The sequence below is a fragment of the Dermacentor andersoni genome, chromosome 1 (genome assembly GCF_023375885.2).
Source record: "Dermacentor andersoni chromosome 1, qqDerAnde1_hic_scaffold, whole genome shotgun sequence".
NCBI lineage: Eukaryota > Metazoa > Arthropoda > Arachnida > Ixodida > Ixodidae > Dermacentor > Dermacentor andersoni.
This window is the reverse complement of record NC_092814.1, coordinates 200,415,982-200,523,264: the sequence shown is the minus strand read 5'-3', so window position 1 is coordinate 200,523,264 and position 107,283 is coordinate 200,415,982. Positions and strand designations below refer to the sequence as shown.

The 107,283-nt window shown below is 47.8% G+C and overlaps 1 protein-coding gene, 1 long non-coding RNA gene, 1 other non-coding gene and 1 pseudogene across 5 annotated transcripts; 2 read left to right on the top strand and 2 right to left on the bottom strand.

Annotated features, from left to right (window-relative positions):
* The first annotated feature begins 20,814 nt into the window (after nucleotides 1-20,814).
* On the top strand, nucleotides 20,815-21,733 carry LOC129380766 (uncharacterized). The gene is made up of 3 exons (XR_008608938.2): nucleotides 20,815-20,901; nucleotides 20,985-21,052; nucleotides 21,193-21,733. It is a non-coding gene; the product is annotated as an uncharacterized lncRNA (long non-coding RNA).
* Nucleotides 21,734-27,173: 5,440 nt separating this feature from the next.
* Nucleotides 27,174-87,443, bottom strand: Rassf (Ras association family member). Of its 3 annotated transcripts, XM_055062960.2 has the most exons (12): nucleotides 87,225-87,304; nucleotides 87,099-87,124; nucleotides 86,328-86,422; nucleotides 85,143-85,285; nucleotides 84,260-84,335; nucleotides 82,946-82,960; nucleotides 82,704-82,862; nucleotides 79,475-79,855; nucleotides 64,482-64,635; nucleotides 50,741-50,862; nucleotides 41,410-41,507; nucleotides 27,174-28,881 (listed from the first exon to the last, which is right to left on the bottom strand). In XM_055062960.2, exons 3-12 carry the CDS (start codon nucleotides 86,403-86,405, stop codon nucleotides 28,806-28,808), a joined length of 1,302 nt encoding a protein of 433 aa, XP_054918935.1. In that variant the 5' UTR covers nucleotides 86,406-86,422; nucleotides 87,099-87,124; nucleotides 87,225-87,304; the 3' UTR covers nucleotides 27,174-28,805. The 3 variants fall into 3 exon arrangements, with proteins under 3 accessions (XP_054918935.1, XP_054918934.1, XP_050050759.1); XM_055062959.2 differs by having other exon boundaries at nucleotides 87,099-87,443; XM_050194802.3 differs by lacking the exon at nucleotides 82,946-82,960 and having other exon boundaries at nucleotides 87,099-87,301.
* Nucleotides 65,150-78,755, top strand: LOC140215470 (tigger transposable element-derived protein 4-like; annotated as a pseudogene).
* A 342-nt stretch (nucleotides 87,444-87,785) lies between the features above and the next one.
* Nucleotides 87,786-87,858, bottom strand: TRNAK-CUU (transfer RNA lysine (anticodon CUU)). Its single transcript has one exon. It is a non-coding gene; the product is annotated as a tRNA-Lys (tRNA).
* Between the last annotated feature and the right edge of the window lie 19,425 nt (nucleotides 87,859-107,283).

Here is a 107,283-nt window from a genome sequence, read left to right as displayed (position 1 = left end):
CGCATTCATCTCACCTGTAGGCACTTTTCGCCCTCTCGCACTCAGCTTCGGGCTGAAGAACGCGCCGTTTAGCTTCTCTAAGTTAATGGATATTATCCTAAAAGACTTGCAGGAGTTCGCCTTGCCCTATCTTGATGATGTAGCAATTTTTTCGGACAGCTGGGAACAACACGTATCGCACCTCAAACAGGTGTTCTCACGGTTGAGGGAAGCCGGCTTAACGATGAAAGCGGAAAAGTGTAGGTTTGGTTGTTCACAGGTTACTTATCTGGGCCATGTTGTCGGCCAAGGCATGAGACGGCCGGCCGAGCTGAAAATAGCTACGATTGGAGAATTTTCTCAGCCGCGCACGAAAACAGACCTTCGTTCATTTTTGGGACTTGTGGGGTACTATCAACGGTACATTCCGAATTACTCGCAAATGGCAAGTCCATTAACGGACGCCCTCCGAAAGGGAGCACCGAGTAGCGTACACTGGGATAAGGACAAAGAGAACGCTTTCCAAAGTTTGAAAACGCTATTGGTTTCTCGTCCTGTGCTTCGCGCGCTAGACTACACAAAGGAATTCATAGTTCAATGCGACGCAAGCGACAGAGGTATGGGCGTGGTACTTAGTCAGGTCGGCGAGGATAACGAGGAGCATCCTATTCTCTATGCCAGCCGTAAACTAAATGTAAGAGAGGAAACCTACAGCGCTTCAGAGAAGGAATGCGCTTGTTTAGCTTGGGCCGCCCAGAAGTTGTGTTACTTGTACGGAGCGAAGTTCATCTTCGAGACCGACCACTGTCCTCTGACGTGGCTCAATCAAATGTCACACAAAAATGGCCGCTTGCTCCGATGGAGCCTCACTCTCCAAGAGTACAACTTCTCCGTTAGATATAAGAAGGAAAAGTTGCATAGCAATGCGGATGGATTGAGCAGGCTAATTTGAATTCTGCGTTTGAGGGTCCCGCCTAAATTTTAGGGTTACCAGTGTTAATTTTGTTAAGCCAAGAAGATCCCCTCTCATTTAGCAGGATTCCCTCCATGATTGCTGAATTTGTCAGCACGAAATTGCTTCAGAAATTGGCATAGCGAAATGGAGAATTGTTTTTTGTTTCTGCACTTATGTTTTTTTTTTTTTGAAGCCTAGCGGGTCTAAAGTGAGAGCCAAGGTACGTCATCTCGGCGCAGAGCCGTGTTGTGGGGTTCATTTTGCAGTTGCCTGTCCTTGTTGGATGTTTTGGGGCGGTGACATCAATACACAAGTGGTCGCTGCGAGCCAAGGCATCAATCACCCCCTGGCCACCAGCCGTTCTCTTCCTGCTCAGCGGTTGTCAGCGCTGTTGCCAGCGGTTGTCAGCGGTTGTCAGCGGTTGCTCAGCGGTTGTCAGCCGGGCCATGGAGGCGCTGTTAAGAACGGCCAGCTGCAGTGCAAGTTTTGCCAACCAGTTGCGACTGTGGAAGCAACATCTCGGTAGCATCGCCGCCAAGCTCTAGCCACGGCGTGGCGAAGTCGACTTTGTGCCGATATCAATACGCGCAACCTCCACTCTCCGTCGGTTCAGCTAGGAGCCGTTGTGACGGAATGAGTTCGGTGGGCCAACTATTGTTACCAAACTCCCCAACGCGGACCTGATCTGCTACGGGTGCGCGAGTTGCCGCGGGAACGCCGTTTTGCGCTCCTTCCCACACCCCGACCAAGACGCAAGACAATGCGCTACCCGGAACAGCTCCGAGTTCTATGAAATTCGTGTGGTGTCGGTTTCGGACCGTAAACACGTGTGTGTGTGCATGTGTGTGTGTAAACTGTCCTGCGGAGAGGCGGATAGTTTGCGATGACTAAACGAACGTTCGCATCACCTTGTATCGCGGGAGGACAGAGTGTTTAAAAACTGCTGTTGTGCGGATGCTTGACACATTTCTCTTAAGCAGTCATGTTGGACTGAGACTCTCTCTCAAGCAGTCATGTTAGACTGATGTACTTTCTCAAACAGTCATGTTAGACTGATATAATTACTGTAAATTAACCCATATTCCTCGTTCTCGATGAGAAGCAGTGCTTCCCTTCATCAACGTCCTCAGCGTGAATACGTTGGACGACGGCATGGGCCAGCTACCTTCGAATTCATGCCGGACTCCAATCTTGACAACGGATCACGAGCGATGGGATTGAGCCCCCAATCCTGACAGGGGTAACATATGGCACCCAGGCGGACTTCCGAGACCCGGAGGTAGAGGCGAGCGCGCGGCTGAGATGCATGGGGTGCTGACAGTAAGGGAGTTGTACGGATTTATCCGTACACGGTCGGCGGTGCGTGCAGTGGCGTAGTCGGTGGTCGCACGAGTGCAAAGGATTTGGAGCAGGGCTCCGTTAGTGGTTGTGCGGAGGTCAAGCCCTCCTCCCGGTCTGTAGACGATCTTGAAGCCCTCCGCTGGGAGGCGAGGTAGGGGAGCGTGACGACGGAGAGTGGTAGTGCAGGCATACTTGGATGGTGTCGAGGCAGGCGGTGGCGAGACGATGGGCTGGTCGGCCGCGGCTGCACGGTGTGCTTTCACGGCACGGACCCAGCGTGAGTCAGCTTCATCTCGGCAGGGCTGATGGAGGTGTCTGCGACTTGATATTCCATGTCGGCGTGTGAGCTGTATCGACGTAGGCGGCGAAATCGGGCGGCGTCGACAGCAGGCGTTGCGCGGAACGCAGCTCCCGCGTAGGCAGAGTCCGCTTCAAAAAGGCGGTCGGTGGGAAACGGCGAGAAGGCCGCTTCCCATGTAATTTATCCGGGCACCTACAAGCGAGACTGCAAGTTCTGCCCGTCGGACACCCCCAACACCTTGCGCCATATGGTGCTGGGGTGTAGGAATAATTGAGAAGTACCACCGCCATCATCACCACCAGGCGATAACATGCAGAAAGAAGCGGATTCAGAGGAAGAATTGGAAGACCAGTGGAAGGCTCTGCTGGTGACGCAAGACCCTGACAACCAGCTACGGTTGGTTAACAGGGCTCGGGCGGCGGCAGCGAGCCATGGCTACCTGGACTGAGGAGGCCACCTGGACTGAGGTGGCCACTGTTAAGAATGGCGAGCTGCAAGAAAAAATTGCCACCCAATTACGACTGGGGGACAAGGCGCGCATCCCCCACTCTCCGTCGCTGCAGCTAGACTGCGCTCGAAGAAGCGGGCTTTGTGCTGAAAATCACCTCCATCCACGAGCCCCATCTCCGTTGTGACGAAACGGGTTCGACGGACGAACTATTGTGCCCGAGGTCCCCAGCGCGAACCTGATTTTGCTACGCATGAGCAAGCCGCGGCGGGACAACGAGCTACCCAGAATGTCTCCGAGCTTCCCGGAACGACTCCCCTCTGTCGTCGGCTCCAGTCCTTCGCACCTGTGTGTTTGCGTGTGTGTGGGCGTAAACGATACTGCGGAACGACTCCCCTCTGTCGTCGGCTCCAGTCCTTCGCACCTGTGTGTTTGCGTGTGTGTGTGCGTCACCTTGTCGCGGGAGGCGGCTAGTTTTGCGATGACGAAACGAACATTCGCTGCCTTGTATCGCCGAAGGACCGAGCGTTTAAAAACGGCTGTTGGGCGCACACACTTCTCTCGTGCAGTCAGGTTGGACTGACACACTTCTCTCGTGCAGTCAGGTTGGACTGACACACTTTCTCTTGAGCAGTCATGTTGGACTGACACTCTTTTTCTTAAGCAGTCATGTTAGACTGATTTAATTTCTGTAAATAAACCCATTTTCCTCGTTCTCGATGAGAAGCAGTTCTTCCCTTCATCAACGTCCTCAGCGTGTTTAAGTTGGACGACGGCATGGGCCAGCTACCTTCGAATTCATGCCGGACTCCAATCTTGGCAACGGATCTCGAGCGATGGGATTGAGCCCCCAATCCTGACACCACCCACCTTTGGGCTCAAGAAGCCTGGTCTAACAATAAAGTTTATTTCTCTTTCTCTCTCGGGCATGCGGCTAAGCTTTTCAGCAGTCGGTGTTTCGGAATTCGTGACCAAGCACATCGCGCACGCAATCCTCGGACCCGCGGCTAGGCACTTCGCGCATGGGAGTCTCCGACTCGGCGATCAAGCACATCACGCGCGGACATTTCGGACCCTCGCCTAAGCATTTTGTGCATCGGCGCCTACCATTGCGCGACTAAGCACATCGAGCGTCGACTCCTCGAGCCCGCAGATGGGCATTTCGCGCGTCGGCACCTCGGACTGCGCGAATAAGCGCGTCGAGTGTCGACTCCTCGAGCCCGCGGCTAGGCATTGCGCGCGTCGGCACCTCGGACTGCGCGAACAAGCGCATGGAGTGTCGACTCCTCGAGCCCTCAGCTAGGAATTTCGCGCGTCGGCACCTCGAGCCCGCGTCTAGCCATTTCGCGCGTCGGCACCTCGGACTGCTCGAATAAGTGCATCGAGTGTCGACTCCTCGAACTCTCGGCTAGGAATTTCGCGCGTCGGCACCTCGAGCCCGCGTTTAGGGATTTCGCGCGTCGGTACCTCCGACTGCGCAAAAAAGTGCATCGAGCGTACTCCTCGAGCCCGCGTCGGCACCTCGGAATGCGCAAATAAGCGCATCGAGTGTCGACTCCTCGAGCCCTCGGCTAGGAATTTCGCGCGTCGGCACCTTCGACTGCGCGACTGAGCACATCGAGCATCGGCTCCTCGAGCCCGCAGCTAAGAATTTTGCGTGTCAGTACCTCGGATTGCGCGAATAGGCGCGTCGAGTGTCGACTCCTCGAGCCCGCGGCTATAGGCATTTCGCGCGTCGGCACCTCGGACTGCGCAAATAAACGTATCGAGCGTAGACTCCTCGAGCCCGGGTCGGCACCCCGAACTGCGCAAATAAGCGGATCGAGTGTCGAGACCTCGAGCCCTCGGCTAAGAATACCGCGTCGGCACCTCCAGCCCGCGTCTAGGCATTTCGCGCGTCGGCACCTCGGACTGCGCGACTAAGCACATAGAGCGTCGACTACTCGAACCCTCGGCTAGGAATTTCGCGCGTCGGCACCTCGAGCCCGTAGCTAAGAATTTCGCGTGTCGGCCCCTTGGACTACGCGAATAAGCGCGTCGAGTGTCGACTCCTCGAGCCCGCGGCTAGGCATATCGCGCGTCGGCACCTCGAGCCCGCGTCTAGGCGTTTCGCGCGTCGCACCTCGGACTGCGCGAATAAGCGCATCGAGTGTCGACTCCTCGAGCCCGCGTCTAGGCATCTCGCGCGTCGCACCTCGGACTGCGCGAATAAGCGCATCTAGTGTCGACTCCTCGAGCCCGTGGCTAGGTATTTCGCGCGTCGGCACCTCGAGCCCGCGTCTAGGCATTTCGCGCGTCGGCACCTCGAGCCCGCGTCTAGGCGTTTCGCGCGTCGCACCTCGGACTGCGCGAATAAGCGCATCGAGTGTCGACTCCTCGAGCCCGCGTCTAGGCATCTCGCGCGTCGCACCTCGGACTGCGCGAATAAGCGCATCGAGGATCGACTCCTCGAGCCCGCGTCTAGGCATTTCGCGCGTCGCACCTCGGACTGCGCGAATAAGCGCTTCGAGTGTCGACTCCTCGAGCCCGCGTCTAGGCATTTCGCGCATCGCACCTCGGACTGCGCGAATAAGCGCATAGAGTGTCGACTCCTCGAACCCTCGGCTAGGAATTTGGCGCGTCGGCATCTCGGACTGCGCGAATAAGCGCATCGAGTGCCTACTCCTCGAACCCTCGGCTAGGAATTTCGCGCGTCGGTACCTCCGACTGCGCAAATAAGTACATCGAGCGTAGACTCCTCGAGCCCGCGTCGGCACCTCGGACTGGGCAAATAAGCGCATCTAGTGTCGACTCCTCGAGCCCTCGGCTAGGAATTTCGCGCGTCGGCATCTCGAGCCCGCGTTTAGGCATTTCGCGCGTCGGTACCTCCGACTGCGCAAATAAGTGCATCGAGCGTAGACTTCTCGAGCCCGCGTCGGCACGTCGGACTGGGCAAATAAACGCATCGAGTGTCGACTCCTCGAGCCCTCGGCTAGGAATCTCGCGCGTCGGTTCCTCGAGCCCGCGTTTAGGCATTTCGCGCGTCGGTACCTCCGACTGCGCAAATAAGTGCATCGAGCGTAGACTCCTCGAGCCCGCGTCGGCACCTCGGACTGGGCAAATAAACGCATCGAGTGTCGACTCCTCGAGCCCTCGGCTAGGAATCTCGCGCGTCGGTTCCTCGAGCCCGCATTTAGGCATTTCGCGCGTCGGTACCTCCGACTCCGCAAATAAGTGCATCGAGCGTAGACTTCTCAAGCCCGCGTCGGCACCTCGGACTGGGCAAATAAGCGCATCGAGTGTCGACTCCTCGAGCCCTCGGCTAGGAATCTCGCGTGTCGGCACCTCGAGCCCGCGTTTAGCCATTTCGCGCGTCGGTACCTCCGACTGCGCAAATAAGTGCATCGAGCATAGACTTCTCGAGCCCGCGTCGGCACGTCGGACTGGGCAAATAAACGCATCGAGTGTCGACTCCTCGAGCCCTCGGCTAGGAATCTCGCGTGTCGGCACCTCGAGCCCGCGTTTAGCCATTTCGCGCGTCGGTACCTCCGACTGCGCAAATAAGTGCATCGAGCGTAGACTTCTCGAGCCCGCGTCGGCACCTCGGACTGGGCAAATAAGCGCATCGAGTGTCGACTCCTCGAGCCCTCGGCTAGGAATCTCGCGCGTCGGCACCTCGAGCCCGCGTTTAGGCATTTCGCGTGTCGGTACCTCCGACTGCGCAAATAAGTGCATCGAGTGTCGACTCCTCGAGCCCGCGGCTAGGCATTTCGCGCGTCGGCACCTCGAGCCCGCGTCTAGGCATTTCGCGCGTCGCACCTCGGACTGCGCGAATAAGCGCATTGAGTGTCGATTCCTCGAGCCCGCGTCTAGGCATTTCGCGCATCGCACCTCGGACTGCGCGAATAAGCGCATAGAGTGTCGACTCCTCGAACCCTCGGCTAGGAATTTCGCGCGTCGGCATCTCGGACTGCGCGAATAAGCGCATCTAGTGTCGACTCCTCGAGCCCTCGGCTAGGAATTTCGCGTGTCGGCACCTCGAGCCCGCGTTTAGGCATTTCGCGCGTCGGTACCTCCGACTGCGCAAATAAGTGCATCGAGCGTAGACTTCTCGAGCCCGCGTCGGCACCTCGGACTGGGCAAATAAACGCATCGAGTGTCGACTCCTCGAGCCCTCGGCTAGGAATCTCGCGCGTCGGTACCTCCGACTGCGCAAATAAGTGCATCGAGCGTAGACTTCTCGAGCCCGCGTCGGCACCTCGGACTGGGCAAATCAGCGCATCGAGTGTCGACTCCTCGAGCCCTCGCCTAGGAATCTCGCGTGTCGGCACCTCGAGCCCGCGTTTAGCCATTTCGCGCGTCGGTACCTCCGACTGCGCAAATAAGTGCATCGAGCGTAGACTTCTCGAGCCCGCGTCGGCACCTCGGACTGGGCAAATAAGCGCATCGAGTGTCGACTCCTCGAGCCCTCGGCTAGGAATCTCGCGTGTCGGCACCTCGAGCCCGCGTTTAGCCATTTCGCGCGTCGGTACCTCCGACTGCGCAAATAAGTGCATCGAGCGTAGACTTCTCGAGCCCGCGTCGGCACCTCGGACTGGGCAAATAAGCGCATCGAGTGTCGACTCCTCGAGCCCTCGGCTAGGAATCTCGCGTGTCGGCACCTCGAGCCCGCGTTTAGCCATTTCGCGCGTCGGTACCTCCGACTGCGCAAATAAGTGCATCGAGCGTAGACTTCTCGAGCCCGCGTCGGCACGTCGGACTGGGCAAATAAACGCATCGAGTGTCGACTCCTCTAGCCCTTGGCTAGGAATCTCGTGTGTCGGCACCTCGAGCCCGCGTTTAGCCATTTCGCGCGTCGGTACCTCCGACTGCGCAAATAAGTGCATCGAGCGTAGACTTCTCGAGCCCGCGTCGGCACCTCGGACTGGGCAAATAAGCGCATCGAGTGTCGACTCCTCGAGCCCTCGGCTAGGAATCTCGCGCGTCGGCACCTCGAGCCCGCGTTTAGGCATTTCGCGTGTCGGTACCTCCGATTGCGCAAATAAGTGCATCGAGCGTAGACTTCTCGAGCCCGCGTCGGCACCTCGGACTGGGCAAATAAGCGCATCGAGTGTCGACTCCTCGAGCCCTCGGCTAGGAATCTCGCGCGTCGGCACCTCGAGCCCGCGTTTAGGCATTTCGCGCGTCGGTACCTCCGACTGCGCAAATAAGTGCATCGAGTGTCGAGTCCTTGTATCTGCAGCTAGGGATTTCGCGCGTCGGCGCCTCGGATTCGCAACCAAGCATATTGCGCGTTCGTTCTATTATCATATTGTCACAATAGCTCGTAACACTATCATACCACCCCTTCATTAAAGAGAACTTCATTGTGAGCTCTGTTTACTAGGCCCCTTGGGCTGGCACAGACACCTGGCTGGAGAAGTGATCGAGGCGTCATACAAAAGTACAATTCTGGAAAACACCAAGCAGCTCCATATCTATCACTGGCTCTCTGATCCCTTAAGTTCCACAGCCATTGTCAAGTGAAGATCACTTGGAAGGCTGCTGTTACGTTTCGCCTACAACGCGCGGTATAGCCGGCGCGGATGCAACGGACGCCGGAGCTTCGTTCAAAGCGGCGGACATTTTGGCCCGTTCGGAGCTCCCGCAGTCTCCCCGCCAAGCGCGTCCTGGCGTGTTTCAGTGCCACGTGTCTTCGTGTGTGCGTGTGTGTGTGTGTGCCCACGCTTGTCAAAGCGCGGCAGCCGGGGAGAGGAGCTCCCCAAGTGTGAAGCGAGGAGGTCTGACAGGCGCCAGCTTGGCGATGCGTCACTACACTCGTCTCAACGTGTCTCTCAGTCTGTCCGTACCCGCCGTCACGTGGTCTCGTCACGAGGCCTTCCTTCTTGCCCTCAACTGCGAAAGTATAAGAGCAGCTGCCCCCGGACGCCAAGAGAGAGGCTCCGATTTCTTCTGTTGAGTAACGTGCACTCCCGTCTCTCCACTTCGGTCGACCTGACCGGCCGCTCTTTTGCGATGTTAGAATAAACAAGTTGTTCTGTTACCAGTCGACTCATGCTTTGCCAGGACCTTCGGATGCTTCCAGTTGTGCCCCAGGCCAACGCTACCCTTGGGGCTTGCGACACAGATTCTAACAGCTGGTTGCCAGCGGTGAGATCGCGACAACGGAGGCCAGCAGCGAAGATATGCGGTTGACTGTATGCTGAGCAGCACAACGACCATCCGGGAGCAGTGCAACGAGCCCTGTGTGATGACTGGTTGCCTGCAGCGGAACGACTGCGCTGAATTCTTGGCTGCGAGGTTTGGTGAGTGCGGGACTTTCTTCTGAGTTTTGCCAGGCTTTTGTTAGTGTCAGAAACAGAGCTGGTAATTGTGGTTGTCGTTGCTGCCGGGTTAGTTTGCGGCAAGACAATAGTAGGCAGTAGAGAAAGCAGCGTTCAGAGCAGCCATGGATTTGAAGTCGTTGCGCAAACCGAAATTGCTGGAGCTTGCAAGAGAGTTGGGTCTGGATGTCTCAGACAAACTCAGAAAACCAGAACTGCTGAGGGCTATTCTTGAGTTAGAAGCTGAGGATGACGAGCTGTCGGAATGCCTTGAGACCATTGAGGAGAGGGAGACGGCAAAAAGACAGGAGCGCGAACTTAAAGAGCGAAAAGAGAAACAGGAGCGCGAACGAAAAGAGCAGAAAGAAAAAGAAGAGCGCGAACACGCTTTGGAAATGAAGCGTCTCGAGGTAGAGATGGAACGCGCTCGTAATGGAAGTCAGGCACACGGTGCAGGAGAACGAGTATTGTTCAAAATGACTGACCTGATGCGGCCGTTTAAGCTTGGAGAGGACATTGGTTTGTTCCTGGTTAACTTTGAGCGAACGTGCGAGAAGCAGGGGTTCTCTCGGGAAACGTGGCCACAGCGCTTGCTCACTTTGTTACCCGGCGAGGCGGCCGACGTAGTCGCTCGCTTGAAGAGAGAGGAGGCAGAGGATTTCGACAAAGTGAAATCGAGTCTGCTAAAAAAGTACAGGCTGTCAGCGGAGGCGTTCCGTCGGAAGTTTCGGGAAAATGAGAAAGGCAAAAGTGAGTCATATACAGAGTTTGCCTACAGGCTTATGTCAAACATGCAGGAGTGGCTCAAAGAAGAGAAAGCGTTTGGTGACCACGAGAAAGTTCTGCAGTGTTTCGGGCTGGAACAGTTTTATAGTCGGTTACCTGAGAACGTGCGGTACTGGGTCTTGGATAGGCCAGACGTTAGTACGGTGGCTAGAGCCGCTGAGCTAGCCGAAGAGTTTGTGACGCGTCGGGCTCGTGGAGCTAAGGACGGTCAAAAGGGTGAATTTGGCTCCAAGTTTGAGAGGCCGAAGTTCACGCCCATGAGAGAAAAGGGGGACAGACGTAGTGCGGATGCGAGTGAAAGCAGTCCGACCGAACGTAAGGAGGCGGCGGCAGCCGAAGCCGAACGCAGAAAGCGGTTCGAGACGAGGCAAGTGCGCGTTTGTTATACGTGCCAGAAGCCGGGTCACTTTTCGGCGCAGTGTCCAGAAACAAAAACAAAAGTCGTGTTTTTGTCATTATGCAGCACTGACGAGAACATGAAGCTTCTCGAGCCTTACATGCGAGACCTCCTCGTGAACGGGAAAGAGTGCCGAGTGCTTCGCGATTCCGCAGCTACGATGGATGTAGTTCACCCCTCTTACGTAGAACCCGATATGTTCACGGGCGAGTGCGCATGGATCAAGCAAGCAGTGGAAGCTCGTAGCGTGTGTCTGCCCGTAGCAAAAGTGCTTATTGAAGGACCTTTCGGAGCACTTGAGACGGAGGCCGCAGTGTCATCTATGCTGCCCCCCCAGTACCCGTATCTATTTTCGAACAGGTCCGATCACCTCCTGCGCGAGAAGGGGCTTTTGTTTGGTGAGGCTAGCGTTCAGGCCTTAACCAGATCAAATGTTCGGGAGCTCGCTGCAAAGGCGGTAGTTGCGGGGCCGACGTTGTCGAACGATGAGAAAGGGTCAGAGGCGCAGCAAGCTGATATTCAGAGCACGCCCGAACTGAATAAAATTGAGCCTGTAGCGTTAAAGGCACCAGATACTGGAGAGGAAATGCCCGACACGGGAAAGTTAGAAGAGCTATCTGCAGATTTGCTCATCGCGCCTACGTCAGATGGACTTAATAGTTTGCTAAAAGTCAGCCGGTCGGCTTTGATAGCCGAGCAAAAGAAGGATGGCAGCCTAGAAAACATACGCTGCATTGTCAAGGAAGGTGTCGCCAAGAAAAATGCTCGCTTTGTGGAAAGAGGTGGGGTCCTGTACCGAAAGTATCTAGACCGCAGAGGAGTGGAGTTCGATCAGCTGATCGTGCCTCAGTGCTACCGTCAGGATCTGTTGCGCTTGTCGCATGGGGGTTCGTGGTCCGGACACCTAGGAGTTAAGAAAACTAAGGACCGTCTCTTGCAAGAGTACTATTGGCCAGGGTGTTTTCGGGACGCAGACCACTTTGTGAAGACATGCGACACCTGTCAGCGGGTGGGCAAACCAGGGGACAAATCGAGGGCGCCGTTGAAGTTGGTACCTATCATTACGGAGCCTTTTAGACGGCTCGTTATTGATACAGTGGGACCACTGCCGGTAACAGCCACGGGGTACAGACACATTTTGACTGTGATCTGCGCAGCGACAAAGTTCCCTGAAGCAGTGCCGCTTAAGGAACTCAGCTCAGTTGAGATAGTCAATGCACTACTGTCCATATTTGCGCGAGTTGGTTTTCCTGCGGAAATCCAGTCAGATCAGGGCACAGTGTTTACGAGCGCTTTGACGACAGCCTTTCTCGAAAGGTGTGGGGTAAAGCTGTTAGACAGCTCAGTGTACCACCCACAGTCGAATTCCGTTGAGAAGCTCCACTCCGTCATGAAGCGCGTGTTGAGAGCATTGTGGTTTGCACAACAAACTGACTGGGAGCTGTGTCTGCCTGGGGTGATGTTTGCATTGAGGACCGCGCCGCATGCGGCTACGGGGTTTTCGCCAGCTGAGCTAGTGTACGGTCGCTCGCTGCGTTCTCCGCTTCGCATGCTTCGAGACGGATCACTGCCCTCTCCAATGGCTGCAGACCATCTCTTCCACAAATGGCCGCCTCCTGCGCTGGAGCCTCGCTTTGCAACAATATTCCTTTGAGGTGCGTTACAAAAAGGGGAGTCTCAACGGTAACGCCGATGGCTTAAGTCGAAGCCCCTAACGTGGGAATCAGCCTCAAAATTGTTTGTTACTGATGTTTTTCTTCCTGAGGCAGGATTTTTAACCTATTGCTTTTGTGTAGTGTTTCAAAGTAATGATGTGCTTTCTAGTGCAATTTTCCGATTTGTGGACGCGTTCTGAGTGCTGCTAAACTACTGTAAGGAACTAGGCAGTAGTATAAAAGGGGAAAGAGCCTGGCAGGGCTTAGTGAGGGTTGTGCCGTGCTTGCTGACTGAGCGGTTGACTTTCGGCGTAGTTCTAACGCTTGCCGGGAACGAGAACAAAAATGTCAACTCTCCCGAAGTCACTTTGCAGTGTCCTGTGTGAACCTGAACGAGAGAACGAGGCCTTCTCTGTGCGCTGCGCTCAAGAATCGCCGAAGGACGACCCACTTCGGTTATGAGCATCATCAAGCGACATCCCTCCGGACAGCGGATGCAGTCCCCTGACCATCGGGATCTCCTTCCCCCGGCGGGGCGGTCTGTTACGTTTCGCCTACAAGGCGCGGTATAGCCGGCGCGGATGCAACGGACGCCGGAGCTTCGTTCAAAGCGGCGGACATTTTGGCCCGTTCGGAGCTCCCGCAGTCTCCCCGCCAAGCGCGTCCAGGCGTGTTTCAGTGCCACGTGTCTTCGTGTGTGCGTGTGTGTGTGTGTGCCCACGCTTGTCAAAGCGCGGCAGCCGGGGAGAGGAGCTCCCCAAGTGTGAAGCGAGGAGGTCTGACAGGCGCCAGCTTGGCGATGCGTCACTACACTCGTCTCAACGTGTCTCTCAGTCTGTCCGTACCCGCCGTCACGTGGTCTCGTCACGAGGCCTTCCTTCTTGCCCTCAACTGCGAAAGTATAAGAGCAGCTGCCCCCGGACGCCAAGAGAGAGGCTCCGATTTCTTCTGTTGAGTAACGTGCACTCCTGTCTCTCCACTTCGGTCGACCTGACCGGCCGCTCTTTTGCGATGTTAGAATAAACAAGTTGTTCTGTTACCAGTCGACTCATGCTTTGCCAGGACCTTCGGATGCTTCCAGTTGTGCCCCAGGCCGCCAGGCCAACGCTACCCTTGGGGCTTGCGACACAGATTCTAACACTGCTGACACTCAGAGCCTTCATTCAGTAACATGGTGAATTCTACCAAAAGAAAAAAAAAGGCCTCACTGAGTGTACTGGGGACTGCTATCAATCAGGCAGCCTGCAGGTACAACACTGGAACTATATTCATGCCCACACAGAGTTCTGCACCTCACTTGGTTTGAAACCCAGGCACCATGCTCTTTGTAGAGCAGCAGCAAATGCCTTCAAAAAAATTGGGGAGGGGGAAAAAGGCACACCAGACCAGAGGCCACATGTACAAGAAGCCATAAATCACAAAACACCCCAAAGACTAGAAATTTGGTGCCTTTTAGAGAACTTAAGAGAAGGTGAAGCTGAGAGCCGTTTTCTCAAAACTGTTTTGTTTCCTTTCTGCTTAGTTTCTGGATGTGTTTTCTTTGTTGCCGTTTAACATATTTTGACTCAGTATATTTTGTCATGTTCCTTTGGCTACAGGGCAGGTCGTGACATTCTCGCTTTCTTATCTTGATCCTTTGCAAGTTGACGATATGGCTATTCGTCTACCCTGAAAGTGTGCTTGATGCGAAGGTAACATAAACAATGACACTCCAAAAAAATTGTGTTGCGAAAAATAAAGCAAGAATGTCACGACCTTCAGCACGCATTTAGCTATGCAGTCAATGCTTAACAAGCCTGCTATCACGTTTTTTAAGTTCCCCAAGCTCTCCAGAAAGTTCAAGGGAGAAAAATTCTGCTCAATAAAATTCAATAAAATGTTCTGAAGATATCGCTCTGAAACTTTTATGGAAGCATCAGAGAGACATTCTGAACATTTGTGCCAATTTTCATAAATATCCATGAATAAATAAGGAAGTTGCTTTTCAAAGCCACGTCTCCCCTTAAAGGGACACTAAAGAAAAATACCAAGTCGACGTGGACTGTTTAAATACCATTCCAGAAACTTCGCAACGCTTGTTTCGTGCCAAGAAAAGACTAAACTTACGAGAAAATTGTATCTGAAGGGTCCGAATCATAGAGTTTCTAAATAAATACCCTAGAGGGAAATGTGGCGCTAGTGTGTCTACGGGGCATAGAGTTTCTAAATAAACCCTAGAGGGAAATGTGGCGCTAGTGTCTACGGGGGTTCTCATGAGCGTTGCCTCAACCTACATGGGAATGATGGGAAGTACAGGCTTCGGATTGACTTCGATCTTTAGACTAGTGGCGTTCGCTTCTGGCGCAGTAAACAAAGCTATACTCAAATATTATCTCGTGAAATCTAATTCTATTTCTGCAGTATGTTATGTAATGTACAACACGCTACATAAACTTTGTATGACTTTGAGATGGAAGCACGGTTCACTATGGTTTGTCACCAGGACACACCAGGGTATGCATACTTGTGCGATTCTGTTCTCAATCTAACGCCAAAGAATAATTATTTATTCATTTTTGCAACAGCAAAACAACCGTGCATGTACTTATATAAAAATACTCATCAAGTATTTCTAGAGATAAAAATGTTGTATTTTGACAAAGCGTTGCGCCCTTGAGCGGAATGCTACAAGTGTCGTCTGCTACGACGCCTGCTCGCTGCAAACGCGAGACTTTTCTCGCAGACGACAGGCACTTGCGAACTCTCTCGCTCTTTCGAAAGGTTGCGTCGGCTGTCACGATTGCTGAACGTCTTCAAGTACTTTTAAGCACATCTGCTGCAGTGCTAGCTAGGACGCTAGTGGCCTCCTACGAGTATGCTTCATCATATTTTATATTGGCGTACCGCTTCCGAAGCGTTACAGCGTGGCTTTGCGGGTACCCATTGTGCGACACTAGACTACAGCTAGGAAGCAGCTCTTTCCTACCACAAGTAAGTTTGTGTTCTCAAAGTCCTAAAACACGCATTTCAATGAGCACATAAACGAGCACATAATGAAGCCCTCAATAAAATTTGATTGTCAAGCCACTAGAAGTACAACTGTATATATCTTGTATCAGTAGCGCCTTCTTTGTCCTATTCTGAAGTTTCATAAAGCACGTAACGCTACAGTGCCAACCTAACGCATTTAACAAACCAAGGTCCAAACGCTCAAAACATGTTCTTTCAACGTTTACGATGCCGCCGCTTTCTCGTCACGGCTTCGACGCCACACCGCGACACAAGCATCGTCCCAGTCGCTGGCCCAGCGCGTTATCACCACTCCGAGCAACATAACAAAGGCAGAGAGCTTTGCGTTGCACTGTCCCACTGCAGGTTATAGTAATTGCGCTTAGAGCGAAACCAAAACTGTCAAAAAAATTCTTGTAGACTAATTCGCCAGTCAATAGAATGCCAATCCGAAGCCTGTACTTCCCATCACTCCCATGATGGTTGAACGATCGCAGCGCCAGATTTGCCTCTAGGTATACTAATAGGAAACTCTATGCTACGGGGGTTCTCCTGAGCGTTGCATGGGAAGTACAGGCTTCGGATTGACTTCGATCTTTAGACTAGCGGCGTTTGCTTGCGGCGCAGTAAACGAAGCTATACTCAAATATTATCGCGTAATACCTTATTTTATTTCTGCTGTGTCTCATATAATGCACAACACGTTACATAAACTTTGCATGACTGAGATTGAAGCACGGTTTCCTATGGTTTACACCAGGACACATCAGGGTATGCATTCTTGTGCAATTATGTTCCCGATTTAACGCCAGAGAATAATTATTTATTTATTTTTACAATAGCAATAACAACCGTACATGTACTTATATAAAAATACTCATCAAGTACTTATGGAAACAAAAATTTTGTATTGTGAGAAAGTGTAGCGCCCTTGAGAGGAATGCTGCAAGTGTCGTCTGCTACGACGCCTGCTCACTGCAAACGCGAGACTTTTCTCGCAGACGACAGGCACTTGCGAACTCTCTCGCTCTTTCGCAAGGCTGCGTCGGCTGCCACGATTGATGAACGTCTTCAAGTACTTTTAAGCACATCTGCCGGATTTCTAGCAGGGATGCTTGAGTACGCTTCATTTTATTTTATGTTGACGTACCGCTTCCGAAACGTTACGGCGTAGCTTTGCACTTACCCATTTTGCGACACTAGACTACAGCCAAGAAGCAGCAACCTTTCCTACCACAAGTAAGTTTGTGTTCTGAAAGTTCTAAAACACGCATTTCAATGAGCACATAAATGAGCAATGCGTAATGAATCCCTCAATAAAATTTCATTGTCAAGCCACTAGAAGTGCAACTGTCTATGTCCTGTATCAGTAGTGCCTTCTTTTCCTATTCTCAAGTTTCATAAACCACGTAACGCTACAGCGCCAACCAACACACTTAACAAACCAAGGTCCAGACGGTGAAAACATGTTCCTTCAACGTTTACGATGCCGTCGCTTTCTGGTCAGGGCTTCGACACCAGACCGCGACACAAACATCGTCCGAGCCGCTGGCCCAGCGCGCTATCACCACTTCGAGCAACAGAACAAAGGCGGAGAGCTTTGCGTTGCACTGTCCCACTGCAGATTATAGCAATTGCGCTTGGAGCGAAGCCAAAACTACCAAAAAATACTTGTAGACTAGTTTGCCAGTGAACAGAATTCCAATCCGTAGCCTGTACTTTCCATCATTCCCATAATGGTTGAACGATCGCAGCGCCAGATTTCCCTCTAGTTATGCTAATATGAAACTCAATGGTCCGAACACGGCCCCCTCGATCACGCGCGCACGGCGGGGCTTGCTCCGGCCGTCCCATTCAGCGCGCACCCCATTGGAGAGGTGTAATCGGAGAAGTTTCCTCGCGCGCCGCGGAGCGGCGCTGTTCTCCCACCCCTGCCTAAAGCCCCTCAATTTTTCAAAAGTAGCGCCATTCTTAGATCTTTCCGCCACCCCGCTCACCCTGGCGCGTCCTCACGGAGGAAGGAAACTAACCTACCCCCTCCGCGCGCTAGGAGAAAAGTGTGGCGGAAATGACGTAGTAGGTTCTCATTTTTTTGCTGCTTTTTTATTTTTTTTGTTGTATGGCCACGCCTTTTGGGCCACAATGGCGGCGTTGTTATGGTTTTGAGCGCTCACACGTGTTGCTCTGGTAGGTTTCGGGCCGTGGCAAAGACGCTGAGTGGGCGGGTTTGCGTTAGTCACCGTGTCTTGTTGCGCTGTGTTACCTGCACCGTGCTCTGCCAGATGTTGCGCGAGCGCGCGACACCACGCGCAGCGCGGCGTGGTTTCGCGAAAGATGTAAATAAGAGAGGAGGGTGGCCCAAAAGGCGGAGCATCGCCATGAGCAACGCCAAATTCCGGCTTCACTTTTGCTTCACAAAGAGTGACGTCAGGGCCTCTCCTTATAGCGTCCTCGATCACCCGCACCGGTGCGCACCGGGGCGCCTTGGTGCGCACTTTCATCCTCGATCAACTGCACCGGTGCGCACTGACCATCCTCGATCACCGGAAGCGCACCCTGTTGGAGCGGTTTTCCGTTGCCCCGTCTCGCACCGAGAAAATCGGCGGTGCGCCGGAGTGCAATCCCAGCAAGCACTGCGGGACGCGCGACGTGCGCGCGTACTGCCGACTGCAGAACCGCGGACGCTCTGGCCCGATAGCTGCAGTACGTTGCAACGGAGTTGACGGAGTTAGCTAGTGGATTTGTCGGCAATGAAAAAGGAAGCGCTGCTAGTTGCCGCAATCGATGAGCATTCTTCAAGTTCGTCTGACAGCGAAGACGACATGCTGCTCGACCTCGTCCAAAAACAGTGTGGTGAAGAGCGGCCAAAAGTGGACAGGTTCATTGAATGGGTCGTCAGGTTTAATTATAAAATCCATTGGTGTTTGCTTGCAACTAGGTATGTCGGAGCACGCAGTTTGACAAGGTTCGAGCGCTTGCCGCAGATGCTCAGCATCTGCAAACAATAAAATATGCGCGCGCGGGTGTTCGCGCACGTTTTGCGCGCCAGGGGCAAAGTAGCGCTGCATGCAAGCACCCTGCACAGGGTGCAGTTTTGTCCTCGATGTTGACCCTCCGCAGTGCGGCACCACGGCGGGGCAAAGCGCACCATTCTGGTTTCGGGGCAACCCCGGGGCAAGGTGATCGAGGACGCTATTAGTTTCCTTCCTCCGTGCGCGTCCTCCTCCACGCTTCCTGTCGCCCCAGCCTCCTCCGCTCCCCCATAGGCCAATCTGTGTCACGTGGAAGCAGGTGCCGCGCTTTTGTATATTTTTTCTTTCCAGCGCGGAGCAGGCGCCGTGCTTTTGTATATTTTTTTCTTTCCAGCGCTCGCCAAGCTCCATTGTTGGGCCTGCGCGACGAAAGTACGGCAGGCGGACTGACGGAGTGCGTTAGCATAATAGAATGTGTAGGGCCGAGAACTTAATTGCGGTGCCATGCTGCTGCGCCTTCGGTTGCCACAACAGACACAGCGAGGGCAAAAAGCTTTTTGCTTTGCCGTCCGGCGGGCGCAATGCAAAAAGAAGTGTGGATTCGCAGGATCGGGTGGGCTGACTTCGAGGAAGTGGCAAATAACGCACGGCTTAGTGAATTAAGGGCCACGGCTACTCACAACATCTTATTTCGAGCCTAGTTCACGCCTTCCGCTTCGGAAAAGTGTGTTCATGCTCTGCGTGGTTTTTAGCGCGTTGTGTTATGCGAAGCATACTAGTCGCACAACCACGCTCTTCCTTGCTGCGCCGCGCGCGGCCGCGTAGCTACCATATGACGTCATAACAGCTGCAAAAGCGGAGGCTCAACTCGTGCGCTCGCTTGCGGCCGCGTAGCTACATAGCCGGGTCTCAGCTCGTGCGCTCGCCTGCGGTCGCACAGATGTTACTGCGGCCTAACTCCCGCTCCTCCCGCTAGGGCACTGACGTCACAACAGCTGCAAGCCGGGCTCAACTCTTGCGCTCGCCTGCGGTCGCACAGCCGGTGCTGCGGCCTAACTCCCTTTCCTCCCGCTAGGGCACTGGCGTCATAACAGCTGTATAAAAGAGCGGCGCGCTCTCGTCGAGGCCAGTTGTATAGCGCGATGGCGGGAAAGGAAAGGGCCGCTCGTCAGACCGCAAAGCGCAAGTTACAAAGAGCCACGGAAACGGCCGAAGAACGAGAAGTTCGGCTTGCCAAGCGACGTGCACAGTACGCGGCTAAACAGCAGCGTTCCTCCACAGAGTCCGAGGTAAAGGATGAAGTTGCGAGTGTATCTGGGAGTACTTCTACTCTAGTATGCTTCGCATCCTGGGCTTAACCTTAGCTAAGCCACAGCCATTTTTTTTTCGAATGTGCTCTCTTTGTTTCATGTAGTTTCGTCTTGCGGTGAAATGCACGCATCTGCAGCTGGCCTGTGACATAAAAGCGACTTTATTCCGGGTGTGTTTTGAGCTCCACCAGAAGTTACCACATTTTCGACGCTTTTGCAAGGCTCAATATGACTTACGATGCAGTCTTTTAGCTTCGAATGTACGCCCGCATGTATTGATCTGGTTTGTGGTGATTAACGTTGTTAACGTTCCGAAGCGACTAAAGCTAGGATGCAGGTCGTAGTGGATGGCTCCGGATAACTTTATCTAGCTCGCCTGGGGATGTTTAACGTGCACTTTGATCGTTGAGTCATACGTGGGCCGGTAAGTTCCTCGTTGGCGTTTCATAATACTCGCGCGGGCGCGCTAGCGCTGCTTTAGAAGTTGGCGCCTCGGCGCGATTGTATTTCTTCAATAAATTTTATTTACTAGTTGTAACACCTTGTCATTATTTCGTATTATTGACGGCGCCTCCAGGGCACCAAAGCGGCAGCGGGAACACCAAAGCTAGAACCAGGGCTGGATGGGGCTCGCCGAAGCCTGTGCATGCCAAGGGGGTATAAGATCGCGGACAGCCAATTTTGTATGCGAACACTCCCTGCGACGCCTGCATTATTGTAATGTCACGTGCTATTCAGAGGCCTCTGTTAGCCATTACATGTGCCCTCCTGGAGCAGTACTTGTAAAAAAAAAACAATCTATCGTCACGATTACCAAAGCACCCGCAATGAAAAAAACGGCCATGATGCCAGGCATTGCTGACCGCACACAGCCGGAATCTTTCACGCGCCGGCCGAACTAAAGTATCCTGCAGGTGCGTAAATGAACCTACGAAACCACGTACACATACTTTCACGCTGTCAACACCTGAAACTTTGGTAATTACGCCCGTGTTTGAGTACACCGCGTGCTTGCGTCGTGTTTCAGCAACACGAACTTTCAACGTCGCGCGCTTTACGCCTTAAGTACGCCTTGAATAATGGTCCTTTTCTCTATTTCTTCCGCAATTCCAACACGAAATTCTAAAGGCCAGTTACTGACTGACGAAGAAAGATCTCGATTGAAAAAACTGCTCCGCAGGGCTCGAACGAACTTTTCTGCGGATTTCCTCCCGTAGCGTGTTAGCCGTCGTCTGCTACGGCAGGCCCACCACCAGCGGCGCCACCGTCGAGATCGCGCCGAGCGGAGGAGGAGGGAAGTGAATGGCGCTACTCTGGGAGATTGAGGGGTTTTAACCCCTGCCGACGGCGCGTCGGCATGGCACATGCTTGGAGACGCGAATACATCGGAGAGTGCACGTGTACAATCTGGCGTCAGCTTCGCTCTAAAATGTGTTGACAGCCAGAGGAAACCGCAAGGAAATCAAGGTACGTGCACGTTGTTTCTTGTAGCATAATACGATCGAGACGCAGCTAAGGCTGCGTTGATGCATGACCGTTTTGTTTTCTAGCATTTGTGAACCACCGAGTTTCGTGGACGATGTCAGCAGTTTGTTGGCGCCCTTGAAAGTGATGCCCTGTAAGTAGGCAGACTTAATGTATTGTGCATGCAGTTATAATAGCCTTTCGCGCTTATTACTTTTTCAAGCCGGGATTGAAGCTCCATATTCCTTATTTAGTCCCGATATGAGCACTTCGTTCTTACCTTTTCTTTTTCAGTGCAGCGGCCACCTTCAACAGTGGAAACCGCTGCAGTAGCATAGGTAGCCGGTTTTGTCGTGAAAGCGATAGAACAAAGGATGTGCAACGCCTGCCCAAGACTGAATGATTCGGGACCATCAATATCACCAGTGATGGGACTTATTAACCACCGAACTAGAGGGGGTTTGGTGTTCCCAAAGCCCGAGTTTGTAGCTGTTCTTGTAAAAGTAAAGAACGCCATCGACATCGCAGTGCCACGTATTGGCACAAACGATGTGTGCAAGAAGATCACGGCAATGATTTTGCCGCATCTGGAGAGCTGCCCTCTATTTATATGCGAGGCAAGAGAGGACCATGCCTCGGTCACATCCTCAATAGTGGTAAAGAAATTCATAAAGCCCCTCCTATCAAACATTGCTGCTCTTGTTACGGACAGAGTGGCCTATCGCAAAAAATTAATGACTAAGCCGCTCAGTCGAAAGGTTTTGCGCGTTTAAACAGCTCGAGCGCGCGCGAGCTGACAACTTTTTATTGTAAATAAATTCCTGCATACACTGACTTTGTTATGCTGGTAATTTTTACCACGAATATAGCCATGATATTCAAGTATACAGACTAATCAGAGCCACAGGACGTTGCTCTCCGCGGCTGTCGACTCTGGTGAGCAGATTCTCTCGTACAGGAGGAACAGTGAAGAGCTCGCCTAAGGAATGTAAAATTGACAGCTCAGGGTGCAACATCGCCTGCCCATTTTCATCATAGTACAATTGCCATTTTCCTTCCAGGCTGTTTTTTTGACCGGTAAAGGCATTCTGACCGAGCTAGTACGTCATGCACAAACGTTCATGAATTTACAGGGAAAAAAATTACTACTGCGTTGCCTCATGAGACGTGGCACTTCTTTTATAAAGAAGTAATGCCTTTCCATACTTCCATGCTTTCATTGCCCTGCTGCGCCCAAACCCGCAGATATGATTGTTTTCCGAGGAGCACTCGTTTCGCATGGCATCATGACTGCCCGCTTCGGGCAACATGCGGCCGCAGCGTCTGGAGCAAATAAATACCTAGCCGCAGGAGGCATTGGTGTTCTTGTGTGACTTTGTATTCATCGCGGTTTTCCGCCACTCTTCATCACGCAATACGTCCAAGGCGCCGCAAATCGCCTCGTGCGAAGCCATAGCAGGGGAGGCGAGGGGTTAAAGCAAGGGGTCGGGCACGCGCCCGCGGTGCGGCGAAAGGAGCGGGCACGCCACTCTCCGCAATTACGCCCTCTCCGTCCGAATGGAACGGCCGGAGCAAGCCCCGCCGTGCGCGCGTGATTGAGGCGGCCGTGGTCCGAATACCTTTCTCGAAATTCAAATCTCCCGCCACTAAACCGCGGGGGAATGGTGACCATAGAGTTTCCTACAAAAATTTTTATAGGAAACTCTATGGTGGTGACTAGAGTGGTGACGTTGCATACGCCCCGCCCTTTGCTGCCGTCGGTGAGTAGCGCCCGACAGACGGCGGCATCGAGCCAAGACAGAGCGGCGGATGCGCCGCTGCAGCTTCTTTTTGGTCAAGTGCCGTAGACCGTTCGGGCATCCCGCGACATCACGAGGAAGTTGAATTCTCTGCTACTTGCAGTTTGTGCGAACCAGCGCAGCACCACGCGATCAGGAAAGTATTGAAACGCGAAAGCGTGGGCGGCGCAGAGTCAAGCGCAAACGAAACCTTTCGACCGCCCGCGTCTTTGTAAATGGTAATTTCAATTAGCTTTCTTTTTCTAAAGATGAAATGGAACTGGACAAGTAGCATTTAATTTCATAATATAACACAATACGAATATGTTTTTTTTGGAACGAGTAGCCGATTACTAGTGAGAGAATTGAACTGAGAAGTTCTTTCGTCATCGGGCAAGTTCTTGAATGCCCCGGGGGAGTCTCTATCATGTCCTGCATTTACCTCTATTACTAAGGCCCTGTTCTAGATAATATTGACGCCTTAGAGATTCTCGAGCACTAATCTATCACTTTAGTTTGACTTAGTACCTCCCTTTAGTGTCCCTTTAAGTGCCATGCTAAAACTCCTGTATAGAAGCTAAAATTCTGTAGCCTCAACGGCAACTAATGTGCCATATTGATGCTTTTGTAAAGTCAAAAGTCCAGCCTGCGCATACAGTAAGCACGTCGGTTGTGGCAACTAAATAACGACACCTGCCCAGGAAGCAAATTTTCTGTCATATTTCTTTCTTTCCATCAATGTTCTGGCTTCCATTCCCAATTTATCTGACAAAGTAATAGAGAGTTTTAGAATTGGGGCCCCAAAGAAATAGCGTCGAAGCCACTGCGCATGCGCGGGACGCAAACTGCGTTTGGGTTTTGCGTTGGGAACGCTATTTCACCGATTTAGCGGGAGCCCAACTAGCGTCCCCAAAAGATTTGCGTCAGCAAACATGGCAGCACCAATCGAAGCGACGGCTCTAACCTAGCACTGCAGTGTACTAGTATTCTAGTACATTGTACTAGAACTAAACTGGGTTCGATTCGTGGTAACGCGTGAAGTTCGCAAGCTAGGAGAAGTGACTGCGGTTATCGCTTTCTCTCAACTAACGTGGGTTATGAAGCGTGATTCATTAGACGCCGCTGATTTCGAATTCGATTGTGGATTTTATGGCTCGTAGGCCTAACACGGCTATAAGCTTGGCTGGTGAAGGCACGTAAAGATGGTTTGCTCAAAACTAAGCGCAACTAATTGTTTGCTGCTTACAGAATAACCTCTAAATTGTAATTAAACGCGAATACACGCAAGTCAAAATTGCTATTCCTATCATAAAATGGTATGTTTTATCTCCTTATTTCTAATATCTTTGACGCCGTAGTGGCGCTGTCCAGCGCAAGACGCTATCCGCAAACGTAAAACCCTATTCTAAAACTCTTCACTCCTACGTGCCCCAACGCTAACACCCGCAAAGCTGTTTGGGGCCTAAAACTCTCTAATGCCTGAGGGTGATATTACACAACATTTTGGGGTTAAGTCACTTTAGTAGCTCCATGTAGCTTACTAAACAAGGAAGCATCCACATACTATGTTGCTGCTAGGAAGCTCAACATTTCACCTGTGTTAACCAAACTGACATTCATTATGTAGCTTTTGCTTCAACACAAAATTTGTAAACAAAGAAAAAGCAAGAAACATGTAATGCCGCTTGGGCATCAGTCCTTTGATTATCGATCTGAGAAGGGTGGTGGCATAGTAACCGGCATGACAGTAAAAGACCTGATGAGGTCCAACATGCAAGGCATAAAACCAGTTGGACACTGCAGGTGTTATAAATAGGGGAACAAATCATTGATGTGCTTAGAGGGAGCTAAGGCAAAGTCTATAAATGGATTATGGGTAGGGTTGGACCTAAAACGTAATGTAGAGTTGGCTTCATTACTGTGCAGTAAAGGAGTCTTAGTTCGAATTGCAGATTGCAAAGTCCAGAGAGATTCTTGGGCTCCTGAAGGAAACACATGCCAAGGAAGTACAACCTGAAGACAACAGATCTGTAGCCCATTTTTAAATCTATTTAGAACTGTTGGAGCCATTTTTATCTCACTGCGGCAGTTCGCGCTGTATTTCAAGCGCCTATTCTATCACAAGCGCGAGGGAAATTGCTTGTGATCAGAAATTTTCAGTAACAAATTGTTATGCTTAAACAAGGCCGTCCTTTGTAAGCGGCGTTGCTCTCATACATCTGCCTCCAAATTATAATACATCAAAATTGACATTTTGTTTCATACCACCTACCTTTGATCAGGTTTTGGGCACTCTTGGGGAGGGGGGCAAAGGGGAGTAAGCAGAAATTTTTTTTTTGGGGGGCACCCCCCCCCTCGTGTGCTCCCCCTGGCGTTAGGAGTACAATAGCCAGAGAAAACTGCATTCGCTTTCCTTATTTTATTATAAGAGAACTAATGCCCATCATTATAAGCAGGTCGTTTATCAAAACCCTTAATTGTATACTTGAATGGTTAAAAAAACAAAAAAAAAAAAACAGAAAAGTTAGAAGCAACGCAGAAACACAACCTGCACCGCATGTCTTTGTTCCCTTCAGCAGACGCACACGGTTGCAAGCACGTTGCAAGCTTGGGCGGTACGCAGATGTTTGGTTTCGCGTTACCGTGCACCGCTGGATATTTGAAGCGGCGTAGAAGTCGCGGAAGATGTGCCTTCATTCGATCACTCGACGGCTGTCTGTTTGCACCAAGAGCTTTCACATTTGACCCCTCTACTGGCAGAACAGCTCATGTAGCTTACGCAAGCTTTCTCAAGTTGCGCAACTTGCTGTTGTCAGACGTTCTTTGTCTGCTAAACTGTCGCATCCTCATCGCAACATAGCAATTTAAAAGATGTGCTGTAACATCTATTTTGTGCTCAGCACAAGCAAATTCAATGTGAAGCTTATCAAGCATTTCATCGATGGTGAGGATAGCTTCTTCTTTGGGAGTGCTGACGAGCGATACCGGCTCCTTGCAGGACGCGTAGCCGCTATTGCAGCCGGGTTATGGTGGCATAGCCGGGTACGAAAACCTTTTTCCCCATATTAGGCAGTTTTAGTTGGGCGTCCGCAACCACTCACGTACGCAGCGCACGAGGTTGCGCGTGCGCAGCCGAGTGTGCGCGCACGAGACGGCCGGACGCAAAAGTGGAGGAGGAGATTGCTGACTTGCACGCGCAGGCACCAGGATGGACGTTATGAGCGTCCCCTTTGGAACGGGGCGGTGGGTTGCGCCACCAAGCTCTTGCTATTATACTGCTTAATGTCCTACCCAGTAGAGTGTTATTCAGCGCCGCCACATGTCACCTTTTGAAATTGTGTAGCCAGTATCAGCCGCCACGAAGTCAAACGACAAGAGTCGTATCTTCGGCAAGAGCGATATCGAAAAATGCGCTCTCGTGAACATGCGAGAACGTCCCGCTGAGCCCGCAGCGGACGCTACGCAGCTTTTGAAAAGCTGTGGGCGCACGCAAGATACCGTGCGTGCTCCTGCGCGCCTCCCCGGGTTTGCCGCATACGCAGAGCTGTTGCGGACGCCCAACTAAAACTGTCTATTCACTCATTTCGTGGCTGCGTCGGTTCTCTCCATTTTCTGCCTCTTCTCCCACTCCTTCCTACCATCCTCCTCTGGACGGTTGCACGTTAGTAGAAAGGTAAGCGCTGCTGCAAAGCTTTCGCGGGGGAGGGGGAGCACGGATAATTACAGCTGTCAAGAGGCTTATGTGGCGACACCTAGGGAGCTCCAGAGGGCATTGTGCACATTGGACGTGGTGCAAAGGTCTAAACGAGTTTCTTGCGTCCCATTTTCTCTCTTCCACGCTCCTGTCATGTGCAGACACGCTCTGAACCACCTCCGACGTGTTGTGCCAGGCTGCAACAGCAGCAGCAGTAGTGGGAAAGTCGAAGGAAGAGGCAAAGAAAGCTTTGATTTAAAAATAGGGGGATGGGGGTGCTTATTGTGCCTAACCTAAGCATGCAAGTCGCATTATTTCCGGAATGCTTTTCTTCCGCGCAGCGTGGTTGACGATTCGGTCAAGTACCAGAAATGAGACGCTCTTGGACAACACGGGGGCCCGATGGGGAGTAACTATTCCCCCAAGTTTTACGCACACGCTCATCCCATCTTTATTTCTGTGTGGAATATTTAGCGCTGACTCCCCAATCTGCAGTTTTGGTTAACACAATCCGGAATGAGGTAGAGGTGCGCCATGAGTGGGGCTGCAATGTTCTGTGCATGGGAGTGGGGTTCAACTCGAGCTTTCCCTTTCATCCATGTCGCTCTTTTGGAGCCGACCGCCTGAAATTTTTTGTGGGAAATGGGAAGGGGAGGTTCGTCAGAAAATTTGCGATGTCGAGCAAAAAAAGGGGTCTTTTTTTTTTCTGGAAGTGGTTGCAAGATACCCAGATACACCAAATCCTTGTGAAGTCAGCTAAGAAGACCTTGTCTTCAAAGATGACTTGGCAAAGTGCACGGACATTCATTCAAAAACAGTGTTTATTCACAAAAATATACAAGCACAGATCAGTAAGCAATATTAGCTGTCTTGCAGAGTAATACGTAGCTGCCACAGGTGAAATGAACAGCTGCACAATTTAAAGACTAGACACATGCAATGACACTTAAGCATTCCCAGTTACCAAATGAAGCCTAATTGTCACACTAAACATACAGCTGTGCTCACAATGACAACCAGTTTGGCACTAAATCATGAGTATTCAGAATGGCTGCAATGTCAATGAGAAACTGAAGATTTTAAATAACAATGGTTAATGAGATGGTCCTGTGACATGACACAATTTTGATGTGTTGGAGATGGCCAAGATCATACCGAAATTAGCAACACTGTGCATAAAATGAGACCTCTGCTTCGTGTCTGTGCAATGTGCCTAAGACCTGTGGCATTACATATACTATTCCTCTCGTTTTAAAATGAATTGCAGATATATTAAACAGCATAACAAATGATTAATACCTCTGAGGATTTGTTCATGCTCGTCAACAAAAAGACTAAGTGTACAAGTTGTAATGCCAAATGACAACTGCACTAGCTATAAAAACGATTGCTTAGCACAAGATACAATAATGCCCATCTTTGGATTATATTGAATAATGGTTACAATAAATGTAAAAACAGTTCCTTAGCACCACAAGCAATCAAGCCTAATCTTTGGCTTAAAGGAGAAGTCTGAAAAAAAAAAATCCAAACTACACAGGACATGTTGCTAGATAGGGTCATTGAAGAGCCCCTGACCAGGCCCCACTGCAAATTTTGGTTAAACACCAAAAGTTGTAAGGCGCCATATAGGGAGCGTTTTCCCGAAATAATTTTTCAGATTGGGTTCTATATTAAAGGGGATACAAGAAACTGAAACGTCATGTTGCCATGCCATCGGGCAGTGACTGCCGCTGCTAGCAGAGGCCCTTTGCCTTGAATAACATCTGCAAGCGGCCTTACTTCCCTGCCTTCTCCCATATCGGAGCCGAGGGACTGTGTCACGTTCATGTGACGTGCTATGCCTCTTTTTTTATTCTCTCTTTTTTGCTGCGCAGCACACTTCCAGTGGCACTATTGTGCGTTCCACGTTGAATGATTTACTGAAGTGATATGGCCTGGTCGGTGACATTGTAGGCAGTGCGTCTTGCGTAGAGGCGTTTGTGCGTGTGATCTTGACTGACTGGAAGTGGGGCTCCCTCGAGAAGAAGGGCGTGCTGGCTTTTGTTTGAAATTTTGACTGTTTTCGCACTGAGCATCACTTTGATACTTTGCGGGCAGGATCACCAGTGCATGATCTACATACTGCCCTTGTCTGTTTGCAATGCCCAAACCTGGTGAGGGGCCCTGTAAATGTGCACCACGACCCATTATGTTAACTTCAAAGAATGCACACAGCCATTGTCATTATCAGCAGCCAAAAACAAACAGACCTGTGCACCAACCTGAGCCTTGTTTTTGTATAGAGACAAGGTGTGATAGAATGAAGGGATACACAACATGCAACATGTTACAATTGCATTAGAAGTTCTGCTGTTATCTGCAGCACAATAAAGATTAGCATGATGAATGCCCATAATCAACATTAGATGATACATCACGCACATACGCAGTCCTTAGGAGTTGATCTTGACTGGTATTGACTTCAGTTCTTGCATTCTGGTTTGAATTCGATGTCGCAATGTCTTAAACCTGTAAATTGCAATAAGTAATGGCTTTTAAAATTCTTTCCCTATCACAATAAGCTTACACCCATTATTAACACAATGCACATATTGCAAGCTGCATGTGACAAAAGAAGGTATGGCCTGTACAGGTAACCTTAAAGGGCCACTAAAGAGAAAAATGATTTCTTCTGTATCAGTAAATTACCCTTCTATAATATCAAAAACAACAATTTTACCATGATAAGATGCTTTGTGAGCCAGAAAAAGTGCAATAATAAAAAGTGGGTTGCGACGCTTCTCTGAAGTTCCCACACCAGCTTGCTGTAGCGTCATGGAGTTTGACAGCGTCTTTTAGGGCCTAGTTAATTCTTTAACAGTAAAGATGGACATACACTGTGTTCTAAAGGAGCCCTAGATTGAACATGGCGAGTTTTCGGAACTTTTGCTGAGCCAACGCAGCCTAAATACAAAAAAAAAAAAAAAATTGAGATCCATGCTTTCACAGTGACATACTGGCATTGGGGACTCCGCCAAAATGAAAAAACTGGAACCCTGAGCTGTTATGATTGGCCAGCAGGGGTGGTGACCTTATAGCCTCTCCGGCACTACTGCGACGAATCGCTTTGTGAAGCTAACAATGCGTCCCCATCAAACGAACGTGCTTTGACCTTCATTTTTTTCTTCTAATAATCAACCTATTATTTCGAGATTAACGACAACAGAGATTTCAAAGAGCCCTTTAATCGTCCAAACTAATTTAGTGTTTTGCTTTAGTGTCCCTTTAACATATCACATGTGCAGAAACAGTTGTCGACTTAAATGCAGGAGAAGGCACATCTAGTGGCACAATATGTGCATGCCAGTTATGGAATTTTATGCAAAAAATACAAGAAAAGTAAATGTTCCTTGAAATTTCAAAGCAATCACAGTGATAGCTGGCACATAAAAGCTTAAAGTACTCAGTGTGATATCTGCTGTAGTAAACATTCACACAGGTTCATGAACAATCTCCACATTGCTGCCCATTGAAGCCAGACTTTACATATAGTCTGCCTGCTGAATATGAATACCTTAGTACAGGACCACCCAGTGCCCCACATACAAACAAGAGCCAGACGGCTTGTAACCAACAAGTGCAGAGGTATGCAATACTACAAACTTATTTCTACAGGATGTTGCATCATGCCTTCTAGCACTTCCCTTTGTTCCAATCTTTCACATGAAGATGTGCACTCATGCAACCATCCAGTTTTCAGCACATCACTGCCTAGGAGGGAAATCCCAAATTAAGGTCTCCAAAGTGCTAAGGCCTTAGGGAAACTGTTTGCGCAGCTGTTGGCCACACTGCTGTGTTTGTTTCTTCCCCTCTCCCAAACAAGCCATCGCTCACCCTGCTGGGACGCTCAGTCTTGGCTTGGCGGTCGTTTGTAATGAAGCTCCCGCTTGTTGCTACCACCAGGTGCGAAGTTCATGCAGTTAATCAGTTTTTGAACGCAAAAGGCATTCAACCTATTGAAATTCATCACAGATTGACGGAAGTATATGGAAAGTCTTTCATGGATATCAAAAACATCCGCAAGTGGTGGAGTGTGTTTACAGCTGGTCGCACTGAAATTCACAATGAAGAAGCGAGAGATAGTCAATTTCCTATGAGACGGTTGCGAAGGCTGAACAAAGCACACGTCAACGTCAGAGGATCTCTTTTAATGACCTCTTGATTTTGGTTCCCCAGGCTTCTCGAGGCACCATTCATGGGGATATTTACTGAAAAGTTGGAATACCGGAAGGTGTGCGCAAGGTTGGTCCTGCGAATGCTCAAAGCAGACCACTAATGGCAATGCATTGATTCTTGCTATGCTTTAATTTTTTTGGTGCTGTGCAGACTTCTAAAAAAGGACAACTTTTGGATTTGATTGCTATGGGTGACAAAACCTGTGGGTTTCACTTCACACCTGAGACCAAACAGCAATCACATGAGTGACGGCATTCCTCTTCACACAAGCTGCGTAAATTCAAACACAACCTCTTGGCAAAGTCATGGCAACTGTGTTTTGGGGTTGAATGGGGGTATTGTTGGTCGACTTTATGGCTCATGGAACCACAGTTAACAAGAAACGTTGTGGGGATGCTCGACTTTCACGCATCCCCTGATATTGTTTTCCCCGCATGGCTTGCGTCTCCTGTAATCCGGCTTCACCATGTGGCCTTGCGCCGGTGGCGGTCGGCGTGATTGCAGACTAATACGAGAGATGGCGTGAGTATTGTGCTGCTAATGCCACCGAACGGCTGGGTTACTCAGATGAAAAATGTTCCTTTTTGGCTTGGAGTCAGCTAGCTGCGTGGATGTTTTGCGCACTAGCCGGCCATTCGCGGGGCCGTCCTGCGAGAGGCTTAAAAGCGGGGCGCCAGAATGGACGAACACGATCATTTGAATGCGCCACCGTTTGCGTGACCATACATGTGAATGATTAGGTATTGTTGTCCAGCATATGGGCGAACATATTCGCTTGCTATCCAGTTGCAGCGAGTTGGACTTCCTTGATTTGTCGGGGCCCATAGGCATGTTCTATTGGTAATAAATGCCCTTGTGATTGTCTGCACTACTTTGTTGTCATTCCTTTGTACCAAAAGCATGCTTGAGAGCCCACATCTGGCTACCACCATGGGGCTCTTGGGGCATCGGATGACAGTTTTGCTAGGTTTGAGACAACCTTTGTTTGAACCGAAGCATAGGCCTAGCGTGGATTTTGATTGCTAGCTTCGGCGGTGTGCTTTCTTGAGTGTGAGCCGGTGTTTGCTGCGGTGTGTTTGAACTTGTCGACATGCTTAAAGGGACACTAAAGGTTACCAGAAACTCAAGTGGTAGAGCAATGTTCTAGAACTTCTAAGGCGTCAATATAATCGCGAACAGAGCTTTAGTAACCGAGAAATTGAGGTAAATGCATGACACGATTTGAGACCCCCCAGCGACATTCCGGTACTAGCCTGATGACGAAAGCACTCCTCATAATTTGTGTTATTAATACTCAACTACTCGTATTAAAAATATCATTTCATTCGATTATAAGACGGAAAAAAATGCTACTTGTCTACGTCTATTCGATTCTAAGAAAAAATAACATTTTGACGTTACCCTTCAGTAATATGGCTGTTCGAAAGGTTTCGTTTTCGCTCGACTCTGCGCCGCGCACGCTTTGGAGTTTCAGAAGTTTCGTTATCGCGTCGTGCTGTAAGGGTTCTACTGGCTCGCGAAACTTTCATTTGGAACAAGCAGCGAGAATGCCACGTCCATGTGATGTCGTGGGAAGCCCTCGCTGCTTTCCCGCTCCGGAGAGCCGGTGTCGAGGCCGCCGTCGTAGTACGCAACGACGCCGGCAGCGCGAGCCCTCAGCAGCAGGTCGCGCTCGTTGGTGCTCAAATCTCTGAAGTTGAGCCCACTCTCGCGAGCCAATCTGTCGGTGTCAGGGTCCATTGCGACGAGCGTCGAAGTTTGCGTCATACAATGAAGTACCAGCTTATGGGCGTCTTGCGCTGGAGTTTGAGGTATAGTAGCGGCACCTGGTGACGGTGCGGGAAACGACATCTGGGTCGTGCCAGCTTGGGCCGTATTGAGCCCTGGCTGTGGCGAAGCACGTTTCTAGGCCGAGTTTTGCGTCGATTCGCACTTTTTTAAGCCCTGTTGCGAGTGCGAAAAGGCTCGTCACTTCTCACAGACCACGCCGACCACGCTGCGAGCTCGCCGCAGCCTATAGTTTAACGAAAACGGACTCTCCGTGTGCCGTGGGACGTAATGCTGGGAGCAGAAGGAATCGGTGATGCCGATCCGGATAGACCTAGCCCAGCCTTGAAAAGGCGTCATCGTCATTACTTCTGCGTCGTGGGCTGCCATGAACAAGAAGACCTGAATCCCAACATCAGATTCTACCGTTTTCCTTCAAGGCCTCACGAAGTGGAGCGTCGGGCGCGCTGCATAGCTGCAGTTCGTCGCGCTGAGTAAGCGAAACTTCGTGCCATGCTGACTGCTTCGCCTGTCTTTAAGCTTGCTTGATTATCTGCGTTCAAAAGTTCGGTCTTTTGCACCTACAGTACCCACAGCAGGCCGACATAGCAGCAGGCATGGCTGGTAATTCACGATTCGAGACCCGGCCACAGCGACAATTAACAATTCGACCGATGCGAAGTGGTGAAGTGTGTGCAAATGAGCACAAATGGTCGGGCTCATTCGATGACAATTCACTACTACTCTACGAGCAGCACAGGTTAAGAGAGTTAAATGCGCTCATCCTTGATCTCAAGCCAGCACGTTGAGGCAGCGCAGCAAGGCAATATATTGATTGCAGCACATCGATGTTCGAGCGCCGTCATTAAAAGCTACATCAAGCGAGCAACGCACGAGCTCGCGCTGCAGCGCGATTCACACGTACGTGCGAGCTAACATGCATTGCATCAGTTTAGCGGCATGCAGTCAACAAAGATTGCAGGAGGCCCGCCGTTTGGCGGCATGTCGAAAGACCGCTGCTGTCGCGGCGCGTACAATCGTGCGCTCGAGCAGTTCGTACATACATCGCGGCGCGTAATGTCGTGTGCTCGAGCAGTTCCATACACATGATGTCTGCTTATCGCTGCTGTGGATTCATTTATAGCACGCATTTCCTTGCGTTTGCGCGCCTGAATCTAGCAGGTAGCGTGCAAACCTTACCTGTAGTTCCACTTCGTACGCGACTCGCTTCACTTGCGATTGACACCGTGCTAAAACTTCGCCGCCTAATTTTTGAACGGCGTACACGTATTCGGTACTGCATAATTTCTTGCCTTTACGCAGCATGCCACCCCTGAAAAAATCTTCGGCGCCCGATATACGCAGCAGGCCGTGCTACAACACAAACGAAAGTGGCGGGTCCATATTATAAACGTGCTTTCCGAAGCAGACGACCGAGCTTGGTACAGAGCTTGGTACATTTTAGGACAGAGGGCGCTTTTTAGCACCTCTCTCGCAGCGTCCCCTGGGCAATGCAAGAGCCCCATGGTCGCGCGTTTCTCCTTCCGCTAGCCACCATACTCCCGCTTTCGCTCTGCTGTCAGCTCTGTCTTGGCTCTGTTTCTGGCCGTAGCGCCGTCTGCGGACGCCGTTCTACTCACCGATGGTGCAATGTCACTATGAGACCATGATGTCAGTACTCCTCGATCGGAGGGCGGGCGATTTGAACTGCGCTAGAGGTACGCGGACGCTTCAGGACGCATTTTCTCTTAAAATAATTCTCTCCTTGGCACGAAACAAGCGTTTCGAGGTTTCTGTGATGGTATTTCAACAGTCCACGTTGACTTAATAGTAACCTTTAGTGTCCCTTTAAGGGGGAAGTGGTGGGTATTCTGACCTTCATTAAAAACCCCTTTGCCAAATTTAATGAAACTGCACAGCCTTGTTCATTTTTTTATGCCGATTCCAAATATGCAATTGTTTGTAAAATATGCCAATTATTTCCAAAGTTAACTAAAATTATTTAGCATTGTTTCTGGGAACAATGGAGCAAAAACTACTCATCAAAATCTTGCTTTAGGCACATAGCTCGATACTAGGAACCATAAGCTTCACAATGGTAGTAATAGTTTTTTGGTATAACAATTATTAACAATTATACAGCACATCAAACCTTTCTGTTCAAAATGGGTTTAAAGTGGCTGTTTAATGAACGGACAATAAAAAAATATTAAAACATAGAAAGAAAAATCTGTTCCTACCATTGTGTGCATTATTTATGTAGCTCAGTACTCTAACAAAAATTACAACTCTAGGTGCCCAGATTACTGCGAAATCACTCCCGGAAGGATTCAAATATCAAAAATTCATCTTTTGAGAAAATGCAGAAAAACGAACAAGCTCATTTTTATTCAAATGTAACAAAATGTATTGATATATCCACATATCTAAATTGTCAGTAGCCACCAGGGATGTAAGCTGTCTGCCTACAGCTACCCAAATGGCATTTTTTGAAGGTGTGTCGCAGATTTTCTGCAGGTGCACTCTTGCAGGCTGATGCTGCTGCTCGTCGGTTATCTTTCTCAGCCATTCTCATGCTGTTTGGTAGCCCAGGGTTCAAAATGAAGCTCCTGGGGTATGGCAGATGAAGCTCTCGCTCCCCGAATTAAATTTCATTACTGTCTCAGCCACAGCAGCTTCAACAGCAAAAAGCGAGACATGCTGTTCCTTAGGTGCCAATCCCCAAATCATGGAATGCAAGCATTCATTATTGTTTTGGGTCATGCTGTGCTGGCACCTTTGAAGCAATTTTTCTTCTGAGAGGCACTCATACACTGGTAGAAGGGCTTGACAAACATGGAAAGGCAAATTATATTGATGCTTTGGGATGGGCTCATTTTTTTGCTTGCGCAGCATTCTGATGGCACCAAGAGTCTGGACCAGATGGGCAAAGACTGTGGTTTGAAACCTTGTCGTTTGAAGTGATGTGGTGGTATGTTGCCATCACAGCCTTCTGCATAGCCTTCACATCCCCTTTGTTGGATTTTAATGCCCATCTATAGTAGGCACTGAGTTTGGTGATCAGGTCACCCGTCAATTTTCCTTTGCCACCAAGTGAGTGAGTGAGTGAAGAAACTTTGTTGTGAATGCCTGCAGAACGGTTAGCCTTGCCCTGTTACGGAGGCGTTACCGTGATGCGGCCATGACGTCATCGCGGCGTGTGGCGCCTCTACTTCGGCCGCGGCCGCACTATTCCCTTTGGTCGACCGCGCCCACCCCTCTTTTGGGGTGGCAGCCTCCCTCCGGTTTCGCTCGGTCGTTGCCTTTCGAGGGCCGCCGAGATCTGCTGGACGGCCTGGGTTTGGACATCTTGGTCATAGCACCTCGTTGCGGCCTTGAGCTGCGGCGGGATCGCTGTTATCGTTGCAGCTTCTTGCGGATTCTTAGCACAGTCCCAAAGGATGTGAGCTGCAGCGGCTCTTTCCTTTTGGCACACACAACACAGATCACTTTCATAATAAACACTTGGACACACGTGCCTCATCAGCACCGGGGTGAATAACGACCCCGTTTGAAAATGTCGATATAAAACCGCCTCCTTACGGGTCAAGCCCGGATGAGGTGGCGGGATAGTCCTTAGCTCTAGTTGGTACCATTTCACAATTTTGTTGTAGGAAGTCATATTGTCCTTGGTTTCCCACCACCGCGACGGGTCGGCTGTAGTAGCAGCGGCACGGTTGGTTAGTCCTTGCGCCGCCGCGTTCGCCGTCTCGTTGTGGTTAGCATTGCCACGATCCGACACATCACTGCCCATGTAGGCCGGAAACCACTTTATCACCACACACCGACTTTCACTCGCGAGATCGACCACACGCAACACACGCGCGGCTTCACCACACACCCTTGCTCTGGCGTAATTTTTCACTGCCGTCCTAGAATCACAGAGCACAGTCGTGCACCAAGTGTTTTAGAAGCAGAGCACTTGTGTTCGGCAACGAGAGCGTGCAAAGCAGTCCCCATTATTTATTGGACGTGATTCATGCAATCTTCCTTCTCGACTGGCACAAAGCCATACACTTTAGCCTGTCTGAGAGCAAGAAATGCGCAACTATCACCATCTGAAAGGACTGTGGTGTACCTCAGTTTGTGCAGCTGAAGTGACCTCTGGAACAGTATAAGCGCTGCTTCAACTTCCATCTCCCCTGCTTTTCTTTCTGTGTTTTTTTTGGCATATATGGCTTGCCTTCCAATCTTGGTAGTCCAGGTCACCAGGTTTCAGGCTGCGCACACACCCAGCACAGAAGTTGCTCAGGACAATGTAGTCGAGCACAAGTCCGGAGAACAGTTCGATGACCGTGCCGACTCCAATGTGCGACGAATAGCCGCGCATCATCCACGAGCCATCGTAGGATACCGCTATACAGTCAACGACCGATTTTTCGGACCCTCTAGGGAACGTAAAAACGTCCGAAAATTCAGGCAGTCCGAAAAAATGAATGCATGCAAAAAAACGCACCTCTTTTCTTTTTTTCTCGGATCTAGAGGTAAAGGGCGAAGTACCACGCTTCCGAAACCCTGCCAAAGCATCAATGAACAAGCTATAAAAAGAGGCGTTCAAAAACTCTGTATGCAGCCGACTGCCGGTTTATTATGTACATGTCCATCGTCGGGCAGCCAGTGTTATTGCTGCAGTGGCTTGAAGAACTTGTTGATTGTTTGGACGGCGTTCCGGTTGCATGCGATCATATTCACCTCGATCTGAGCAAGGGTCATGTCAGCACTATACACCGATGAAAGAGTCAACAGTGCTCGCGTCAAGTGGGCGCTTGTAGGCGGCGCAGGCATTGGCTCCTCATTTTCAACATCGGAGTCTACTGAATCCCCCACAACCTGACGGACTATTCCCTCGTCAGTCAGTTCTGCGCAGAAGTTGAGCTCGTTGTCAGCGTCAACAAACTGTTCAAAAGTTATTTCCGTGGGTACAGTACTGCTTTCCGCGCTTCGATGCCATCGGCGAGGACGACGAAGACGAAGTGGGGGCCATCGAAGGCAAGCGAAATCCTCAAGTTGCGAACAGTGGAGTTCGCTGACGAGCGTCGAAGCACCTAGGCCTAGCGTCGCAGAGCACACTTGACATAACAGCACAACCACACACCACGCTAGCCAAAACGTGGCCTGCGCAAACAAACGAAATAGCACCACAGAACACCTATATAGCGCCGCTCTGGAAACTCCGCCGGAGGCGGAAGTGCGGCCATTTGCGGCGATGAACATAGCCAGCGTGGCCAGACCAAATAGGTGTGTGACGGCTAGATTCGGCTAGTTGTGGTTAAAAGCGGTGATATGCTTGGGCTGCAAGTCGATTTCCTTCGCAAGGGCGCTGTGCGAGGAGCCAAAAAGTCCGGAAAATTGGACGGCGGGGGGTTCGAGCGTCTGAAACTTCAGATGTCCTTATACATTGATTCTATGGGGCTTGTGGCGGTGCCGCCAAGACGTCCGAAATATCAGGCATGTCCGAAAATTTGGGCGTCCGAAAATTCAGTCGTTGACTGTATTCCCGGAGTACGCAAGTTTCAAGTCATTATACAATGACTTCACTGATCGCGCACACATGCCCATCAGCTTTTGGGCAGCAGACGCCAACGCCGGCTCCAGCTTCTGCTTGAGATAGCCTTGCCACGTTTTGTTATGAAGGCCACGGTGAGAGATATTAATTGCAGCAAAAACGTTGTTCATTGCGGTTTGTTGATTTCCAGTGCTAATCATCGCATGAGCGGTGAGAATGTTCATTATGAAGGGGTTGACCGTTTTGCTGTTTTTCACGTGTGGCGAGCTCCACTCGGAAAACCCACTGCCGCAGTTTTCACAAATGGAGAGAAGCTTGACGGCAAGGCCGTAGTGTGGCTCCTCTGAGTCAAAAGTCACGGAGCCGCCCCAGAGACTGCACTTTAGACGTGAGACCAAAGTGCTTATCGCTTTCGCACTGGTAACACAAAAGCATGACTTCATCTCCGCCGGCCCGTCTGCACCGTCGTTGACGCTCATACACATGTCCAATTCCCACCAGTCGTTGGAGGTTTTCCCCTGCTTGCTTCTGCCGTTGGAGCAATTCTGCTGATTGCACCATTTTTGTGTCATGCCGAACGCTGCTCCTGCGATCACTTATCAGCCGGCGACGTCGTTAGGCCTGCTCGCTCTCGCCAGGTCCGTTGCATCCCGCATCGCAGCCGTCGCTTGAAACCACAGGCGGGTGGTTGTCACTACATTTTTCGGCATGGTCGGAGCACTTTTCGAAGTTGTAGTGCGCTCGCTTTCTTTTCTTGCCAGACTTGTTTCGAGTGGCAAACTTCTGACATTCTGACATCACTACACGCTATGCTAGCGGCTTGCAAAATGGTGTCGCGGTTCGCTTTTCAAGCAGGTCCGCGCGCCGTAGCAGACGACGCCAGCCGCCCAAGCCAATTGCAGGACTTTATTTAGTCATGTGCACTGAATGGGCGAGTGGGGTCGCATGCTGGGACTTTTTTTCGGTGCGGTATTTTTAAATAGCGAATAGGCGGGAAATCGTAGTAGTTCTTTCCAACGCGACCAAGATGGCCATGACAGCATGGACATGCTATGGATATGTGCGATGTCGCACGCCCTTTACAATAAGCCGTTTAAATGGAAGATCATCATACGTTGGCAACGAGTCGACCAGCTAGATTATTGCGTCATTGTGAGAGGCGGCACAAAGAGGTGGCCGCCGTGGCCACGGTTTATTTGGGCTGACCAGCCAGAGTGCAGCGGGATCTCCGGCAGCAGCCGACACTGTGATCGCTCAGGTCAAGCGTACTAGCATGTTCTGTTCTCGCGCTACCTGAATGTGGGCTCGCTTCTTCGCCGGCTTCGGAGGGGATAGTTACGCTGCTACAGGGACCCCCTCCTTGAGAGAAGAGCGACTAAAACAAAATCCAACGGTAAAGTCCAGGTAAAGAAGTCCAGATGGTGTGCAGATGGTGTGCAGAGAGTGTGCAGATGGTGTTGTTGGTACTGTCGGGTTCACGCAGTCCGGGAGAGATGTACCAGGCAGCACCGGCAGCATAGGTTGTGAGTGAGGCAGATCCACAGTGATGCTGTAGTGCGAAATCGTGACCTGCCGCAGGTTTTCGTAGATGCCCAAGCCTGTAGAAGTCAGAGCTCCAAAAGTAGACCGACTTGCGTAGAGATAGCGCAAGTGTTAGGCACTCACGATGTAAATGTAGAAGTGATGCTCAAACTGAAAAAGCCAGATGGCAGAGCTGCTCCTGCAAAACTTCGGTAGGCCATGTATCCATGGAAGGTGTGAGCACAGAACATTGGACGGCTCGCTTGCTACTGCTTGCGGTGAAATCTTGAATGCCGATAGCATCAGGGTTGCGGTGGTCGCTGAAAGCATCGCAAAGGTTGTGCTTGCGGCATCGCCATGCCTGCAAATGCGAAATCTGCACCTAGTGGAGCCGGTGCATGGCTGAGCCTCTGAATCAATGATGAGTGAGTGCCCCCGAACGGAAAGTGGACAGCTTGCAGGAACGTCCAAGGAAGGAGAGCGGTGGGCCGTAGAGTAGCTCAAAATGCTTGCATTTGGCCCAGTGAATTCCTTAGCGCCGCCGCGCAGGTGCCTTTGAGCTGGGAAGGAGGCTCACAGACCGAGTAGAGGTTTGATGCAAAGACCGGCGCATACTGATGATCGGCAAGGGTGGTCACAGGCGATGTGGGCCGACAAGATGTGGAATGACGCAACGGTTCAAATGGCGAGAGTAGTTGTGAGTGAGCACTCGAGGTTACGTAGTGAGCAAGGACGGCTGCCCGCAAGTCCGCGAGGATGTCGGGGCTCAGGGATGACAGCCAGAGCCTGGAACACAGCCAGAGCCCGAAATCTTGTTGAGAAGGAAATGGCTGTCCAACTGGATGAACCAGATGTCTGGCATGTCGATGTAGAATTCTCGGACACCCTACAACCGTAGAGTGTTTGCCCGACTGCGTGAGGCCACATCACTTGCCTTAGTAGAGCCGGTGCACTGATGCTGGCATGGCTGGGCTCGGTTGTCCGAGTCGCCAATCTGCACATCACACAGTGACGAGTCTTGCTCACCTGTGCTGTGATGGTCTTTCTGCGAAGTTCGATGTGGCATGCAGTGGTTCTCTTAATCATAACTGTAATGTAAAAAAAACCTGTTGAAGTAGGGGGTGGGGCCAGATTCGTTTGACCGCTCGCAGAATCATAAAATGCTGTTCGTGGAGAGCCCTGGTCAACAAGACAGACCCAGAAGCACAGACATATCTAATTTGGCATCCCATGCCCAGCCAGAACCCCTCAGTGAAAAGATTGAGTGTCATCCACACTTTCTTGTGGAACGTGCATCGGACTGGGAGGCCTTTTGCATTCTTGAAGCAGTATACTGTATTGCTCTTGCAGTTAACAAATGGCCACAGTTGGCACGATCCATCCATATGCACAGCCTGCAAAACTGAGGCATGCACCGTGCTCATTTTTCCACCGTGACATGTACTGCCTATCAGATTCAATGTCTTGTTTTACAGTGTCTGCCGAAACGGTGCTGTTTCAAATTCATTGGCATGAAATATTTCCAACAGCATGAGAGGTGATTGCGTGTACCCTCTAGAAGTGCACTTGCACGGACACGGTACGTTGAACGCGAGTTCGATATACACGTATACAGTGTTATACTTTTGCATGGGATTTTCAGGGGATGTTACAAACGTTCAATATAGGCAATAATTCTATACATCCAGGATTTATATATCCGGGATCAACTGCATAGACACAGAAAAGTGAGAAATAGAAGAGAGACCCACTTTACTAAATGGAGGCTTCTTTCATCCATGCAAGCCAAAGAGTCATTCACTATTGCACAACAATCAGCTGTGAATGTGAGCAGGGTAGTCTACACAGCAGACTCTGTTTAAGACAGACATGACAGGACCTCGAAATAGACCAGCTTAATAAAGTTCCATCCTAAGCGACGTTATCACGATTGTCATCAGTGACAATAAGCAAGCAAGCAAGCAAGCAAGCAAACAAAGGTAACTGACTTGTTCTTTATCTTTTCCACTTCCCTGTCCTCCTCTTCATGAAACTTTTTGATAAATGTTGTCAGTTCCACTTCACTGAAGTTGAGATATTGTGCAACCTAGAAAGAAAACTGCATCAAACTCAATGCAAAACCTTAAGTAAAGATTTCATCACGGTGATGGTGCACTTGCTCCTAAAAATTGGTAGCTGCAAGTCAAGATGGAAACTTTTGGACAGGATCCAACTAGTATGTCCAAAAACACATTTCTTTATGAATGCTTAATTTCTTGCTTAGTGGCTCAGGAATCATAAAAACTATGAAGATGACCACAAAGGAATGGGGAAGGTGGCAACGAGTATGACTACAGAGCCAGGCGAATGTCTCATCTGATCAGTGACCAGTCAACTTAATGCATTAGTTTTCACAGTACTTTAACCTTTTCATATTGGTTATGATTTTGTCATATGCTGGTCTTAGACTCTTAAACAAGGCAGTATCAGGGTTCACACAGAACTTGACTCAAAATTCAAGAATTTCAAGGATGCCAACGGCCAAAATTCAAGGAGGGAGAAAAACATGATTTGTACACATACACTGAAAAACAGCGAAATCTCTTTTTCTTAGCTGCAAGAAATTGCAGCTAAGAAAAAGGAGAGGGAGAAAATTCCTGCAGCGAAGAAAAAGGAGAGGAAAGAGCTGCAAATTTCTTGCAGCTAAGTGGCTTCTGAGTTGGACAAATGCTTCAAGCTCTTCATGTTGCTTTTCTAAGTTTACTTTCCCAATGTAATCATGTCAATCGCCTTCTGGCATAATTGTATATAGTACTGTCTGACTTCAGCCAAAAACACTCATTGTGTCAAGCCAAATGGCTGAGACTTACTTTACACCAGGGAAAACAGGGGGAAGGCGGGAGATGGAAATTAAAGACGATGAGCAAAACACGAACAAGGTGAAAGCAGGAGCCAACGTTTCGACAAATGGACTTGCCTTCTTCAAGGCTTGAAGAAGACCACAAGTCCACTTGTTAAAACGTTGGCTCCTTTTTTTTCACCTTGTTCATGTTTTGCTCATCAGGCACTTCTAGAGCCTAGGGCTTGAAAATACAGCGATGATGGCCGAGGTTTGAATCAACTAGCAAAACAATAAAATGACGGCAAGCCTTGCGTTGAACACACCACTCCTTTATCTCTAGCTTTGGCTAATCGCCTTGAGTGTGACCAATTGCAGCACTGCGGACGACGCTGGGTTGACTTCAGTCAGGGGACTTACCTTTGTCGTCTGCTACACTCCAGCTAAAATGGCTGCATTCTCATGTGAATTAAAATTAAATTATGGGGTTTTATGTGCCAAAACCAATTTCTGAATATGAGGCACGCACGCCGTAGTGAAGGACTCCAGACATTTCGACCACCTGGGGTTCTTTAACGTGCACCTAAATCTAAGTACACGGGTGTTTTCACATTTCGCCCCCATCGAAATGCGGCCGCCGTGGCCGGGATTCGATCCCGCGACCTCATGCTCAGCAGGCCAACACCATAGCCACTGAGCAACCACGGCGGGTTGCATTTTCATGTGTTTGCTCGTGCTCCAACTGCATGCTCGCGTAGCCTTGTGCTCTCCGATTACTGTCTGTATTTTTTCGTGTTAGTAGTTTTATAAATGACACCACTAGGAAGACAACATTGTATACTTAGTGTATCTTCCATATCACCACCCGATGCGGTAGCCTAGTGGCTATGGCGCTGCGCTGCTAAGCTCGAGGTCGCCGATTCGACCCTGGCCGCTGCAGCCACATTTCGATGGGGGCAAAATGCAAAAACGCTTGCACACGATTAAATTTAGATGCACGTTAAAGAACCACAGATCGTCAAAATTATTGTCGAGTTCTCCCCTACGGTGTGCCTAATAATCATAAGGCGGTTTTGACGCATGAAAATCCAGAATATAACTTTTTTATGAAAACATTTTCCCAACACTAACACTCTCTCTGGCAGGGACACAATCTCATGACTCAGTCTTAAAATATTCCGCCGAGCGATTAAATGAGTCTACACAGCTTTGGGAATGAAGCAAGATTAAAGGGCCCAATCGGAAAATTTTGCGCCAACTAAGTGGCATTGCAGTTCAACACAAATCTTTAATTTTGCTAATTCTGCTCTCTTGGTGTTGTGTATATCAAACTTTTTCTGACCAGAAAACTCTAAATATCTCGAACATTAGTTGCACCACGCTCTATTGTGTTTCGAAATCGTCAAGCATTGTGCACACCATTTTCTTGCAAGTAAATCTCATTACCACGTTTTAATACAACAATATTTGTTTAGGCTAGCATCAGATGATTTCTGTTCAACGCATTTTCAAACTATCGGAGACCATTCAGAAGCTATCACTTTATTAGGGTAAGAATAAGAATAGAGTTATATATATAGAAGAAAGAAAACACAGGAATGCCTGTGCACATCTTATTGCGCATTTGTAGGTCGTCTTCCCCAATTCTCTATCTCTCCCATTTTTTCAAGTGTGTTTAGCGCACCTGTTTTTATAGCACTAATTCTCATCACTGGTCCAACCTCACCTGCAAGATGTGCTTGCTGCCCACGGCAGATGGAGCTCAGAAAGAAAGGGTTATGCTGAGCTGACTAACATGGAGGAGCAAGCTGTCACGGTGGAAGTAATCCAGTTTAATTAAAATGATCTCGTGAATGTCAGTACTGCAGCTATGTAATACTACGCAACGGTTTTGTCCACTAATTTTATGCGATTTTCTATCAGACGTTCTAGACCACATTTTGTGAGAATGGCAGCAAACGTCTTTTATGATTTGCTTAATGTGATGGGCAGCAACAAATTATAAGTCTGTGGCCAACGGAGTGGGCGACCAAACACGCAGCACTGCGATGCACAGACAAACACAGTATTACAGCACGGGCACAGTAGCGTAAGGCCAAATGCTGCAGTTCATCATCAAGAAATGGCCGACAAATCATTATGAGTGGGCCATGACAACATAACGGCAATGATGAAAAACCAACTCCGTACACGTATGTGTATGCACATGCATACACAGCGTCAGGAGCTATCCACACTAAGTGTTGTGATGGCAGCGACTCCGCCTGATATTTCGCAGGAAATAGTGTCCTGGACATTCCGTATACAGTGGAACCCCGATTATACGACTTTCTCGGGACCGCAAAAAAGTGTCGTAAAATCCGAACATAAAGTATGCCTATAAACATATTACTTATCTCGCACGACGGATTTATGAGAAAATTCAATGAAAACTAACGTACTCTGCAGGGCTTGGAAACCCAAATTACCAAAAATGTAAATGCAATATGAATTAATGCTGCAGTACAGGTACCAATCATGCTTTATTCAAACGAACCTTTACGGCACTCCACTGCCCACTGCCGCGATTCCCGCCAGCCGGCGCGAACTTTAAAAAAAGTCGGTAAGTTTCTTTTGGACCTTGTTTGATCTATGAACCAGGAGCTTTCGCTCAAGTTGGGCAACATCCAAAAGGAGGTCCTCTGCAGCGTTGCATGAACAGATGAAGTTCCAGATGCCGTCTATGTGCCGTAGCACCTCGGCAAATGTGGTAGGCACAGGCACGGCATCTGTGGCGTCATTGTCCTCATCCGATGTCGCAGCGGTGTCGGCACTAGGCAAAGCCTCCTCGGTGCGTGACACCTTACCGCAGATGGCAACATTGTCGTCAGCTTCTACGTACTTGGCGAAGGTCATGGTGAGGTTTAAACCCTCGAAATCGTCGTTGGCGAAGCCTGCATTGGCCTTGAGTGGCATCGAGGTTGTTGAGTCCCCAGCAGAGGAGGCAGTCTCTCGCTTAAAGCCACAGTGCTTGAATGAGTTAGCGATTGTGCTTTGCGACACTGCATTACACGAACTGGCAATAAAATGCATGGCGTCAAGCACAGTGATCTTTTTTTCCGACTCGCTGCGCTCCATAGCCGCCAGCCGACGCTGCACTAACCGCTTCCAGTACCCTTGCTTGATGCACTTAATGATTCAGTGGCTGCAGCTGGCTTGTGCAGTTTGGCAGAAAAAAAAAAAAAAAAACCTTTATGTTCCTCAGGCTGGACGTGTCGGGTAGGTGGCACGGTGCGTTGTCCACGAAAAGCCATATTTTCCTCGTCTTAGCACCCATTTTGTTATCCAGCTGCTGCAAAAAATTGCTGAAGAGCGAAGACGTCATCCATGCCTTTTTGTTGAAGTTGTAGCTGCACGGCAGTGTCTTCAAGTTCTTAAAGCACCGTGGCTTTGCAAACTTTCCAACAACGAGCACGGGCAACCTCTCAACCGTTCTCGTTAGCACAGAATAGTGCCGTCACACGTTCTTTACTACACACAGCTGTCACCCTTAAACGCAAGGGTTTCCTCGGGCTGCATATGGTAACAAATACCGCTCTCATCGGCGTTGAAAACGTCACAGGGCTTGTATGCAGCAATCATCTCCGGCAGCGACTCCATCCACTCATTCACCGTCGAAATGTCCACGGAAGTGCTTTCTCCGCAGAAGCAGCTGTACACAAACCTATTTCGTTTTTTAAAGCGATCCAGTCACCCGTTCAATGCCTGAAAGTCATCGATGCCCAGACACAATGCCGCAAGGTTCGCCTTTTCTTTTATAATGGCGCCGTCAACATTGATCGCAGAGCTCCGTGCTTGATGCAGCCACTTGACGATAACTTTTTCTAACTTCTCATGCTGTCCTTTTGCCGCTTTCCACTTGAGCCCGAACATGTTGGCATTCTGCAATATCACCGCTTTGTTTGCCAGGATCGTCTTAAGCGAAGATTCGAGTATCTTAAGGTTAAGGGCAATGCTGGCTTTCGTGGCTCCATGAGGCTTTTCCGCTTCCTCGAGAATATTCAACTTATCGCCGAGCGACAGAACTGTCCGCTTTCGGGACATCGTGCGTTGCGTTGCTCCACAAACTCAAAACCTCTGCTGAACGCTGGTCGCTAGGATTACGACGGAGAACACGTGATAAACCTAGGCCTCTCCGCGCTACCTTGTCGGCGATCTGCTGCTGGGAAACTGGAAGGAGAGAAACGCTTCTCCAACGCGACGAGAAGAGAGGGAGAAAGTGATTGTGGAGAAGAAAAGCCACTATTTCAGCACAGCGGGCGTCGCAGGCGGCTGCTGGTGGGGGGGGGAGAGAAACGCTTCCCCAACGCGACGAGCGGCGACGCCATCGAGAAGAGAGGGAGAGACTCGTGGCCCTTTTCTTTCGTCTATCGTTCCGTCCCGCGTTTCGCGAGGGTTGTTGTATAACGCGGGTGAGGTGTAAAATTGAGTCGGATAACCAGGGTTTTTAATGCATTGCTTCTATGGGGACTTCGCCGCGACTGCGCTAATCTGTCATAGAACCCGGGTCGTTGCAAAACCGGGGGACGTATAACCGGGGTTCCACTGTATACTGTTTTAAAGACCTGCAGACTTAAATTTCAAAAACTTGAGCAGAGCAGATCAACCGACAGTGTCACGTTGCCTTCATGCAGGAAGCGAGTGCCAGTGGAGTCCCCCCTCTGATGTCACATGCGAGAGTGCACCACTCAATGATCTCGGAGCTAAATGTGTGCTGTTCTGCAGGAGCGCAGGGAACATCATACGTTAGCTGCCTCCAGTAGTTTCTGCAAGCGTCTTCTTCTAGCCTTAGGTGTTTCGCATGCATGATGATCAGCCTATGCTTTGGTGGCATGGCACCGACAGCAACAACACACCTTCAGAATTCATCCAAGGCACGCATGCTTGTAGTGGTTGGCCTGAGGATATGGCACCAGCATGTGTAGATGAAAATATTTACCCAGCATTGTATCTCTATAACGCCACTCCTCAGACGTGTGATGCAAGCATGGTTGTGGCCAAGTTGCTTGCACATGCTGTTTGGGATCAAGCTAATGTGTCATGGGTGGGGGGGTTCCAATCATACTGCATCGACATTTTCTTTCAATTTGGTTTAGTTTTATGTTCAAAAGGCAGAAATTATCTATTAAAAAAAATTTTGACATACGGACCAATTTTGACATATGGACCACGGAGCAGCTACGTAGCAGGGAGTAGAACTAAAGCAGGTATGGCCTGGATTCCCGAGTAAGAGTTTGCCCAGGAGTGTGGCACCAATACCTTGGGGATTACTATACATAATGTTATGGGAAGAATGTCAACAATATGTGCAAACAGTATCCAAACAAATGCTTACTTTATTAAAGGTGCAGATCTTACATGCGAACATAAAGCAAATTGACACATAAGAATACAAAGGACTGTGAGCCAACTTCAACTATGTTGTAGTCCACACCGCACGACCTTGCGTTCCTTCATACTGCTTAATGAAGTAAGCATTCTTTAGATAGTGCGTACCTTGTATATTCAACAAACTTTTGTAGCTGGATTACGAGGGTCCATTGTAACAGACTTTTGACTGTATTCTTCTCAATAAGGCCAGGGTTATAATACATGAGGAAATGATCAATGTGTTTGTTCCTCCAGGAGCTGTAATTTGTTCTATGTAGTTACTGTGCTTTTTGTTTAAAGCGACATGGGGAATGCTAGACTCTCACGCGTCCCCTGATGTTGTTTTCCCCGCATGGCTCACGCATCTCCTGCAACCTGGCTTCTCCCCGTAGCTAAGCGCCGGCAGTGGTCGGTGTGGTTGCAACATATTACGAAAGAGGGCGTGAGTGCTGCGCTGCAAATGCCGCCTAATGGTGGGGTTAATCGGGCACGACAGGGAGTAGGCTCTTCTTCTTGGGCTTGGGGTCGGCAAGCGGCGCGGATGTTCCACATCGCTCATGCCATATCTTGCTTTGTTCCTTAATTTCTTTTGTTCCTTAAGGGTGCAATCAAAGAGCTAGAATCTATCGATAAAAGATGCATCTTTCAAAAAGTTGACAATTTTGAATGCCTTTATTTCAGAGTCCTTTTGCAGGAATTGCTTTTATATACACCAGACATATTGTAAACTATGCATACTGAAGGTATGAATGCAAAATTTAATCATGTGTACAGATATTTTAAGCAAGCAAAACACTACAACATGACTACAAAAACCAGCCAATATTGCAAAACAAGAAAAATGTACTTGAATGCTGGGTAGTGATGCCAAGACACTGCAAAAAATGTGTTTTGTCTTGCTATTTTGTGTTGGAACATGAAATTAATGACGACTATACCCAACATACCACACGGTTTTCTGTCCTTTCTGACTGAGTCACAGTAATGCAAAGAACCAGTGTGTCAAATGGCAGGCTTAGCACAACTACGTTTACAGTGTCCCTAGGTTGAATTTTGATTATCTATGCGGCGTGCAGGATGCGAGGATAGCTTTAGAACAAGGTGTCTACCAAGCTGACATTTCCCAATTCCTCGAGTTTTCCAGGTTGAGTGCCTTCTCGGAACTCCCTGAGTGACCCCGAACTTTGTTTTATGTCAAGATGGGCTGACACCATGTCTGCCAGTGGTGTCAATCTCTAGGAAGCACGTTAAAAAATTTTAAAAGAAAAACGACTTAATCCAGTTCTAATAGTAAGGAGTAGCGTTTATTTTACTCCAAAATAAAATAGAAGAGAGGGGTTAGTAAAATGCACCAGTGAATAAAATATCTTCAAAAAAAGAAAAGGGGTAAAACCCATTGCAAATCAAGCTGAACATCCTCAAATACGAATAAAAAGGAGATGCATACAGAAGCAAATATTTTCAAATATGAGCTATTTCTATCAACTGATAGCAAGCTCATTGGTATGAGGCTTGAATTTTGTCACAAGTAAGGTTCTCTCGTAACAGCTGGTAAGTAAGCCTCAGCTGACATACTCTCAGCCCGCACACAACGCCTCAGTGTTGAGTTTCACTGCTTTTAAGAGTTTATTTTAGTTTGGACGAGGGACACCTACACCTTGGCATCAGCCAACACTTTGTTTTTTGAGCTCAAGCTCCTTCAAAGAAGCGACGGCACGCTTCCTTTCCAGTTCATTCCTCAACGTGTAGGTCCTTTGTGTTCTTGTCCTCCTTTCGCCAGGCGTTCACCCCACAGACAATTTGATGCATCCTGTTGGACAGTTGTACAGTCAACGTCCGATTTTTCGAACTCCTTCAGGGCCGCAAAAATGTACAAAAAAAACTGGCAGTTCCAAAAAATGAACGCATGTCTTTTCTTTTATTGCCTTTAAGGGCTCAAATCACCACAGGCATATCCTAAAAAGCTCTGAAGGCCCACCAGTACACTTATTAGGCATACTGGTGCTCGTACTGTGACAGGAGATGGCGGGTGCATGCGTGTATAAATAAGGAATACATACTGTGTCCCGTGACCATTGACCCTCCCCACGCTCGTTATGCTTCACCGCAATACTTTTGCGCATGCTTCACAGCGTAACATAGCTGTATTGAGACGCAGCTGACTTTTGGAAACCGGCATTATGCAACGCACTATGCCTTCCGAGCTTCGAAGCCAATCGTGAGGACCCCAAAGGCGGAGTCGGTGCCATTGCTCACAGTGGCGAATTCTTTCAATGAAAAACACAGCACCCAACGGCAAGAAGCTTAATAGCGAACATCGAAGCAGCTAGGCCTAGCGTTGCCGCAGTGGTGGCTATGGCTGCCAGCGAGAGCGCCGGTTCGAGGCGGCGAGGTAATCAAAATGGCAGCAGTGGTGGCTTTGATTAGTGATGTTTCGGACAGCAAAGGGTTCTTGCATCCAAAACTTCAGATACGTTTTCAGAAATGTTCTATGGGGTACATGGTGGTGCCGCAAAGCCGTCCGAATTATCGGGCATCCGGAAAGTCGGCCGTTGACTGTACAACGGCAACTCCTCCAGCCAACAACATGCCATCAAAGACAATTCGTTGCGATTCCACTCTGTTACTCGCGCCAGCATTACCGCGACTTTCGTTTCCTTTCAATAAAATTACAGCTAATTTTCCCTGATAGAAGCACGAATTCCCAGAGTTTTCCCTGGGTATTTCAGACTACCCAAAATCCCTGAGAATTCCCGGTTCGTAGACACCCTGTAGAAACATGAAAACAAAAATCTAAAATATATTTGGAGAAAGATGTTTTCTTTTGACCCACATCATCTTAAAAATATGCGTGACAAGGCATTGTCGCTGTCTCATGCAGTCCTTTTGAGCATTCAATAGGTGATATAATTAAACACATCTCTAAATTAAACCACACTCAATAATTGAAATGGCATTGGATGCTGAAACAAGCAGCGTATGCTAAAGCAAACAAGGCAATGTCACCACATGCATAAAATTTGAAAAAAATTCAGGGTGAATAAATGCTAAAGGAAAAGAATTAAACTCCAATGGCAGAGACGCCCACTTGCCTCATAAGGTATTTCGTTGGTGTTCTCTCTGTTCATGATGAACAGTTTGGCAACAGCCTCATCAGGGCCCAGCATCACTCTTGCCAGCAGGGGGAACTCATCATCTTGCATCAACCTCCGTTCTTATCAGCATCGGGCATAATTTGCAATAAATAGAAACAGAGGACAACCATATAGCAACCGGTGTGAACAGTTTCTCAATGTCAACTCTTCTAATGAAATTGCAGTGCGACGTCTGAATCGGAAGGGAAACTCTGCTCTTTAGTTCATGTTTCATGCACCTTTCAGCAGTACAGTCGACTCCCGGTAATTCGAAGCCGCTTAATTGGAATTTTTGGTTAATTAGAAGTGAAGTGCTGGTCCCGTCAGTTTTGCATGTAATCCTATGGAAGAAATCGCTCGATAATTCGAAGTCCTCATCCAGTAATATTGTTTAATTGGAAGTTAATTTTCAGCCGGGATCCTCGAGGTGACCGTCATTCTTCGGTAGAATGTGCAATTTTTCAAGTGCTGCAACAGCTCCGTGCTCCGCGTTGGTGTCATCGCCATCGCAGTCGTCCGCAACGCCATCCTTCTTGGAGTGGCGCGATTATTCATTGCTACGGCTGGCGTGGCCCCCGCGATCAACTCCGGCCGGAGGCAAAGGGGCTCCCGCCGGAAGCCACGTGCGGCTGCCGCGCGTGGCTGGAGCTGATCGCGGAGGCCACGCGGGTGCCATAGGTGCACGCAGCGATCCATACTGGCAGTGGCGAGATGGCGCGAGATTAGTCTAGCAGCGTGCGCAGCGTATGTCGAGGCGTGTGTTGGTCGAGCGCCTTTGTGCGGGTAGCTTGTTGGCTAGGTTGTTCCACGGGTGATCCTACGCTTTGGAATTGACTGTACCCAGTCGCAGTGTTTATAACCATGGCAAACCGTGGCTCTTATCGCATGCTCGACCTGGCAACGAAGGTCGAGGTTTTGAAGGAAGTTGAGAAGGGAGGTGCCGCCAAACAAGACATAGCGCGGAAGTACGGGATCAAGCCGAACACGCTCTCAAACTACATCAAGAAAAAGCGCACAATAATGGATGCATTTGAGAACGACAGGTTCAACACTTCTCGGAAGTGAATGCGCTCCGGCGCTTACCCAGAGTTGGAGAAGGCTCTGCTGGTTTGGATTAGGAAGGCCAGGAGCAACAAACTTCCTCTCAGCGGAGACATCGTTGCGATGAAAGCCTGAACGCTTGCAGCAATGTTGGGGATCGATGACTTCGTTTCGTCAGATAGATGGCTGACGCGCTTTAAAGATCGCCATGACCTGGTTTTCAAGAGCGTGTGTGGTGAAAAGGCGTCCGTTAACCAGGAAACATGCGCCACGTGGAAGGACGGAAAGCTGCGTGAATATCTCGCCGAGTACAGACCGGAAGACATCTTTAATGCAGATGAGACTGCACTCTTCTATCGGCTTCTACCAGAGAAGACCCTGACATTCAACGACGACGACTGTGCTTGGGGCAAACGCAGCAAGGAGGGAATGTCGGTGCTGATCGCGGCAAACATGACTGGCACGGAACGATGTCGCTTACTTGTGATCGGGAAAGCCGCGAAGCTGAGATGTTTTATAGGCGTGAAGACGCTGCCTGTGGACTATGAGGCCAACAAAAAAGCGTGGATGACGGCTGAAATCTCCAAGAGCTGGATAAGCAAATTGGACCGCAAGTTTGCTTCTTCGAACCGCAAGGTGTTGTTCCTTGTCGATCACTGCAGCGCTCACGTGAATGTGCCAGCCTTGAGTGCAATACGACTCGCATTTTTGCCTGCAAACACAACGGCTGTTTTGCAGCCAATGGACCAAGGCATCATCAAGAATGTTAAAGTCCTGTACAGGCGGCACCTCCTTGAGCGCATGATTTTGTGTATGGATAACTTTGCAAAATACGAGGTGAGCCTGCTCAGTGCCATCCACATGTTAGCGCGAGCATGGGATCGTGTGAAGCAAGAAACAATCGCAAACTGCTTCAGGGCTTGCGGTTTTGTGGCAGCTTTTCTTTGGATGCCTCTGAAATTTCAGCGGAGGAAGCGTCAACAAGCGAGCTTGACGGCACCGATTTTGGTGATGCTCTCGGGAACGTCAATTTTGAAGATTACGTCGCCGTAGACAAGGCGGTCAAAACGTGCGGTGCGGTGACGGCGAGATTGTAGAGATTATTCGGCCCCAGGAAGCGACCCAGGAAAGCGACGATGACGTTGAAGGCGAGCCGCAATCTAAGGCTGCCGTTGTAGCTGCGGGCCTTGCTCTCGCGGAGCGCTTCTTTGCCGCTGAAGGTAACGCGGAAGAAGCGCTTCGCCATATCTACAGCCTGCAGAACTTGCTTTCAGCAGCGCGATTCGGCAAGCAGAAGCAGAGCAAGATGACCGACTATTTTTCTTAGAGAAAATACTTGATTTTACCACAAATAAAGCGCTGTTTTTGTGTTTTGGGCTTAATTGGAAGTTCGTTTAATTCGAAGTTTTTTGCGGCCCCCGTGAACTTCGTATTAACGGGAGTCGACTGTACCTGGTGAGCACGTTTCCGTTTTGTCAACAGTGCAGACACGCGAGAGATAAGCCACTTTTTCCTGATGCGCGTGCGCATGCTTGATTTCTGAGAAAAATGTCGGGATTATGCCTAGGTACTATGTACATGGACAGATCTTCATCCGTTTGTCATCAGCCGAGCTGCACTACGCAACCGTGGATAAATACTACGGAGTAAGCTCTCCCTCAATTTGTCTTTCGCGGCGAAGCGTTGGTAGCAGTTACAGTACCACGTTAGTAATTGGGAGGTCAGTAGCTCGAATAAGTGTTCAAAATGATTATTTTTTAAAAATCTGCATTATTACCGTATTTGCACAATTCTAACACGCACTTTTTTTTTTTGCTAGAAGTTGCCTTCAAATTTGTGTGCGTGTGACAAATGGGCTCAAAATGGAAATCGGCTGCAAAGCAGCTAGCAGTACCGCCAGTCTCTCAGAACATCCCATGAGGACAGCCCAATCAACATCAGTATCATGTGAGTGAGTTCTGGCATAGTCAAGTGTAGCCCATGTTGCTGCTGCTGCTATTGGCACCTTGTTTCAGTCGTTATGGCTTTGAAGAGCTACCACTACAGTCAACGACCGATTTTTCGGACCCTCTAGGGAACGTTAAAAACGTCCAAAAATTCAGGCAGTCCGAAAAAATGAATGCATGCAAAAAAACGCACCCTTTTTGTTTTTTCTCAGATCTAGAGGTAAAGGGCGAAGTAACAGGCTTCCGAAACCCTGCCACAGCATCAGTGAAGTGGCTATAAAAAGAGGCGTTCAAAAACTCTGTATGCAGCCGACTGCCGGTTTATTATGTACATGTGCATCGTCGGGCAGCCGGTGTTATTGCTGCAGTGGCTTGAAGAACTTGTTGATTGTTGTTTTGACGGTGTTCCGATTGCATGCGATCATATTCGCCTCGATCTGAGCAAGGGTCATGTCAGCACTGTACACCGATGAAAGGGTCAACAGTGCTCGCGTCAACTCTGCGCTTGTAGGTGGCGCAGGCATTGGCTCCTCATTTTCAACATCGGAGTCTTCTGAATCCCCCACAACCCGACGGACTATTTCCTCGTCAGTCAGTCAGTTCTGCGCGGAAGTCGAGCTCGTTGTCAGCGTCAACAAACTGTTCAAAAGTTATTTCCGTGGGTATGGGAACCCCAGCAGAGCGGAGGTCGTTGATCACGTCGTCCGATGGTACTGCTTTCCGCACTTCAATGCCATCGGCGAGGACGGCGAGGACGACGAAGACGGAGTGGGCGCCATCAAAGGCAAGCGAAATCCTCAAGTTGCCATGCGGTGATGTGCGCATGTGTTGCGAGCGACCACCGCAACGATCGCTAGCTACCGCCTCGAGTGGAAAGGAGGAAAAGGGGAAAGGTAAGGGCAGCAGGTTTTCGGCGCACGTGGCAGGCATCTTTTTAAAGGAGGCGTTGCGCAAACAAACAAACAAAATGGCGGCGCTCCGGAAACTCCACCGGAGGCGGAAGTGCGGCGATGAACATAGCCAGCGTGGCCAGACCAAATTGGTGTGTGACGACTAGATTCGGCTAGTTGCGGTTCAAAGCAGTGATATGCTTCGGCTGCAAGTGGATTTCCTTCTCAAGGGCGCTGCGTGAGGAGCCAAAAGACCTTCCGTCCGTCAAAAAGTCCGGAAAATGGGACGGCGGAGAGTTCGAGCGTCCGAAACTTCAGATGTCCTTATACATTGATTCTATGGGGCTCGTGGCAGTGCCGCATGACGTCAGAAATATCAGGCATGTCCGAAAATTCAGTCGTTGACTGTACAAAGCATCCTTGAAGCGCAAGGTTATTTTAATTGCCGAGAGGGAGGTGAACTGAGCGGAATCACACACATTGGGCATCCCAGAGACATCTGTGCATGATTGGCGCAAACAAAGGAGTGCAATATTTTGATGCAAGCTTTGAGGAAAGGATTCACTGGCTCCAAGCGAGGACTTTTTCGAGAACTTGAAGACTCCCTAGTTGAAATTCATAAAGGAGCAATGAATGAACCAATATATCTGAAATTATGAAGGTCAAGGCACTTCAAATGGCAAATGCTATAAATGCTCCCGGCTCCAGTTTTAAGGCTTGCAGGAGCTGGATAACCTAGAACATGAAGCACAAGGGATTTTCATTCCGTCAAAGGACTAGCATTTGCCAAAAGCTGCAGGAGGCGTATGAAGAGAAGCTGCTTGCCTTCCAGAGGTTTGTGATCAAGCTCCGGCATTCGCATGGCTACCCACTTGGCCTGATTGGAAATGCTGACCAGGCGCTGGTATTTTTCAACATGCTGGCCAACTACATGGCAGAAGTTCAAGGCACAAAGCAAGTGCGCATTCTTTCTTCAGGAAACGAGAAGACGAGAGCGACAGCAATGCTGTGCTGTTGGGTTGATGGGCAGAAGCTGAAGCCCTACCACATTTTCAAGAGGATAACGCTGCCAGCAGGCCTCGTGCTTCCGGAAGGTGTGATAGCGGGGGTGCACCCAAAAGGGTGGATGGATGTCGAACTGATGATCGACTAGATGAACACTAAATGGAAGAATAGGACAGGAGCGGACCTGGGCGTGCTTGCCATGCTCGTTCTTGACTCATTCAGGTGTCAGGTCAATGACCGCCTCCTGAAGTGGGTTTGCGGCACTTGGAAGGCACTTCCGTGGGCGATGGTGGTGAATTTTTTCAAGTATGGCATTTCCAATGCACTTGAGGGCAGTCAAGACGACTGTCTGGTCAGTTGAGAGTGACAAGGAGTATTCATCAGAATCAGACCTGTAAAGTAGGCCCTTTGTGTTTTGATCCTGCCACAGTTGCATGCATCAAATAAAATGTTTTCTGCCAGGTATGTGGTGTTATTTGCGCAGTAAAATCGGTGTCAAATTGTGAGATATTGAATATTGAAATACTCTTGACACCTATCGGTGTCAAAGAGTATTTTGAGCGCTCACTCGGCCGCTCGAGGGCTGCCGCGGCTCGTTATAAGCTTTATTTGAAATAGTTTCACGATGAATTAGACGTTATATATACAGATATGGTATATATACAGATATATACAGACATACTGTATGAATATGTGGTTTTCCAAAAATAGACTTTTTCACGATTTTTCGGTTTTCAAAGCCCCCCCCCCCCCCCCCCCCCTTAAGGCCACCCAGTAGGTAGTACAGGCACTGCACTTTCAGAATGTTTAAATTTTACCGCTCTGGCCAAGTTGTGATTTTTGACAGACCTTCTTGCAAACCAATGTGCATATGCTGTAGCGAAAAGGGGCGTGACTGTAACCCTCTGCTGCGCTTGAGAAAAAAAGCATGCCGCTCACTTACGCTGCACTAGCATCAAAACTTCGTGATCGAATGACTCCCAGTAAGTCAAGAATTAAATTACATCGCTGGCTTTGTTGTCACACAGTGCTGAGCGATTATGATTACCCGAAAATGACACCAGCTGTTCACTAGTGAGCTTTGGTTTGGAGTCCGAGTCATTTTATTCCATCAAAGTGTTTTTCTGAAGGTCCACCGCATTTTCAACATGTGCACCTGGCATTTTCAACCAGCTTCCAAGAGTTTCGGTTCTCCTTCTCTTGTAAAATCTCAGCAAGGGGTGCTGCCGGTGTCACTACGCAGTTATCGAAACTCGCTCCCATGGCGTCGTCCCGCACGGCTGCATCGTGAGAAAAGTGTCCCGCTTGAAACTATGCTGCACCTGCACTTGAATTTAGTGACGAGGACTCGAGTTACGATTCCGAAGATGACAGAAAACCAGATTCAAGCTCTGACGGCGAGAATGTCTTGAGTCAGCCTGGGACATCCGCAGCTGTTTACTGGTGAGTTTCGTTTACGGCCTTGAGCGGTCTCCTTCCTTGTGTGTGTATATCTGCTTATCTTTGTGCGTGACCTGAGAGGTCTACTAATTATCTTCTTGGTGCATGCTTTGCTTGGTCATGATGTGCTGCCGATCTCTGCCATCGGCAGTAAAGAAACTTCCGTTCACGCCAAGAAGGCCACCCGTCGCACATCTCGACCCAGCACTACAGAGCAGCACAAGACAGTTTACAACGGCATGGCATTTCTTTCTGCTCTTCTTCACTACAGAGGTGATAAAGACAATCTGCAAAAATGCAAACTGATATGCTTGTATGCACAATTCTGTAGTTGCGCAGCTACGCTGAGAGTGACTGGTCCTGGAAAGAGGTGCATGACTCCAGACAAACTGGTGAAGTACGTTCCTTGGAGTTCTCATCGGACCATCCTCAGAAGATGCCGAAAAAGCGTAAGTGCAAAATGTGTTACAAGGATCGCAATGTCGAAGAAAAACCAGATGTTTTATGGGAAAAGTGCGGAGTACACCTATGCTTCACAAAATTTAAGAGCTGCTTCACCGCATGGCACGAACGATGAAGCAGTTTCTGGTCTTTTTTTTGTATCCGAAGAACGGCGGTGTACTGGGCATTCATCTTTTCAGACACTATTCCTGGGTTATTTATCTTTGAAATGCATATTCTGAATTTCCTTTGATATTAATGTTTTTTATTCTTGTTTTTATCAACTGGCAGCAAAAATGGTGCTTTCTAGAATTTTTATGAGTTACCTCATAAATTTTTTGTTATGCAACATATCTTTTTGGAAAGAGCATTTCATTAAGTACAATATGCTATGCTTCAACGTGTGCTAGAATATAATTTGAACTGGTAAATAATGTTTTTCAGAGACCTATAAAAAACTAGCATTTTCTCACGGTAACGAAAAAGTTACTATAACCACTGCTTCAAACTGTATGCATCCCTTGTGTCTACACAAACAGGTTGCAAGGAAATATGCTGTGAAGCACCTCTTTAGACCACCAATGTAGTCGAAGTGATGATGATGATGATGTATGGGGTTTTATGGCGCAAGGGCCAGGAATGGCCAAAGAGCGCCATGTCTGTGGTAGTGGGTGTGCAGTGTAACTATGATTACTATGAAATTGGTGTGACGTGGCTGTAAAGGGGCCTTGAAATATACGCTCCAAAGTGCGTAACATCTGTGTAATAAAATTATGGCGATGACATATGACTTGTACTATGAACATTTCGATGCATTTAAAAAGAATGATACGATAGGTAAAATATATCAGATTATAAGAAATGCTAGAGCACTACTGCCTCCTTAGAGCCCTTGAAAACACAAGGGCCTGGAGGCATGTGCTATGTAAGACAATTATCGCAGTGACATCCTCTGGAGAGAGGAGGCGCTACGAATGCATGGGACTAATAACATGTAAGGTTACATCTCTGAGGAAACCTAGGACTGTGTCTGTATTAAAAAGCGGTTCTGGACCAAGAAACATTGCAGGATGAAGAGGAATTTGCTGTCGGTATGCTAAGGAAAAATGTCTCTTTCTCTCAGATTCGGCTTCCCGACACTCCAGGAGGACGTGGAGTACGGTCAGCCTCTCCCCGCATCTACCACAGGTTGGAGGCTCACTTCCGGTGAGTAGAAAGTTATGGGTGCCAAATGTGTGTCCTATTCTTAGACGACAGAATAGGACATCTGTTCGGCGCGATCTTGTAGTAGAGGGCCAGAATCCTAACTGTGGCTTTATCAGGTGGAGCTTATTATCCGTTTCTGCGTCCCACATGTGTTGCCAGTGGGCTCGCAGCTTCCTTCGCAAGAAAGGCCTCAGATCTGTGACAGGCACCTCAGCGGTAGGGTTAGCGGCTCGCGATGCGATCGACGTGGCCGTGGCATCTCGTCCGCCAGAACATTGCCCTCGATGCTCCTATGGCCAGACACCCAGCATATAATGATATGCTGGTTAGATATCTACGCTTTACACAAGACGGTGTACAGTTCGTTAAGTACTGGATTTTTCTGTCTATAGAGTGACATCAAGGCCTTCACGACGCTTAGGGAGTCTGTATAGATCGCTGCTTTTGGAAGTTTTGATTTTCTTATGTGCTTCACAGCAGAGAGTAATGCGTAGGCCTCGGCCGTAAATATGCTTGTTTCCGGATGCAGTACGTCGGATTCCGAGAAGGATGGGCCGACGGCTGCATAGGATACCCCGGCATTTGACTTCGAAGCGTCTGTGTAGAACTCTGCACAGGAATGTTTGTGCTGGAGTTCTAGGAAATGCATTCTGATTTCGGCCTCAGGAGCGTGCTTTGTAACTTCAATGAAAGATGTGTCGCATTGTATCAACTGCCACTCCCAAGGAGGTAGCAGCTTGGCTGGATGCATTAGGCGAAGCTCGAGGAATGGAACATGCATTTCTTCACTAAGCTCCCTCACACGCAGCGAGAAAGGCTGTCTTACGGAGGGACGATTGCGAAAGAGTGTAGCGTATGTCATGTCATTAACGGTACTAAAACACGGATGTTGAGGATTTGAGTGGACTTTCAGAAAATATGTTTGGCTGATGTATGTTCTCTGGATATGAAGTGACCACTCATTCGATTCTGCATACAAACTTTGTACGGGACTCGTTCTGAAAGCACCAGTGGCCAGTCAGATTCCTAGATGGTGGACTGGGTCTAGCATATTTAGCGCGCTCGGGGCGGCAGAGTGATAAATCACTGCACCATAGTCTAGTCGTGAACGAATCAGGCTTTTATAGAGTTTCAATAAACACTTCCTGTCACTACCCCATGTAGTCTGGGATAGAAGTTTCATTATGTTCATCGTTTTTAGACATTTTTCTTTAAGATGTTTGATGTGGGGGACGAAAGTGAGTCTGTAGTCAAGTATAACACCTAGAAATTTGTGCTCTTTGTTTACAGGTATTTGTTGTCCACACAGTTCTAAGGAAGGATCCGGAACCAGGCCTCTCTTTCTTGTAAAAAGAACACAAGAGCTTTTGTTAGGATTGATCTTAAATGCATTCCTGTCTGCCCACATTGAGACTTTGTTCAGGCCATGCTGTACCTGTCTCTCGCACACTGCGAGGTTACAGGATTTGAAAGCTATTTGTATGTCGTCCACGTAGACAGAATAAAAAATTGCCGGTGGTAATGAAGCGCGAAGGGTGTTCATCTTCACGATGAAGAGTGTGCAGCTGAGCACACCTCCTTGGGGTACACCCGTTTCTTGCGTAAAAGGACGCGAAAGTACATTACCGACTTTTACGCGGAAGGTACGACTGGACAGATAGCTTTCTATCAGGTTTAGCATATTACCATGGATGCCCATTTCTAACAAGTCTCTTAGGATTCCGTAACGCCACGCTGTATCATACGCCTTTTCCATATCGAGAAATATCGATAGGAAGAACTGTTTGTGTATAAATGCGTCCCGGATATTTCCTTCAACACGTACGAGATGATCGGTTGTAGACCGCCCTTCTCGGAACCCGCACTGATATGGATCAAGCATTTTGCTAATTTGAAGAAAATGGATGAGTTGCCGATTAATCATTTTTTCAAATACCTTACAGAGGCAACTTGTGAGGGCGATCGGGCGGTAACTTGCCACTGAGGAAGGATCTTTGCCTTGTTTCAAAACAGGAACCACAATGGCTTCTTTCCATGCAGTTGGGAGGTATCCTGCAGCCCGAATGGTGTTAAAAATTGTGAGTAGTGTAACTTGGGTGTCATTGTGTAGGTTTTTGATCATTTCGTACATGATTCTGTCAGATCCGGGTGCAGAGCTCTTGCATGAGCTCAAGGCAGCTTTCAACTCCGTAATACTGAAAGGGCAGTTGTACGATTCATTCTGTAGACATTTTCTTTTGAGTGGCTTACATTCTTCTATTTGTTTATATTTCAGAAAGGATTTCGAATAATGTTTTGAACATGACACACTCTCAAAGTGCTCCCCAAGTGAGTCTGCCTGATGTTGCAGCGTATCACCCTGTGTGTTTACCAGAGGGAGTGAATATGTTTGTCGCCCTCTAATTCTATTTACGCGGTTCCAGACTTTCGCCTCATCTGTAAACGAGTTGATGTTGGATAAAAACTTTTGCCAACTCTCTCTTCTGGCCTGTCGGCGGGTTCTCCTGCCTTGAGACTTAACTTTCTTAAAGTTAACAAGATTCTCTGCAGTGGGCGAAGCACGTAGCGACCCCCCCGCTTTGTTTTGATTCCTACGTGCGATTCTACATTCATCGTTCCACCACGGGACATGCCGTTTGCATGCCGAGCCACTTACTTCACGCATGCATTTAGATGCGGCATCTATAATGAAGGCTGTAAAGTAATCCACAGCAGCATCAATTTCTAACGAGGACATGTCATCGCATGTTATGCTAGTTAAGGTTCGGAATTTCTCCCAGTCTGCTGTGTCAATCTTCCACCGAGGAGCCTGTGGTGGATATTCGTTTTGTTTAAGTGTTCTTAATAGTATGGGGAAGTGATCGCTTCCGTAAGGATTGTTCGTAACTTCCCATTCGAGTTCAGGCAGTATGGACGGGGAGACTATGCTCAGATCAATTGAAGAAAAGGTGTTGTTCGCAAGACAGTAATATGTGGGTTTCTTCTGATTCAGAAGGCACGCACCAGAGGAAAAAAGGAACTGTTCAACAAGACGACCTCGCATATCTATACGAGAGTCGCCCCACAGGGAGCTGTGCGCATTGAAATCGCCAAGAACAACATAAGGTTCTGGCAATTGATCTATAAAGGATTGGAATTCATGTTTCGTTAACTTGTAATAAAGAGAGCTAATAGTGATGAGTTTGTTTAAGATAACAGCTCGAACCGCCACTGCTTCAAGGGGCGTTTGTAGCTGTAAAGGTTGACAGGCTATACTTTTATGAGTGACAATCACAACACCACCCGATGATGCGACAGCATCATCGCGATCTTTGCGAAACCTAACATACGTTCAGAGAAAGTTTGTGTGTTTGGATTTTAAGTGTGTTTCCTGTAAACACAGCACTTTTGGATTATGTTTGTGGATGAGTTCTTGTACATCATCAAGGTTTCTAAGAAGACCTCTGACGTTCCACTGAATTATTTGTGTATCCATATTTAAAGTAAATTGGTGCTGTGTTTACGGAAACGGAAGGGATGTCTTAGATTACAGAGCCCTTTCGAGGCCCTGTAATAGGGGTTCTGCCCTTTCTGAAGCGCTCGAGCGAGTCTCGGCGCTCCTTAGGCGTTTGGTGCGCCTTGAGGACAGGTGTAGTGTCCATTGCCTCCTGTGAGATGCCAGACAGGCGCTCTTGCGAGCGAGAGGTTTTCCGAGAGAGTCCTGCCCCGGAAGGCAAGACCCCTGCGCCCACCAGCCCGGAGGTTGATGGAGCTCCCTGAGGGATTTGGCTGCGCTGGCCGTTGCCAGCGCTGGAAGGGGCCTCGGAGGTTGGGGCAGCCTCGGCTGCGCCCACCTTCGGGGTCGATGGCCCCGTCTGCTGGGTTGGCGGAGCAGCGCTAGCTGCAACCGCCGTGGGGGCAGATGGCGTAACTGCCGACTCACTGTTTGTGGGTCGGACAGCCGCCGGAGGCAGTTGTGACGCTGCCCCCTGACGCGCCACTGCGGCAAAGCTTTTCTTTGGCAGGTATGCTACCCGCCTGCGTGCCTCCTTGAATGAGATATTTTCTTTCACTTTGATCGTCACTATTTCTTTTTCTTTCTTCCAGGATGGGCACGACCGCGAGTACGCGGCATGCTCCCCATCACAATTTACACAGTGGAGAGAATTCTCACAAGCTTCAGAGGAGTGTTCATGCGCGCTGCATTTCGCACAAGTTTGGCGGCCTCGGCAGCTCTGCGAACTGTGGCCAAAACGCTGGCACTTGAAACATCGGAGGGGATTTGGCATGTACGGTCTTACACGGAGCTTGATGTACCCGGCCTCGATTGACTCGGGCAGGACGCTTGAATTGAAGGTGAGTATTAGGTGTTTGGTTGCAATTTCTTCACCATCTCGCCTAATCTTAATTCTTTTGACATTTATAACATTCTGTTCGCTGAAGCCCTCCAACAGCTCAGCCTCAGTGAGCTCCAGCAAATCATGGTCCGAGACAACGCCGCGGGAGGTATTCATCGTGCGGTGCGGGGTTACAACTATTTGGGTCTCCCCAAATGATACTAGCTGAGGCAGTTTCTCAAATTGCTTCTGATCGCGGAGCTCCAAGAGGAGGTCACCGCTGGCCATCCTCGACACCTTATATCCTGGTCCAAAAACTTCGGTAAGAGACTTAGATACAAGGAACGGGGAGATTGTTCACACTTGTTTAGCTGGTTTTTCTGCGTGGAGCACATGAAAACGAGGAAAGTTGTGGACTTGGCGTCCGAAAAACTGAAAGACCTCTTCGGTGCGCCCTCGTTTCTGAGGGCGATCAGGAAGTTTAGGAAAAGCGTTTTCCATAAGTACAGTTGGGCTTTCGGCCGCGATGCCGACCACCCACCATGGAGCCCAACAGGGGGACGTGACAGGAGTTCCTGCTAGAGGAACCCCGCCAACGCCAGCCGTACATCGCTGCTATAACCAAATACAGCATAACCAAGGCTGGCTAGCTACACAAGGTTAACCCTTGCCGCCGGGAAACTAGGAAGTGAGGGGAAGTGATGAGAAGACAGGAAAGATGAAAAAAAGCGAGAGAGAAAGACGAAGATTGGAGAGGAGGACAGGAAAAGGCGACTGCCGATTTCCCCCGGGTGGGTCAGTCCAGGGGTGCCGTCTATGTGAAGCAGAGGCCAAAGAGGTGTGTTGCCTCCACCGGGGGGCCTTAAAGGTCCAAACACCCGGCATCAGCTCAACCTCCAGAATCCCCCTTTCCCCAGACACGGCTAAGCCGCGCACGGCTACACGCGGGAGGGTCCAACCCTCGTGTGCTCGGGTCCGTGGTGTCGCAACACACCAAACACCTGCTGATGCAGACGCCCCTGCGGGGGTAGTCGAAGTGAACACGAATGTAGGAAACATACTCTCCTATCAGTGGTTACTAAATCTAGCAGAAGTCACTACCAGACATCAGTTTAACTTTCTCAAGATGCCTAGCTAACTGCAACCGATAAAATAAAAACAGATCAGTGGAGCCAGCTCGCAGGAGACAAGGCCACAAATACAGAGAGTGTAGTCTGTTTGAAAAAGCTTTTCTTTTTAAAAATTCTTATATACTGGCTTTCTTTCGTAGAGAAAAAGCAACTTAATGATCTACTTCAGTTCCAGTTCATGCAAGAAGAATTGTCTTTACCAATTCTGTTTTCTGCCATATTTCAGTCTGAAACCCTGCTTGCAAATAAATGCTTACATAGAAAGGAACAAAAGATCACAATACCTCCAGTGTCACGGACAACATAGAGGGCAAAATCTTGAGGCGAATTCTCCACCTTGAATTTGTCCAAGAGTTGGTTAATTACTTCTGGGGCATTCACAAGGCTTGTCACCCAGACACTGGTCACGCTACCATATGCGGGAGTGAACACGCTTGTCTGAAAAATATATTTAGAGAGAGGAGAGATAAAACACACTGAGAAAATATGTGTTCACTTGTATGTGCACATCAAACGTGGGCTCAGTCATACATATAAATATAACATCATGGATGAAACAAGGACCTTAGGCTATTTTAAGCCAGTATGGTGTCATACTTAGTCTAATTATAAGCACCGTCAAGTGCCTCTACAACGAAATGACCTGTGTAACGAATGATTTGGAGGCCCCAAGCACTTCGTTACAAAGGCGTTCTACTTGTACACTGATAAACTTGTATACAGCTCAGACCAGATATAATGTAACCACTTATAATGCAGTGTTTTCTGACTCCCGTTTATCTTCCCGTAGAACTAGATATATATAAATACAATCCCCGACCGACAAATCGGACACCGATAATCCGGACATGCTTGGTAATTCAGACAGCTTCGCAGCATCGCCAGTGGCCCCATAGACGACCGATGTTTCAGACAGCTGCCAGCTCTACATTCGATTATTTGGATTCCGTCCATGGCTGTAGCGTATGCAGACTTTGCTGACATTATCTCCTCTGGTAACCTCGACAAGACATCAAGCATGGCTTCAGAGATGTTGGATGGTAATCCCTTAGGCCTTGCCTCGGTTGTAGCACTACACCTCAGAGATTTAACTACAAATGCCAATCTTGGAGGCTTTGCCTGAATTATAGGTCGCATTAACATCGGGATCATCATATCCTATTCCAGCAACCCCGCACATGGCCTTCTCTCGCCATTCTGTTTGTTGAGTTTGCTTTTCGGACACTGTTCCACTATTCTGTGCTTGTTTGTTTAGTTTGCGTTCCAGACAGTGCTCTGCTGGCACCAAGAAGTCTTTCTCGTGAACATATCGACAGTCTGCGTCAAATGGCACCAACGGTGCCCTCGCAGTCCGACTCGGAATGAGTCTCGAGTAGCAGTCTGAATGACTCTACAACTGAAGAGCCTGAACCTGGCGCCTACCACAACTTGCTCAAATGCGGACGTCATTGATGACCTGCTAGGCTGCGGTGTGCCGATTTCTGGCGCCGACTTTGCAGACGTCGACAGCGCAGTGTTGTCGTGTGCCAAACTGAGCGATGACAAAATAATTGAGCAAGTTCTCCCACCGTCAAACAGCGACTAACTCGAATGATGATGATGTGCCGTGTGCGCTGGAGCCTTCACATGCGGCCTTGAGCCTTTGCAGTTTTTGCATTAGCGTACAGTGACAGCACAAAACTGGCCGAAATACAGCCGTACTTGGTTGCACGTAAATGGAAGTGCATGCAGCAACAAATTGACCACTTATTCCTTGCACAGGGGCCTTAAAACGTAAATAATATTATCCTTTTTTGGATACATTCGATAGTTCGGACTTATTTACGTTCCCTGTGGAGTCCAAATTATCGATTGTCGAATGTACCGCTTGTAGTGAAGCTGCACAAGACGAAATACAGGTTATAATGTGGCTGCCGTAAAATCCTTCAGAGAGGTGAGGCAGCGAGCGCGCTTCTCAACGAGGCATGCAGGCCAAGGGGAGAGCAATGAGGGCAATGCAAAGGAGGAGCAGATGCGAGCGATTGAGTGAACGAACGAACAATAACAACAACTGGTGGCAGCGTGCTGGCTCAACGGCATATGGTCCGCACTGAACGCATGTATAGTGTTGCTATTTGGCTCTTCAGTTTGTGTGCGGAAAGCAAATACAGTCGCCGACTGATATTTTTTGGCCATGAACGGTCTCTCAAAAATGTCCGAATTATCAAGCTGGCTGGAAAAGCGAATTTCAACTGTGAAATCAATTTGTTGTTTTTTTTACAACTCGCGAAAAATCGCTCGAGGCTGCGAGTGCGTTTCACATTCGCCCAGCGTGTTGCGCATTGTTGCAAAGTATAGATATCACGCATGCAACCTTGACTCTGCAATGCTGTCAGTTTAAATAGTGTTCAGCAAATTCATCAGTTCGAAATATTGATCATACGTGACCTTTCGCCTTTCCTACCTACAACATAAAAAATTTTTCTATACATGTTCGCAGCAATTGCCAGCTGATCGCCCACTAACTCCGCTTCATGTGCGCTGCCGTCAGTTGAGCATGTGTGTGTGATTGCGTGCGAGATCTCCGTGTTTGTCTATGGGTAAGAAGATATACAGTCAAACCTCGATATATCGAACACGGATATATCGAATTATTGCGTATATCGAACAATTTCTATATCACATGGAAAATCGCATGCCTTTTTAATTCTTTATTTCGAACGGGGCCGGATGTAAAATGGATATATCGAACTCCGCCGCCCCAGACCAAGTGCGCTCTGTTGACAGGAGGCGAGCTTTCCCGCAACACTCTCGAAGATAGCGGTGGCGCGATCGGCGTTCCAGACTGCTGCGTACGACAGCTGCCCACATCGGTTGCGCCGAGGGTGCCATTTGAACGTAGCGGCGTACACACGCGGCGGCTTGGAGCCAGCATGGCCGCCTCGATCACGCGCGCACGGCGAGGCTTGCCCCCGCCGTGCACGCGTGATCGAGGCGGCCGTGGAGCCAGTTGGAGCGCTTTGTCCGTGCTGAGCCACACATCATGTGCATTGCGGACTTCGTTGGCGGTGACGACAGCACCGAAACAGTGGCGGAGTTAACAGACGTGGAGATCGCGGCAGAAGTGACTGCTGAGCGGCCAAACGAAGACGCTGCCGAGGCTGATCCAGCAAGCGCTCATGTTGCCCCGCTCCCGACTGCAACTGAGGCTGTAGCTGCTTTGGCTGTTGTACGCCGCTACTGCGGCGCAATAGAGGGCACTGGACTGTCTCTTGTGGACCGTTGGGACTATGTTGAGGACGCCGTGGTCAAGCACGCGGTTGCTAATATGAAGCAGGCTACGCTGCTTCAGTACTTTCAGCGAACTAAATAAATACTTTGTTTGAAGCTTCATGTGAGTATCTATTGCGCCACAATTGGTTCATTGATTGATTTGCGCTAGTTTCTGACGCGTTTTCTGCGTGATTTTATATATCGAATTCTGGCTATATCGAACTATTTTGCGATCACCGCGCTGTTCGATATATCGAGGTTCGACTGTATCAAGGGAAAGCTTCCCGCAACAGCATGCCACCTGGCACCCCAGTTGGCTAGGCCTAACTAGCGGCGTATCGTCAGAAGTCGATGGTTAAAGTTGCGGTTTAGTGCAGAGTCAAGCAAATGCTTCGCAGAGACTATGGCACTTGGAAAGCGGAGGAGCCACCTCGCCAACAAAAGTGAGGGCATATCCCAGTGGTAAAGTAGCCGACCGATTTTTCGGACTTCAAAAATTTGGGCTTGATGGATATTCTGGACTTCATAAATGCACCATCAGGGTTCCCATAGAGCTGATGCATTTTCACGACCGATTATTCAGACAAGATAAAGCGAGAAGTTCGATTTTCAGGACAAAATTTGCCGCAACGGACCAGCGCTATGAGTCAGGGAGGACGCCATCTTGAATCTTGAGCCACTCGACTAGCTTTGGATTGGACGTGAAGTGGCTTGGATCGGTATAGTAATTTGATTAGCAAGTATAGGAGACGTCCAAATCCATGCGGCAACGGTGGCACCTGTTGTAAGAAATGCCGACTTTAAAGGCCATGCTTTTGCCTGTAGCCTGCGGTGGAAGAGATTTTGAGAGCCAGAAACTGGTCATGTGCGACCAGTTTTGGACACCACCAATGAACGCCAGGAGATGCTCACGATAACCACCATCATAATCAGTTTTGCCTCGGTGTCATAGGTGGTGTCGCACACGTTTTGGTCCAGCAGTGATCCACCGGCTTTTATACAGTACAGTGCAATTGAAATCATCACCTGCCATCACTAGCCGCCGTACAACATATAATCGCTATTTCAGTGTGTTGCGGCCGTTCATTCAGCGCAACGCCAACATGTTTTTGACGCCATAGCCCCTGCTCTTCACCCGCTTCCACCGAATGTGTCAAAGAAGCGTGGAAAATATTTTACCATGACGCTGGACAAGAAGGCCGCCAATCATCAGGCCTATCGAGCAAGGACGGACCCAAGTCGACGTCGCGAAAGAGTTTAATATTTCCAAACAGAACTTGTCTGATTACGTGAAAAACAAAGAAAAGATCTTGTCTGCAGTTGACCAGTCGAACTGCAAAACAACAAAAATTGATCGGAAAGGACAATGTCTGAAGCCTGAAGAGGCCCTGCAGCTGTGGTTGAAAGAAGTCCTAGCAAAGAACCTCCCCGTTTCGGGCAACATGCTCAAGCAGAAAGCCGAGATGCTTGCTTTAAAATGGGCATTCAGGACTTCACCGATGGTTCACCGATGGGTGGATCTATGGGTCTAAGAAAGGGCATGGAGTCTCTTTCAAGAAAGTTTGTGGGGAGAGTGGTGCCGTGGATCAATCTACAGTCACGGATAACCGGACGAGTCCAAGTTGAAGGCTCTGCTACAAGAGTATGCTCATGCCAACATTTTTAATTGTGACGTGACAGGCCTATTCTTCAAAAGGCTGCTGGACCGTTCACTTTCCTTTACTAATGAGGCCTGCGCTGGTGGGAAGCATAGTAAGGAGAGGGTAACTGTTATGGTTACGGCAAATGCGGTTGGCACCGAGAAGCTGCCCCTTCTAGTGATAGGGAAGGTGAAAAACTACCAACGACCTTTGCAAAAAACCCATTATAAATTTTTTTATGAGGTGCAGATGAAAATGGACAGGTTTATTGCACTCATTGATGTTTCACGATCTTAGTGCAAAAGACAATGATTCTGTTGTGAAATGGAACTGGGATCACTGAAAGCAACGCACAAAAACAGAGAAATGGAGCTCAAAGTTTTATTTGCTGGAAACATTCAATATATTTACTTAGAGCACTTAAAACCCGCCTGGAATGTAGTCCTTTGCCTGTGATGACACATTTTCTTTACCTTTTGAGGTAATTTTTCGCTTCTTTACAGCAGTTTCGTGCACTTTCGTTGCCTTTTTGATACGTCGTGCGTCCTTTTCAGCAGCCTGCCGCAGTGAACACGATCCTGGACTGTATCCCAGTTGCGACGTAATTGTTTGCAGTGCTTTTTCACAGCACTTTCAACACTCAGGAGTGAGGCAAACTGGTTTTTTGATTGGAGTGACCGAATGACATTGTTCAGCAACTCGATGGCGTTCTGTGTTTTGCCTTGCTGGCATCTTTTAAGGAGTTCTCTTGCAGATAGACGCTTACATATTGGCAGGAGTGCTGCTCGAACATGTGCAGGAAGCCGCAGCTTGTGTGCAGGGGCTCGTTGACCTGAGGCCACTGCAGAATTAAACTTGCACCAAGAGCTCACTCCAGTGGGACAGTGCTGGTGATGCGGCTCATCATCGGTCGATGTTACTGTATTTACTCGCATAATGATCGCACTTTTTTGTAAAAAAAATTGCCGTAAATTCAGGGGTGCAATCATTACGCGGGTTAAATTTCCCACGAAAAGAAAAATTTTCTTTTTTCATCGTGTATTTGCTGCGGGATGACAACGGGTCAACAAGCAGGTGGCTGCCGCTGTCAGGGCGGGACACCAAAACAAAAATGGCGGCCGGAGGAGCAAGCCGAACGCACCAAATGCAATTATTTTTCTTCTCGCGAGTACATTACGCGCACTGAAACAGTTTCTTCTGTATAAGTAATGAATAATATTGTTAATATCGGCAAGTTTGCGACAATAAGATAGCCATGTCCACTTTGAGGGGACAGAAACAGAGATGGGCGACCTTAGCTACCAGTGACATAGAAACACATGGCGGGCATGCTGCGGAAGCTGCGGCATTCGTTTTCACTGCTATCCTAATACGGCACATTTCCGCTAAGGGTGGGCGAATATCTTAGCTGCGTTACAAGCGTCGGCGTACGAATAGGGTACACTTCTAACGTATCAGTGTAAACGTGGCCACTATCATTGCCACTTGCGATTTGTTGCATGCCCACGAGTGCAGACGAGAAGAATTGAAAGGCACCCTTTATGTTGTTGTTGACCAAAACCATTATGAAGCCTACAAATAATAAAGCCAAGGCAAGTTCGCTTGTACCTTTCTTTTTTTCATGGAAGTGCAGAAAGTGATGAATGAAATGGGGCATCTGCTTAAAGGGACACTAAAGCAAAACAATAAGTCAGTTTAGGCTAATGAAGCATTGTTTGAGAACCCTGCAGGCAGTCATTTAAAAAAAATAGTTTGATTATTAGATGAGAAAATGAAGGTGCAAGTATCAGTATTTGAATTTCGCATCGAAACCCCAGCGTCAGCGTACGGTACATCAGCGTGACGTCAGGGATACCAAAGTATGCTTTCGCATTCGGGCCGCGTTGGCTGAATAAAGGTTCCCGAAACTTGCTATGTTTAATATTTGGTTCTTTTAGAAGGCAATGTAGTCAATCTGTACCGCTATATATAATTAGTAGGCCCTAGAAGATGCCATCAAAATCCAAGACGTCACAGCCCCCAGGTGCGGGAACTTAAGTAGGCATCGCCACCCGCATTTCGTTCTTGCCCTTTTTCTGGCTTACCAAATGTCTTATCGTTGTAAGAGTGGTGTTTTTGGTGTTGTAGAACCGTAATTTACTGATGCAGAAGAAATAAGTTTTCACTTTAGTGTCCCTTTAAGAATGTTGGGTTTGTGCAGACCGCTTGGTATGTCTTGAAGAGTTGTTTGCGTAGCATTCGACAGATGGTAAGCGCGATCATCATTAGCTAGACTTGGCAATTGACATATTGCTATGACAAGTTCAGGGTGCTATCATTACACGAGAAAGAAAAAAAATCGAATTTCGACGACAAAATTCACGGGTTCGATCATTACGCGAGTGCGATCATTATGCGAGTAAATACGGTATACGGTGAAAAGTAGCCATGATGGCCTTTTCCATAGCAAGCACATCATTTGGGTTACCTTTTACGGCCCAGCCATAATAGCTTGTGGGCCTTTTCCACTCATGCTGAGATCATGGTCCTTGCTCTTGTTTTTCTCAACAAGGTTGCACAAAGCAGTGCCCATTTTTTTCTTCACATGATTTACACACTCTTGTTTCTCTATGGGTATGAAACCACACACTTTGTCTTCACTGAGGGCAATATAAGTGCAGCTATCCCCATCACAAAGGACATTTATACAATGGAGCTGGTGTTTCTGAAGAGATCACTGAAACATAGTTTTTGCCGCGATTATTTCCACTTGCCCTGCACTTGCCTTGGTGTTTTTTTGGCATTGTGGTCGGTGTTCATGACACCCTGAGTAAATACTGTCTCCAGGCTTGGGGCCAAGAGAACAGCCATGGCAAAAATTAGAGAGGACACAGTGGTCCAAGACAAGGCCAGAATATAATTCAATAACACAGCCAACACCAATGTTACTTGTGTGGCCCCTTGTCATTCAAGTGCCATCACAGACCACATCAACGTTGTCTGGGGCGCATCCAAGTTCTCTGTAGATCTCGCGCACCTTCTGTGCACTTTCGGACTCTATTGTCATGGCTGCTGAGGCAGTGGCAGAGCGACTATGCCTACGGTGCAGCCTGGCATAGGACTAGTGATGCAGTCCTCGATGGGAAATGTCCATGTGGGAAAAATATCATTCAACGTTGCTTGCTTTTTGCCCACTGACTACACAGCTCTCAGTGCACAAACGTTCACTTCAAGAGGGTTGATCTGCTGAGTGCCAGCACATCTTGGGGATGACCACCTTTTGCTTATCACACCACAGTCGTCACATAACAGTTCTATTTTAGTTGCGAGCCCAAGACATGGCCCAGTTTCAACACAAATTGGTGTTTTCCTGCACCAATTGCAGCTTGCTGCAGAGAACAGCTCATCTAAGAGTGCTTTGTATACAATAAAATATCACATCTCAGGAACCACGTCGTCAGCACACTCTCCTTTTTTCAAAAGCTGAAATTTCCTCTTTGTTGCAGAGGTAGACGACAGCGCATTCAAAACATCCACTTGTTTCCTCTCGTTGCACAACCTCTTCATTCATGAGAATTGAAGCTGAAATCCACAGCTGAATATTTGACGCGACAATGTCTGCTCTCGCCAATGTCACATTGCAGTCACGACCATGCACGGATGCGCCTTCACCACAGCTCACGGTCGCGTTGTCACCTGTGCATGCAATCGGGTCATCAACACAGTCCAAGGTCACGTCATCAACACAGCCCACGGTCACGTCGTCAACACAGCCCATGGTCGTGTCGTCAGCACTGCACACAGACGCACTTTCCCGATCAGCCACGTGCGCCGGTCGTACCCCGTCGACACGGGTAGCGGCATCCGCTTCTGTGGGCAGTTTTTGTCCTCTGCTCCACGCCTTTCATCATTTTCTGTACGCATGGGCTGTTCAGAACTTGCTTCCTTTGATGCTCATCACAGAACAACATGTGCTTTAGGGTAGTTCGGCTGCCCCGATTGTCAAGCACAATGAACGGAGCGCACAGGTCGCTGCTGCACCAATGCACACAACTGTTTCATGAGCAACTCAAATGTACAACAGCCAACAGGAGCGCGCCATGTGCCCCACGTGACTACTGTGCCCAATCAAGATGCACTTTTACCTTTTTTTTTTGCTCGCATTTGCTGGTTTTATTTTTCGGTAGAGAAATACGGCATTGCAGCTATCTTGAGCTACGATCTCTCCCCTTTACGATGATACCAAGATAGCGGCGCTGCGTCATTGGACAACCAAGCTATCTGCTGTGCGATGGCGCCTTCAGAAGCCCGATTTTTCCGAAATTCTTTATGACGGCGCTCTAGGAAAGTGCCATTTTCTTGGTTTCTACCGTGTATTTTGTTATAATATTTCACCACGAGGTGAAAGAAGGTCCGAGGATCGTAAAAAAAAAAAAAAAAAAGAAAAAGAAAAAAAAAAGAAAGAAAGAAAGAAAAATCGAAAAATAAAAAATTTTGACCAAGTTGACCACTTCAATTGCCACGTCCTCCCTTAAGGGGGGACACTGCTATTAAATTAATGTTCATCATCTTTTTCCATCAATATTAATGAAACTTTCCAGTCTTGTTAAGGTTTTTGTGCTGATTTCAAATATGTAATTATTTTTCCAATAGGCCATTTAGTTCTGAAGATAAATGAAATTCATTGTCCATCATTTGCGGAAACAATAGAAAAAAAACTGCGCTACAAAAATTCATATTGGCACACGCCTAGGTACTAGAAAACATAAGAAACACAATGGTAGGAATACTTTTTTGATATATTAAATATTAGTAATTTTATAGCAATTCAATCTTCACTGTTCCAATTGTGGGTGCCCTATTGTCTGATCTAAAGTAGAACTGAAAAATTTTAAAGCATAAATTCCAAAATCGGTTCCTACCCCTGTGTGCTTTGTACACTCAGCTACGAGCCACAACAAAAATTATGCCTCTACCTGCCTTGAAGGCAGAGATATGGTTGCCGCAAATCAGCAAGAAGTCAAAAATCGGTGTTTTGAGAAAACGAGAAAAAAGAAGTGAAGTCACTTTTAATCAAAAGTGCAGAAAAAATTGTGCACTATTTCGCAGTGAAAGTAGCTAAAAGCCACCAGGAATGTAGTCACTTTGACTACGGCCATCCAAATGGCGTTTCCTGAAAGAATTCTGCATGTCCGTAGTGGTCTTGCGCTTTTTTGCAGATGCAACTGCTCGACGGCGGTCCTTCTCCACCATGCGTTTCATGCTGGGTATACCAGGGTTGAGGTGCAGCTCTTTCAATATTGCTGCAGAGGTCGTCTCACAGCCAGCATTGAATTTCATGACTGCCTCAGCTACTGCGGCTTGCACGGTGAACAGTAAAGCATGCTGTTCCTTTGGAGCCAGTGCCCATATCAGGGAGTGGAGAGACTCATTGCTGTTCTGAGTACTGCCCCGTAGGCACCGCTCAAGGAGCTTTTCATCAGACAGGCGCTCATAAATGGGCAACAGGGCTTCACAGACATGAGGAGGCAAATTGTAGCGGTGCTTAGGGGCTGCCTCACCCTTAGCGCTTGCTGCATTTTGCCGGCACCACGAGCTTGGTCCTGGTGGACAGTAGCTGTGGTCCGATATCAAGTCATTTGATGTTGTGTGGTGATAAGTTGCCATCACAGCCCGTTTCATTCCTTGCACATCACCCTTGTGAGTCTTCAGGGCCCAGCCATAATATCGTGTCAGCTTCGTGACTAAGTCGTTGGTTAGTTTGCCTTTACCACCAAGGCTCTCCAATCCAGGTCCCTTATGCTTTGCAATAAGGTTTCGCAAGCTTGTGCCCATACGTTTCTGTACGTGGTTTGTACAGTCTTCCTTTTCCACTGAAATGTATCCATACACTCTGGCTTCCTGCAGCGCAAGGAAAGCGCGACTGTCACCATCTGAGAGTAGGGTGGTGTACCTCAGGTTATGCCGCTGCAGTGACCTTTGGAAAAGGATGAGGGCAGCTTCAACTTCCATTTCGCCGGCCTTCTTGGAGGTGTTTTTCTGACAGGCATGGCTCTCCTTCCAAGCTTTATAACTCGGGTCATTATCCTTTGGCCCATGCTCACAACCAGCGCAGAAGTTGCTGAGCACCACATAGTCGAGGACTAGCCCCGTAAACAGCTCTATGACGGCGCCTACGCCAATGTGAGACGAGTGGCCGCGCGTCATCCAGGAACCGTCGTATGACACGGCAATATTTCCCGGATTTCCAAGCTCCAATTCGTCGTACAGTTGCCGAACCGATTGCGCGCACAGTGCCGTCTGCTTCTCGGCAGCAAGTGCCGCCGCGGGTGCCAGCTTCCTTTTCACATACCGCTGCCACGTTTTCGTATGAAGACCACGGTGGGAGATGTTCATTGTGGCAAAAATATCGTTCAGCGCCGTTCGCCGATTCCCGGTGGCTTGCATTGCGCGCGCGGCAAGAACGTTCACAACAAACGGGTTGCACTTCTGGCTACCGTTCACGCGGGGCGAGCTCCACGCCGACGCAATATCACCGCAACACGCACACGCGATAACAATCTTTATGGCAAGGCCATATTCTCGTTCGCGTTTGCCTACTGTGACGCTACCGCCGCACACCTTGCACTTCACAAACGACATCAGTTCGTTCACGGCGCCCAAACAAACGATAGCGAAGACTACCTCCACGTCGACTGGTTCGGCCGCAACGTCGTCGGCGTGAGTAAGGGAATCCAACTTCCGTTTTGTTGCTGGCGTTGAAGCAAGGACTTGAAGTTTTCTTTTGGCATTCATATCCCTCTGCAGCAAATCCGCATGTTGCAACATTGCAGTGTCATGCCGAACGCGGCCGCTGTCCGTAACAACTTCACTCGTTGGTGAGCTGGCTAGGCCTACTTCGGCGTCGTCCGCGGCTTGGGCAACATTTGCGGTTGGCGGCGGGCTATTCTCGATGTTTTCCGAAGGAACAGAGCGCTTCTGAAAGTTATAAGTTGTTCGCTTCTTCTTTTTACCGAACTTGTTCATCGTGGCGAACTTCCTCGGTGGATTGGACATAGTTCCGCACTTGTCACAAACGTACGACTGAGAACAACGAGGCGCACCGTCGCGTCGCCTGCGGAGTGGAGCAGACGACGGGAACCTCGCGCAGCCAACCACAGCACGCGTTTTTGGTCACGTGCGCTAGTCAACGAATCGGATCGCGCGTTCGGACTTCTTTTTCTCCCCGGATTTCAACGTCACTGGCGAACCGACGGAGTCACTTATGGCGGGAAAATAAAGAAGGAAGGCTCCTCTTTCCGACGATACCAAGATGGCTGCGATCGCGCGCATAGAAAAAGAGCTACGCGCTGCGATAAAAAGGGCTGTTTTTGCGCGGAATTCAGCTCACAGTGATGTTATAAATTGATATTGCGGACGAAATACTCTTCCGTGAGATTCGAAACTTAGTGAATTAAAGGAATATTAGCTGTAGATATCGAAAATTTCATTTTCAAAAAATCAATTTTTTTCGAGATTTTTTCGCCGCAAAGAGCCGTGTCCCCCCTTAAGGGTGCGAAGAACCTGCCTGTATGGTACAGCAGCAATACAAAAGCCTGGATTACACAAAGCTTGTTTAAGATTACGTCTGCTGCCTAGACAGGATGTTTGAGCACCAGAAGAGGTAAGTGGTAATAGTCGCAGACAACTGCAGGGTGCAAAGCGCTGTCAACAACCTGCAAGCTATTCGTCTTGAATTTTTTCCACCGAATACGAGTGTGCTCCAGCCAATAGACCAAGGGGTCATTAAAAACCTCAAGGTGCACTACTGGTCCCATTTACGTGGCCGAACACTCATGTATTTTGACAACAGGAAAACATACTCTGTTAACCTGTTCTCGGCACTCGGCATGCTAGCGGATGCCTGGAAGGCTGTTCAGCCTTCGACGATTGCAAATTGTTTTAGGCATGCTGGATTTTGCAACTTTGAAGAGCTCGTGACCGAAGAGGCAAACGGTACTGCTGAAGACATGATTGACACCAGTGAGCAGCTGATTGCCGACTTGCGCAGCAGTGGGATGAACCTTCCCGCTGCTGTCGTTGCCACAATCGACAACAACATAGAGTTGTGCGCTGAACTTACGGATGATGAGATCACGCGCCAGGTGACTGCACCCCCCACCGCAAAGTGACTCTCTGACTCTGACGACGACACCTCTGGCCACCCGCAACCATCAACGTAAGACATTGTCAACGCTCTAATATTGTTGTCTAGTATGCATGATGAGAACATGACGCTTGCACAGATGCAAGCAGACGTTGTTACAAAAAGCCGAAATTTAAAACAAGGGACCATCTGCGGCCTCCCTGACGGCTGTGTGTGGTTGGGTGCATTCGGCATGGGCTGCTGTTCCACAAGATGTCGTGGTGCGGTTGTTTGCCAAATGTGAAATTTTGTGGGATGACGACGCGCTGTGGGACCGTAGCAGCGAAGACGATGGCAGCACTAGTGAGGACGAGTAGTCCAGTGACCATGTCAGCTACTAATGAATTTTCGTTATCGAATGCGCCCTCGGGTATGCTCTTATTTTTTTTTTCCCTGTCAGGTGATATGGGGGGGTCGACTTACATTCAAGTCGACTTACAATCGTGTAAATGCGGTACATGATACTAGTTATGCTTTACCAATTCATATTCAACGAATTTATATGCAAATTTTTAGGGGTGTGTGAATATTCAAACAGTTCAAATATTACTGAATGTTATGTGTTTAATATTCGTATCCAATTAAAAAAATATATATTTCAAAATGTTTGAATATTTGATTGGATACAAATATTTGAATCAAATCAATTATATTGCTGGCTGTGCGGGAGTAAACACAGTTCTTAGCATTTGTTTATATCTAATCTAGGAATATTGTGGCTTTGTGCTGAATTTTGTGATAATTCCATGCTGCTAGTAAAATTTCGCCTGCAAAGTACACTTAGCCACTCAACGTCTAAACTTTGCGGGAAAGCCAGCCTCTCAGTAGAAAGAACACGAGTTCCCAGAGAGCGAAGGTGTACTTATTTTTCCTTTTTTTGCAGCGCCAACCCCACTTTTGAGCTTATTTCTTGACAGCAAGTGCAATGAGTGATCACTGGCACAAGGTCAAATGGCTCCGAGTTTACGGACATTTGATGTGGTATATAAGGCACAGGCTGGCGAGGATATCTAGTGGAAATTACTAAATTTTCGAACTTAACATGAGCCAAATACGCAATATTTTAGTATAACGGCTTACTATTCTAGTTTTTAACACTGACAATGCAATTGCAATATTCCACCATAAAAAAATTAACCCAACTTGCTAATAAATGCATGTGCATATCATTATTCGATATTTGAAGCTAAGTACAGTGAACTCTCACTTGAGTGAACTTCAAGGGACCCAAGAAAATAGTTCACTTAAATGAAAGTTCACTAAACTGAATATTCACTAGAATATGGAACAGCATAGGTCACAGCAGATATCGAATCAAAAGTGTTAAATGCAATTCATAGAATTATGTACATCCGTACATACGAAGTACTGCGTAACAGTTATGTTGCTGCCCATCTCATAAAACATCTGTAATTTTCATTTGCACTGGTGCTCGTGTCAGCAGCAAGCTGTCCAGAGAGTCTATGTTTTTGTGCACTTCCTCTGGCACAGCTTGCTGCTGACACGAAATCTTGGAACTTTCCAAGGCATTCTACAGCCTCGGCTAGAGTTAAAGGATTTGAATCTGCCTCTGCCATTGTATCTTCCTCGTCATGCTCTTCTTCTTCGGGACGACCATTGGAAACAATTTCCAGATCCCATATTTCAGCACCGGTAACGAGCTCACTGTCACACTGCACAAAGTCTTCTAACGAAGTGTCGCTTTGAAGTGTTGCCAGGCTCCACTGATCAAGTTCATTCAACTGAAATATTCGCTATTCACAAATTTGTTTAACTGAAAATATATTTGCATAGAATGCATAGGAAAACCACCGGGGATTTTCTAAAAGTTCGTTATTCTGAAATATTCATTAAACTGACGTTTGTACAACTGAGAGTTTACTGTATTCGTATTCGATTAGTATTCGAAAATTTAGATATCTGCACACCCTTAAACTTTTTCTTCAGCATTGATGCACAATATACAATCAACTAAATGAAGTTTCTCCAATACTATTCACCACTGCCAGTTGGGCATGTGTAGGCCTGCCCTTCTAACACTTCATATTCCTACAAAATACCACTGAACATGAAAACAAGCAGAACGTCCGATCTTTAAACTCTTCAACAACTAATGTAACGTAACGTAGCCTAACCTAACAGTACAGTTTACTAATTTCGACGGCTTTTGAAAGTCAAGATACGTATCACACATCGTGAACCGGCACAAGGGTGTCTTTACCTCTCTGTTGTAGAAGTGCCCATTGATGGAACAACGGCGGCGCAGCTTCACTCGTGAGGAACGAGCCTTGCTGCGCAGCGTCACACCCTCAAAGCCATTGGCATCTTCACAGGCCAATGACTGCTGCTGCGCACTGGTGTCAGCCAGCAAGTCCGACAGCGAATGTTTGCCGGGGTTTGGTAGTGTCCGATAGCTGCGGCCAATTTCTGATGAACTGCCATTTGTATGGCTCTCACTGCACTCTGGATCCGAAAGCTGCACCTCTGCAACCATGTTGTCAGTGCTTGCACTCATCCTGAGGCCACCATTCTTGCCTTCTGTGCCATTTTCCATGCTGCCACCACTTTCCTTCTCGGGTGAACCATTCTGCAAGTACTTGGACTGAAAAAGAAGAGGCAGGAACGAGAAGAAATGTTTAGAAAAAGCAAGCTGCAGCTAATGTAAGCCCTGCACCCAGATAGAGAAATGTGTACCTTTGTACACTGCACCACAAAACAGTTTACTCAGAACAAATAAGTCAATGTGAAAGGCATCTCTTGCAGGTTGGTGAAAGACAGCCTCATAGAGTCACTCAAAGAAATATTTGCCTAGTGAACAAAAACACCAAAGCCATCCAACAACATTAGGGCTGAAACACGAAGTGTTTCTTCACACCACACCATGTAGCGGGCACGGGCAGCCCAATGGCGAGATGCTTGGCAAGGTGGAAATGCAAAGTTTCCGGTACTACACGGATAGTATTTCAGGTTTGATCTTTTAAGTTGTTTTCTATGGGAACTGCGTGAAAAGTCTGGGCTAGGTGTGCCATATAGTCAAACTTGGCATATTTAGCACAATTTCTCGACAGTGTGTCCAGGGGCCCCGCACACGCAATGCCTGGCATGGGATGTGCTGCACTCTGTGTAAAACAACCTACCAGTAGGAATACTTGAGTAGAAAGTGCTGCTCCCTTATGTTGACTAATTGTGCCACAATTACAGATAAATTCTCCGACTAGCACGTAACCAGTATATGGGTTGCACATGTTTTAACATTCCTCTTGTGCTAAAGTGGACTATTCGGACTTGCAGACACTCTTCTTCATCTTTGTTGCTCACAATTTTTGCCTCTTGGATAATTTCTACAACAAAAAATGCAGTTTTACACATTTCTCGCTTACTGAAAGCACTTGAGCCAGCTCACCTGTGCGATTCTCTCTAAGAGTTCATACTATAGTTTCCATGGCCACGTAGAGGTGGGCAGCTTGCTATTTAGCTCTATAGGATGAAAATTTGACATGCATTCACTGTGGCAAGACAATGGCTTTGCCTCTTCACTAAACAGGCCCTTTGTGCATCATCTACTCTTTTTTGCATTTATTATTTTCAGTTTCTGTGTAAGTGACATGTTCTATTTCCCAATTATTTGAAAACACGTAACGCCTATGAAAAAGCAACAGCTCAAGCAAGTTCCTGGAATTCTACAGTCCATAAGAATAAATCACAAACAGTAGAGAGTCTCCCTTTGTAAACATTCTAACTAGGTAAACGTAACAGAGGGCACCTCAACACCAGGCCTGACACAGACTTTTTTGGGATGTTGGAAAGGCAGAAGTTTTGCCTCCTAAAGTATTCTTGCTTTATGGAATAACCACCAGCCACTGTCACGCATTTGAGCACCGCAACACCAGTACAATTAAAGACAACCAGGTAAGCCACGTGTTTATCACCACTCTGTGCCAACGAGATGCCTTCCATTGGAACAAACATCACTGCCAAAGTTAAAAGTATAGAGCCGAAAGCAAGCAAAGTAAATTAGGACTATTAAATCAACGCACAACTGCATCACAAACAATAAATCTCTAGAAGTGATTTGGCTCAAACCCATCCACCTTGTCTTTTCAAAGTACTGCACAAAGCGACTCCTTGCGTGTCTCATGAAACAAGAAGGAATCCAGGCACCTAACTACTACATCCCGAGATTCTAAGATTAAAGCTTTTTTTTATATCTCAAACACAACCACCTGGCACTGGATAAAACCTTCGATGTCATGATTAAATCAGCATCGCCAAGAGGAAACAAAGATTTCATTTAGTGCTTAACCAACAGACTCCTGTTTTAAGTTTTCCCCACATAATTACTGAGCAGAACTCATTGCCACTATTAATGCTATGTAGCAGTGATTCATCTGACGTAATTGCTCTTTAATATGGGTTATTATTTTTGCTCAATTGATGACTTTTCTAACAGTACTGCTGGACTTCAGAGTGTCACACACCATGGCTTTTGTCGATGTTGACTGCATTGCAAGATCTCTCGTTCATCCATATTATGCATTACGATTGTTGTGAATGGTACGCTCTGTGTTGCAGTGTGGGACTTTGTTCTCGTCATGTGACATACTATTATTTTGCTATTCATTTCTTTTGCCAGCACTTGTCTCTAAACATGCTGATGCCCCTCTTTCAAGGGCCTGCAGTATTGTGCAAATAAATACTGATGGATATGATCGTCAAGCCTGTGAGTTCAAATGATGAAGTATGAAAATATGAGTAGGTATACAGTTTAATGGCAAACGTAAGCAAACAGGTTAACAGCCTCACAAATCAGTTAATGACTTAATAAATTGGATACAACAGTGCATAAACTTAAATCCAAACCCTAAATTTTTGGCGGGGGGTGGAACTGTTTTCAATGAGGCAGTGAACGTGCATAAAAAGAAGCATATGTGGGCAAACATGATTAAGCCTGAGGAAGTACTAGACGAAACACTAAAGCATGTTCTCCTTTACAAAATTTCAGCAGGCAATCAAAGTTTATAAACCCTGGAGTGAGTCACTCTCTTCTGCAGCCATTCCAGTTGGCTGGAATCTTGGACTCAGTACAAGACAAATAATGTGAACGTGAAAGACACCAGCAGTTCCAACAGCTGTAACAGCAGAGCCAGTTTCTATATAAGGTGCCAATAAAAGTTCACAAGGCCTATGAAATATGCTCAATTCCTGTTTTGGCTGTGCCCAAAGATGCATGCCATCATGCTCATGATGCTTAGAAAGAAACAGTAGACTGCAGCCCAATGCACTCAACTGCCGAGTTACAGATAATAAGCTTGCAAATATGTTGTAGTTCCAGCACAATGTGGAGCTGTATGCTTTTCCCCCTACTTTTTTTCTTAGTGTGTCTCGCACTAAATCTCTCCAAGTAATGGAGAAACACAAGAAAATTATCTACAGGGCTATTTGTTCCATACCCCTCTGTCCTTTGAATTGATGGCCAGTCTACTAAGTCGCAGTGATGTCCTTCTTCTTCGTACAGGGATACGGTCATCATGGTCTTCTTTCAGACGGATCACTCGATTCACTCCCCAGAAGATTCTGATGGACCCTTCCAAGATCAGGCGGCCATTTCTCTGCAGATACCACCCCCTCAGTCACTTGAAATGATACATTCACAGCACTTGGAAGTTACACCTTATGTTCCCTTATCACTTACAGACAATATTGGCATCTGGAAGCAAAGCAAGAACAGCTTGTAAGTGTATGACATTCATTCTTGTCATGAACGAGTGTTGAATTTGGCGTTCCCTATGCACTACTTAAAACAAAAAATTACAATAATACACAAAGCAACAATGACCTGGAACATCCAGGAGCCCGGGAGTGTGTATGCAGGTGCTACAAGACAGAAAGTGCCACACTGTGAACTAGCTTTGTTTTATTGATAGAAACAAAATACAAGAGCTGTCACCATTTTCTTTTTCTATCTCATTAATTCCCCTCACTGTTGCACTGAAACACTGCACTCGTAAAGAATTTCATAGAGTGGCATTTCAGTAAATGAAATGAATGCACACTAGCCTACACAACTCCATTAGACCTTTCTATCGAGCCACATCAAGAAGGCTGTATTATGAGCGATACTTTTACCTCAAGTCAGCACAAGGCACCAATTTCTTAGTAACCGGCACATACAACTGCCCATTTAAGGTAGCCTGTTGCCATACCTCATGACAGCAATTTGAAGCAGCTTCTCTCATTTTTTTTTTGTCCAAGAAAAATTCTGCAATGTGGACTGCGCAGCAATATGGCTATACATGAGTTTAAGAAGTCTTAAGATTCTTCAAGGGGCTCAGCAATATCTTTTATGAAAGATGTGCAATGTGTATGGTACCAAAAAACATGTCCTCCTGGATCTCTCCCAACAAAAACTTTGAACATGCCTTGTTGTGTAAATGGAGTCACTAGTAATGAATATCTGCTACTGTCCCACCCTTGAGGCTTTGCCCTTTACTTTTCAGTTCCTACTGTACTCAAAGCTGTGTGCTGCACTTGCGCAGAACGATGCCGAGTATGCTCCATCCCATCCTCACACCCAGCTTTTGATCAGTAACACCTTGACAGCATGTGGTGTGACCCACCAACCATTGTGCCATCCATCTCGGAGTCCATAGGGGTCCATCGTATTCGCACAGTGGTAGCAATAGCATGACACTACTACCCTATCAGTGATGACATTTCTCTGCTTTTAACAGATGTACTGTTTAGTAACGACACTTGTTTATGTGTCACACATCATGTTTTATTTTATTTTCTGATATTTTCTGTGATCTGCTGATTTTCGAAGATCCACATCTACAGACTCACATTTAATGTCGCACAGTGTGGTTACAAGCTGCACATACAGGCTCAGGTATTCATAACAGTATCGCAATTTTATTTAATATATTTAAAAAGTATTGCAGGGCCACATTATTTTGCCAAAACAGAGACATATCATGAAAGAATACATTGTGACTTCTATACCTACCAAACGGCTTTGAACAATGCCACTTTTCCCCTCATAGTATTGATTGTAAACCTTTAGTTTTCCCTCCAGATGATTTCTGGAAGAAAAATGAAGTGTTAAGTTGTAGCATGCAGTGCTTTTAATATGCAGTGAGATTCTTAACAAGTGATCAGAACGCTCAAGGAAATGACAGCAAAATATAAGACATTGTTTCATATTGATATAATCAGTAGTCATATTCTCAACTGGTTACTTTCAGGGATACTTACATCTTTAATGATGTAGCATTATGCACAATGGCTCATTGGATTGGCAGGCGTTTGGTCACTAGCTTAGCTGATGGGTGTCCATTAAAAGTGATATCCCCAAAAGCAATCAATCCAGAATGCCAGGTATGCCAGTGATTGTTAAATCTTTACTTCTAAATTCAAACTGACAAGCTGTGCAAAAAAAAAAAAAAAAAGAAGCAACACTCTTCAGTTAGACCCTGTAATTCATTCAGCATTTGCACCATTTGTTCCAATGACTTTAAGTATATTCATTAAAGTGCTTGTTTGGTTTGTTCACAGGAGTATTCTCATTGTTCGCATTCCTTTACATGTGCCTTCTGTTCACTAAAAGTATTATGTTGATGTACAGCACTGAGTGAAACAAAAAGTTCTATTCAGTATCCTCAGCTTCAAAGACAGTGCGGATGAAACAGCTCAAGAGTAGAAATGTAGATTTCACTTAGCCCATCTACGGTGCCTTTGAAATAATTTCTAAGTACACAAACAAGTAATAAAATATCAAAAAGCTGTACACATTAAGGATATATTTCAATTGATAGCTTTGAGCCTTTGCAACTGCTCTGAGTAAAAGGGTACATCAAACCCACTGACAGGTCGGTCCCATCAAAGCATACCTTGGGACAGAAGAAACACACTGGCGGTCCTTGGTGTTTTTTCCAAAGCTTGTGTGTGCCTCAACTTGTGAACCATGGCCAAATAAAGTCGGGCCAAAAAGGACACTGTAGCAAGGGACATGGCAGTAGGGAACTCCCTTGTGCTGTTTGAAGCGGACAAAAATTTATGAGTATTAGTGGCCTCATCATGCTTGACCGCTGAAATGTGCACCTCTAAAGCAACTTAAAAGCATTATATTATTACAACGTGCTTCGAGTCACGTTGTGGAGATGCTAAATGGTCACGCTGCAGCAAACATAGTCTCTTGGAACCAGGAGGCACAAAAGTTTTGCTTAGTGGACATAACTTAAGTTTTCATAGCACTGCAGTGTAAACTGCAGGCTTGTTCATCACGAAATGCATTACTGCCATCCACTGTTCCTCAACAGCTGCAAAACTGTGTCTTCTTGTCACAATCGGGAGCCTAAACATTGCTACAAGAATATTTCTGTTGTAAACCCATACTTTAAAGGTTACAGAATACCTCAGATGATCTCAAACAGTAACCAAGAGATCTCCAAGAGGCACAATGGCCAAAACAAAACCTTGTACTCTCAGTTGTTTTTCTGTGTTACCTTGCTGTAATAATTCACGTTTCGCCTATTTCTGGCACATGTCGCACTACAAATACAGTTCTGAAATGTGTAGCCACTGCTAATATTGTTCATTTCCACTAGTAAATATAGGGAAGCTGTAGTCAATATTTTGAACACATCCTCAACAAAAAGTCACTGCTGTAAGAATATAAATGTAGGGAAAAACAACGCATAGTGATATTTCTCCGAAATGCGATTCCGGGATAATACCTTTATAGAGTGACATTTTGGCTACCAAACATCCCGGAGCTGCGGAATTTCGCTTTCATGCGGATGCAAAATTACGGTAGTTGGCACATGTAGTCGCAGCTCCTGTACCACCTAGTGTCACCTCATGTGGCACAGAAACGCCGCTGAATTGGATGCATCCCAAATAAACAAACAATTTCACGCAGAAGTTTGTCGCGTTCCGTGGGCACGAATAGAAGTCGACAGGAACATTCAACAATCATTTGTCTAGCGAGTTCACAACCGACCTAAACGATAAATTCGCTAAAGCCAATCACCAAAAGTAAAGGTAGAAAGAAGTGAAACAGAGGGTAGCAGCACCTCAGCGTGCTGTCCGGGATTCAGCCTTTTTCCACATTCTTCACAGCGTAGGCACTCCGGATGCCACTCATAGCCCATCGACGTCTTCCGCTCGGCTGTGGCGTGCGGGTAAGCGAAATGAAATTAGCAATTATTATATTGTTTAGTAATGTGGAGAGTTGGGCGAGTTGGTGATTAATCATAATACCATGTTGGTGAAGCAGCGCACTAACCAGGACAAGGCGCACACACAATACACGACCGCTGTGTCGTGTATGCTTGAGTCTTTCCGCCTTGTCCTGGTCAGTGTGCTGCTTCACCAACACGGTACGATGACTATATTGTTTGCTTACAAAGACAAAGCACAACCTTCCGCACTTATCACTTTTGCGCGGCCTGCTTGATTAGCAGCAGCCTTATCAATAAAATTTGAACACGTAATAACACTGCGTTGAAGTAAAATGACAGTTGTATTGCGTGGCTACGTGAATTCTTTAATCAAGCTAGAAACGCATGCGTCTATCGTAAATGAATATCTCCACGCTCCAGCAACGAACGCTCTCTGCACTTCGTTTACTAATAGACCCTTTAATAAACACAACATATTGTTGCCTTAAACATGGCTCATACGTTATTACGCAACACAACAGTTGGCACTGGAAGTGCCTTCTCTTTTTAACCTTTATTTATATCCGAGGGCGCAACTTTAGCGATTATACAGCGACGGAAGCGATGAGCCGTCAACGCTGTCAGCACAGCACAAAGGAGGTAGTCAGCAGTCGCTCAACTTACCGAAATAAACAGGCTTTCCACATTTTCTGCACGTCCACATAGTGATAGTGAAAATGTAAGATGCTCATTAGGCTTCCAAGTGAACGATAACGCATCAAATTTCGCAATATATTTAACTCAACTTACAAGTTAAGAGCAGCACACAAGGAAACCCACAACTACCACATTACCAACAACATAGACGATAGGATATGACATCACGTTCGCACAGTTTTAACCTTTAACTGCGTATTCATAACTTTAATTGAAAGAAATGATAATCTCCAGGACAAATAATATTGTGACCTCCTAAATTATTGTCGTAAATAATTGACACTAGTGTAGTATGCTCTGGTTTCCTAGAACTATTTTCTAAATGCGAGATCCCAGACCCCGGCACATTACCTTGTATCTATCCGCCATTTTGAAAATTTACCAGCCAGCCGCTTATTCGCTTCGTTGCATGATCGTCGTTCTTTCTCGCGGCGCGAATTTCAAGCACGCAAACGTGTAGGGGTAGTGACACATGCTACTGCATTTTCGTTGGAGGATGAAGAGTTAGCGCAACATAAGCACGCCAGGCCGGCGTGCGCTAGTATCACACACGCAACCACGAGCATCGTGCAGCTAAGAAATGTGTGGTGTATTTTTCTAAACAAGAAAGTTACAAACCTAAATAAAATTAAAATAAATAATTTTAAAAGACAACGCCCAACGTGGGGCTCGAACCCACGACCCTGAGATTAAGAGTCTCATGCTCTACCGACTGAGCTAGCCGGGCACTGGCACGGGAAGTTTTAAACTAATTATGGAGGGCAAGCTCTACCCAACTACCCAACTAGAGTATATTAGATTCTAACCCAATTTATCTAAAAACGTTGGCTCCACCCATGGAGGGAGGAACTTTCCATTCACCTTCTTGGGTAATTTACGTTAATATGTGCACTAGCCCAATACTCTATGGCTCCACCACTGGAAAGGCTGGCGCGGCGGTCAGCGTGACGGGGCTGAGGGATCACATGCATAGAGTTTCCTACAAAAAATTTTGTAGGAAACTCTATGATCACATGGACACAGCGCCCGCGTCGTCTGCTTCGGATCGAAGCTCCGAAGCGAGTTGAAAACAGCAAAGTCTCACCTGCGCTGCGGTTCTGATTAAGTGGGGAGGTTTTCCCGCTTCGGGTGTCTGCTTAACACTTGAAATTACTATAATACGTAGCGGCTACCTTTTAGGCGTCCAGCACGATAGGCTACTGCTCGCTGCCACAGTGCTGAACGTACAGAACTGAGCTCTGTGTCCGCCTTCACATGTACCCGCAGGACAAGAAGCTACGCGAAGCTTGTATCACGAAACTTAGAACCGGCAAGCAGCCATCGGCTACAACTCGGGTGTGCAGTAAGCACTTCCGCGAGGAAGATATCTGCTACGATGACGGGGCTGCGAAGTTCGCGGTGGGTAGGAGAAAGCACGCACTGAGACTTTCGCCCGCGCGCACTGCCCGGCTAATGTCGCGAAGCTTTGGTCTATGAACTTGTTGATGCTAGACACTGGCAAGTTCGAATCACTGGAATGGAAAGGGAACGCTAAGAAACACCTAAAAAAGAAGGCATGGCATCTGCTCATGTTTGTGTTAGCACCAAAAAACGAATGTACTGGATTAAGAAAAATAAGCAGCGGGAAATTGCTCGCTGAGAAGACCGATAAACATACGTACAGTGCGACACAACTTGAGAAATGATATTGAAACATCGAAGAATTTAGAAGTAAAAAAAAAAAAAAGATTGAATTGTTGCGACGGCACAATTCGCCGTAGGCGTTGAAGTCCTTAGTTAAAAAGATTGTTGAACAGCTCTGATGGTCCATGCAACAATGGTTGCTTCTGTACTGTCTAATGCTGATATACTGCGGCCTAAAGCGAAACATTGTGCGCGGACATGCATACAGATGCGCAGTCGGTCGCTTCGAACCCGTGCGATCCCCGCAGTGAGGCTTCCTTCTTCATGTCCCATCTGGTTAAACAGACAGCCCACTATAAGAACATATTTTGCAAGGTTTGCTCTCAGTGAGTGCCCACCTTTCATGCAAGAACCTAGCAGTTCGGATGACTCCGTCGCGGCGACCATGCGCAGTGGGCGTTCACTGTATGTATTCAGTAAAGAGCGTCTGCAAACCATTCTGTGCTTCTTGGTTGTCTAAGATTATTTTGACAGTAATAAACTGTCCTCGTTTCGCGAATACTTACAGAAATGCCCCGGGGGGCCCCCGCGTAGTGTTTTGATTGAGCGCCGAAAACCAAACCTATCAGGAGCGCGCCGCGTTATCTCTCATACTACGCAAGCGAGGCGGTATGCTGACAGATGGCGACTCCGTAAGCCCTCGCCTAAAGTCCCTCAAAACGGGACCTTACCCTCGCCTAGTGTCCCTGTATATGCTCCCGAGCATATACAGGAACACAACCCTCGCCCCCAGTATGCCATTATAATCTGCCGCTCGTGAACATCCCCATCATCATCATCATCATCGTCGTCGTCGTCGTCGTCGTCGTCACCACCAACCTATATTAAAGTCAACTGCAGAACGAAGCCTCTCCCTCCGATCTCCAATTACCCCTGTGCTGCGCCAATCGATTCCAACTTGCGCCTGCGAATTTCTTAATTTCAGCACCCCCACTTAGCAGGGTTGTCAGATTGGGCTATTAATAGCCAAATTGGGCGACTTTTTATGCGGGTTGGCGTCGAAAATTCTGAGCTGTGTACATATGGCTAATTCGAGAAGGCTGGTTGATGAAAAGCCAAAGATCATCATCAGCAGCAGCAGCATCATCAAAACGAAGGCCTCTCCCTCCGATTTGGAATTACCCCTGTCCTGCACTAACCGATTCCAACTAGCACCAGCATATATCCTAATTTCGTCGCACCACCTAGTCTTCTGTCGTCCTCTACTGCGCTTCCCTGGCCATTGTGCCACAAAACACTATATTCATCATCATCTGTCACCCTAATGATCCAACGGTTATCTACTCTACGCATTACATGACCTGCCCAGCGCCATTTCTTTCTCTTCATGTCAATTAGAATGTCGTCTATACACGTTTGCTCTATAATCCAAACCGCTCTCTTTCTGTCTGTTAAAGTTATGCCTATCATTCTTCGTTCCATCGCTCTTTGCGCAGTCCATAACTTGTTCTCAAGCTTCATTGTCAGTCTCCAAGTTTCTGCCCCATATGTCATCACCGGTAAAATGCACTGATTGTATACCTTCCATTTCAATGATAACGGTAAGCTTCCAGTCTGAAGCTCACGATGTCTGCCGTGTGCGATCCAACCCCTTTTTTATTCTTTTGTGAATTTCCTTTTCATGGTCAGGGTTCCCTGTGATTACTTGACCTAGGTAAACGTACTCCTTCGCAGACTCTAGAGGCTGACTGGCGATCCTGAATTCTTGTTACCTTGCCCGGTTATTCATCATTATCTTTGTCTTCTGCATATTAATATTCAGCCCCACTCTTACACTCTCTCTGTTAAGGTCCTCAATCATTTGTTGTAACTCGTCTGCTGGCTGAGGAGTTCTATAGAGATTTATACAGTACCAGTGGCACCCACGACGATAATGGAGGAAAGAATAGTCTAGAGGAATTCGAAATCCCACAGGTAACGCCGGAAGAAGTAAAGAAAGCTTTAGGAGCTATGCAAACGAGGAAGGCAGCTGGGAAGGATCAGGTAACAGCAGATTTGTTGAAGGATGGTGGGCAGATTGTTCTAGAGAAACTGGCCACCCTGTATACGCAATGCCTCGTGGCCTCGATCGTACCGGAATCTTGGAAGAACGCTAACATAATCCTAATCCATAAGAAAGGGGACGCCAAAGACTTGAAAAATTATAGACCGATCAGCCTACTGTCAGTTGCCTACAAACTATTTACTAAGGTAATCGCAAATAAAATCAGGAACACCTTAGACTTCTGTCAAGCAAAGGACCAGGCAGGATTCCGTAAAGGCTACTCAACAATAGACCATATTCACACTATCAATCAGGTGATAGAGAAATTTGCGGAATATAACCAACCCTTATATATAGCTTTCATTAATTACGAGAAAGCGTTTGATTCAGTCGAAACCTCAGCAGTCATGGAGGCATTACGGAATCAGGGTGTAGACGAGCCGTATGTAAAAATACTGAAAGATATCTATAGCGGCTCCACAGCCACCGTAGTCCTCCATGCATAAAGAAAGCAACAGAATCCCAATAAAGAAAGGCGTCAGGCAGAGAGATACGATCTCTCCAATGCTATTCACAGCGTGTTTACAGGAGGTATTCAGAGACCTGGATTGGGAAGAATTGGGGATAAAAGGTAATGGAGAATACCTTAGTAACTTGCGATTCGTTGATGATATTGCCTTGCTTAGTAACTCAGGGGACCAATTGCAATGCATGCTCACTGACCTGGAGAGGCAAAGCAGAAGAGTGGGTCTAAAAATTAATCTGCAGAAAACTGAAGTAATGTTTAGCTGTCTCGGAAGAAAACAGCAATTTACAATAGGTAGCGAGGCACTGGAAGTGGTAAGGGAATACATCTACTTAGGGCAGGTAGTGACGGCGGATCCGGATCATGAGACGGTAATAATCAAAAGAATAAGAATGGGCTGGGGTGCGTTTGGCAGGCATTCTCAGATCATGAACAGCAGGTTGCCATTATCCCTCAAGAGAAAAGTGTATAATAGCTGTGTCTTACCAGTACTCACGTACGGGGCAGAAACCTGGAGGCTTACGAAAAGGGTTCTACTTAAATTGAGGACGACGCAACGAGCTATGGAAAGAAGAATGATGGGTGTAACGTTAAGGAATAAGAAAAGAGCAGATTGGGTGAGGGAACAAACGCGAGTTAATGACATCTTAGTTGAAATCAAGAAAAAGAAATGGGCCTTTCATTTAGCAGGACTCCATCAATGATTGCTGAATTTGTCAGCACGAAATTCCTTCAAAAATTGGCTAGCGGAATGCAGCATTTGTTGTTTCCGCACTTATGTTTTCTTTGAAGCCTAGCGGGTCTAAAGTGAGATCCAAGATACGTCGTCTCGGCGCAGAGCCATGTTGTGGGGTTGACTTTGCAGTTGCCTGTCCTTGTTGGATGTTTTGGGGCGGTGTCATCATTTCACAGCTGGTCGCTGCAAGCCAAGGCATCCCCCCCTTGCCACCAGCCATTCTCTTCCTGCCCAGCGGTTATCAGTACTGACCAGTCGAGATTTTCCTGGCCATGGAGGAGCTATTACGATCGACCCGCGGGGGCTGGCGATTTTTGGAGAAGCGACCTCCGAACCCTTCCCAGCCCGCTGCGACGACTCGCTTTGTAAAGACGACTATGCGCCGCCTCAATAGCCCAACGGCGCCGGCATGTCTAGCCACGTTCGGTGGGCCGAGTATTGTTAGTTGATTCGCTGTCGCCTTCACGGTTTGCTTGGAGCAAGAGAACTCCTGGAAAAGGATGTTTTGCGGTGCTTCCTCCCGGGACCCAGAAGTCGTCACAGCCAATGGACAGACGCGGCGGCTACTGACTGCGGGGTCAGCTCTGGCATCAAGAGGCGCCTGCTTGGGTCAAGACCCCTGCCTACGAGAACCCACTCACCTCGGTGTGTTCTGTGAAACCAAAGTGCGGAAGTGAGTGTGTGAACCCTCAGCCGTTGTCGGCTGTTCGGTGTGCATTCTCTTTCAGTCATGCTAGACTGATGAAATGTAATGTTCTCCACCCTTCATGTAGATATTGTAAAGAAATCCCATATTCCTCGTTTTCGATGAGAACAAGTCCCTCCCTTCAACAACGTCCTCAGCGTGGATGAGTCGGACGACGACATGGGCCAGCTACCACCGATTTCATGCCCGACCCCAATCCTTACACATGTTTATACGCATTCCAGCTATAATTGTCTTCTTATTGTTTTGGTTTCCGCGCCATCTGCTGCCGGTTCAAGCGTAGTTCAGTAAGAAAGACGGTGGGCTTGACAGCTGTCGAGTACGTGTTCCCTGCCGGCTGCTATAGCAAACTATTATGTGGACTTCACGAGGTCGCGGGATCGAATCCCGGCCACGGCGGCCGCATTTCGATGGGGGCGAAATGCGAAAACACCCGTGTACTTAAATTTAGGTGCACGTTAAAGAACCCCAGGATGTCGAAATTTCCGGAGTCCTCCACTACGGCGTGCCTCATAATCAGAAAGTGGTTTTGGCACGTAAAACCCCATAATTGAATTGATTATGTGGACTTACACAACAGGTCAAGTCATCATCATCATCATCAGCCTGGTTATGCCCAATGCAGGGCAAAGGCCTCTCCCATACTTCTCCAACTACCCCGGTCATGTACTAATTGTGGCCATGTTGTCCCTGCAAACTTCTTAATCTCATGCGCCCACCTAACTTTCTGCCGCCCTCTACTACGCTTTCCTTCCCTTGGAATCCATTCCGTAACTCTTAATGACCATCGGTTATCTTCCCTCCTCATTACGTGTCCTGCCCATGCCCATTTCCTTTTCTTGATTTCAACTAAGATATCATTAACTCGCGTTTGTTCCCTCACCCAATCTGCTCTTTTCTTATCCCTTAACGTTACACCTATCATTCTTCTTTCCATAGCTCGTTGCGTCGTCCTTAATTTAAGTAGAACCCTTTTCGTAAGCCTCCAGGTTTCTGCCCCGTACGTGAGTACTGGTAAGACACAGCTGTTATAAACTTTTCTCTTGAGGGATAATGGCAACCTGCTGTTCATGATCTGAGAATGCCTGCCAAACGCACCCCAGCCCATTTTTATTCTTCTGATTATTTCAGTCTCATGATCCGGATCCGCAGTCACTACCTGTCCTAAGTAGATGTATTCCCTTACCACTTCCAGTGCCACTACCTATTGTAAACTGCTGTTCCCTTCCGAGACTGTTAAACATTACTTTAGTTTTCTGCAGATTAATTTTTAGACCCACCCTTCGGCTTTGCCTCTCCAGGTCAGTGAGCATGCATTGCAGTTGGTCCCCTGAGTTACTAAGCAAGGCAATATCATCAGCGAATCGCAAGTTACTAAGGTATTCTCCATTAACTCTTATCCCCAATTCTTCCCAATCCAGGTCTCTGAATACCTCCTGTAAACACGCTGTGAATAGCATCGGAGAGATCGTATCTCCCTGCCTGACGCCTTTCTTTATTGGGATTTTGTTGCTTTCTTTATGAAGGACTACGGTGGCTGTGGAGCCGCTATAGATATCTTTCAGTACTTTTACATACGGCTCGTCTACACCCTGGTTCCGCAATGCCTCCATGACTGCTGAGGTTTCGACTGAATCAAACGCTTTCTCGTAATCAATGAAAGCTATATATAAAGGTTGGTTATATTCCGCACATTTTTCTATCACCTGATTGATAGTGTGAATATGGTCTATTGTTGAGTAGCCATTACGGAATCCTGCCTGGTCCTTTGGTTGACGGAAGTCTAGGGTGTTCCTGATTCTATTTGCGATTACCTTAGTAAATACTTTGTAGGCAACGGACAGTAAACTGATCAGTCTATAATTTTTCAAGTCCTTGGCATCCCCTTTCTTATGGATTAGGTCAAGTATTCGCACGCATGTCGCGGTGAGTCATTTTCGCCCGTAGTCCTTCAATGTTTTTCAAGGATTCTTTGAAGCCCATTGCTTGGTTCTGCCACAAATCACCGCGTTATTTATTTACCCAGTAACATTATGAAAAAAATCCGCAAGTCGCTTTAAACGAGGAACGAGACGGTTCGAGTCTTTATGTACTGTTAAGAATGGCCGTACGGGCCAGCTTTCAGCCCGCTGCACGTGTTCCAAGCCCACCAGACAGGGATCCATTCCGAGAACTGCGGACGGCCGGCGGCCACGTGGCGCGCGATCAACTCAGGAAATTGGTACTTGGCCGCACCACCCGAGACGGAGCACAGTTCTACGAAGCCCTCGGTCGTTGACTCCGGAGCCTTAGTGCGGGGCGGCGGCAAGTTTACAATGCTTGGACGAACCTTCCCGACCATTCCTGCTCCGTCCTCGCCGGACGATGACGTCGAACTATGACGTCAAGCGGAGAGCTTATAAGCAGCGTTTGCCGGCTGCTAGGGCGTGCTCGTGTCGTGCTCGTGTCGTGCTCGTTGTCGGGAGCTGAGTGCTCCTTGTCATGCTAGAAATGAACTAGTGAGCTGTGTGTTCGTAAACTGTTTGCTGTATGTTAGTTTTGCGGGCTCCATATGGGAGTCGCGCCAGACTGCCAATGTATGTCATGTTTTCAATGTAAATCCTGCAATTAAAGCCTGCTCGCCCAGTCCTGTCGTCCCAAGTTCATCTCTACAGCTACGACTGACAAATCCTACAGTACATGCTCAGCGAAGCACGGTCGATCAAAGCGAAATATTCTGCTCTAGCATCACCAAGCATCAGGAATGGAAAAAACAGTGCCGGAAATCCAATGTTCTCCCTGCTGTCTGACCTTGCTTTGTTCCTACTTGCGCTGCCAGTTTCGAACGAACCCATCCAACGCGTGTTCAGCCAGGTTTCGTTGACAAAGAATGACTTGAGACACTGCAAGCTCTCCTTCACGTGAAGTTTGGTCTCGCAGAGAGTGGAGACTGCTGCAAAGATATTCAGCCAGATGAACATTTCTGTCAAGTTTCAACTCTGCATGTCTATATGGTCCATGTGGCAGTGGAAGTTAATTCAAATGGGGCTAGATTGTATATTTAATCTATTTGCGCTAATTGCCAGTGTAAGAAGTCTCAACTGGCACTCTCCACAATGTTTCTTTTTGTTCTTTGTTTTAGTCGATTACCTACGTATTACGTGAAAGTTGTGATTGTTTCATGGTACTTCTTGAACGTCGCATATTGTTGCAATGATAAGCTCTGTAAACGTACGAAAAACGATGTTCGTCCAGAGTGAAGATGGCAAGCCAAATGCTCACCAAAGGTCGGTGAGTGATTGCCTTGCCAACGTCTGGATGATAACTCGCCGGTTGTCATACCCTACTCCTGCTACAATTTTCTTCCCTTTAAACTTTGTGCGTACGAGTTATTGCTATTACGGCTTAGTTTCTATATGCATGCACTTTATCATCATTGTAACTCCTCTGTGTTCGTCTTACTAGACATTACATTGTAGTTTGCTTATGCGTATTTTCCAGCTGTGATGAGAAAAAACTGCGGTCGATATACTAATAGGTGCTTGTGGTACTGTTAGGTCCATATTTTATTATTTTTGCACGCATCGGCAGTGGTGGTTGGGCAAAGAGTTCTTGCCAGTTTGCAAAGGTATATATAGTGTTCTACTAACTTTTTATTCTGATGTATAGTGCCTGAATTTCTTAGCCAAGGGGCTTTAATTTGTACTTAACTTCATGACAGCCATGCGCGACCCATATGAATCGATTTTGTGTGTTCCCTCGTGGAATTAAATTTCTTTTTTTTTCAAGTCGCACTGAAAGCAAAGTGCACAGCCTTCCTCGAAAATTTGGCAACACACGCATTCGTGCCTGCATTCACAGAAACTTACCTACACGTTTTCACAGTGCGCGAATCTTGCCAGTGAATCCCTGTTTAAATACTGCGCCGTTAAACTCTTTTCGCTCCTAATACCACCTGGATTATTGCCAGTGCCGTAATCGAGGTGGCAATTAAAACTATAAACTTTAATTCGCCTCTACTATTATGGACCAGCAGGTCGTTCTGTTTGTTCCCATTCAAAGGCGAATTGCAGTCCCAACTGCCGTTTCGTCGCACGAGGAAAATGCGAGAAGGTTTCAAGTTTTCTCCAGAGCCTAGTGTGCCTCTAAGCGATAGCATTTGCTAACTCAGCGTCGAGCTGCTTGCGAGTAAATTGAAGAAGAAAGAGAGCGGGAGGGAAATAACATGTTTATTTTATGAATGAAGCTTAGGAAAAACATCCCTATTTCAATTCCTTGAGCTCGGGCCGCCTCTTGGGCACACGATATAGAATAGCCGAAGCTGATCCTCGAGGTTAAAGCTGGCAATAGTTTGCTTGACTCTTATAGAAAAACGCCTCGGGTACAGCGAGGCCTGAACTAAAGTTAGCTCAGAACGTGTCTCAGTAAATACCAATAACGTCATGAATAAATCGGAAAAGAAATCTTTCGGTTCATGCTAACAATAAGTGGTGTACAAATCCATGTATGAGTGGCAGCTCTCGCTAGAATTATTTACGTAGGTCTTTAGGCCAGTGTTGTGATGGTTGCATGCGGCGGAAGTAATTTTGGATGCAGAAATACGCGGTGAGATTTTGACACCATTTACATCATATATAAGACACCTACAGAACATCAAATGTTTAGGCTATGTTTTTGGCTACTTCTCACTCATTAAAAATTTGTGTCTGGATATTTTTGTGCTACCTTTTGAGATCGTTCGGCTATTTTTCTGGGGTCCATCTGGCAACCCTGAGTGGTATTTTGCCATCCTCGATTGCGTTTCCTTTCTCTTGGCACCCATTCTGTAACCCATATGGTCCACCGGTTATCTAACCTACGCATTACACGACCTGCCCGGCTCTATTTCTTTCTCTTAATGCCAATTAGAATGTGGGCTATGCCCGTTGGCTCTCTGATCCACACCGCTCTCTTCCGTCTCTTAACGTTACGCCTATCCTTCTTCATTGCGTCGCTCTTTGTGCGGTCCTTAACTTGTTTTCGAGCTTCTTTGTCAGTCTCCAAGTTTCTGTACCACATGTTAGCACCGATAATATGCACTGATTGTACACTTTTCTTTTTCAATGGTAATGGCAAGCTTCCAGTAAGGATCTGAGTATGACTGTCGTATGCACTCCAACCCAATTTTATTCTTCTGTAGATTTCCTTCTCATGATCAGGGTCCCATGTGAGTAATTGAATTAGGTAAACGTATTCCTTCGCAGACTCTAGAGGCTGACTGGTGATCCTGAACTATTGTTCCCTTGCCAGGCTATTGATCATTATCTTTGTTTTCTGCCTATTATTCTTCAACCACACTCTTACACCTTAAGGTCCTCAATCATTTGTTGTAATTCGACCCCAGTGTTGCTGAACAGGACAATGTAATCTGCGAACCGAAGGTTGCTGAGATATTCGCCGTTGCTTCTTACTCCTAAGCGGTCCCAATTTAATAGCTTGAATACTTTCTCCAAGCACGCAGTGAATAGCATTCGAAATATTGTGTCTCCTTGTTTGACCCCTTTCTTTATGGGTATCTTTCTACTTTTCTTGTGGAGAATTAGGGTAGCTGTAGAATCTTTGTAGATATTTTCCAAGATATTTACGTAAGCCTCCTGTACTCCTTGATTACGTAATGCGTCTATGACTGCTGGTATCTCTACCGAATTAAATGCATTTTCGTAATCTATGAAAGCGATGTAAGGAAGCTGATTGTACTCTGCAGATTTCTCGATTACCTGATTAATGACATGGATGAGATCCATTGTAGAGAATCCCTTCCTGTTCCCTTGGTTGACTAAAGTCCAGTGTTGCTCTTATTCTATGGGAGTTTATCTTGGTGAATATTTTATTAAATATTGAAAGTAATCTAATGGGCCTATACTTTTTCAATTCTTTAACGTCTCCCTTTTTGTGGATTAGTATAATACTTGCATTCTTCCAGTTTTCTGGGACCATCGCAGTTGAGAGGCGCCAGTTGTTCAAGCATTATGTCTCCTCCATCTTTGATTAAATCGACCGTTATTCCATCTTCTCCTGCCGCTCTTCCCCGTTTCATGTCTTGCAAGGCCCTTCTGACCTCATCTCTAGCTATAGGGGGAGTTTCTGTATCCTGTTCATTACCATTTCGAATGGAGTTCTCCTGAGTCCTCTGGGTACTGTACAGGTCAGTATAGAATTCTTCCGCTGCATTTATTATACCTTCGAGATTGCTGATGATATTACCCGGCTCATCTTTCAGTGCATACATCTTGGCTTGTTCTATGCCAAGTTTTTTTCTCGCTGATTTCATGCTGGTAAATTATCACTGATCTCACTAATCGCACTGATTTCACGCTGTTGATTTCATCGCTGTTACAGTAAAGGGTACTATAACAGTGCTGTACCTCCGTAGTCTTGTTGGTGCCACGTGAATTCACTAGAACGGTACTGCAGAAATAGGCATACAGTTATTTCTTATTATTTTTATTGATAATACATAAAAGGACAGGCTGGCGCCTTAATTTATTGGCGCCGGCTGCTCCTATTTGCCGGGCAAGCAGTACTAAAAGCACAAAACACATACACGCAGAAAAATGTAGAGACAGTCAAATATCGCGAACATTTGTGAACAGAATGGGGCAAAAGGACAGTAAGAAACATACACAGTTCCGCTGTATTAACTCTATGCAAACAAGTACAGTGAACTCTCACTTGAGTGAACTTCAAGGGACCGAAGGAAATAGTTCACTTAACTGAAAGTTCACTAAACTGAATATTCACTAGACCGACATAAGACATGGCATACAGAGTCAGAAGTTTGAAGTGCAATTCATGGAGCAAAATAAATGGCATCCATAGTGTTAGAAATGTGTGAAATGGAATTTGTACATATCAACAAGTACAAGGTTCATAACAGTTATAATGCTGCCTTTCTCACTCAGAAAAAAAATCTGTAATCTTCTTTTGCACTTGTACTTTTAAAGCACAGGAAGCAACAAACTGTCCAAAGAGTCAATGTTCTCGTACACTTCTTCTGGCACAGCTTGCTGTTGAGACACAAAGTCTTTCAACTTTCCAATGTACCCTACAACCTCAGCTAGAGTTATAGGGCTTGAAACTGGCTCGGCAGTTGCCTCTTCTTCGTCGCACTCTTCTTCTTCTTCAGGACGAACACTGAAAACAATCTCCAGATCCGTCTGTCCAGCACAGGTAATCAGTGCACTGTCACACTGTGCATAGTCTTCAAACGGAGTGTCTGATCGTAACTGATAAGTTACGATCAGATAACTGAGTAAGTAACAGATCGTAAAAATAAGCCTTGTCCTCTGAGCGAGTTCGTTAAACTGAAATATTGACTTCCGAAATTCGTTCAAGTGAAACATTTTTGCATAGAATCTATAAGAAAACTGCCGGGGATTTTTAAAAAGTTCGTTATTCTGAAATATTCGATAAACCGACGTTCGTACAACTGAGAGTTTACTGTATACCGCTTTTACGCTAGACTATATCTAACGGCATCATATGTACAATCATCTTTGGCATGGAAGAGAGTTAAAGGGTGGTGCAGTCCCATATTTCCTAAAATAAGAACTATGTCCCGTGCCAACTCTATCATTTTTTCATTAGCGAACATGTTGACCTCTTTTTGCCGGGTTCGTGAGGCTACCATGCTTTCGCGCAAAGGCCGGGCCTGCCGAGCTTTGCGCTAGCCCGCCGTTTGCATTCAGGAAAATACTGGCTGCATGAGCTCTTACGTCTTAGCGACAATGTGCATGAGGTTTGCATGCTAACAAGGTCTCCGCGTAGAACCCGTAGACCGCGTAATGCGGCTTCACAAAATCCATTTGGTCTGCAGCCATGCTGAGATAGGAGTCTTTTGTTACCAATTCATTTTACTGCTAGAATGTGGTATTTTAGTATGCTACAGCTGCTTAGATAATTGGTACGCGCGGCATAGGCACTGGTAGAGATGGAATCGAAGTCATTCAGTAATGTGACTAGACAAGTCACATAAGCTGCTTTTGAGATGTGACATGTGAAAGTTAATATAAGGTGTAATATTACTCGAACAGGTATACATACATACATACATACATACATACATATATATATATATATATATATATATATATAATACAAGGAAAAGTTCCGTAGTTCCGGTGCATAGGTAGTTGAAGAAACGGAGCACATTTACGAAAATTGCATCTTTAATGGTTTAACGTTTCGGCCGTGGCACGGCCTTCGTCAGAATAAACACAGATACAAGTACGCACCCGCTTTTATGGGCATATGCACGCGGGCATAATCAGCAATGCATGCACGTGTACACTTGCAAATGTACATGTTATTGTAGTTATTTGCAAGTGTTATTTGCAAATGTTATTTGCCCATAAAAGCGGGTGCGTACTTGTATCTGTGTTTATTCTGACGAAGGCCGTGCCACGGCCGAAACGTTAAACCATTAAAGATGCAATTTTCGTAAGTGTGCTCCATTTCTTCAACTATATATATATATATATATATATATATATATACTACAAGCGACTCTCGTTAATTCGACCTCGCTTAATTTGGTATTTTACCTAACTCGAACGCAATGAAAAGTCCAGGCGAGAAACCATACATTGTTATGGAAGGAAAATTTGCTTATTTCGAATACGAAACGAAAGCATATGTCGGTTCGGTTAATTCACCCCCCCCCCCCCGGCGCGCCCTCAGGCGCGCTTGAAAAAACAATTCAGCAGACGATGTTTCTCTAGGCATGAAGCTGTTTTATGTATATTTATTTTTATCTTATAGTGGCCGACGCTTCTTTCGCCAGTAAAGCGATCTGTTGCCCAAGTTGGTTTGTGTCGTGTGACGCTGAGTCAGTGTTTAAACATGTATATATTCGCGCTCTTCGCCTCATGATGGTTGAATCGTGCTTCAAGAGCAAGAAACACATTACTCACTACGCAAAGCAGAATTAAAAAAAAAAACATTCGTTGATGCCGTTTAATCCGACCTTTCGGATAATTTCACCAAATTTCGCAGACCCTCATGGATCGAATTGAAGGGAGTCGATGAGCTTGTAAGTGGTAGAGTCATCTCTCTACCTTGTGTAAATCTCGGTTGCTTGAACAACTCTGGGATACATTAATATTCAGGGTTCCTTTCAGCATACGTCCATCCCAGTCCAGCCTCAATCCTGTAAGACGGCATTGCACTGGCCAGGTCGCAATGCAGTTCAAGTAATTCTGGTGTTTTAGGTGCTAAAACCACGATCTGATTATAAGCTGGGCCGTAGTGGGAGACTCCAGATTAATTTTGGCCACTGTGGTTCTTTAACGATGACCTAAATCTAAGTTCACCGTTACTGTTCGGGGGAACCGGCCCTATGTGTTCCTGCGCTGTCCTAAGCACGGCGATCGCGTCACCTATACATGCAGCACGGCCTTGCGTTATTTGGTACTCATAAAATACGTGGTCACAAATATACGTTTAGGCAAGCAAGTAAAACTGCATGCGCGCGCGACCACGTATACAAAGTCCATATACAAAGCCGGGATTGAAATTTGGCATATACTGTCGTATATGTATACATATGTATATATGTATATGTGGCATATATATGTGGCAATGTGGCACACATATATAATCCTATATACAACGTTCCGACATGCAGGCGATCGTACCGCGTGCACGATGGTACCACACGCCGTTTCGCGCCTATTTCGTCACGTACTTATTTATCATTCATTACACAGCCTTGCATTATATAATTGGCTTATGACCATTATAAGGCGGGGAGCAATCATATAAATTAAACGTAACTGTACAGAATTGCGCATACCAGACACGGCGGTACACAGAGCAAAGCAGGTTATACAAAAATTAATATAAAAAGTCGCAGTTTCGCTCGATAGGCGAAGCATTGATTGCGATAGCAAATTAGTGGACAACTATACGAAATAAGGATAGTAGCTTTATCGGCCGCATAAACCTGTAAACGTACGCGCGCTAAATAAATTAACAAGCATGGTGTCACGCGCGCACAAGCGAGCATGAACACATCTGACTTGACTGCGGAAACTTGCTGTCAGAACGCTGGTGTGAGGAAACGCGGCTGCAGCAGCGAGCGGAGTGACATTCGTGCTGTCCATCGCTTCAACGCAAAGTGAGCGCCGAGAACACATCACGCAAAAAGCTACGAGCCGCCGACGCACCTAGACTACGCCCCCACCGCAAGATCGCTCTCAAGATACGGTCGCGCGCAGCCGCCACATGCGCATTTGCAGCCGCCGTGGAACGCCGCCTCTCTCCCTTCCCTGGTGCCTCTTTCGCGCGTGCGAGATCAGAGAGTCAGCGGGTGAGCGGGCCCAGCGTGCCAGCGTAGACGCAACTGCGCATGTGGTACCACACATGCGCACTGGCATCTACGCTGGCTCGTTGAGCTATTGGAGGCGAGGACTTACGGAGTCGCCATCTGTCGGAAGCGCCTCACTTGCGTAGTATGAGGGATCACGTGGCGCGCTCTTCATAAGTTTCCTGGATCTTTATTCTATGGGTTTCCCTTACGGCGCTCACTAAGAACACCACGCGGCAGCCCTCCTCAACATTTATGTAAGCACTCTCAAAACGATGAAATCTTTTGACTGTCGTTATAATAATCTTGGGCAAACTGAAAGCACAGAATCGTTTACAGACGCTATCTCTTTATCGAATACCTACAGTGAACGTCACTGCGCGCGGTCGCCGCGATGGAGTCTCCCGAACCGGCTTCTTGCGTGAAAGGTAGGCAATCGCTGAGCGCTAACTATGTGAAATATGTTCTTATAGCGGGCTGTCTGCATAGCCAAATGGCGCATAACAGAATGAAGCCTCAATGCAGTGATCGCACGGGTTCGCGGCGACGGACTGTGCGTCTGCGTGCATGTCCGTGCACAATGTTTCGCTTTCGCTGCGTGCGCTTTTTCGCACCATGCCGTTAGGCCGCAGCATATGAGCGTTTGACAGGACACTAGCAACCATTGTTGCGTGGACGCTATCAGAACTGTTCAAAAATAATTTCGTTATAGAGCCTTTGACGCCTACGGCGACTGTGATGTGCCGTCGCGACGATTCAATCTTTTTTTGTCTTCTAAATTCTTGGACATTTCAATATTATTTCTCAAGTTGCGTCGCACTGCATGTTTATCGGTCTTCTCAGCGTGCGACTTCCCTCTGCTTCTTTTTCGTAATCCAGTACATTAATTCACAACACAAACATGACCATATACCATGCCTTTTTTTTTAATGTGCGTCTTACCGCTCCCTTTCCGTTCCAGTGAACTTGCCAGTATCTAGCATCAACAAGTTCATAGACCAAACCGTCATAACATTAGCCGGGCAGCGGGCGCGGGCGAGCGCCTCAGTGCGCGTTTTCTGCTACTCATCGGGCATCGCAGTCCGGGCGCCGTAGCAGAAATCTTACTCGCGTGTGTGCTTGCTGCATACCAGTCTTGTAGCCGATGGCTGTCTGCCGGTGTAAGTTTTGCGAGCCAAGATTCACGCACCTCCTTGTCCTGCGGCTACGTGTGAATAAGGCTGACACCGGGCTCCGTTGCGTACGTCCGGCAAAGGCAGCCACTACCTATTATAGTGCTTTCAAATGTTGTCAAGCAAATACCCAAGGCGGGAGTTCCTCACCACTTAATGAGAACCGCAGCGCAGGTGGGACTTTAAACTTTACTTTTAAGTTCGCTTCGGCGCTTCCGAAGCAACCGACGCGGCCGCTGTGTTCTCGTGACCCCTCATGCTCCGTCACGCCGACGGTGGCGCCAGCTTTTCCAGTGGTGGAGCTCGTCCCCAATAACTCTCTATGGGCACTGTTACGTTTCGCCTTCAACGCGCGGTAATGCCGGCGCGGATGCAACGGACGCCGGGGCTTTGTTCAAAACGGCGGACATTTTGGCCTGTTCGACGCCGCCGCAACGCCTACCCGCCAAGCGTGTCCAGGCGTGTTTCAGTGCCACGTGTCTTCGTGTGTGCGTGTGTGTGTGTGTGCCCTCGCTTGTCAAAGCGCGGCAGCCGGGGAGCGGAGTTCCCCGAATGAGGAGCCTGGACGTCTCTCGGCTCAACTGTTCGCGCCGTCGTGTGGGTGAGGGTTGGCGATGCGTCACTACACTCGGTTCAGCAGGTCTCTCGGCCCGACAGTTCGCGCCGTCGTGGGCTCATGCTCCGCCGTCCCGTGACCTTCCCTCCTTCCCTTTTGGACCGCGACGCCGGGAGTGTAAGAGCAGCTGCCCCCGGACGCCAGGAGAGAGGCTCCGATTTGTACTGTTGAGTTACGTGCTCTCCCGTCTCTCCACTTCGGTCGAACTGACCGGCCGCTCTTTTGCTATGTTAGAATAAACAAGTTGTTCTGTTACCAGTCTTCTCATGCTTTGCCGGGACCTTCGGATGCTTCCAGTGCCCCAGGCCGCCAGGCCAACGCTACCCTTGGGGCTTGCGACCCATTGGCAATAACGGGCGTCAGCACCGAGACCCCAACAACTCGTGCCAGCGGTACGATTCCAACAGCACGTTGCAAGTGCTAGGCGGCGCCCTGTCTTTCCGACCCCTAGCGCCATCTGACGAATAGTTGCGCGAATGTGGTAGGATTACTCACGGCGTCAGCAGCCCGCGCTTCGTGTTTGGCGTCCTGTCAAACGGTAGCGATGGCGCGAAACAGCGTGCCGATATTTATTTTAACCGGGTTTCGGGAATTACAAGATCTTCATAGCTTTTTTCGTGAAAAGAATTTAGAGATAGGAAGTCGTCTATTTAAAGTAGGGCACGTCTACGACGTGAGGGAAGTGTTGAACTCGCACTGATCGGAAGTGACTGCTAGCTAGGTTTATTCCGCCAACGAAAAATAATGCACCAGCGAGATGCGTGAAGCTCAGCGTAAGTTACTTCGTTATCTACGGTGTGGACGCATGAAATTATAGGCGACATTGATTCTTGAAGATCGGCTACAGCAGACAAATCCTAGCGGGGAGCTGCGATTGCCGTGCTGGCATCCCAGGGAAGTGCAAGGACGCCGCGGTAGTTTCCCTGTACATACAGGACGCCAAATACAAATCCAAAACATCTCATTCAAGAACGTGGGGCGTACGAACGGCTCGTAAGACCTACGAGAGGTATTCTAACGTTGCTCTCCCCAAACACAAAAAAAGGGGATGAACTTACCAGTTGTGTTAGACTGCGCTAGGAAAATATTTTCGCCCAAGTTACTGGAAGTGCGATACTTTTATGTTGCGATTTTTCAGTGCGTGCAAAGGAGGTTCCAATAAACCACGTTGTCAAAAATTTTGGTGATCTCAACTGCCCCTTCGTTGATATGCTGGGCGCAGAAGGGTGTATGCCAGCTCAGCCGGCTGCAAACCCTCCTCAAATCTCTCAGCAAGGCCTAGCGCTGTTTGAATGGGAGAGGATTGGGAAAGAGTTCCAAAGCTTTACTGCGGTACGCTGTGGGAACAAACTACTTTGTTTGCTGCATATCCTGGTACGCACTGCAGGCAGTGGCGTAGCAAAGGGGGGAGGGGCCGTGGGCCCCGTGTGCAAGGGGCCAGAGGGGGGGGGGGGTGTCATATACGTCTGGAGACACACGGAAATTGTTGATATTCTCGCCTTCCTCGAATAAACCCGGGGGAGGGGGGACAGAAGACCTATGGGCCCCGAGTGCCAGACGACCTAGCTACGCCACTGACTGCAGGTGTCCCGTTGCTGCCATCATTGCTGTAAAAGCAAAGAATTCAGCGTTATAACGCACTTGGCATAACGCCGGAACATAAAACAGCTTATGCCGTCGGACGAGCGCTATCCAGTGTTGACGCCGTTCTGCTACATACGGTCGGCTTGGAAACCTGTAAAACTTCGTTCCTCGTGAGTTGGTGTACCTGCTGTTGCAAGCCCACTACTCAACAGCTCGGGTTGCACTTTGGCATTGCTCAGAAAAGGCAACAGCTACGCGCGAAACAGTGCACATACAGGCTTTCCGAACGCAAGCGGGCCGGTCGTATCCTGCCGGTTCCGCGCTCGCCGCCGCGAGGGGCGCCCTAGTAGGCGCGGGAACTACGTTCGCAACCTGCCCATTGAGCCGTGATCGTCGGGTCACCTCGCACGCCTTCGCCCGCACATACAGAGTAGAGCGCGCGGGACGGTGTTATCGTCCTTGGACTTCATACGGAACCTCACGGCGACGGCGACGGCGGAAATGCGGTTGGAGGGTCCATATAATTGCTATCGCAGTAAGATAATAAATAAAAACATCAACCAACAATTGTTAGTCTGCTTATATGAAAGCGCCCATGTCTTTCACCGTCCATCGTTCTTTCTTGCGCTGCTTCTATGGCCAGCTCTAGATTATTCTTCAATAATTGCAATGTAAACTCAAATAATCAAGTGATCATTCAACCCAGAATAAAAATAATGATAAAACACGTGTGAGCAAACGTATTTTCGCAGCACTGCGAAAATTACCGCATAAAATACAGAATTGGGTACCGCGGCGCCATAACAGCATGTTCCGCAAGC

Coding starts and splice junctions, on each gene's coding strand:
- Rassf (XM_055062959.2), bottom strand. CDS start 87,138: ATGTGGACGTGCAGAAAATGTGGAAAGCCTGTTTATTTCG. Junction 86,423..87,098: donor TGGAAAGCCTGTTTATTTCG/GTAAGTTGAGCG, acceptor CGCACGCCACAG/CCGAGCGGAAGACGTCGATG. Junction 64,636..79,474: donor GGCACTTCTACAACAGAGAG/GTAAAGACACCC, acceptor TATATTTTTCAG/ACAAGCGTGTTCACTCCCGC.